Genomic DNA, 142,211 nt, shown 5'->3' on the forward strand with positions numbered 1-142,211 from the left:
ATACCAGAGCAAAAGCAAAACATTGCAGGACAGAAGACTGGATCACATCCAGGTTTGAAGGCACTGCCCTCTTGTTAACACGTATGACTAGTGAAATCCTTGAGACTAACCAGTTTGATCCAGGAAATTACCATCTCCAGCAGACAAAGTAAAAAGCAATGAGTTTCCTGAATGCAACATAATTCCATCCTCCAAGTCCTCAAAACAGGTTCACCAACCAACAAGGAAGCAGTTCAGAGGTGCTAGGTGCTCTCTCGAGTTGGTAACGCATTGCTGAATTCCTGCTGCTTCTCACAGCGTGCTGAGGCGTTCCTTCGTTAGCAAGACACATCTTTCCTTGTCAAGTTTCCGCTCGGCCCCAACACTAATGAGAGGCTGACAGGTAATCATTTAAAACTGCATTTGCTCCAACTTTATAAAGTTATCTACTATGCACCTGGCCCAACTCGTACTGCAGACTACGTAAAAGCACTTAACAAGGCTTGGATTAGGCTCCCTATTATTTATTTAATGCCTATAGCAGGGGCATCCTCATGTGGGGGACTTGCAGTTTGAAGCATTAATACAAAGATATCCTGGGAAATCCAGCAGAAGTTAGGGAGTCACAAGTAATTTTTATTTTTTTTATATATATGTATATATAAATCAAGTTTTCTCCTCTTATTGTGAGAGATTTTCTCTGTGTCTTGATAGACAGGCTGGCAGGAGAGGACTTAGTGTATTTCACATTATGAAGGCCCTAGGCAGTGTACATTTGAGGGCAGTGACGATGCAAGTCAGTTCATAGTTATTTATCATGGATCTTTTTTCCTTGACACTGGATTCTGAACTGCAAATCTGGAGCCCTGGGCAGATCCCAGTACCCACTGCGAACAATGCATCAAAATAAAACCAGGAGAAAGAAGTTATCCATCCATGCCTTGGGCTAAAGGCATTGTTCCAACAAATTGCTTGGCTAGTTTATCTTCCTTGTGTGCATAGCACAATTCTCTTAAATTATTTTTCTGTTGTTAAATCCCACTGTGGTTCTGGGTCACTCATTGTAAGTCAAGGCAAGAGGCTGCTTGTGATGGAGCACAGACACAGGGTATTGTTTGCTCCCTGAGTACGGCATGGCACGGAACCCAAGGCCTCCCGTGAATAATTGTAGAAACTGGAATCTTTATACAAACACTTTTAAAGGAGAATTTGATTAAGCTTAGAAGTTATCTCCTCAGAATATTTGTACCAGTGAGACTTTATCGTGCACGGAGGAGAGAACCAGCCATGCAGCAAAAGGGAATTAGCTTAAAGGAGAACATCCAATTAACTGCTTTTGGGTTTGGTTTTGTTCTTTTTAATAGTTGTTTTAATTTATTTTTTAAGGGATAACATTAACAGCACAACATACTGATCAGAGATGCAAAGCTACTTTTGGCATTAGAAAATCTGTCCCTGAAGTTGTATGGTAAAGGCTAAAAATGACAGAAAATATACAAGAATAACATTTCAGCATTAACGAATGATGACTCTTCTTACTTGACCTGCCTCTTCAAGAGTGGTGGGACACAGGGTGCAAAAGAATGGAAATTGGGTCCCGTGAGGTCATCCCCCCAATACAGGTAAATCTCTTAAAAGGTAGCAAGCCACAGGGGAGCCTAGTTCTGTTATCAGAGGCATATTTCAACAAGCAACAAAAATTTGGGACCTTCAGGAGGACATACTTGTTTAAACTCCCAACATTTCCAACTACGTCCCAGATTTCCCACTACATCTCATGGCAGGAAGCAGATTTAACCCTCTTTCATGAGGAAAAAGCACAGGACAGAAGTAGGGACCCTTCCTGCAGGAAACCAGAACAAGCAAGTCAGTTATCGATGATGGAGACAAGCCTACAGGACATGCCACACTACAGCTTGGGGAAACTCAACATCCAGTAACTACTGCAATTAAAACAAATAGAATCCTTCAGGCCAATCTTTCCTATAGGAAACCCAAATCATCTTACATGAGGAAAAATAAAACATAAGCCAACACAAAATCCCCAAACAAATACGGCACAAAACTCTGAGAATCTGCTGGTTGTCCTGTGAATGCCCTTCCCAAGCGCCCCGCACCAGCAGCAAGGTCCTGGGTCTGGCACTGGGAGAACGACCTGCTGCAGGCTGTGGTCAGGCAAGGCAACCAGAGCGAGTCAAGTCTTCTTCAAATCAGCTTCTATACCCAGAGTACACCTGCAAAATCCAGACCAGAGTGCCACAACACAACTTTTACTCAGCCAAGGGCATCTTAGTATCCCCCTATCCCAAAGCCATTTATCCTACCCCACAGGCAGCACACAGAGCATAGCTATGGACCTGACAGCTCCAGGGAGTCCTCCATCCCCAGCTCTCACCCACAGTCAGCAGCTTCATCTTGGTGCAAGCTCAGGCTCAAAAATCTGCAGCCAGCACATTCTTACACACTCACACCACCTCTATCTTTCATACCAGAGAGCTTCTTGGCCTCTGCAAGGCACTGGCCAGCTGCAGGCAGTCAGGCACCCACAACAGGTACAATTGGAGGTGGCTATGTCTCCTGGAGCACATTTCCACCAGAAGCTGTGGCCCTGCCAACAGTACAAATCCCTGTGGTTCAACACCACTAGTCTCCTGGAGGAAGAAAACCATCTGGCAGCAAGGGTGAACCCAACTGGCAAACCAGACCTTGCCCAATACCCATCTGTACCAAGAAGCAGGGAGCTGGGAAGGATTTTCTGCTGTATGGAGTTCAGCTTAGTAACCATATGTCACGGTTTGAGGTTAGCCCAAACCAGGACACCATAGAACCTCCTTCACGTACTTTCAGAGCTTAGGATTAATGGAGAGATTTGTCCCCAGACCTGGAAGAATCATCTCACTAAGGTTATGGACAGACTAAAATCCAGCCTAGTTTTTCTCCCATCAACACTGCCTTTATCTTAACCTGTGACCCCTGGGGTGCCATTTTCAGAGAACACGCACAACCCCCAGCCCGTCTCCCACCTGAGCAAGCCAAGCTTGCTGGGTGCCTTCCTTTCATTTCCATCTGCCCAGGCAGACCTCTCTTCCAGAGGATGAACCAGGATCATACACAATACCCCAAAGGAGCTTTTCAAAGCATTGCTATGATTGCCTCATCATTACTTCGGCTAGCTGGAAGTACAATGCCCAGCGCTGCAGTGAGGCATCCAAGTCCTTGCCCCCTCCTGGGGTGACACCCAGGCAGCCACAGCACTAGCGTGGTTAATGCCCAGCTTCCGCATCTGAGACAGAGCCCTGGGCTCTGCCTACAGCCTATAATAAGGAGAGAAATAAGCACTTTCAGGATTAGATCAGTTTTCAACACCTAATTTAGGATTAAATTAATTATACCCTAGAAAAATTTATTTCCCTCTAAGGGATTCTGGACAGCGAGCTCAGGCAGCAATACCCATATTCACTGATGAATCCTGCACCTTGTGATTGACTAGACAGGCACAAGTCTTCCTCTGGCAAACTCATTGTGCCCATTCTTCTGTTTTATTAATTCACCTAATTCTCCTTTCCATCATGACTTATTCTAAACTTTGAATACACAAGGCAGTATCAAGTCTGTAGCTGCCTAGATCTCCTATTCATCCTTTTCCTTTAGAAATCAGTTCAGTTTTGTCAGTCGCATAGTATCATCTTCTATTTTAAAAGCTTATTCACGTCTTGCTAAGCCATACAGTTTCATCTGCTAGATGTCAGACAAATTGTATCTGCTCCCCAAAGTGTGCAGGCGGGGGAAAGCTCCTCCCAGTTCACATGTGCATGTTTTATTTCTATCATCCTGTTCCAAACTACCTTAGTCAAAACTAAGTGTTCATCCAGAATCAGAACAAACACCTTGACCTCTCCCTCACCATCATCCCAGCTGCAGCCAGCATGACATGTGTCAGTTGTTCTCTTACTCCCATTTCCTGATGTCCCCAGTATAAACTCCTCGGCTGATCCATGTTTTTTCCCCATCTTATGAGTCCCTGCCCTTCGCTGCCCTTGTTAGGCCAGGCCTACAGCCTTCTTCCATGCAAACTTCTCCCCTTTCAGCAGGGGAAACTTCTAGATGATTTATCCATCTGATAAAAGTTCAGACCTCCTGTATGCTATGGTCCTCAAGATTCTCCTTCTTGATGACTTCAGAAACTAGTTCCCTTAACATTTTACAGCAATTCTCTCCCTAGCCCTTCTGCAACAAAAGCAAACAATTCCTCTCGCACTGTCAGCAGGCCCTTCGCTGGATTTTGGGGAGTTTTTTGTTCAGTTGGGGTTTGTTTGTTTGTTTTTACATACACACATTCACATTTTGTTTACCATTTACTAAAAGCAAGACCAGAAATTACATTTGCTCTTACTAGTTCAAAGACAATTTGTCTGGATAAGCCAGAGCATGGTTTAGAGGGGAATGAGATAATGGGTTTGACACCCAGTTCTCTCTCAAACATCACACTGTAGCTTTCAGACTGGAAGTTGGTTTATGAAATAAAATCCACTCTCACACTCTTATTCATAAAGCTGATACTTGGGGATTAGATTAAGATCTCAGCACACAAACAGCACCAACACTGAACTCTTCCCTTTCAGCCTGAATTCCAGCTCATATCACATCCTGCAAGGCAGCGCCTATCCTAAGGGAGAAGCGCCTAGTGCTGCTGTGTTGTTCATTCTCCACAGCTTGCAGAGACAGGAAAGGCCTGCAAGACACACACACACATTCTGGAAACAAAGGCTTCCCCACATACACATATGCCCATTCTTAGTTAAGGTCCAAAGCTTAATTAAGTTCAGACCTTGAAGTCTAAACCACAGTAGTTGCTGGAGCGCTGATGCCTTAAGACTTCAACACTGGAAGTTATCAGACACTGATTTGTTTATGTAGGAAACAGGCCATCAGGAATACTAGATGCAGCCTTTTAACTCCACTCAGCATTAATTCAACACTGCATTCCCGTTTACAAATACAAACCATTACTGGGTAGAAATGTAGCACCCGTGTTTTTGAATGAAAGCAGCAGCACTACCACTACTTTACCTTTGCTTCTGGACTCCTCAGGAGATTCCTCAGGTATGTGTTCAGGCAGAGGAAGCCCCGGGTTCCTCACCTGCTTATTTATGCTCCCTGATCAAAACTAGGGGAAGTTCCTTCTTTTTCATTTGTTTCTCTCTGATTTACTTCGGGGCGGGGGGGTGGAGGCGGCCACGGGCAGGAAGGGCTGGCTGGTTTGTATTGAAGGCTAAGAGCTGAAAGATCTTTGAGTCAAACACCTCTGCTAAAAAAGCAGATCGCTACCTTACAATACTGGTACTCTATTCTCCACCATCAGGAAAATTATGAAGATGCCTTCCAGTAAGGAAACACCCTCAACTCTTAAAAATGCTGTCTGTGCTCCCAAAACCCCAAGCCCATCTCCCTCCCCACCCCCCTTGCTTCACAATATAGAAAGGCATGACTAATTCCTGCCCCCCACACACTACAGCATTGGAAACCACCATAGGGTCCTGCCACATTAGTTCTGCGGCTTTTAACACACAGGAGCAACGCAGAAAACTCCCTGTCATGTGTCCTGTGCCAGCACCCGGGCTCCCAAAGCTCCGCCGGTACCCTGCCTGTGGAATGTAACAGGACAACGTAACATGGTTTCCTCGGACCTGCCCTGTAACATCTTGTCTGCCCTTCTGCTTTTAGTGCTTAGTTACACCCAGCCCACAAAGAAAGAAAATATTACCTTCCTGAAAATCCCAAGGTTCCACCCCATTGCAGAATTTCCTGCCATTTTGAGCATCTGTCAGCAACATCTACACACTGCTAAGCTTCAAGGGTAAGAGCTGCCTTTCCCCATATACGTTAAATGCATTTCTTTCACTGCAGGACAAAGATGACGATCTTCACTTGTACAGCCAACTGCTAGCTCTTCGCATGCAGCAGACAGCAGTTTATTCTTCAGGTCCTCACTGTAATAGCGAGGACGCTGTCAGCTAGTCTCCATCCACACCCTATGAGCTCAAGGTGGGCTCTACCCCCTCAAGACCAGCCAGTGCCCCAGTCCCACCACCTCCCAAACCCAAGAGCTGCCTCGCCACAGCGCTGCCGGTTGGCTGAAGGCGATGCCCGCGCCAGCAGCGCTGCCGAGCGCTCGGCTGCATGGCAGCACCGTGCTGGAGGCTGCTCGGGCCTCCTGAGACATCTACACACAGACCGTGCGATGCAGGACGGGGCAAACCCCAGTTGGGGCTCCTGACCAAAAACTGAATGGCAGGGGATCAATTACATATCAGAACCACCTTTTACATCAATAACATTTTACTACGTATTTTATTACATCAATGGCTTGAAAAAATTTTATTTGATGTCAGCAAACATTGGAAATCATAGAAAAATGAACTATGTAGAATTTCACAAAGGAATTTACTATATTTCCTCATACAGTAAAATAATTCAAAACCAAATGTTACTTTTCAGTGGCTAAGCGATTTTATAATGCTATGAACATTCATCACAGTAAGTGTGCTGAATAATAGAAAACAGGCAAAAAAGACATTTAAAATATTACTTACAACAGCATTATTACAACATACTTTCTTTAAAACCCCAACGAGTATTTTATCACTTCAAAAGCTATACAGCATTTCCATTATATTTGCAAACTTAACCTTATACATCTTTTAAAATCTTGAAAAAACTTCTTTTAAGCAATCTATAAGCAGTTAACAAAATTGATAAAATCTACATAATGGAATACTATACACTCCAGTATAAATTTTATTTTAGGAGAATATGAATGTAAACACTCATTATTATACAACATGCATAGACTATACTGACCTTCCATCTTCTGAACTGTAACTTTCACTGCAATTGTGCTTTACTATCAACAGGAAAAGCTGCATTAATCCAGGGAGTGGCAGAAAGTATTTGCTTTAGGGGCATTGCACAAGATCACTAGATTTTGACTTGCTGAAGACAAGCTGGAGCTAATAAAATTCATTTTTATTTTCTTTTTTTTTTGTAAGTATCAGGCCACTCATTGCTGAATGGGCTATGCATAACTTTACACAGACTTGAAAAAATGCATTGTCAGAAAAATCTCCCACTACATTTTTGCATTTCATTGACTTGGAGATTTATGTTCACAAATCCAGTGATCAAGTTAGTGTAATGCACTGTTTGGCTCATATTTGGTGTGCAAGAATACCAACAGCATATTAGCGATTTAGAGAATAAAAACTGAAATTTAAAGTGACAATGAGCATATTTTAATACAGAATGTTTCAGATGTATTTGTACAGGAAAGAAAAACGTTTGTCAGGACATTGCTTTAAGAGAATAAGAGTTTCACTCTTACATTAACTATTAAAAAAGTGTTCTAGTGGATATTTATGGGGTCTTCCTGGTTGCAAACTTGTAAAAATGTATTAAGAACTCTTTATCCCCATTGGTATTAAATATATCAAGACACAACCATTGTGGTTGCACTACCAGTTATGGCTACTATGGTCTTAAGCATCTGATTGTACATTGTTGCTGTATTGTTAAGCACAACTGAGGCATGTATTTTTTCCCTTGGTTATAAGATTATATTACAAAAATTGATCACTGTTTCAAACCAGTTAAACACGAATATTCAAGTAACAAGGTTGTTTTAATGGATAAGCGAAAAAAGAAGTTACCTAGCACTTTACACAACTACATAAAAATTAAATAGAACAAATGAAATTTGTTTATGCATATGCAATACACTTTTATATCTTTAAGATTTCTAAAACTAAAACTTAAACTATCATTTTCTTTAACGATACCGTATTTTGCACAATAACTTATACTTAGGAGAAATAATTTCCCATTTTCCACAAAATATATATAATTATGACATTCACATCGATAGTTTAAGAAACAAAATTTAAGTGAATATTCTATCTTATGCAGTTCTTTGTGGACCCTTCTAATCAGAATGCAACCAGTTGATGTATCTAATGCTTGACCCATTTAAAAAAAAGAAAGAGAGAGTCTTCACCTAAATAAGACCAAACCATTTAACTTTCAAAAGCTAAAATTATTTTATCGCATTAAAAAATATAGTTAAAGAGAATGTAAAAACCTAAATGTTTAAAATACAGTGCTATTATGTTGTATGTATCGACTACAATAAGATAGCAGTCAACTGAAAAGTAATGAAACAACTTTTTTCTTCCTAATATCATAATTTATACATGTTTCCCCCTACCCCTTGGGGATGAAGCCAAAACACAACTTTTCTGATCATAAGATGGACAGATATGAGGGCAAAAAACGATGAAAAGTCCTCACAGGTAACTTAACTTGCCAGGAGAAGCCTCTCCCGATGAGTTTCACCAGCTTGGATGCAAGCTCACACAACCCGCTCATGCTGGCGAGGACCTGTCTCCGTGCACTGCTACCAGCAGGAGGTTTAATACTAGAGTATTTGTAATGAGTGGCATTGCTTTACACCAGAACTGTCAGCTGAATTCACAGTGCTATTTGCCCGGTCTTTAATCCTAATTCACACTGGCTAACAACTAGTGTCCTTTCCCACAAGAGACTCCCAACTCCAGCTGGCACAGGACTGAAGGAACATCTGCAGGGTCACTGTCAGAGCTGCCAGTTCACATCAACAGCTGGAGCGATGCTGCCACAAACTCGGGATTATAGGTTTCCCATACAGAGGACAGTATCCTCTCATCATCTCAAACGATCTCTCTGGAGCTACCAGAATCAAAGTGCTCAGATACAGCTGCAAAGTGGCTGAAACAGGCCCTTTTTGGATTCCACACTCTAGCTTGCCCTAAGAAATGCCTATCTGGTCCTTCACCTGCATGTTGTTGCTCAGTTTCCGATGTTGAATTACTTTCCTCACACAAGGCCCAAGGAAGAGACCACCTCAGCGCTACGTGAGGCTGCCTCCCCTGCCTCTCCCTGGTTTGTGGCTACACTGCAGGAGGTGCAGTCACAGCTGGCTCTGTTAGCCCACCTCATTTAGGCAGAGAGAACAGAGCCATCACACCACACAACACGGCACAGCCCAGCAGCTCAAACGTGAGCACCAAGTTCAGGGCTAGACTCTGAGCTGCAGCACCTCAGCTGTAGGCCAGAACATGGACTCGCTCATTTCAGGTTGTCTTGCAGCTGGTGTCATACACTGCTGCATGCTGTCTTGGTCTGAACCCTCTGTAGAGGCAAAAAAGGTCCTTTTCCCCCACTTGCAAAGACACCTTGTGGTTTCTTTCAACATCATTAACCATTTTTAAATGCTTTGTGACTAGTGTTATTTTGCAGCTTTCCACTGGACAAGAAGTAATACTGCTGCTTCTAGCTTCTCTGAACACTGTCTGCTCAGCAGTCAGGAACTACCCTTGTTCAAGGTGCAAAGTCCTCACATACAGGACTTTCAAGGACAGCTCCAGCTCAAGTCAGCTAGATAGGCCACAGCACAGGTCATCCAAGCAGAGGGCTGGGGATTTGAAAGCTGCATGCACCAAGTATTTGGAAAAGCACCTCTTAGATTTTAAATTGCATATTTTGGTTCAGAACATGAAAGCGATGTGTGCTTCAGAAGGGTTAAAATGGCCAATGAAATTAACCCGGTTCTTCTCCAGTAAACTTCTGAAAGACCAAAAACTACTTGAAGGTTGAATTTCGTTCTCCAACCATCATCCAGACTTCCAGTGGGAGAAGTAGATTGATGTCTTTGGCAAACAGCGCTCTGAAGAGGAATGAGACACTGGGACAGAAAGTGACCTATGGTAGCCAAATGTAAAAAGGCACATATTCCAAAAGGAGAGGCACCAGAGAAAGTTGTTTTGACTTAATCCCGCAGAGGATCAGGAAAAAGAAAGTTGTGTAGCACTCATTTAACAAGTTACAATGCAAATGCTGAATGCCAGGGGTTAAATAGCGTATCAAACAGTTTCAGGTTACGTATTCCCTTTTGCACTAAATAAAAGCCATTAAAATATACAGGAATAAAATGCTCAATTAGGGAGCTTTCTATGAAGCAAGAGCACACAAATACAGTGGAAAGAATTGCACAAACCAGAAGTGTAATGAGTTGCATCTACAACCTTGGACTGACCAAACCTTAAAAACAACATTTCCTATCACTTTGCATTATTCAAGATTACTTGTTAACATGCCCTGTCATTTCAGAACAAACCTGACACCACTGGCATGTGCACAGGCCTCTCCTTTATAGAAAGCTCGCTAATAATAGTGTCATCGTAAGAATACACAGGAAGCGGAGACCACAAGGCCATGCAGCAATACGTACTTATACCCTACGGACCAAGTATTACAAGAACTCCTAATGTGTAGAGTTACTGTGGGGCTGCTAAGGAGCTCCTTGTTTTGCAGGTTGGTCAAAATTTACAGACAGGTGTTACTGGTTCTAGGAATCCCCATGCTTAAGCAGAACGTTGATGAAATGGAAAGCTGAGCTACCGGGGTGCTTTTGAAAAAGTGGAGGCAGTATGGAGGAATGAGGGGAGATTAAGGCAGATGTAGCACAGGACTGGAAGCGTTTGCCTTTTTTTGGTAATAGCTGCTTGTCCACAGATATGATGCAGATGGCTGTCTGAGGTTTGCTAATACCTGATATCCTGGATAACACAGTAGTCAACACAAATTGTTCTAGGCTACAGCACCTTCTCACGAAGCAGATGCATATCTGACATCAAGAACAGAAGTAGCCTGGAGGGAAGGGGAGGGGGAAGAAAAAGGAGACGTTTAGTTTAAAAATGAATACACATAGGCTTTTTTGCATCTCCAAACTTCACCCCAGATCTATGGTACTGAAAACAGCAAGACGGATAACCCTAGCACATGGGAGGAATTGCAAGAGCGTCCCCTATTCTGAGCCACACCAGGACTTGTTGGGAGTGCAAACACTTGAGAATTAAGACTGAAGTTGAAGCTGCTTTACAATCAGCAGTCTCACCTCCCCCCTTCAAAAGGAAGAAACAAAACAAAAAAAAAAAAAAAAAGGAACTGTGGCCACTTGCTATGAAAACACACTGAAGGGGAAAGCCCAGAGCAGTCAGAGGGCTGACGAAGCTTTTACTAGGTTGGCAGCCAGGTACACAAGGCATGCTAAGCAAGAAAGCACCCAAGGGACTTCAGTGTTAGGCCAGCAAAGTCTTCTGACTACTGCTGACTGAGTCCACCTGACCTGACCAGCCAGCTGTGCAAGTGCTCTCAAGAGCAGGCACCAGCTGCATGGTACTGCACAGCTCAGGAGAGATGAGGAACCCCCCTCCTAGCCCATATATATCACTTCTGTGATGACCCCAATGACATTTCACTTTGCCCCCAGAACTGCTCAGACAGGCACCCAGTCAGCACTGTGCTTTTGCTGCCTCTGAAGGCAGGAGCACCACGTTTACAGCCAGGCTGAGAGGCAACGCCTGATGTGCTCAGAGAGCGTGGTGGCCACGACATGCCCACTGTGTGACACCCCTGTGTCCCTTCCTTGTAAAAAGCTGTAGACTTGTAGCTAAAATCCCCTCCATGCTGCCAGCACCTTCCTCCTCCCAGCTGTGACACATCAGTTCCTACTGTCCAAGAAGCACAAGTCACACGGTGCTAGTGTAAGGCATACATGGTATGTCAGGGCTGGCAGCTCATTGCCACCCTGCCTGGCTCCTGCCTGTGTCAGCCTGGTGCAGGCAGGCTCTGCCCTCATCCTTTACTATACTGCAGGGCACAGTGAACCGCTCAACACTCTCAATAGCTGCCTTTCCTCTAGGCTTTGCAATTATTCCCACCAGCCTATTGTTCTGGTCTCCCTTCCACCACACAGCACTTGCTCAGCTCCAGCCGGGGCACTTTCCATCACTAGTTTGGGGATCACAACTGCTGCTCCACCAGCCATTTCACCAGACCTTTCTGTCATGGCTCCACTCTCCTTTCTCCTCCTCAGCTAACTTGTCTAGGATCCTCACGCTCCAGTATCAACACATTTGGCCACATTAGCGCACTACAGTTCCTGCTGCAACTCAACACATTTTCTTCCTATTTCAAGCAAGACTCCCATTTTTTGACCGTAACTTTCAGAACCAAGGGTGCACTTCAATCCAGAAAGAATCTCAGAGGGTTCAGAGAAGAAGCACTCTGCACTTCCAACAGATACAACTCCACTGTTCACAAGAAAAGGTAGTGACACAAGCCACTTGTCTTTCAAATGGGTGGCTACATACTAGTATCATTGCTGCTTTGCTCCACCTCTCAATTCTGGAAGAATGGGACAATTTCACCCACACCCTTCTGAGGGGACAAGGTTTTTGAGTTTGGTTTTGTTCACCTATCATACCCTTGGACCTAGTCCCCAAACATAGGCATCTCTGATTAATACATTATTAGGATTTGTGAAGCAATGAAGTTCTGCTCTCTGAATACCTGAATGGCAACGTACAATTGAGACAACCATAATCAGGGTAACAGAAATATACAGTACACTGAGAAGCCTTTAGTCCATGTGAGACCAAAATTTGTCTTTTGTTGACTGTGCTTGAATTTAGAAGATAAGGCTTTTGTGCCAAGCTGTTTTACAAAATCAGGCCTAAGACAGCCCTAAAATAGACATTTTTAAAATGCAAACCTCCAGCAGGGTCTTCTCTTGCAAGACTGTGTTAATTTTACATTTTTGTAACTAACTTTCATATTTAAACACTCCACAGTCTCTTAGTTAAACTTTAAACACACATTGTCCCTGGAGAAGCATTATCTCCATGAAGCTTCATCAAGGAGAGGCTGTTTCTAGAATTTGTCTTCACAGACACTGATTTAAAAAAATCAAGGAAATTTTGTCTATAGGCAATTCCAGAGTGAACCGTTTCACACACTCGCCTTGTTTATAGCTTTCTTCCCTTCCCCCGAGTGAAACTGCTCCATCGTCAAAAATGAAAGAGCGAGCTTTGCCTCAGAAGACTGTATGGTCCCACAATGCCAAACCTAGAACAGCTTGGAGAACTGAGTGCGGGGAAAGCATCCAAGTGAGATAAAGACGTATGGGCTTTCGGCAGCAAGAGGCATTAAAATGTCCATGTGCTGATGATACACGGATACTGCCAGAGGACTGCAAATTAACTGTTTTCTTTCCACTTTCATGTATGTCTGGAATTCCCAATTCCCACAATCAGTACTGGAATCTGTATATCCAGAGGAAGTGAAATATGCTCGGATTGAAGATTGTCAAAAATGGCTTTTGCAAAGCCATTTGCACAGACACACACACACATCTATCTGAACTGAGCTCAGATTGGGAATTTTATGTGACTTTTAAATTGGATTTACCTCATCTTCCTCTTCGGACATTTTAGTGGAATTATCAGGGGATTTTACAGGCTTCTGGCTATTGGTTCCATTTGTCTCCTCTTTGCCATGCTCTGCCTCCCACTCCTGTAGAACTTCATCTATGTTGAAGCGACGTCGATAATTTACAAAAAAGTTTTTCACTTGCACCACAGATTTGTTTCCAATCACATCAGAGATTGCCTGAAAGTCTCGGCCATATTTCCTGATTGCTAAAAGCAACAAAAGAAAAAGAAAAGTAACGTGTTATTTCCACAAAGACCACAAATCAGGCTCAAGTCACAGGATAAGGAACTGAAGCTCAACTTCTATCAAGGTTTCAAGCCTTTCTCAGATTAAGCCAGGGGGTGGAAAAAAAGTCTAAACTGGGCAAGAGACACAGTTAAGACCAACCCTGGAGAAGAGAACAGAAGTGTAGTAAAGATGGACAGAGTCAAATCTAGAAGACCTGGGTACATCTGCCTGTACTACTTGAGATATTACACAGACAAAACGGATAGCATCGACTCCAGTAGAGTTTCACTTTCTGAAAGCTTGGACAAGTAGAGATTATTTGCAAACATTCACATGGTGCACTTTATACCGCCCGAGGAGGGGAAGGGGTGATACCGTCTCCTTTGGTGACATCCATTCTTTGTGCATTAATACACAGCAATGTCAAACCCCTTCATTAGCCACCGAAGGGAAACAGAGCTCTGAAATGCAGCAGTTTTGATTATCACCAGCTGAGGAACAAATAGACTTGTAGTGCCATACCTTGCACAGCAAGAAGCTGCTCATCCGTTGTCCAACGTGCATTAAATTTCTGAACGACCTAGACATCAAAAAAACTAGGTAACTTCATTTACATAAGCAACAACTTTCACTTGTATGTAGCTCATAAAAACCTCACAAAAATACAGGGAATTAACTGCTAGTCAAACTATATAATTCCTTTTAGTAGCAACAATGTTTTCAACGTAAAAAGCACTGCACATGGCATCTACTCAGCTGAGAGATATGCTGCATCTGTAAGTCACGGTAATACAAAAAGATAGGGAATGGTCTGAGCAGATAACCAAAAGCCACACTCTTTCCAGAGCACTTACTTGTTTTTATCACAGACACCCTCTGTAATCTTGGTCAAATTATTTCCAGCTTGTGGTGCCAGAGTTGGAAGGAAAACAGCAAAAACATCAAGTGCCAAGAGAAAGACGGGCCATTAACATCCTCGCCTATGTCTCTCAGCATTTAGAGCAAAGCAACTACCTCTCTCACAAGGGCATATGGATACAACACTGACAAAACATGGTGTATCTGGGATACCTGTACTTCTGTTAGAAACTATTTTCACATGTTAAAAGCTTCTCGCTCTTCTCAACTCCCATCTCCCATTTCCACTACACAACAGTGAACACGGTAATGGTCTTGATTCACACTGACACACTGTCACACTGACAACTAATAGGACATTGGTCCTAGTTTACTGGCAACATGAGTAGCCCTGGTATATAGACACAGATTTGCATTTAGCTCCACAACAAACAAGGGTCAGAAAACGGTCCTACCTCTGGAAGTCTGTATGGTTCTATACCACCTTCAAGTTTTTCTTTGAGTGCGCTGTTTGTCTGTTTGATATTCTGAATCTGAAAAGAAAGTTTCATCCCCTGAGCAATGATCAAAAAAAGAAATCTTTGGACAAGTCTTCTTCCAGCAGCCCCAGCAGGAAGCCCACAAGCTCAGCATTCCAGTTTTCCTCACAACCTCCCTTTTCCAAAGAGCAAGTTTGTTGTATTGGAATAAAGGAATGCTGGAGCAGCTAGCACATCAGGAGATCCCATTTAATTTGTTCTATCCTGTCTGCAGGTTGTTGGGAGCAAGAACTGTCCCAACTTCCAGGTCTGTATAAAGCCCAGCATAAGAAGAAAGGCCCCGTTCACAGCAAGTACTGAATCAAAGACTGCTACAGAGCTCTGCTTCTCCCAGAGTGCCAAGAAAAAGGCTTTAGGCTAAAATAACAATTCTATTAAGTTTAATAAAGAGCTTGAGCCAGATCTCTGCTTTAAAAACAGTGAAAATGTTCAGATCTAGGAAACAAACTCATGTAGTAAGCCTGTCTTTACTAGCAGGTATTTGAAAAACATTTGTTTAAAAGGCAGATCCATCAAGGAAGTAAAAAGTCAGTAGGAAAGCTGGTATGATGCCTGTCTAAGAAAGGATAAAACAAACATATCTGCCCGTTCCAAAAGTAACATAGGAAAAGGCACAGGAAATTGATTGCTGAAGACGGAAATCAGATACTGCCGAAACCAATGTCACCTGAAGGAAGTTCAGAGTTAAAATGTAAGGAACTCTGAACTGTGAGAAACTAAGTGCCAACAAATATTCCTTCAAGTCAGTGCTATGGACTTTTCCTGCTTCAATTTAGGTATAAAGCAGACTTGCCCGTAGAACTAAAACATGAGATGTAAAACACAGGGCTGCACTAGTTTATAGCACAAGGCTAGCAGCTTGTCAATTAAGCCACATAATGACATGCATCATCACTGTCAAGCAACAAATTCCTGTAAACTTTGCAGACTGTGACAGGCACTACCACCAGAAGCAGCAGTTATTCTTGAACTCTCCCATCCATACCTGTCGTTTGATTGAGACTAATTCCATGTCCAGTTGTCTGAGTACAGTGGTAGCAGCTGTCGCATTGGCGGAAACTGCCTCCACATCTTCTTGGGAAAGGAACATTCCTTTGGGAGGTTTCCTCTTCGCTCTGTTCTTAGCCTGCGTACTGTGCTTCTCCTTCTTCACCTGAGGAACAGTTTCAGCGGGCGGCACCTGGCAAACAGCAGTCATTTTACAAAACTAGATCACCTTTAAAGGTCTCTTCCAACTCAAACCATTCTGCCATTCTGTGACTTTGAGCCATCGTCAAAGTTTGGAGAATGAAAATGGTAGCTTGCAAACAGGGAGACATTTTTTTGCTTGAAGTGGCATGCCATACAAACACTGTCTTACACAAATCTCTCCTTTCTTCTAGGCAGCTTTCAATGTTTACAGAGATACTGGCTGTCTTCTCTGCCCATTCTCATTTTGGGAGGCAAGCCCAATTTCCCAGCAGTTAAATATTCTGGTTATTTTCAAACACTTCAAAACCTCTCTTCTTGCTTTCATCACCAGGCCTGAACACATCAGTTTAACTGAACACCAGAGGGGAAAAAAGTGGAGTTTGGAGACAGGGAAAGAACACAACTAGAAGAGCTTACAGAGACTTGTTTTTCTACATGTCAGACAGGAGAATGAATAAACCAAATTTATTTAAAGGCTAAGGATAAAGGAGAAAGGTGACTACAAAGTAATTCTTGGATCGTTATGCAGTTTCTTGGAAGCCAAGTTTTCTTGCATAGCACTAATATATCCACTGTTCCGTTAAACTGATGCAGTTTTGCCCACAAATAAAATTTAAGTCTCCTTTGGAAAAGGGAATATTGCACACACCACTAATTTTTATGCCTTCTAAAGCAAAGAATTAGGCGCACACCTCTAACAGATAGATTAGCTAGGATACTATACTACAAATCCTCCAAAAGCACATCTGATTCTCTAATACCAAAACCATTTCTTCCAGAAGTTATTTTCAACAAGCAAATCATACCCAAGATTTATTACCCAGTGGCTGGAGACTGGCCAAGAACACAGAAGAAGCATGGCAGAAGAGAGAAAAAGCAGAGAGGGGAGGCCGCACATCTAAAATCCTCCTCTTGATCACTGCCAGCTTTGAACACACTGGCTTCACTCAGCACTATTGTTTCCCTCCTAATTTGCAGCTACGTGTAGTTTCTACAGTTTGCAGCATTTGCTCACTAGTGAGCATTAGAACACCTTCACTCAAACCCACACGAGGCTGAGCACAAAGCCACACATAAGCATGAGGTTCTGTCTCCTGAAGACTGGAGGACCCTAGCACGGCTGCTGGCAGATAAAAGCTTGCACCCTCTTTGTGGGCTCAAAGGCCAGAGCTACATAGGAGCAGTAATGTGGACAACCGCCTGTTCTCAATCCTTTTCTTCCCTCCTTTAGTGCAAAGGACTCCATGAGAGACGATGCTTAAGGCGAGCCCAGGAGCAAGAGACAGCTACTGCTGTTGCAGGATACATACCCTATTTCTTTTTTGCAGAAGGGAGTGGGGAGCAGGAGAAACCAGACTGGTTTAGCTATGAACAGGTGAGGTAAGCTCTGCACTCCACTTTCAGAAGCAAGCACGTTGATAACTGAGACAGGTAAATTATTCAACACGGACAGACGTTTCAGATTTCTTCATATTCATCTACGTACAGAATTTCACAGGATCATGCAGTAGTGCCTCACAACAGGTTCAGGCTGTAGGCTGACCAACACACAATACCTGCAGCACAAATACCCCAGAAGCCTCAACATTACGGAGAAATGAAAGCGGTTTCAAATGATTGTTTTACACAGTTCAGAGAATGTGAGATTCTTTTGTATTGTGGACAAGAAGCCAGCAGAACAGTTTTTGACAGCTCCGAATGCCTCCAGGCCCCACTGGTATCGCACAGGCTCTGAAAATTTGAACATCTACCCTATTCTTGGAAACTCTTGCTTTCCTGGCCGCACACCTCTCTAGAATTAAATTAATTCATTAAAACCGGAGAGAATTAAAACGCAGGGATTTAGCAGTGCTTCCCTCTTTAGATATGCAACTGCTATCCAGTGCACTTCAGTCTTACAAAACACTTAATACAAACAAGTTCCCCTTGTTCAGATTTTACAGTGTAAAAAGACCAAGGCATCTCAAGCCATGTAAAAGCAGAGGATGAAATGGGAGGCATTTCCAGGAACAGGGAAGATGCGGAGAAAGCAGCTGTAGTTAAACCTGAACAGTTGCACTAACACTGAAAGTACTAAAAAAAAAAAAAAAAGGAAGATTCCCCCTCCAATGATCCCCAAAAGAGGAAACAGATGAGAGATTTCAGATACTTTGAGAAATCCCAGTATTACTCGGCAAGTCATACAGTAACTGACATGTCTCAGAGCTGGAAAAACCATCTCTGTGGGGTTGGGACAGGGAGGTTCTTTACGGTAAAAGTCCTGGGCTAGTGGTACATCACCACCCCTGCTCGTCCGACCATGTCGTTAAGAGAAATGTAACGACCAAGAAAGAACACATTCACCTCCTGGATACCTGCTCTCTCTCTAGACATTTTCAATCAGCGCCAGGCTCAGGTATTGCGAAATCAAATCATATTAACTCTGAACAGGCTATGCAGGTTGTCAGCTTCATTTTACCCATCAGTACGATCCCTGTCCAGAAAATCCCTCACAGGGCTGCCCACCATTGCATACACAGCCAGGCTGCGCATGCTCCATGAGTTTTGGTGATCTCTTTCAGACTGGTTAGTGTGCCATGGCCTGTATTAGTGTGATGGGGAGGGCAGACAGCCTCCTCCCATACAAGACTTTCTACAAAAATGTCTTGATGGCAGCTATCAGCCATCTGCTGTGGTTTAGCCTCACAACAGAGGCATCTGAGTTGGCAAAGAACTACCTTACCCTCTTCCACAGCAAGTTCAGAGCATATGCCAGCCTTGGTAGGGAAGGAAGCAATAATAAAGGGGACTGAAGGAAAGTCTCTTACAGATGCAAGCTTTCAAAGAGCTTATGGAAAAATATAAACTTGAAAATTTATTAAAATAATAGTAAATGAGATGATAGTCTTAATTATTTACAAGACACACTGGAGAGCTGTGATATGCAGCTGCAACTTAGCCAAGTGAGAACCTTTCCAGTTTGGGTGTTGCTGAGGCTTTTGAGAACTCAGCTTCTTGTAAGGAAGGGTGAATACAAGTGGCTTCACGTCCACTCTGCTCCTAGGAAGTCATCAGGGATGCCAGTTCCTTTGGTGGAAGCAACAGCTAGGCTTTTCTGGAAAGTCTAGAGAGCACTCTAGCATAGGTGAAGAACAGATTATAATGCTGTGATTTTTCAGTTATTTCCATTCAAAGTAATTTATTAGAGAAATTAATCTCACTGACAGTGACTGACAAAATAGCTGCTCTAGGACTTTGGTTTTGCCTGTGCGCACTCATGTTTTTAAATATTTCTAGGGGTATTTTCCCTACCCATACCCTTTTAAAAAAATAATTTAAAAAATTGAAAGAGAATGACTGTGGGAGAGAAATCAGGCTACAAGAAATCAGGAAAGGGAGCTACTTCAAGAAGAGATGGCCTTAGGGTAAATGTCTTCCTGTAGCACTCGCTCACACATACAACCCACGCTGCTGCTGAATGGCAAAGCTTTTTTTTTATTTAGTAATAGATAACCAGCAGGGCATACACATGAAGATAAAATATACACTTTCCTGCTAACCATCACAGACTATGTTTTCAAAACTGATATATTCATTTGGCTATTTTCATCCAGAACTCTATGCCCACTTAAAATTAAGTATTTGAAGTGAGGTGCAAGTACAATGTTTTAAGCAGACAAAATATTCTGTGCACAACAACAGGCTAAGGCCCCTCTGCCAGACAAAATGAACTGGCCACACAAAAGCTTTCTCCTTTACTGTTGACCACTGTAGCTGCAATCCTGGTGCCACCAAAATCCTCAGAACTATTGCTGAGGATTTCAGTACATGGGGAGTTTACATTAGAGTCTAAGGTGTAGACAAACACGCTAGAACAGGACATCCTCCACCAAGCCATCTCAGTGGGGACACAGGTGCTTCTACTCCATCTCCATGCAGATACATTGATTTAAACCATCACTGAAGGTGGTTGAAGCTAACGCAGCCAAAGAGAGATTCAAAGAATCTAGAAACATTCACACAGTACACTATCATGGGACGGTAAAGTCTTAAATTTTCCCAGCTACATCCATAACAACTTATTTGTCTATACTTGTCTTTAAGAATAATTCTGAAGACAATTCTTCTTTTCTTGTATGACAACTATACAAAGCACAAATAAAGAAAATTAGGTACTGTCACCTTTTACATGAAGTAGCTAGTAAGTAAACACTTTCATTTGTACAGTAGTAAGAAAAGAACTATACCTCCTTTTTGCTCTCCTTGTTTTGTTCAACTTCAATATCAATAGGGTTATTTCCATTTGCTTCCTCCATTTCATCCTCACTGGAAGACAAAAGCAAACAGCACTGTATTAGTTTGAGAGGCTCTTTTTCTATAAATAGCATGCTAAAAGAAATGCATGGATGCAATAGCAAGTCCAACAGCTTTCCTTAATTTTATTCCCAGGGTGGTTTTTTTAGGAGGTGGGGGGGGGGGTTGTTTTGGATTTTTTTGCTTACTTGTTTTTGTTTTAAGTCAAGAAATTCTTAATTTTAAAGATACTAGGGACCATGTCTTGTAAAGGAAGACTTCTCAGTAGTGTACTCGGGCAAAATAAGTCTGCTCAGATGAAGGCAAGATACATGAAATTGATTACACAAGTTATCTTTTAAAGAACATGGGACACTGAGCATTTTAACTTTAGGCAAACAGAGACAGAAATGAAGACTTAGAATTACAGCCAGTAACTAAAACACAGATTTCGTATAACTCCTTAACATTTAGCAAATTAGACATGCACACGATAACTCCCTCAAGAACAAGCATAAAAAGTGTTCGGGTTTGGTTTGGGGTTTTTTTTGTTTTGGTTTGTTTTTTTTTTTTTTTTCAGTGACAGCCTCACATTTCATCTCCTGGATGAGGGAAAAAAAAAGGTTATCAGTTACAGAATAATAACAGGCATGAAACTGGGGCCATATTAAAAGTGACCTTGGCACACCTGGCCAGTTTGGCTTCATTGGAATTTTAATCAGACATTAAATCAAATGTATTTTCACCATTTAGAATTTTTGTACTGTACACAACTGAAGTTAATTGCACCATTTGGGATGATGCCCAGAAACAAAGAAATAAGCTGACCTAATCAAAGCTTTTGTTTTTTTCTTTTTAAATAAAAAAATAAATCTATTTTGTCATGTCAAACTTTACAGCCTGGGGTGAGGAACTTTGGCTGCTGCAGGTATGTCACAGCACCAGCGCAAGGCAGGGCTGTGCAGAGAAACCCCAGCAGGAGCTGTGCTGCACTGCTGGGGTGCCGGAGCCAGCGGGAGTGCATTCACACACGAGCAGGGGACAGCAAGCACAGCCAGCGAGCATGGCTGCGGCCCCGGCACTCGCTCATGGCCCTCTCCCTGCTGCAGCGACGTCCTGTGCAGACACAGCCTAAGGAGGAACCTACTGCCAGGTGGCTTGAGCTGGCATCCATCTCCACAACAGTCGTCACTTGTACAAGCCATTCCTACTTTCCCAAGCCGCGTGGCTTATGAGCTGATTCGCCAGATATTTAGTTTGTGTGATCACAATTCCAGGGAACAAACTCACAAGCACCCCCTCCCAAAGCTGCACACACAAAGCCCCTTACATACAACTAAGAACAGCTACTGAAAACCTGGTCCCAAATGCACTGGGGAGCTATTTTAGTGACAATCTGAGGGTCAGGGAATTTCCCTGCCTAGCCACAGAAGAGATATAGCAGTATTTGAGTGAGATACCTCAGACTGCCTCTTCTCTTAACTCCTTCTCTGAAATAGCATCCCTGTGTTCTCACCTAGGTTCAGATTGTAGCCTTTCTGCAGAGGCCAAACCCCCAAGGGCTTTGCTGTGCTCGTAGTTTGCTCTTCTATTGCAGCAAGCTCTCTAGACATGAGCTAGATCAAAACCCACCCACTCATTTCTGCAGTTTTAGACATTGATCACTATTAACCGAAGAATATTTCTGAAGTTTTGCCAACACCCAATGGCACGGCACAGCCTCAAAATCTGGGCACCCCAAACTCACCCAGCTTTGCTTCCACATCCCGCATGGCTGCACAGAAAAGACAAATCTTTTGAAGGTGTAAGGGTGTGACTTTTACATAATGGAGGGGAAGAAGGGACATCAAACACCGAGCTGACAGCCTGGTGCTTAGCTTGTGGCAGATGTAAACCAAATCACACATTTCCAATCCAGTCACCTTCCTCAAAGGTTAGAAAACTACAGCACATGGTACCCATACAGTTCTTTCCCAATCACCAGATGGTCTCAGGTGCTGCTTTTCCCAGCAAACAGGCATAGGTACCAGAAAGGTGTATTTCCAAATTGCAGTAACTTCATTTATAAGAACAGAAAAAAAATAGAGGTAGTATTAGAAGATCCCAAACTACACAGTACAAGACAAACACATATTCCTTATAAGAGATTCCCCCTCATGCCATAAATTAGTAGGAAAATTTTTTTTAAAAAAAAAAAAACAAAACCAAACAACAGAATGAGGAGAGGGGAAAAAAAAAAAATCAAGACAGTCTTTGCAGAGAAGGGAAAAGAACAGAATGGAAAAAAAGAGATTCGGGTCAGAGAAAGCCAACCAAACACTGGACAAGTTGGCTGGTATAGTCTCCCTGGCCCTGCCTGTTAAGCAAGCATTGTTGATCTAGTGGAGTGATGGGAGAGGTTGAGTGAGTCATTGGCATAGTACAGCTCAACCCTGGAAACAAGTTTCTTCGCCCTTCCCAAACAGGGCTCACTCATACGCACTGGAGCCAAACAACTCCCTGGGAAGTGCAAAGCAGCAGCTCCTTTGGGGCAAAAGCTTTTGCAGAATTTGGCCCAATTACGTTAGGAGTCTTCCAACACCAGGCACACCTCAAGTTTGGTCTGTAAAGATATCAACTGCATTTTAGAGCAAGTTGAGAAGGCACCTGTGTCAAGCAGATGGAGTTGCTGCTGTTCAGAGCACATCTTTTTTCCCCACACACACCTGAAGCCACCACATCTCTGAAGCCCTGTCAGCTCCAGAAGCAGGCAGTCACGAAGCGGCAGTTCTAACTGTACAGATACTGCTAGCAAGACACACAAGGCCACTGGCTGACCTACCTTCAGGGGTCTGCATGATTATCTAGGAGGGTGACCTTGCAGACAAAGCTGCACAAGCTGGAGTCAAGCTCATCTGCTGAAGCTCAGTGGCTAGTGTGACCTCTTGAATACTACCACCCTCACCCAAATCCTAATGCACCCAACACTCCTTGGGACACCTCTGCCAGAAAATTCATCCTAAGTTCCCCTCTGCTACCCTCTTCTCAGTCACTCAAAATCACAGCCTTAACTTCATGTCTCTCAGGGAAAGGTTTGGGGTTGTTTTTGTGGGGTTTTTTGGGGGGGGTTGTTTGGGTTTTGGTTTGGTTTGGTTTTTGACAGTCTTATACTGGTAACATTTCCCTAAGTAAAATGCAGGGGAAGGGTCTGTGTGTGCATACTCACAGGCTGAGGGGTGCTGCACTGGAGCCTGTTCCCCATCAGGGACAACTCACTCTACTAAGCATCACATGGAGGAAATAAAGGCAGATTTCTAACTATTTCATTACTTCCTTTTACTATCTTGCTTATCAGCTTTTCTGGCTGTGCTGACAACAGTGCCGATCAGCTTGTAAACAGTTTTATTTTCATTTTCTCCACCCTCAAGCAGTATCAGAGAAAAAGCTTCTAGAGTGATAGGACGCTGATGACTGCACTAGAGGGCAATCGGGAATTGCACAGTGTTGAAAAAGGGAGCACACCTAATTGCTGACAGATTCCTTCGGCTTTAAGCAAAGCAAAACACGCACAGCAGGGAAAAGGGGTGGGGAAAAAAGGTGTGGTACCAGGAAACATTTTGGGGAAAATCCTACATCTAGTTTCTCACAAGCTAACAGGAATCTCTGCAATACTCTAAAAAATCAGTGTGCGTCAATACACAGCCCTTCTGCTTGCAAACCTACCTTTCCTCACGTTCCCTTTTTTGTTTACGAGCATGACGGTCCATCACACTAGTTTTAGTCCTTGTCTTCTTCCAGGAGTAGTAAAATTTCACCAGGCTGGCTATTGATTTGTCAGGAAGCTGTAAATTAAACATGTATCCTTTTATATGTTTATATGTAAAATATCCGCAGGAGTTCACACACAATCAGTCTGTTTTTGTCAACGAACATCTGATCTCTCTGTGTTAAGAGTCTTCCAAAGGCTCAAGCAAGGCAGGTCTGCAGCCTTTCCAAAAACGATCTATAGGGGAGTGTTTCAGGTTAGTGCCTACTATTTAGGACATCAAAATCTCTAAAGAGCATCTCAGCAAGCCTCCACTCACCAGCCAGGTAGCTGGTTCCCTTCAGAATAGAGGAACATAACAAGAGTAAATCCAAAATGGGGCCTTGAAACTGAGATAAGAGTTTTTAAAAGCCAACACAGGCATGTGTGAGCAACGGCAGGAACTGCTGAATTGCAGGCTACATCCCAAGCATATCTTTGATGTTTGGTTAAAAAGGCTTATTCATATCATTCACATGATGAAGTCTATTCAAAGGTCTCAACAAAAGATGTTTTCAAAAGGTGAAACGTTACTGTATGGTGAACTGAAGATATAGGAAAACATGAGTCTCAATCATTTTTTTTTCATCCTCTTACACTAACGTCATTGCCCTGCAGCTATGAATGAAAAGTCTGCCTCCAAAAAGTGTAAAACTACATTAAGACTAATTCTCTACTTCTGAAGTACTTTACACGGATGTTCTTACACAGGACTTCTACAAGGTAAAACTCCAGCCTTTCTTGCTGAATAAAACATGTTTTAGATAAGCGTCTGATTCAGCTTAGAGGGCAGGATGGGTGGGGAGGAAAACAAAACCGTGAGCAAGAGCCAGATCTCTCATTCAGGTACTGCAGTTTACATCTTCACTTGAGGTAAGTCTGGTTCTCAGACTGCAGCTAGACTTTAGGTCCTAATAATGGATCGCACCAGAACTACCACCCTGGCCCACAGCTGCACTGGCAAAGCACAGGTGCTAAGTCAACACTGTGCTGCCAATAGCCATGCAGCAGGCTGGTACAGTGGAATTAGAGTTCCACAGAACAAACTCAGGGAGACAAGGCTGTTCGCGACAAACATCCACTTGGCTACAAACACATGCTAAGAGTGCCAAAATATCGAACCAGCTCCGGTAAACAACATAACTCACTTTTCAGTCTCTGACTTCAGTGGTTTTTCCCCTCTATTCCAAATTACACTGGTGCTAATGGGGCAGCATATATAAAGTAACAACTAACGTGCTCCCAAACCATTGATTCCTGTCCCCTGCTAAACACAAAAGCTTCATGCCATTTAATTCCTTTCATGCAGGATGGGTTTTCTGGGAGCAACAGTAAAAAAATATCATTACCTAGGGAACAGTGCATAAGCTTGGCATCCCTGTATTGGAATGCACTTCACTCAGGGACAGCCATGCTTCTGCACATAAACCGAATTGAGAATTTCTTGCTTTGGCATTTAACCAAGGAACAGGACGAGCTTTATGTTCTCTGTTTCCCCAGGACATTCTCCTCCCCTTTCTTCCCCCCCTATGTAAGAACAGAAGAATAAAGAAAACCAGCTTCACCCTTCAGGAGTCCACAACTCTCCAGACTGCCTATAGCAGCTGCCCATAGTATGTGCAAGCCCCATCACCTGACCCAAGGGAGTGGGAGACCCTAGGACTCTAAGAACATTTGAAAATGAACGCCAGTGAAGGAACATTCAAGGAGGACATGAGGGGAATGAGCATGTTCCTGCCACCCTTTTCAAAAGGGACCCAACAGTTTTCCTTCATAGTCGAGAGGCAAGTTGCCTTTTGCTCTTCTGCAGGATCAGCCACACAGAACTTCACACGTGCTTTGCAGAGGCTGGACAGGCTGCAACAGCCTAGGCTCACTCCAAAGGGTCAAAACCAACACAACTGGGTGCTGTTGCAACATTTGAGAGGCACTTTGCTGAAGGAGAGCAAAGAACAAAGTCAGGTTGCCACCCAGATGATGAACTGCTTGAAGAAAATCTCAAGATGTAATTAATAAAAAATTTTTACATTACATCCTCTCCCTCTTCTGAAAGAAAATCGCACATACCCCAGCAGTTCCCTTTCAGGCAGAAACCTACCCTTGAAGCTCTCAATTGCAGTTTAAAAACATATCACTACCAACCAAAAGCAAAGGACTGAATGCTTGCAATGATGTATAAACCTCCATGACAGCATCCACTGACAGTCCCAAATCACATTAAGCACAGACTCCATAGTCAAATAAAATGAATTCCTAAAAAGCAGGCTGTACAAAAAGAAATCAGCTTTGCACAGAGATGATCTTTACTCTGTATGTGGGTGGGCACATGTATACAGACCACGCCTGAACTCCAGCTGAGACAAACACTACCATAGCACACAGGGGACTGAAAACTGTAATTTCCAACCAAAAAATCTGCTCAGTCAAAGATTATCCTGAACAAGTAAAGCACTTCAGGAAAACGCTTCTACAGAGACTCTGGAAACAACGTTGTTTCTTTCTATTCATGGTAATATTTTTCCTCTAATGATCCCTTTGGCCTGTTCTCTCCCAAGAGCAGGAGACAGTAGCTCAGCACAACCAGCACTGAAGACGATGGTCCAGTCACTTGTTCTGCGTTTCCATTCCTGTGACACCACTTACCATTTGCTGGATTCTGTGAAAGGTTTTCCCATGGAAACTGAAGGCCTGTTCAAACAAGACCTTGTCTTCCACCGTCCACTCATCTGGGAATGGAGTAAAGTTTGGCAGATCTGCCAAAGACTTCTCGATGTTGTGCTTGTGCCAAAACAGCATCCCAAGGGCCTAGAAATAACAAGGACACCAAGACTGTAATCAGAAGAAATATTATTCCATGCGTGCAAAGGGAGAGCTACAGCATTTTTCTCAGGCAACACATTAGACATAATTTTAATTCTCAGCTACATCAAACACTTTTCTGTGTGCAAGAAACCTGGAGTCTGACCCCCACTCTGCTTAGGTTGTGACGACCAACTTGAAGTTTATCCAAACTACACAGGGAGTAATGTAGAAAGAGAGTAGCAACAGAAAGGGGGGAGAAGAAAACTGAAGAAATTACTCCAACTTTACTGATCATGGTATACACAGAAAAGCTAAGCAAAGACTTGGGAAGACTACCTAAAAGCCAGGCTGGACTAAAGGAAGCTTCTTGCCAGTGCTAACCTCCATCCATTTCCTCTGCAAGCAGGAGGACTGTGTAGTTGACTGGGGGCAGTTTATGGTTGTTTGGGGGGCTCTTTCTGAAGGGGAAGGGGAAAAGGATGAGGAAAGAACTGGAAGAATGCAGAGAACATGCACAACCTTGACATGCTACTAAGATGTCCCTGGCCTGAAGGAGGAACAAATCTCACTCATTTTGGGGGCTACTCATTTGTTCCCTTGAGACATATCTTTTTTCGCTGTTGCAGTCTCTGGTTCTCAGTTCCAAAGACATGCGCTGCACTTCACCTCCTGCAAACCATCCTCCTCCCACTCCCTGATGCTTGCTCACAGCCACCCCTCTCCCAGGGGCACGCAGCTCCTGTGCATTATGACACATCACTACATCTGGCATGCCAGTGACCACCGCAAGTCATTTTGGGAAGGCCTGACTCTGCAGAGCTAGAAACGAGCCTTTCGCAATGGTGGTAAAGTGAAAACAATCCCTAACATGCTGAGTAAAACATCAGAGTAACCTGCTTGTCATATGCAAACTCAGCTTGGGTTTCGCAGCCACAGTTACCCTCATCTAGTAGTTTCACTCTGGCCACTCAGAGCTACAAAATCCCTCCAAATTTGGGGTTTCCCCATTATGCTTTGCTATGCAAAAACCAGTTCCTTTATGGGATCTTGCTCCCCTGAGATTCTGCAGAAAGTATGCATATAAATATTAGTGTTATCCAAGATCTTGTCCTGACCCTACTGGCCTCTCAGTGCTGCCCAGGCACCCTCTCCTCTTTTCTGCCACCACGCAGAACAAGCAGTAGTCTTGGTCACGGCACAGTCACCCAAGATGTCACAGAAGCCACACAGCCACTTATCTCCATCCACTTCAGCAACCATAGGGCCAAAGAAACTATTTTGCAGTCATGAAGGACTGAGTTTTCTCTCCCCTCTGATCCCTTTCAGCTTCGGATGCAAGCTGTAGCAAATATCGCTGCGAGAAAGCAAGGAGACTTTCTGGGAGGGCAGGGTAATGTTAAATACCACTAAAGCGCTAGCAAGGGCTGAGAGGACAGCTGCTTACACAAAGCAAAAGGTAAACAAAAAGGTTTTCCTTATAGGCTTGTTTAACAGGAGAGCAGTATTCCTCCACCGCCCCGTGCTGTCCTAGGAGAGCTCTGCACTCATACACAGGTGAGTACACAGCTTTTCCAGCCTCCTTTGTCCCAGGGTGTCTGACAGGTTGGCAAGACAGCATATAGCTCACAGCCAGATTTGCTGTAGTGCTCCCAAAAGCCTGCGACTGCCATGGCTCAGCACAACCACCCACAGCCATTTGCAACACCAGCTGAAGTAGGCTTGCCCTGCCAGAACTCACTTGCCTGTTGGAGCCTGCCCTTTGCCTGCCCTCAAGCTGGCGAGGCTGCAGGGACTCCCACCAGCACAGCCCCAAGCTTCCAGCCATCATCCGGCAGCAGCAGAGCCAAGAATGGGGCACGTGGCCATAGGCAAGGGGAGAGAAAGGACAGAACCATGGGAGCCACACGCAGCACATCTGCAGCCAGCTGGACAGGAAAGCTACTGGGCAGAGGAGCGCCAGCATCCACCCCAGCCACCCTGCCAGACAGCTCACCACTCCCACAAACTGGCACAACTTAATCTGCAAAGGTAGGTTTTGGGCAGATAGAAGAACGGGAATCTCTGTGCAATGACTGTCAGCCAAGCCACCTGCACAGGGGTCCAGTGAGACCGGCTGTCGGGGGGATGGACACGTGGGAAAGGGCTGCCTTGGCCAGTGAAGCTCAGAGACGGTGGCCAAATGCTAAAGCGAGCTCTGACTGGCTTCCAGCGAGTTTGTATCAGCTTGTCCACAGTTACCCAGCCAACAGCAACTCTGACGATACCTACTGAAGAGAGAGTGTCCCTTGGCGACAACAAATCATCCAAATTTGAAAGCCTTGACACTTGTCCCTATAATACAAAAATGACTACATGCCTTCCACAGCAATACAAGATAGATCCTTTCCAGTTATTTCCTGGAAGTGCCTAGCTTAGCTGTCTAGGAAATCCCAAAGGATATGGGAAACACATTTAACTGCACAGTATTATGCCAGAGTGTCAGGGAAAGAATGAGAAAATTTTTAGAAGGAGAGATATTTTTACATGTTGCTCAGCCACTTTATATCCTGGTGTGGTGAGTCCTGTAACTTCTACTTCTGTAGACAGAGGAGGGGAGGAAAATGGGGAAAAAGATTTTGAGGAATGAGTAGGAGGTTTGTATTTCCAACATTAAAATGAACGCAAATCTCTGTTAGCCAAATCTAAGTTTTTCAAAACACAAGAATTCAGTGGGTTTTAAAATCACAAGCTTCATTTTGATCAGTCTATACTCTCTAACCAACTGTCCTAGGTTAGAGTGTAAAATGTGCCAAAAGAAAAAAAAGGATTCTATTACCATCTTCAGGAGCTGTTGAGACCAGGTGGGGCGGTGCTCCCTGCCTCCCCCCTCTGGACTATCTCCTGTTACTGGGCACAACAACGCCTTATCGCCTGACCCATCGATAACTGCTCCTGGACTATCTCCTGTCAATGGCCCATCAAGGAACTGCCTCACGACTCCCCATCCCATTGTGAGATGCTCCGCCCGGGGGGGAAGGAGCCAAGCAGTCCATGCCAAATAAAAACTGAGATCTCCAACACCCTAGCAGCCTTCTTCCACTGGATTCCCAGAGGAGTTTTCCCCCCACTGGAGTTCCAGAGGACAAGAGCTACCTACCTACCACTGGACCTTCGGAGGAAGACCAGACCCTTTTACAAGATCGCTGCTTCCACAGAACTACATCCATCGCTTCAGGAGGACTGCAGCCATCATCTTATCAGACTGCTACTGCCACCCTAACAGGGTGTCAGGTTGTATTTCTGACTCTGTCAGTGTAAACCAGTGGGTTGTTTGTTTTTCCCTGCCTTGTGTTATATATATATATATATATATATATATATATATATATATATATATATATATAAGTAAAGAACTGTCATTCCTATTCCCCATATCTTTGCCTGAAGGCCCGTTAATTTCAAAATTATAATAGTTTGGAGGGAAGGGGGTTGCATTTTCCATTTCAAGGGAGGCTCCTGCCTTCCTCCGCAGACACCTGTCTTTCAAACCAAGACACCAACACTTCTCCACCATTAATGAAACCCATTTTTATCACCCTGAGACCACCTCTTTCAGCAAATATTACCCACATTGTCCAATACTAAGATATACCCATCTCAACTGAAGTAAGCTACCGTCCTTACTTTCCTTTAAGTTTGCAGCCTTTTGGTGTCTTCATCTTCCTTTTATGCTGTTTTATGTCTTAAACTACAAATATCAAGTCTGATCATTCCTGGTTTTGGTGGAAGTTTCGCTGGCTATCTCAGCTTCAATGCTCTTGTTCCTGTCTTTTTGAGCATGAGTATCAACCACTGAAAGTCTGACTCACAAGATGACAGCAAAGTCATTTAAATAGAAACCTTGTGCATCAAAATCATTGGTTTCTATGCTCACGGCCTTTGCCTGAACAATTTCATGAACTTTCAAGCTTTCATAGAACCCCTTCGCAGATAATTTGCCAATACAGTAAGTCATGAGATTCTCCATCTCCCCTTTCTGAGCAAGTATTAGCACATAAGGGAACTCCACAGAATTCAGAAAAGCTTCCCAGGCATAGGTCTACTCATCTCCCCAGACAAGTGTTGAAATTGATGTTAGCTAACACAGAGAAGATTAGTACACAGTCCTATACCATGTGGAGTAAAGGAGAGGTCTGCTCCTCAGACCAGGATTTCCATCTCTAGGCTAAAAGCACTGGCTAACTTCAGGGACAGATGAAGTTGTCCACTGCTACCGCAGACATCTGAGGTGCTCATCTATGAAATGTAAAAGGATTTGCAGCACAGTTTTAAGGTAAATAACCATGGATATCTGTTTTCCTCTGAAAAGCATATGATGGTTCAATAGCTCATTAATAACTGCCGATACATCCATGAAGCAGAGGTGGAGCAGTCAACTGGAAACTGCAATGCAATCACGCAGCTGCCCAAAGACAAGCCAATCTTTTTAACATTGATTAGGGGTTCTGAAAGTGCTCAAGAGGTAGTCACCACAGGAAGCATAATACTCATGGCCAAACTCCACTAGAAATTACAATGGTTTTGTTTTTCTTCTTTTGACTCTTGATGCAAAACTAGGGATGAACTCCATATCCCCAGAGCACAGGTCACTATCAGGAACAGTCAGTTTTGGGAGAAGTTAGGAGAGCAGAAGCAGTTCTAGGCAGTCACTAAGTTATGTTTTAATACCTGCTGAAAAAGGTTTTAAGATAAAGTGAGTATTCAAAGGGTTGTTACCTGCTCCATATTGTATCCATGCTTCTCTTTAGCAATGGCAATATATTCGTCCACTGAAAAACAAAGAGAGGGCATAAGAGCATTTCATGTAATGATCTAATCTCCTCTTCCTTTCCCCTTTCCAGTCTAAACCCCAGTCCTGCAGCTCTGATTTCAGTCATGGTCATTGCATCCTCCACAGAGAACTCTCATGAATAGCTGCTGTTTCCAACAACTCAGGAAAGGAAGGAAACAAAAGAAAAACAACAGTCATCAGACAAACTACTACATATTTTCCTTAACAAGGCTAAATGATGCATGATACCCAATCCACTTGAGTACTTCTGAAATATGGCATAGAATATTTCAGAACTTGTTTACCAAGGCTTTAGACTGTTTCAGCTACTTTTTTTTTTTTAATCCCCCAAAGCAATTGTTTTCTTAAGAACAAAAACCCCCAGACACAATCCATACCTTCCAATACTGCCAGACTCCTAGTGTTGCACAACCACTGCAGAGATCTTGGCAAATTTTTCAGCCCTTATGCCTCAGCAATTTTCGTCTTGGACCAAACCACACCTCTATGTATTATTAGGCCCCCCAAGAGCTTTTAACCTTTACAATGTGCAGATGCCCTGAGGAATTATGTTTGGTATAGATGGGACTACAATCAAAATGTCTCTTTCATAAGTGACTGAGCTTACATTATATGTAACAGTACCCATTTGAGAGGGCCAGATCAAAGTCAGTACCAGTGGTGGCATTCTGAAGCCTGTTCCCTTGTTCTTGGTCATTATTAAAACGTACTGTAGTGATAACACCTTTGAAAAAAATACAAGCTAAAAGGTGAAACTCTCACTTCACCTAATGCAGTGGAAGATGCTGGAAGCATTAGTTGTCTATAGGATACCCAATGTGCAAGTACCCTGAAAGCCTTAGAACTAATACACACAGACAGAACTCTCATTCTTCCACAAATTTTTGACTTCAAGACAAGTCACTTAGCAACAAACTCAAAAATCATCTTCCCTTCCTTCTCTGCAGATACCCAGGGAAGGACGCAAGCAAAATTCCTGTGCTGAGCACCCAACTCACAGAGAGCACGCGCAGCACCTCCGGAAGGAAATGGTTCTGTGTGCACTGCAGCTAAGGAAGCCACATTTCCCACAGTTTGGGCCTCATTATTAACTTCAGCTCTCAAATGCACTTCTCCCGTGTCTTCTGCCTTTATGATAACTCTTGCACAGTCTCTTGTGTCTAATAGCACAGCATTTCTTAAAGCTTTTCCTTCAAGCTGGGACACTCCTCAATTCTTCCTCCATCCAAGCAAACTAATGAGTTTGAGCAATTCATTTGAACAATGAACTCAAAAGGTATTGGGAAAACAAAGTGGACAGATCAAAAAATGCATACCAGAAGAGTGCCAGCCTCTTATTTTCAGCTTATCATCAATACAAAGAAATTAGATCTAGGTACTTAAAGTAGACATCTCATCTTACTAGACAATATGTGACACAATGTTGGCCCTTCATTTGGAAAGGAGATGCAATTAATTTTCACAAAAAGATGTTGCAAAAAAGGGCTTTGTTAAATACCATGGAAAAGTCCATGTGAATGTTAATACAGCCACATGTTGAGGCAGGAGAAGAGCATGCAGTAAATACAGACACAGTTCCATGTTAGCAAGGAGACTCCATGAGGTTCTTGCTCTTTCAAGCTCCCACCTGCACCCCACAGGGACTCCCAGGGGGCTGATGAACCTGTTTGTTGGACCATGTTCTGGATACATTCAGTAAAATTTTTATAAGCCTTTGGAGAAAGATGTAGCCACAACCATTCATTTGCACCCCTGCAGCACAAATGTCTCTGCCTCTCCAAGTCAACAAATTGTTACTAAGGACCATGCCGAACTGGAATGAAAACCATTCCTTCTTGCACACAACCTTTTCTTGCACAAGGCAAACATAATAAAATTGTTGCACAGACAGTGGAGGTGACTGGGACAGTCACAGAAACTTGTTAGGCTAAAGTAGCTGCGTTGCCTAACAGAACATCCTGAGGGTTACCAAAGGATAGGAACCTCAGAAATCAGCTTTGCCATGGGAAAACAAAACAAAACAAAACAAAACACCACCAAAAAAACACAAAGCTTGCAAAACCACACCCCAAGGGGAGAACATGATCCAGGAGGATCACACAGGGAAATGGGGACAGAGAAGGGAACTGCCTCTTCCCTACACTCCATCTCTTCCCTCCAAAGAGGGCAGGGAACATCAGCAGGATGTGGGCAAGAGCAACTTCAGGTGCCTCCAGACTTTATAACCACACCAAAACCAAAGGCTGCCAGGAAACCCTAAGTGCAGCATTTCCCTGTACTTCAGCTAAATGCTCTCCACTTCCTTAGGACAGGTATTGCACATGCAGTGTTACATATGTTGTCTAATGGGGAGGTGAAGGAAGGGGGAGGAAAAGGAGTTGAATTCTCTGAAGTCCAAGGCTGAATTAAGCTCCTGAATGCTAAGTACTGCTGCATTAACTAACTCGCTTTCACTATAGAAAGATCTACAGCTCCCGATTTGACTTCAGCATCTTATTCTTTAATATATACAGAGAAGAGAGAAAGTCGCTCTCTTTTCCAGCATACTACCTTCCTTACACCACATGCTATAAGCAACGAAAACATGCTTCCTCCCCCTTGCTCCCCATCCCCCCCCCAAAATCAGTACAGCATTTTCTTTCCTAGCTGAGCAAGAACATTAGCAAGATCCCTGCATATCAGTATCACTAGGATTTCTCTTGAATCAAGTCAATATACCACAGAGCCAAATGGTAGACTACGAGTGACTGGACACCATGAAAGGAGGCAGGATGCTTTTGTTGTTACGATGGGGTCTGTAACACCTCAGTGTTACGCCTCATTGTTGCGGTGGAGGAAGAGAAAAGAAAAATAAGAAAAAGACAGGAAGGCAATAAACCAACCATGAACACATAGCAATGCTCCTTCTATACACTGAAAGAGCATTTATGGATGAAGGAAGGACAAGGAGCACACCATCATATTCTACTCTTGGCTTGTTCCCTGCCTGCTTACTGACAACCTAGCCCATTCTGCTTGTCATTTCTTGGCTAATTGTGGGCTCGCTCGCTTTGATGCTTGCACCATCCAAGAGGTATAACAGTCCCTTGAGCAATCCTTGTGATTGCTCTTTCTTTACCATCCCCCTCTGTATGAAGTGAGCAAGAGCACGCCACCAGCTGAGTCACACGATCCCTTTAGTCTCCCATACCAGTGGAGCCTGGAATTGCCACAAGCTTAATGCTTCACATGCCACGCCAGATAAATAAGTGCCCTCTTCCACCTCTGCTTTCCCTATGCACCTCTAGCAAGCCCAGGGCAGCGAGCACGTGAAATTCTGCTCCACTGCGTTTCAGTGGCATTCAGTCACACTCAGCGTGTAACCCAGCAATCTGTTTAGACATCAGAGTTCAGAGCCAGAGGAGCCGAGGGCAGTGTCCTGCTTACACCAGAAGAGACTGTTTGCCAGCACAGCTCTTAGCCGCTTCCCAGAAAAGAATAAGCAAGAGCAGCGAAACAATCCCATCCCATTTCCCCTGGCATAAACTACACCACCACACACTCTTTCTACCAGCATAACTTTTCCCCAAACAGGTCAGACAAGAGCATCCTCCACTCCCACCCAACTCGCTTCTCTATGCTGGAAAGATATTTTGGCACAGACGAAGCCAAAAAGACAACAGTACTTGAAAAGAGACAGTTGTGTGACACAGGAGATAGATAGCTCCTGTGAAGGCTCTTGTTGCTACTAGAAACCAGACAGGGGAAGAAACGGAAAAGAGAACCATAAACTGGTATTTCTCTACCTATTTGGCTACATTTCTTCTCTTGCACGCCTTTTAGCTGTGTCGGGGTGAGCAGGATCCCCCTGTCCGCCCCACACACAAAACGGAGCAAGCCTGGCCCAAACAGCCCCTTCCTACAGCCAGTCATGCTCCGGAAGGCAGAACGAGCACAAAGGCGGGGACACAAAGGGAAGCGAGCCCCACATGCACATTGTCACCAGCAAAGAGGAGCACGTAGTGCTCAGATGCTAATAAACATCTCTCCCTAATACACAAGTAGTGAGGTCTACAATGAGATGACCAAAGGACCCCAAGTGTAGCACTAACAACAGTCAAAGAGACAAGGGAAATGGAAGGGAGTGAGAAAGGAAGCAGAGGAAGATGCTTCCACCCCTGCCATCTAGAAAGAAGAGTTTCTGACCAAAATGGTGCCGTCAACCCCCGATTTGTGTGGTCTTGTTTCCAGCCATCTTTCTCATATACTGTTTTGTTCTGCTAACCCCCTTCCTGCAAGGATTCCTCGCTAGAGACAAAAGACAGGGGACCCTCTTGGCTGACAGAGGGAAGGAGAGATAAGAGCAAACAACTGCATTGCTGATTTTCAGTCCCGCATCCTAGAACAGTGAATTGAGAGATGTAAAACAGGAGCATTAATTTCAAGGGGGGTGGGAGAACTCTAAAAAGATAAATGCCTGAAAGCAGTGACTACCCTCAGCACCATCTGATCAAACTAAACAATCTCTCTGAGTGGATCTTTCAGAATTTCTTCCCCCTACCCAAATTACTTCTTAATGACCCCCACAAGCATCACGTTTAGTGGACTCAGTGACCCCCAAGGAGGGTTTGCAGCAGAAGCAAGTGTGCTAAAGCCTATAGAAAGCAACAGGAATGCAGAGATAGAGCTGTTGCTGCAACCTCAGTTCACCCCTATTACTGGGGTACTGCAGGAGCTCTGAACACTTTGCATATTACGTGATGCAATACCCTGACAGAACAGGGTGAAATGAGGACAAAAGCAGCAGCCTTCACAGCCTCAGTAATGTGCTTCACAGGGTTTGATCAATGCTGAAACCTGTGAGGAATTCTGGATGTTGCCGTACATCTTCCCCTCCCCTCCATCTCCCTTGAGAACAGGAAAAAAAGTCAAGACCCAGAACAAATCAATGTTACATAAAGAAAATAAGGAGCATGGATTAGACACATACATGTGAAATTCTTCCAAGTTTCAAAACACAATTATGATAGTACACAAACAACTAAGCACAGTTTTTGCCTTGGCTATAAAAATGAGCAGCTGCATTGCTGTCCCACCACCCTGGCAGCATCCGTGGAACAATCCTGCCACCTCGTGGTCCCAGCACACGAGAGGAAGCTGCAAAAAGCACAAGAGTTTGGACAAGTGTCTCACTAAAGCCAGCTGCAACAAGAGGCTGGGGGTAGTAGGCAGAGATCAAAGCGAAGTGGCTTGACCACTTTTTCCGGGCAGAATCACTTAAAAGAAAATAAAACCTGCCTATTTCAAAGGGTCTTCTCCCTTGGAAAAGCTATCTCCTTTTCTTGGCAAGATGTGATGTGTGTCGCAGGCAGGAAAGGAGCAGTGAGCCAGAGCACAGCCATGTTTTGCGCCCCATGCTGCACCCACTTGGGCAGCCATACAGCCCCCTTTAACACTGTTTCTAGGAACAGAGAGCGCTACTTACACAGACACAAAGGCTACTTAAAAGTCACTTCATGCAACTCAAGGCATAAGAGGATTTAGGCCTCAGCTTCATTACATCTGCAGCAGGTGAGGGAAAAGCCTGGATGCAACTGGCAAGGCAAAGGAAAACCAACCTTACCTGGATAAGCTTACTTGCATAGGAGCAAGAGAAAATACCCTGCAGCAGGGCAGTGTACCTTGAGTCACAGGACTCCACAGTATATCTCAACCTCCCACCCACTTACCTCCCTGTAGCTCAGATTTTACTTGTGTATCATCTCTTGTCCACTTATCAAGAAGCTTCCTTTGGCAGCAGAGCCAGGTTACTAGCCTCCAGCCACCTCTTCCCACCTGGGAGAACATACATTTGCCTGGACCCCCAGGGAATTAGACCGGGATACTGTTCCACCTGAAAACCAACCAAACCTCTCCTGCTGCATTAGCTCCCTCATCCAAGCGGCAGTGAAGCCATACAAACACTGAGGGCTAGTGGTTCAAAGCATGGGAGATGCTCTCACCTACCAGGAGGGGCAGCCCCAGACCCTCCCCTACATCAGCCCTAGCTACACAGGCTGCCCCGTTCTCTTGCACTAGCTCTGGAGCCACTCAAGGCACTGAACAGCTGACCACTACCAAAGCAGCATGCTATTCATAACCCAACAAGTTTTACAGTTTTTGTATGGTTATATACCATGTAAAAATCACTGGGAGGTTACACAAGCCTGAGAAAGGACGAGCCCTCCTAGTTCCAGAGAGGGATCAGACTGGCTCAGTGAAAAGTGCAACTCATTCCTTGTCCTGGCACAGCACAGTGGCAGGGACGAGCAGGCAGGCAAGGAACAGGCATGGCTGTGTAAACCAGCATTGGTAAGGAAAGAGTTGGTCATAGAACCACACCTGGAGCCTGGGAACTGCAGCCTCAGAGAGCATAAAACAAGGAGCAGGCTTGGGGAGAATGGAGTGCCCCACTGCTGGGAGATTTATCCCTTTAAAAACCCTGATACCGACCAAAAGCTTCCTTTCTCACACAAAGGCAACCAGTCCCCACCCAAGCAATGCACACTAATAAGTTAGAAAAGAAACACCATATTTCCACACCTCTTTTTTTTTTTTTTTTTTTTAAAATACTGTTCTTTGCATGGCCTGCATCTAAGGGCAAGTCTAAAGTTGAAACACCAATGATGGTTAAAGACCTGAGTCATCTGCCTTCAAATTCTGCTATACCAGCAAGGAGGCTGTACTGCAGACACAGGTGTACTGAAAAATCTAGCTTAGTTTTTGTAGCTTGCCAAAACTATTTTAAACTGTTTACTAAGAAAAGCCTTTTGCTAGTAGACACATGTTACTTTTAAAGCTTTTACCAACATATGCTCATAGCTAAAGTTGTGCCCTCAACTGACACTATAACATCAAGAGAAGGCCCTACAGACTGCGTGTATGTGTGGGGCAGTGTACTAGTAAGAATTACCGTAAGGAAAGCCAGCCGGCTGATGCTTTCTTGCCTCTCTTGCGCTCTGATGCTGCTGCTGTTCTCCCTCAGAAAGGACATGTGGCTGCCCATTGTAAAGACATCCATGAAGGACCCTCTGGGAAGACAGACCACCTCTTATACGTCCATCACATTTAACCTTCAGCCAGAAATTTGCTCCACCTTAGAGTGATCACCACTTTACTGGAGGAAACAATGCAAAACAAGAAACATCCCTCATGCAGATGATCTTATGGAAATTATTTTTTGCACTCCTTAAGAATGCCTGATCCAGTGCATCCCTTCCAAAAGCCAGATTCACTAATTCAAAAAAAATACAGCTTGATACACTCAGTATGGGACTAGCAGTCTGATACAAGACTTCAGTACTCTACCTAGGAACAACCTCAGCTCTTCATCCACATCATGCTATGTACGCCGAAATTTTTAGTTTGCAAAACAGTCAGCACAGAATACCATAAAGCTTGGTCAAGCAACCTGCTGTCAACCAGCTTCAGAAGCCACCAAGGAATATCCAGGCTCACAGCCCTCTAAAGAGGGTGAACTCTTCCACCAGATCCATTTCGCATCCTCCAAAAGATTTTGAAAGCTCCTGTCTAAAACCAGAACTCTTATATTCCCTGTTGTAGTAGGAATGCAAACTAATAAAAGCACTGTATCAAAGCCAGGCTTCCTAAACAGTATAGGTAACTCTACTTCCCCACGACACAGGGTCTTTGTGTGGCATGATGGCACACCCACAAGGGGTGTGTGGGAGCAGAACAGCCACCAGGTTAAATTGCAGCTCATTATTATTGTTACTGATAATAAAGCCTGTGGCAGAGAGTAGAAGCTATGCTGACCCCCTTTATAATGGATACAAAAGCAAAAGAAATGATCAATTTGTCCCCTAGCTACCTCTTTGAAGGATGTCACTTGGGCAGAAAGGAAGCATCAGGCAAGACAGAAGGCAGTGAAAGAAAGGAGACAAGTCAGAGTCACACAGAGGAGCTGCCCTCAGCAGATGTGCCGAGAGCCGGGAGCTGCTCGCAGATGGAAGAGAGCCTCCAGCTGTAATTGCTGGCATCCAGCTCCTCAGCAACTGGAACATGAGAACCCCATGATCCTGAATGGCAAGTGGTCAGATCACAAAAGCACCACTTACTGTTTCAGTTGTGTTTTGCAGCCAGCCCCCTCACTTCCAAACCCAGCTATACAAGTACCATAACAGTCTCAGCAACCCAGGCAGCACTGCACTCATGAACAAGTTGCATGAAACCTGCTTCCAGCAAAACTAGATGAAGAATGATAGGGACTAAGTAAAGGCAGATTGATGTTGCAGGGGAACTAATCCTTCAGCTGTATTTTCTGAAGTATTAGTGAGATGCTTTTGTTCCTTCTATATCTACAGTCAAAAGCCTATTTCAGATGTTTGGGGCTGGCCCCTTCTGAGAAGGCAAGGGCCTTCCCACAACTCCACTCATTGCACTACTGCACCTGGGTGCTAAGAATGAAAAAATTAGGTCTCAAACTTGCTTTGAAAGACTCCATTTTCCTCACTTTCACATCAGCAGGATGTGAGCAAGTTAGCAGGAAAGAGAACAATGGAGAGAAGACAAACACTTCCAATGCACAGAGTGCTGCACCACCTACAGAGAACAGCTTATCTCAAGAGTGGTTTCGTGGCTCTGCCCCCCAGCTGTCTGCCCCATCCTTCTCCTGAAAGTTCCTACTCCTGCTTCCTGCAAGGACAGTTCAGCTGCTTGATAAGCAGCTGCTTAATCACTTAATAAGGCAGGCCATGAACCAAGGCAACAGGAACAAGCGCCTACTACAGATTAAGGTGCAGCGGTTCATGAAATTCCTGGTACCTTACCCCCCACAACAAGAGAACCTGGGCAATAAACAAGTTTTAGGTGAAGAGCTCTTTCTGCACAGGAGAGCTGAAGCTACCTATGGACAAACGCATACAGACTGCCCTACTGTGGGCAGGCCAGCCTTCAGGAGACACTAACACTCAATATCTCCATTCTCACACTTATTTCCTACAGGTCTGAAACCAAAGGGGTGCAAAGAAACATTTTTGATCCCTTCAAGAAGTCAATGCAGAAAGATGCCAAGCTTACACAGCCCGATCTCGGACAACGTAATCTTTACAGTAGCCTCTAAACCAAAGTATTAGTGCTATGTTGACAGATGTTAAGCTATTCAAAAATACATAAAATTAAGTAAATTTAGAAAAAAAAAATCAAGTTACAGATTCACACAGCTGAAACATGGATTACACGGAGGTCCTCAGCCTCCAAGGCTGATCCTAAGGGACTGAGTAGAAAAGCCTACAATAAACCAGTGTCACTAACTAGATCCTGGAGTATCAGTGATAGGTGGTCACAGCACAGCTTTTAGCCACAATTTAGAAGCCCAGTCCTTACTGATAAGTTATTATGTATTACTACTAACCCTTGCAGTGCTAGAAAATTCACTACTCCCCTACTATAATATGAATTTGCATGAGAAGCACATGATCAGGAAAGTAACTTAACATGAAGTGCAAAAATAAGAGTATGGGGGAAAAAAAAATAGTGGGAGTGGTTCCTCATTAGAGCAAATTATGCCACAGCAAACACATTATGGTGAGGGAAGCTCTGGCACGTGTCCTTGAGAAAGCCTAGCTGCTCTGCCTCCTGCGCCTCTGTAAAGGTCACACTCAGCAGCGTATGAACTCACAGCAAGCTGTTATGGCCATGACCTCCTCAAGCATTCCTCAGTGGAGGACGCACCCCACAAGAGCTTCTCCTGCCTATGCACAGCTCCCATCACATCCCTATAAACATGCACTTGTTGGTGTATTTGCTGACTAATCTTGCTCTGAGGGGAAAAAAAAAAAATTTAAAAGTTACCCTCCAGTTCCCTGATCCTCCTGCTTTTTTTACCCTCACAGCTACAGTAAGAGACAAGAGGTCAGGAAAAAAGATGTAGCAGTCTGAAATGCTCCGAGTCTGCCGTTCCCACCAAGACCAGCGAGACTGGAGCACACTCAGCCCGTCCCAGGGCTGGGTCCAAGCAGCACGAAGTAGCTGCAGCCTGCTAGTTCTCGTCGTACTGGTCCTACAACTCATGCAGCGCCTATCAGGCTGGCTAAGACTGCTCCCAAACGTATTTCAGATCAAGGCTCACTGCCAGGGCAACTCTTAACACAGCTATCATCACTCCATTACATCCACGTCATCTTGTCTCTAAACTTCTCTTAGGGAAAAAAGCCTCTTCCTAGCGCCAGCACTAGTTCAATCCCCGCAGCAGCAACAGTAGTGGCAGCCAGCATTTTCAAACTGGGTCATCTCGACACGTTCTGAGGCCTGTTTCACACTGCAGTAAAAAGGAGGAACAAACAGGTGGCAGGAGAGAACAAGGCACAGGAAGAAACCGGCGACTGGCCCCCCCTCCCAGCACAGCAGCAAAAATTCCTCCAGGATAACACAGCTACCTTAGATAAGACAGTCTTTTCCTTGATACTCTCCAACACACTCTCTCCTTCAGGTTTTTTGTTTGTGGGTTGTTTGGGGTTTTTTTTAAACCAACCACAATCCACTGTACCTTGGGTGAAATCCATCCCAAACACATACCTTAGTCCTCTCAAACTAAATGAGTTTCCTGGCTCCAGTCACAAACCACTGCTGTGAAAGGGTTAAAATCTCATCTTAATTTGAATATGCATTCAGGATCCAGAAATATCAACCTGCAGCAACAATGATGAAAGAGCTACTCCGAGATTTCCACACAGCATTGCAACAGCAACTAGCACAGCAGATGACAAAGGGGGAACTGCAGCTAAGTTTGAGGCAACTCAGCCATTTCTGGGATACACCCATAGCCTTTGAAGCCTGATATCTTCTTTTTGCTGTTCACAGTATTGCTACTATAAGCATCAAAAGTTGCCTCAGCCAAAATAAAAAACTGCATCCCTTCACCCTCACCTTGAAGTACAGCAACTGCAGCTGCTGCGAGAAGTGGCCACGACTATTATTTCTACAGCTAAATTCAAACAGAATCTTAGATTAAACACTAGTTCTCTCATTTCTGAGTTCATGGAGTTGCATTCTTCAGCTAGTGTATTTGCATTCAAGCTTCACAGCTGCCAGGTTCACTGCATAATATGAAATTCGGATTAGGGATAAACATAAACCCAATTCTGCTTTTCCATTAATCCTTTTTGCTGTCACTGGGACAGCCAACAAACTGATATTTCCAGGGAAGGAATGCATACAAACAGCAAGATAATAACTTTGGGGTTTTGCTGTCTTTACTTGAGCAATGAAAGGTAAGCACCCAGCTTCAGGCAACAATTATAATCCCTGAAGTCCACCCCTCAGAGACCTGGAAGTCTTGGCTCTACCTGGCAGCTATTTTTTAAGGCTAACACTTTTCTTACTACATAAAAAAAAAAAACAAAAAAAAACAAAAACCACCAAAACAAAAACCAAAACACCACCTAAAACCCCCCAGAAAACCAAGACACCCCAAAGAAACAGAAAACCCCCAAACAAGAAAAGCACAATACATACACTCCTTTCAAAACCTCCCACAGCACTTAGCCAGCCACATAAAAAAAAGAAAAAAAAAAAAAGACAAAAAAGTTCAACAGTACTTTCTTCTTTCTGTGACAAAGCCTAAGCAGCTCCCACTCTCCCATCGCTGGCCAAGGTGGCTGCACTCTCACTGAGCACCAAAGCAACCTTTCGTGGGGTTGTGCTTAAACCAGGTCACAGAAACGACAGGGGTTGGAGGGGAGAGGGGACCAAAAATAAAACCACGGTTCAACTGTTTCAAGAATCCTGTTTACAATGATGGAGAGGAGGGGCTTAAAAGCTGAATACACACCAGACTACATCCTCTCCTTCCCTGACCGCTGCCTGGGGAGGGGTGTCTGTGTGCTGGGGGGAGGGGGTGGCTCTCGGGTACTTCTGAAGCATTAATCCCTTCCATTTTAAATGCATACTGTTAAATAGGGACTTCATTTTCTAAAAGAGAGATTTTAGGATCAACACTTTCCCCAGTCTGCTCTCTCCCATTTGTGGTTTTCCACTCACATGTATTTATTGCTAGGGCACCCTACACTCTAAGGAAAATGAGAACTGATGACAATAGTTGATCGAGCCATACGTCCACAGAATTCACAGGCCAAAATAAGTGAGCTGAAGGGGAAAGGATATGTCCAAGCAGAAGCCATTCCCAGAACAGCTATGGCTTACCTACACACTGAAAACAGAGACTTGCCACATGACGCATGATGAGATACACTCACCAAGCTGAGAGGATAAACATTTTCCTGTCCTCTACTCTGGTAGTCATTTTAAGTTAGAAAATTCAGACAAAGGTGATTTCCAAGCTGGTTTAACATCCCCTTTAAAAGAGAAACTGAAGAATAATCATATCCTGTTCTATGCAAAGATTACCCCTTGAACTACAGCTGGAGCCAAGACTCTGGCCACTTAAATCTGCAACCTGCCCTCAGAAATTTTGGGATTCACCTCACCTTCACAACAAAGGACAGATACCAAAACTCACTCTCACTTAAAGAAGGCTGTTGACATACTAACGCCAGGACACACTTACAGACTTGGTTGGGACACAAGCTTTTGAGATCCTGAGTGCCAACTCATAGCTTCTTAGGGTGGAGCACTGCTGCTCCACACTACCAGCTCCAAAACCGTTACCCAGCCTGTGGCACAGTTAACTAAACCTTGCCCATCCAGACACCAGAGGGTTAATATCCTTAGTAACCATAGCAACCAGCACTTCTTCCTCCATCAAAGCCTCAGCTGGCACATTGCTGCCTTCCCCGCATCAGGTTTTGCAGCACATTTAGGGACCCCTTCCTTTCCCCCCCAGCCATGGGGTTTGGCCAAGCACATCACAAGGATGTTGGAGCACTTGCCAGTTCACCTAATTCTAGCATTCCTCTGTCCCCATGTCCCTTGGGCGCTTCTACCTCCCCTCCATAGGGAGAAGGAGGCTGTCTAAATTCTCTCCAAGTGCACCAAGGCAGGCATAACGTAAAGCAGGGAGCCAGCTGCAGCCTCACAGGAAGAGATGCCACAGGGTAATGGAGGAAGGGACTGGTGAACATCCAGAGTTGGCATGCAGATCAACCATCAGGTCAAACAGAAGCAGGACTGCAAGATCAGGGGACCCAGCTGCCATCCACAACCTGCTGTCCCATGAGTATTAGGGACAACACCTGCCTCTTCAGTGACACCCCATAAACTGCAAATCCACTGGAGACATGCACCAAGGCAACAGTGAGACACAAAACTCTCATCTAGCAGCACACATTCTGTCAGGAAGAGAGCAGAAAAATGACTTTCAAAACAGAGCTTATCGCTAGCAAAACAATACATCTTTCTCCTCATGTAGTTCACCTTTGAACTGCAGATGCATAAAAGCAATCATCACATCCTATCCTCTTGCCTGGTTTCCATCCCTCACTCCTGGGCAGCTGCAGCATGCCAGCACTTGCTCATTTCTAAACCAACCCAATGTCATTTTTATGGTTCCACCCATTGGCGTACTTGGCACCGACACACTGCTGTTTTATTAATAGCTTCATGCTGGCCCGACTCTATCCTGTGCAGGGTTTCCACAGCATCATTACAATGCATTTTTCACTATTTCCCCCCTCCTTCCCCACGTGCTACTCAAAGAGAGCAGATGCCTGCCTTCCATCTAGCTGTTCCTGCTCCTCAATGTCACCTTTCTCAAGACATCACTCTTTGGCCTCTCGGTCTCCTTCCCCACCCTCCGTGACAGAGTCCTAGCACAGCCGGAGCAGTTGCCCTCCCTGGCACTACGTCCTCAGAGAGCCTCTCGGGAGTCTCATTTTGAGAGCAAGCTCTTTGTAAGAGGTGCGACACCAGCCACAGCACATGGGGTATTTGGAGCAGAGCTGGAAGGGGAGCACAGTTATTTTAAGTCCAAATGTTCAGTTACTGCACAATGACAATTCTTTTTTTCTTCTTCAAAAGAGACAGGACAAACTTCTACCCTTGGGCTAACTTTGTGAATTACTAATGGTGGCGACTGCTATGCAAGTGACCCCTCAAAGGCAGAAGTCTGGCAGTAGATATGGAACATGCTGACAGCATTCAACTTTGGCATTAGTATGGGCATGGCAGTGAGTGGTTTGTACCCAGGATTAATGGTTAAAAAGGCATAGGATTAAAAAAAAAGCTATCAATGTGCCAGCACATCCTTTTGTCTGTTTTAGTCTTCTCTACCTTATTCATCATTTCAAGGCATCCAGGCAAAAGGTTTCTCCTACGTGATTAAAACATTGCTTCAGAATATACAGTGCATGGGACTCAAACAATTTAACTAATACTATGAGCCTGAAGCATTAGGTATGCAGATACCCACTAGGTCTTGGCTGACACACTGGTCTTTCCAGGATTCATTTCAGCAGCTCAGAGGACCCTCCCACAGCCTCCACCAGTTTGGCCAGCCCCCTGATAAACCCATCAGTGCGCATTGCTCTGAGCATTGTCACAGATCTGCTCACAGTGTTTTGTATCACAGATTCACCTTTAGCAGAGATGGCTTCCAACAGTTTCACCAATTGCACGGAACTGTCCTGCTGATGAGAGCTACCAGTCCACTCCAAGCTGACAGCTAACATGTGCTGCACTAACTTCCACCTCCACATCAAGCCCCAGCCACAGGAACAGAGAAGAGTCCTATGACTTTTAAAGAGTTCACCACAGGAACAGGCACAGGATGGATTAAAGGCTTTGGAGTACAAATGAAAGTAACTAGACACAGGTACCAACATGCTGATGATTGGAAGGATTCGTTCACCCACACTTCAACCTGAACAGCAATATTAAGAACAGATGTGCTGGCTAGGATTCATAGTACTTACAGCCCAAGGGACTACACCAATCTCCTGGAGACCACAGCTCCTTCCTCTTGCCATTTCACACTGCCAATGATTCCTCCCACCAAGGATAACACACACGTCACAAAAATCCATGGTTTAAAAAAAGTCATCAAGAAATAGAGAATCCATCATTTCCCTGGATAACTTCCAATAGTCAATCACAAAAAAAACCCCTACGCATACTCAGGCATTTCATTCCAGTCTATGTGGACTTACTTTGTAGCCATTTATTTGTATTATGCACACTTCTTACTATGTCAAAATTTCCCTTTGAGAAAATAATTGACAATAGTCCCCTTTCAGTAAGTTAAGCAGATGGAGTTTGCTTCATCTTCAGTTTCCAAAATGTTTCAGTAGTTCCCGTCTCCATCCTTTCCTCAGTTTTTCAACACTAAAGCCACTATTCTGAGGTTCATTTTCCTAAATGCTGCTGGGTGCAGAGGCAGCAAACCATTCCAGTGACTACTTCATTCTTTACGCCCACATCATCCTTTGGGTCAAGCAGGACACGGAGCAGCTTTGTCAAATTACCTGCCCACTGTGTCCCCAAAATTGCTCTCCAAGCCACTTCTTTCCAAACACCAGCCTTGATGCAGAAGATAAGGCCAGAGCTTTCAGTGCTGAGACTCATAACCCTGCAGTTGGGTCATTAAGAGCCCACTGCGTTGGCATCAGTCCACATTAGGAAAAGACCCAAAGCACTCTACAAGGCTATTGGTAGCATTCATTTTATTTACCATCCTGTCAGTCTATGGCTTATCCTCAATTCCTCTCTACAGCAATTCTGTAACAATTCCCATATCACTGATGGAAATGTTGATCATCATCAGTCCTCTTACACATCCCCACGGACCCCATTTAATTAGGATTCACTATCAGCAGTGCAAAGACTTGTCAGTGAACTCAAGAGTAGCTGAAGAGACCTCCTGTCCCCTGATGTTCTTTCTTCATAAACCATAAAACAGATAACAGAACTCTGCTTGTATTGCAATACATTCAGTAAGTGCTCTACAGCTATTGCAAAGCACTGGTGTTTTGGAGGAGGTTCCCATCTTTTGAAAGGAAGAGGATTGAATCAGACTCTCATGCAGTAGCAAATCAATGCCTAACAGCTGGCTGAATACATTAGAGCTATAAAGTTATTTCTACCGATCAATCCATTTCTAAGGAACAAAAGCAGCTACCTTCAGCAGAATTTGTTTTTCACAGTTCATTTTTAAGTAATGCCAGGTAGAGACAGGAACTGATACCTTTCAGTAGTGTCAGCTCGAACTGACAGAAGGCAAAACAATGACCAACCAGCTCACTCTTACCCTGTTCTCTCACTCCCTGCACAGCTGCCCTCTCCCCATCTGCTGGAGTTTTCCTGCCACCCCAAGGTCCCTCAGACACCTCTCCCAATGTTCCTTTGTGGTTTTTATTTAACTGCTACTAGATGCTGAATTTCACAACTCCATCCCTCTGTATCAATTAGTTGCCTGGGAGATACTTTGTGTGTCATGTATGGCACAAAAGCATCATACTCCTCTCCCCCAAACACCATATGAAATATTATTTTTTTTCTGTATCTTGTTTGGAAGGTGAAATCACTCATACTCTTACTAAAATTTTAAGTCTTTTGAGAAATTTCTTCTTGCCCTCTTATATTCATATTGTTTTCCCTAACTTTTTTCTTGTACCAGCAACAGTCAACTGACACCTAGTTTTCATTCACCAAATGTCATACTACACTTTTAACAACCTCTTCGGTTCACGACATCTTCTTAGCAGATATTGTATTGTTTTTATGCTCTATAATATCCTTGCATATTTTGTGCCAATTGCCACAGAATATTCAGTCACAGATTATTTTACTCAGTTCCACATATCTTCACTCCTTTTCATCCTCCATTCTCTCTTCCCTCTCCAAGAAACCTGTTTCTTATCAGGCAGGAGTTAAGTGTTCCAAAGCTGATCTGAGATTCAAGAGACTCTCAAACTTGAGAGGCAGCTACAGGAATACTCCATGTCACAGAGGACCCATGGACAGTCAATCCTTCTGGTAGAGGCAACTGTTTATCGCTCTTACACCTTTTTAGAGGTTTCTAGCTGTAGGTAACTGTCAAATATATCCCTCTCCTCATCAGTCTTATTTAGTTCAGCATCCAATATCCAGCAGGGAGCAGACAAGATACCACTGGTAGGAGAGAAGGCAGACATGATCCTTGCAAAGCCCTTTTATCTGTAGATCACAGTACCATCATCCTTCTGTAATTTAAGGGGCAACTTGTTCAGCGGAACAAATGCCCCAGGGCAGAGCCCAGCCCTTTGACGGCAGAGCCAGTTTGTGCACAATCTCTGCTGCCTTAATTTGCAAGTGCCACTACACGCTCACAAAAGTCTTGTCATGCATCTTAGCCCTCGTGTCCTGGAGAAAACCAGGTATCAGCTTAATAGTGCCACCACAAACAACTGCAGAGGAACAGGAATACAAGATTCATGTTCTTGGTCCCAGAATCAGAAAGAAGAAAAAAGTACCAGCACAAAGTCAAAAATAGTTCCTTTCAGCTCCCTCCCCCAAAAGCACTTAGGTTTAGTTACTGCATTTTAACAGCAGCCCTTTAATCAAGGAGTCCTACTTATTCATGAGGAGAACCGTAGCTAGACAAACCTTTCAAACACTAGATCTGCCATCTGGCAGCAACACAGACTTGTTCCCAGACACACACAGAGCGCTGGTAATTGCCCTCACGTGGAATTCCAAGGCACTGCAATTGTTCTGGCATTTAAACCTCCACGGGTTCCAGATGTGAACTTTATTTGTGTCTTCGTGGGGAAAAAGGTACTACTAATTACCATACATTCACCGCTTCCCCCCACCCCCCCCACCCCCCCCCCCCGTTTCATTTTGCTCTCCCCAGTTATTTCTTCTGTCTTCTACAGCACCAGCAGCAAAAAAGCACATCGTATAGGCCCATGGATAAGTATCTTAAAGAATTCGTACCAAGGAAGAAAGTGTGTCACATAACTCCTGCTTTCCCTGCCTCTGTGGATTTGACGCTCTGAGCAGCTGCCCAGCAGGGAACAAAGCTCTTCTGGGGGACTGCTTTGTAGGCTTTTCTTTTTTCAAATTAATTTCAAATTGTAATGGAAATGTCACAGGCATAACCTCTCTACTGAAAGCTGCAGCTTCGCATTGTTGAAGTGATACATGTAAGGGAAGGGGGGAATAAAAGTACTTGAAGAGACTTACATTTTGCTTCAGACAGATTCTGGTTAGGTGACCAGACCAGCATGCCGAGATTCTCCCTCTCCTGACTTCGCCTTGCAAGTTTGGCTTAAAAGAAAACAGATACAAACCAAGTTACAGAGAAAGTCATTTCAGATGCAAAATGGATACAAAAGCGACTTATCGCACATCTGCAGCTTTTAATCAAGCTACAAAACCCATCCGCAGAGTTAAAACCCCATCCTCCCATTCAGACCTGAGGCTTTTCCTTGTTTCTTCAATGCATCACCCCCTATATAACATGACAGATACCGCACACTCACTCTTTCATGCAGTACACTAAACAGCATACGTTAGATCTAAATTAAAAGTTAATTAAGGTTTCACTTGCAGCATACTTGATTACTTTTCTTCCAGCCATCATTAAATGAAAAAGGGAGGAGCTAGGCTTAGGCAGCAGGCTCCAAGCCCTTGACATCATGAGACTGTACCATGAAGCTAGATTAACACTTCAGGGTAGACACATGCGTGAATCTCCCAGATTTCACTTCTGAGCACCTCCTCCCGTGCCCCAGCAGCCCTTCTATGCCTCTATCCCCCAATACAGACAGGAATGCCCACCAGGGTGATGACACTGGGTCCCCTAGGTCAGAACTGGGTCCTCTGCTCAACCACTCCAGAGACATTCTCATGCATTCACACCCACACTCAGAAAGCAAGTCTGGTTTTATCCAACTTAACACCAGGCTAGCATGACAGCTCTGAAAATCTCAAGTGAAGAACCACAGCTGCACGTAGTTTGCAAGAGCAACCTCAAACTAAGGTAGGTTTCAACAGAAAGTTCTTATGAATCTGCTCTCATTCGCTCACAAGCAGTCAAGAGGAGGACGATGAGAAGAGAAAGAAACTTGCTCCGTTGAGTCAGCACACACACAGCCAGCTCAAATACCTGCCCTGGCAGAGAGAAACTTGCAGGTCTTGTTATGAATGAGTGCCTACAGTACTACTTCCACTACAAAACATCACAGAACGCTAAAGTTTTATGCAATATTTCAACATAAAGCTATTTTCTCTGCACTGTGCAATTAGGCATATAACCACCACTTCATGATACATTAAACAAACAGGTCAGAAAAGATCTAGTAACATGAAATTACATTACAATGCTATGAACACTCATGGTTTGACTACTGTTTTTAACCTGAAATCTGCTCAGCTAAGAAGAGTCAGGGTTTAGATGACAAAAATACTTTAAATTTAAAGCACGAATAGCATGTATTAAAAATAATCAGTTGCCAGCAACATATTTACATTGAACTAAATTTTTTTCATTACAAATGCCGTGACTATCTTTCACACAGTTTGTTGTTCTTTTTTTTTTTTCTTTTGAATAAGGTTAGCAACTGCACATACAAGATATTTTGTGCACTGTGCACATTCATTACTTTCTACAATGGGCAGAAAAACAGTGAGAAGAGACAACAGCTGCCTCTGGTGGCGACAGATGGGGGTGGAGACCATGTCCACACACAGAACACGAAGGGTGTCTGAATTTAAAATTATAGCACTGAATTTAAAATTAAAACTTCACCAAAAAAAATTAATCTTGAAAAGCTGGGGATTAAATTTTACTTTCTCCCTCATTTCAAGTCTAGGTCCGGAATGCAAAGAAAGAGGCAATTTTAACGCCACCCCCCTTTATCAAATTCTGCTCCTCACTCTCCCTATCCAGGATTGTCTGTCCTGCTGAAGTCTAGAATAGGGTTCAAAACACAGAAAGAAAAAAAGTTTCTCTCCTCACTTTGCGTTACACTGAAAAGCACATTCTCATCCCATAAAAATACTTAAAAGACCAAAATCATCAGTCAGGTCTCCAGGAAGTTGAACACTTTCCACCAAAATCCCAACACACCCCAGTAACCCACCGCAGTTAAGGAGCCTGATGCCCAAATTCTGCCAGCGAGGCTTAACACTAGGCAAATTGTCAGCCTGACTTTACCACAGTCTCACTGAACAGGCAAAACCCACCTAGCTGAGGAAAAGGGAAAAATTTTCTCCTAGTTTAGCAGGCTGAACTTCCTCCCTGACACGTCAGGCACACGTCCCAGCCTGGCCTCTCCCTTTCAGGAGCAGAGCGCCGCTAGCTCAGCTCACCCACAGCAAGGTGGGTGAAGTTTCACCTCCCACGGATAAAACCCCAAGTTAGGCTCTGGGGTATTGCAGAGGGAGTGCCACAGTCTTCCTGGCTGTGAACTGCAGCGAGCCCTAGGAGGTGACAACCAGTGCAGGCAGGTACTGCGGGACCTCATGGCACACATGAGGGGCTAGTGAAATGTGTTCCTTGTCCTCCATCACAGCTCCCCCCCCAGGCACCCAAAACCTCCCTTTGCAAAGGGAGCTACCTCCTTCCAGCCCCACATCCCCTCCCCGTGAGCTGGGGTAAATCACTCCCCGGGCCTCACCCCCAGAACAAGAACCCCCTACAGATGCCAGGCTTCATGCAATCTTCAGGACCTCCTTCTGCCCAGTTCCCACAGCCCAGCTTCTTCCCCTCTGCCTCCCTCCAGCCTCTTGGTAGCAACCACCAGCCAAGTTACATTGTGCTTGTAAACGGGTCTGAAGAAGCACCTCCAGTATTCCTGCAACATCTCTCCTGCTCTGCCTCTCCACCCAAGCCCATGCTCGTCCACCCTCAGCCCTCGTTCCTTGACAGAGGTAGAGGCCAGTGCAAGGGGCACACTAGGCTTAAGTTAAAACTCATCTATCTCTGCAAAGGACAGAAGCACCAAAAGGCCAACACACATAGATGGGCAGGGGTTATGGGTAGGTGTGCTCCTCAAACATCCACAGAGCCCAAGCCTCCCTCCCTAATATCAGAAGTGACTTAGCCTGCCACCCGCCTCCTTCACCTTCCAGCACCACATCCTCCCCATCACCCCTTCTCAAGCCCACAACCCCCACATTTACCACCCCCCATACGCAAGGCAGACGCAAAAGACATGTCCTGTCCATTTTCCAGGTCCAGTATTGACCCCATCATACATACACACAGCACAGGTACTCTTGCTACATGATGTAGCAAGGAAGAGCTTAAAACCTTGCTCAGAATATGGAAGCATGTTGAAACAGTTGTTACATCCCTTTCCTGCATCTTTCCAAGCCCAGCTGCAAGGCTCACCAACATGGGGGAATGAATTCCTTCCCCTGTTCCCTGCTTCTGGACGAAGGATACTAGGGTGAATTCAAGCACTCTACACTTCAATGACAAAGCTAAAAAGCTAATTCAATTTAATCCATTATTTATTTTATATAAAAATAGCCACGTAAGGAGGGCAAAGGTTACCTCTTTTTTAGGGGAACAAATCAATTTAGGATCAATGGGGTTTGCTTGTTTAAGCAACTGCAGTTAAACCAATGCAACTTGTGTTTAGAGAAGCTGTATATAGGCAGACGAGATCATCTGACATTTCAGTTAATCCTGCACTTTCATCTAGGTTACCCACCGGGTATTTGTAAAGTCTTTGCCATAACCATTAGCTCCCTATCACAGCTGTTATGGGAGCAAACACTCTGTAATCACTTCCCCACTGCTGGCCTTCCCATTTGTCCCAAGTCTGGGAGGAATCATGGATGCTTCCTCCATCCTCAAGAGGAAGACCTTTTCCTACAAGCAGCACCCCCTAAATTTTATTCTACTGTCAGAATTCACAGGGGATGCAAGCTCCCATTGCCTTTACCCAAACAGAGATGTACAGCCCCAACCAGGCACAGGACCCTGTTACTTTTTCCACAGCAGGTCCCATCCCTCCGTCTTCCCTTGTCCCCAGAACATACTCCTACCCCATGGACTATATGCTGAAACACAGGAGGGAACCAATCCAGGTTAAAACTCACTTTGTGAAGAAAGTGTTATTTTTAAAGTTGGTCCTATTTACAGATGTTTTACTGCACAAGCCCAAACAGTTCAACTCTGCAAGGGAGATGAGGCAGGGCAGAACACTCACATAGCAACATTATTCTAAAAAGCACTTGTGGGGTCTTTCCCCCCTGCCCCAGAGCCGTGAGGACACGTCTCAACACCAGCATGCAGTTGACCACACTGAGTGTAGGAATACATTGATTTGCACAGCAGAGTGACAACACCGCCATCGGAGTTCCTATCACTTCTGCCCGTAGGCCGAGGCTCTCTGTCCCTGGGCTGCCCATGCTAAGGCAGAGGCCTGGCACATGCAAGAGCAGCACGTTGCCAGACACGAAACCCCGACCCACAGCAGCTATGGCTCTTCCCCAGCTTTTGGAAAGCTGTTGCAGGACAGAGGCTTCAACCAGCAGACTCCAAGAGGCATTAGGCTCATTTTAAAAAAAAATTTAAAAAAAAGTATCTTGAGCGAGTCTTTAAAGTACATCTTTTCCCTGCTGTGAAGGTTACTACACAGGACAGCCTCACTCCCAAGCATCTGTCTGTCCAATTTTCACCTGCATACAGAAAGATGTCAGTCCTGCTCTCCCACTACCACCCACAAAGTTTAAAGCCTCAGGGGTAAATCCACCTTAGACCCCATACCTGAGTGATCCCAGCTCACACAGGAGAAGGAGAACAAAGAATAAAGTGAGAGCAAAGAGACTGTCAATCTGAAAAAAAAAAAAAAATCCCCAAACAAAAAAAATCCCCAAACAAAAGAAAACCAAACCACAAAAAAAAAAAAAAAAAAAAACACGCTTAAAACCCATTCCCTTCTTCCCAGAGCCACAATCCTTCACTGATTTACTCCAAGTCTGAGAGCAGAGGGTCAATCCTGCCAGAGCCCTCTGCAGAAACAGAGGAGAAAGGTGGAACTCACAAATTCCTTGCAAGGAACTTCTTAAAGCACACTAAGCCCTAAATAGACTTGCAAGTCCTCTGATGTGTCTATTACCTTAAACCCTGGGTCTGGACCCCCTCCCTACACCAAGAAACACGCATGTACCTCCTCACACCTGAGGGGTTCTTCTGCAGATACTGTAACTTCATATTTTCTCTTAGGCAAACCAAAGTTGTACTGGTGCTGGAATCAAGGCTGTATGAATAAGCTCAGTGTTGAACATGCTGCAGAGTTTGTCATCATGAATACATTTGTGTTGACATGAAACCACAGATCTTTGTTCAAGCTCTCTCCAGAACACTGCGAGAGATCCAAGACATGCGTACATGCCCTGCAGGCTCCTCAGCCACCACGCTTTTGCTGCCAATGGACAACAAAGCCGGGCTGAAGGCAACAAGTGTGCTTCTCTCCCCACCCCTACCAGGGTGCTGTGAAGCCACAACACCTGACAGGGAAAGGGGAACAGGCACATCTCCGAACAGAAACTACCAAAGGCCATGGTACCGCACACATGAAGTCCCCTCTAAGTCAGAAAGTACCTTCCCCATCCTTCTGACCCCTCCTCAATTTCAAGTTAGCCATGGAATAGCTGGCATCAGTGTAGAAAGCAAGCTGTGCCTGGCAGTAATACCACTCCCTTCATCCCACTTCAGTCCCCTTTTGGTGAGATGAACTAAAGAGCCTCTGAAGAGCTGTGTCAAAAGGCCAAAGAGTGAAGCTTGGACTTCACAGCTTGAATCCATCCAACACCTCACCACTTCTGAAAGGAGAGTAGGTCCTGCTCAAACAGCATTTCTCTGCTCTCCTGACACATGCTCCCTGCTTCTCCCCCCCATCCTGTGTTGACTCTGACATTTATCCCTCCAAGCCACGCACAGTCGCTAGAAGTAACTAGGCAAAACATAAAGCAAACAGCATTTTCCTCGGTTATTAAATCAAATCAGCTGGCTGCAAGATGAGACAAACAGCCAAGCAGGTGCACAGGGAGCAGCAGGGCCACGTGGACAGGGGTGTCTCGGCCTTCACCCCACATAGCTTCATCCCAACACGATGGTTCAGCAGCACCACTGCAAGAGAGGGAAGGAGGCTGTTTCCCCTTGCACAAACACTTTCTTGACAAACCAAAGCAGGGGATCTACCCAAGATGCAAAAAACAAAAATATCCAACAAAAAAAGCTGTTAGCTTTAACTCATACCATTTCCTACCTTTCTACTGATATCCTAAGATACGCAGAAGGGAAATGAGGAAGCAGAGACAGGCAGGACACCTCCCTTAATCACAGCACCAGTTTAGGCTGTCTTAAGGACCGCTGGTGGAATGACAGCGTACATGAAGAGCAAGCAGGAAGGCAATGGAGCCTGCCAGTCAGCAGGAGCCCAGCACTGCACAGCTCCAGCCTGACATATCCCATTTTATTTTTCTTCTCCAAGTTAGAGAAGAAACGTGCCAGAATAAACTCAGTGGGAGCCGAGGCCTCTCAAAGAGCCACCAATCACTCTGGCACCTATTATTTTGCTTCTGTGCAAGGCAACAGTGCCAACTCCCACTTGAGTCGCTGCACTTGAGGGAGCTGCTCCATCTCATAGCTCTCCCCAAGGATGCTGCATGTTCCAGCCATGGCTGCGAGCTGTTCAAGAGCGCTTTACACTTTGCTTTTGGCACCTATACTGACCCCTCGGAGAGACTGATCCTCACCTCCTGCGGATGCCAAGACACACTTTGCTCCCAGCTCCATCCTGCCCAAGTGGGAGTGAAGCTCTGCCAGGCGGCCTCCAGCATTCTTAGCTCTCCATAACCCTTTCAGTAGTCTCTGATGTGAGGTTTTGCTGTTGATGTTTGTACAAGGCAATTCAGAGCTATTGAAGCCCTCTGAACTTCAAAGCAAAACACGGTAACACATGACTGTGTGAGAGCACTGCAACACACACCATGAAGAGTGGGAACCTGGTGCTAGTCAGTTCCTCTATTATTTAGAAACAGCAAAAGGTAACTCAGAAAAGCACGTCCATTGTCAGGTGTTTGATAGATACACACTTCTGTATCTTCTCTGGAAGGCAAACATGGGCAAATCAAAGTTTAAAAAGCACTTGCCACAGAAGTACAGGGAGTTCTTTGGTCACTGATCTGCAAGGCAAGAGGTAAGAGATTTCCAGATATAAACAACATATTTCACAAAGTTATTAAAGTTTACACAACTGAAATCCCCAAGGTACAGGATGGCAAGACTCCCACCTATTGCATTACTAATGGCACTTACTGATCCCCTCCGTAACTGGTACTAACTCATTTTTAAATCTCATATTGCAGATTTAAAAAGAAAGACTAAGAAACACCTCTTCTTTTTAAAATGTAACCCTCAGCATTATATATAAAACATGCATTGTATAATATCCAAAGGTGAATAGATGTTTTTAATGTTTGGGGAAGAGCTGGAGCTGACATATAACAACTCAGCTGTTGAATGCTGCTTAAAGCAGTTTTGGACCAAGTCTATACTTATTTACTTCTAATGAAGTGAGATTAAAGAAGTGCTTCCATTCCCAACCCTGCATTTTCTTTGTATTTATTGCATAGGGTAAAATACCCTGTTTACGGTACCCATGATGACTGTTTAACAAAATAAGACAAGGAAGGCACTGGCTCCCATAGTTTAAAAAACTTGCTCTCACTGGTTCATTGATATTACTCAGGCTTACAGTGTAACTGTAAATGCACAGCTGTGATACAACAACAAAATACCTCTGTGGCACAAGAGAATTCAAACAAAATTGAGAGTCAGAAGAAAAGCTTTTTCCACCTTCCTTCCCCACTGCTGGCACTGGTGTCCCAAGCAGCAACTCAAAGACATTTGAAGAACTCTGCTGCCCATCTCCACTTCCTTCTGCATGTGACTTCTCCCTGAGGCAGCAGATAATGCTTGTGATCCTCTTTCATTTGTGTTTTCTGAGGACTGCCTAGATACAAGTAGCTGGTACCTCATAGAAATACCATCTTAGTACACACTATAGCAGCATTAAGTGCAGCAGAACATTTTAGACTGGAATCCTGCAAGTTGAGGAATTTTAATTTAAAAGTTATAAATTAAGCAGCGGTTAGCTCTTCCTATACATGACTACACCCGGCTGGCACTATAATCTATATGCAAATAAAGTTCTGAGGGCATTTTTGTATCTGCCTAGGGAAACAAAGGCGACTATTTGGTTTTCTATACAGAGCAGCAGCACTGGAAACGCAGGCTGAAAGGCCTTATTGCTTCAGAATAACTGTAGGTGTTGTGCTACAAAAACCCACCCTATCACACCTTAAAACAGTGTGAAAAATACTGCTTTAAAAATTACCCAGTTAAAGATTAATCATCCAGCGATGATTACAAAGGTCACTTTGCAGTGATAAAAATTATTACCATTAGAAGAACTGGAAGAGAAAATGAGAAAAAGTATGGATAGCAATACAGTTTCCTTTTCTTCAAGGTAATCAAGTTCAACTCATACTAAGTTTGAACTTCACATCTTTGTATTTTTTTTTTATTTATTTCAATTTTTTTAAGAACATATCTGATCCCAGATGCCTTTCCAGTTTAAGAGCTAGCAGTAAAGCAAAAGCTGTGGCCTACATTTTGCCCACAGCCCAGTCCAGACCGAACAATAAAGCCAGAACAGATGTTGAGGCCTCGCCTTGATTTTTTTTCCCCCTGAATAATAGGAGTCCACTCATTCTTTCTTGCAAGCAGGTGGCACCAATGTGCAGCCATACATGAGGTCTGAATAACTATACAAGCAAACAGCCTTTCAGTATACACTTTAAATGTATAAAATTATTTTTCCTACATCCATGCAATTCCAATCCGAGCTCTGCATACACAAGCCCTGCAACCCATACAGGAGCAGGAAATACATTAACATATCAGAAGCATGACTATACCCACACACACACATACAGTATTGAGAAGCACACCTCTGCTAATCACAACAGGCTTTTGTCTAGACACGGCTGGGGTTTTGTACTGAAACGTGAAAGGGCTGGAGTTTGTTTAAAGAGAGTTAAGTATAAAATTAAGAGGAGAAAAAGCACATTTGATTAAGATTTTACTATAGATCTCTCATAAGCCATTTGAAGAATGTAAAAATTTGCACCATCCACTTTTTTTTTTTTAGGGAGGAGGGCTAGTAACTATACTACAGTGATCCTGAATGCACAAGCAAAAAGCAGGCAACCAGAACAAAGCAAAAGCCTGCAGTGCACACATCGGGTTGGATCTACGAGGCTCACCTGCCCTCCCAAGCACACTTCACCCCCCTCAACATCACAGAGAGCCCCCCTGGCTGCAGTTCAGAGCGACAGCAGCTCCAAAACTCCATCAGGAGGACTGGAATGGGACTGGACACATGCTGCCCCACCAGTCAGTAACAACAAAAGCAAGCACCACACATGCAGCCTCAAGGGCCCCGCACACCCTATGGCTATCACCCCATAACCCATGGCTGCCACACTGAGCCCCATATCCTGCCACCAACGTTGGGAACACTGCACACTCACAACCCTACCAAAAAAAAAATGAAAAAAATAATCAATGCAGGACCTCCACAGAGCCATGCAGTAAATCATTTTAAAGTTTGTTAAAAATAGGTAAATGCATGCACACAATTAGTTCTGAGAGCCAAGATACAATCTGAGCCAAGCTACAATGAGCCAACTACTGTTGGTTTCTGTTCAATCTCCCTGAACACCGCCCCAACAAGAAGACACTTCCTTCCTTTCCTCCACGCTGTCTCCCTTCCACTTTCATTTAGGCGACCAAGAAGTCACACAGGCACACCTACATGTATGCAAGATCCACATGTAGAATTTAATACACAGAAAAGGAACAGCAATAACATAGCACAGTTCCCTCAAGTGCCAGGTCTCGTGCTGCTGACAAATAATCTAGGCACTGCCAGATCTGTTTGAAGCCAAACAGTCTACTGATAAGGAAGCAAAGATAAAGCAAAGACATCTTCCTCTCTTTCCATCATAGATCTTGATTCTGCTGCCTCCTCTGATTCTCGACAATCAGCAGCTCCTATATACACAGCTCCACATTCATATGGTCTCCCACTTCTTTACTAAGCCAGCCCTAAGCTCTTGCCACCCATTGAACAGGGTCCTCTGTTGTGTTCCCTAAACCCCAGCAAGAGCAGCTGTGTGGGCCCAGTCATGCCCATTATTCACAGGCAGCACTTAGGAATAACGAGACCAGGACCAGTAGAGACTTCCTGAGCCTGGCACTGTATCTGCATCATTGCATTTAATGGCCCTCCATGGGAAGGGGGGTGGTGGGGGATGGGGTAAGTCCATCAAATAGTCTAATCCTTTTTGAACCCATTTGTAATTTTGGCATCTACAACATCCTGTGGCAGAGTGCTTCAATTTAATTATATGTTTGTTGTCTGAAGGAGAACAAAGAAAGCCCATGCACACACTCCCTGCTCGGCTCTGAAGCTGCTACCCAGTCATTTCATTTGGTGGCCCCATTTCCTGCCTTATGAGAAGCAGAGAATAACTGCGCCCTGCTCACCACCTCTGTGTCTCTTGCTGTTTTACAGACCCTCTATCATGCTCCTCTTGGTCATCTGTTTTCCAAGCTCAACAGTCTGTGCTCCCTCTTATAGAGATGGGAAACAAGAACAATTCCTGTACTTTATCTAGTTATCTTACAGCTCAGAGAATCATGTATGCATGGGGGAGGGATGGTAACGGGGCACAACCAGAACTGTACACAGTGTTCGAGAAGAGGGTACACCACAGGATTTATAAAACATGCCATAATGAGGTTCTGTTTTGTTCTCAGATGCTTTCATAACAGCTTTTAACAATACACTTGCCTTTTCAGTATTACCATTGAGTTGATGAAAAAACCACTATGACTCCCAAGATCTTTATCTGGAAAGGCAACAGCTAATTTAGAGACCACTACCGTACACATACAGTTAAAGGCTGTTCCACCCTACCCTACCCCTCCTCCCCAAATATTACTTATCACATAACGACAAGTGTCACCTGTCATTTTTATAGCCATGCTGTCACAAGACTGAACAGGTTGCCCATTCACCCCATTCAGCTGATATCCACACTCTCCCTGCTGCCCCCTCCTCCCATTCACACACTCTTTTACACACTGACAAAAGGACAATCCAGCTGTTAGTAGTAAAAATAAAAAGAAACAAAAATAACAAGATACATAATTTGCAGTGGAGACTACACAAGTGTTGCTTTATTCAGAGAACGAGAAGTGCATGGCAGCTCCTCTCCAACCCCCGGCTCCAGGACACCTCTGCCTTCCCAAGGCTTCTTCCCCCAGGAAACATGACAAGGAGCAAGAAAACAACGGTTTGTCAGACCTTGCGGCTCCCCGGCTTCCCTTTCCCATTACACAGCAATGCTGTTTAGACCACTAACCCAAGTAGTTCCCCATTCCCTGATTCCAGCCACCCTTTCCCATTCCCCAGCACCCTTTGGGGAATGAGGAGAGGAACAGAAAATGGGGGAGAGGGACCAGGGCTTTTGCCTCTCATCAGAAAAGCCATTCCCACCACCCCAGCTTTAGAAAGCAATGAACCTCCTTACTCAAAGAACAGACAGTTTCCCCCGCAAATCTTCAAACTTGGCCTTCACAGGCCTGCACAAGCACTGGCAACCCAGACAAGCAGCATTTTACTCATCTTTCCCACACATTAGGGACCAGCTGGCCTGTTTCTATTGGCCACTGCAAGAAAAAAAAAATTCCGTCTCAAGTGTTCGCAAAGCGGAGATTACTTTTTGGTATTTTTAGCAACACCTCTTCCCTTCCCACCCATCCAAAGTTCACATGACAGCATCCTTTTGAGATAGCTTACACTGATTAGTAGAAGTAATGAGTGCCTAGAAAGCACCAGTGATATAAAATGTAAATTCTTGGTTAACATAAAGTAAATGGATTGGTTTTTCTACCACGCTTCAAAAACCCTTGCCAAGAGATAGTAAGGAACAGATCTGACTAACTAGAACCCAGTCTCCAAAGAGTATGTGATGTGGATACTTTTCCTCACCGTGCACGTCAGGAGTTCAAAAAAAAAAAAAAAAAAAATCACAACCAGCTCTCCTCAGTGGCCTATGAACTAAGGCTGCTGGGCAAACATATTACCGCTTGGCAAGACAAGTACTGTGAAAGGCATGCAGATAGGACACACCAGTGTCTCCATCCAGACAACAGTCCACTCAAAAGGTCCAATGAGCGAAAAATTCAATGTTACTGTACTCTTGCAATACCAAATCATTTTACACAGTCACATGAATCAATCGGCAACAGCTAAGCACAGTCAGCTCTCAAAGACAGTAAAGATTACTCATGCTACTATTATTCTATTGGGCCAAACACCAACACTTTGCAAGGCCATAAGCAGACAAGCCCACCACATACAGTGGCTGACACACATCTTCCAAACCCAGGTGGGTGCTGTGGAAGGGCTGGACATCCAGGAAGGTGGCACCACGGCATCTCCCTGCCAGAGGTAATGCCTCCAAGAGCAGCAGAATCAGGCCCTACCAGCATGCCCAGGAGAAGCCTCGCCTCTGTGCTGAGGTCATCTAAACTAACCCAGTCACTTCTACCCAAAGCTGGTTTTATACAGGTTGGCAGAGAAGCAGACATAGCAACCTCTGAAAACGGGGCACAGCTTCCTCTCCTGACGCAGCCATCTCCAGCAGCAGACACCTGTCCTCAGGCCAACGTGAGCACACAAGAAGCTTATATATCAAATCCCACCCAGCACTGAGTCATGCACCGATGTGGTGTGCAACTGCAATCAACAGGCTGCGAGCATGCCCAGTTTAACCCACACAAATCCGACTTCTAAACGTCTGCGACAGTTGCATATCCTCTTCTCACCCCCATCCATTACAGTCTTCCAGGTCCTTATCCTCACAGCACCCCTACCAGCAGATGAGAGCCTTTATCAATACACACACACGCGAAGTGCCAAGTGTCAGGCTCGCACGACTTAAGCCGGGTTTCCTGGGCCCTGTGTTAAAGCCCCAACTGTGGGTCATCCTTCCTCATCATCACACTCTCAAAAATGCTGAAATCAAATAGAAGCCCATAAATAACACATTTGTAATATATCAAATCAGATCTTGAAAACTCAGTCTGCTTCCAGCTCTCCTTGGAGATGACTGGCGTATTCATTAACTCACAAGCTCTCTAAAGCACAGACAGTCCTTCTCCTCCTGTCTGCACAGAGCCTGGCTCAACAGGGTGATGGTAAGAATAATATTCATACCCAAAAACTCCAAGTCAGATTTAACATGCCCTTGAAATGCAAGCAGCTCCTGGATCACATTTTTTCCAACAGATTTCACAAGTCAGTTTGGGTTTTTTTTTCCCCATTTTTGCCAAACTCGGAGGCACGGTAAGGACTATATTTAAAATGTAGCTAACAATCATGGCTAATCTTAAAATTTTATTTTTAACATTCAACTTTTAGTAAAAGACTACCCAAAACAAGTTATCTGGTTCCTCTCCTTCTCCCTCTTCAAAAGAGTCTCAGAACTAGTTTGGCTTGCATGTACATTAATAATTTCAGAGCAAGAAAGCAGTATGATAACTACGAGAGAGGCTAAACAATTCATCATTGCTCCACACCAAGCACTGCCTTACACTCATCCTGCATTGCTGTTCTGCCCATACTCCCACTTTATGCCAAACATAACTGATCCTAAAAGGTGCCAAGTAACAGTGAACCAAACCCTGGAGAGACAGGCTCTCGGCAATAAGCAGCAGCAAGTACACTTGCAGCCCAGAGCAACGAAACAGGGGCACAGCGTGCAAAGATGTTGGATTTTCCTGAGCTGCCTCTGCTTTGGGATTACGAACACTCCTTCTGCAGCGCCGGCATTTGCATACCACAGCATATTTACAGAGAAATCAATCAGGACATAAGCACGAAGGTGAACACAGAGAAGAGGCCCGTTGTGCTTGGGGCACCCCACAGAAAAGCACATGGCTTTCTGCTCTGCTTCGATGCTTCAGGGAAAAAGCAAACCAGTTAAGACTTATCCATGTCTACGGCCCAATCCCCTTCCCCACCCCGTTTAACAAAGAGGACAGAAGTTTGCAGGCGCATGGCCTTACAAGCTCTCTAAAACGCAACCACCACGTGGCGAGCGTCAGGAGCAGAGCTCACACAAAGAGCCGAGAGGCAGCAGGAGACGGAGGGGAGCGGGCTGGGAAAGCCTCGGCAGTCAGGAGACGGGGAGACCGAGCCTTATTCTCCAGACACCGCCACAAGGCAGCAAGCACAAAGGGGATGGTGAGGCTAAGCAGATAAGGAGAAGCCAGTCGAATGCCAGCCTGGCGGTGCAGATAAACAGAGGAGTCAAGACCTTGCTGGAAGGAGAAGAGTGTGGTTCGGTAGAGAGCTGAGGGAGGAACCCGGCTTGGCGCTGCCCCAGGAGGAGAAGGAGGAGACACTTCCCGGCGAGGCAGAGAAAGGCAGTTTGCACAGTAGTTACCTGCCCTGTAGCACGTCCCTCACACCGCGCACACTGCGGCACCGTCCTCCTCACACAGATAAACAGCTACAAAATTAACTTAATTTTACTGTGTTCAGGGCCATTAGTCTTTCCAATCTGAGGACGGAGATCCTATTCAGCACATAAATGCCTCTTTATTGAGGCTGAAAATTCTTCTGTTTTCTCTAATTCAAAAAGGAAAAAAAAAAATCCCTTTTAAACATAATACATGCTCAGGGCAAAACATCTCCTCTCTCCCTTCCTTCCAAAAACCATCATCATAGTGAAAGCAGCCAGAGCATCCCTGCCTGTATTAAGAGCCCAGAGGTCTCATTTTCCCTTCCCACAAATTATATAATGGAAAAAAAAGGCAGTGACCAGCCCCCAACAGCTGTTTGATAGGAATACAGCTGTGCCTCCTTGTACATCAATTATGCTGCCCTGCACTGCACTGAATAAATTCAAAACGTGGATGCAAGCTTATTTTCTTTATGCAGTGACCACTGGATAACTCCATAAAAGCAACCAGCAGCTCTCTACAGGGCACCATATTGAGCTCCAGACACATAAGGAGGCATTAAGCAATCGTCCCTCTCCTCCTACATCCAGTGCTATCACCCTGGATCACTGTCTCCACACGATCACTTTCTTAGCATCAGCAACCCAATGCAGCCTCTTGTTCTGCCACTAGGTCACTTCAAATCCAAACCTCAGCTCCCCAGCTTGTAGAAAGTGGGGCTTCCACACATCACACATTCATACAGAAGTGAGGAGGAAAATAAAAAAAAAAAAAAAAAAAAAGAGAGAGAGCAGCAAGGGAAACAAAACACATAGGGACATAAAGAGGACAGAGCGCCAGCCTCAGGGAAGGGACAGTGTTTAGAAGAGCAAGAGTTATTAGAGACTGAAAAGCTAAACCATGCTAAGGTTGCTGGGGCTTCAAAGGGAAAAAAGAAGTCTTTGCAGAGCATCTTGGAGAACACAACAGCCTTACAGGTGCATATGTGGGCTGGAGCAGAGAAAAGCTGAGACATACTGGCACCAGAGAGGAAAGCAGACTGTCAAAAAAAACTACAAGGCAAGGCAGGCCAGGCAATCCACACCATTTACCCATAGCAAGGGGCTCTGCCAGGCATTCTGTGACTTGCATCTTCCTCAGCAGAAGAGCTGTGCATCCTCTTCATTTCTACCCTGGCCTGCACTTTCTCCCTAACTTTCCCAGCATATTTTATTGCTTTTACTGAAAGACGACCATTTTCCCTGACGTCTGGATTTTCATAGGCTGCTATTTCAATAAAAGTTTGCTGCCTTAAAGGATAGACTATAAGGCAGGTACCATGAAACGGGAACTAATAACCACCATTCTTAGTGCAACTGGGCTCTGATCTGTGACTGGGAGCTGTAGGTACTGCTGCAACACTGATTTCACCCTGTGCATTTGGAAGTCCGGAGTCTTCTGCTCTGTGCCACCACTCAAAAATTGCTACAAGTCCAGTTATATCTAAATGAGTGTCAGAGTAATTCAGGGTAAGTTGACTCCACAGACTTCTCTTCTGCTCCTCCTCCTACCTCAGAAAATCCCTCAGCCTCACCTTTCCCTCCTTACATGCACCCAGCCCCTCAGGAAAAGCTTTGTGCACATTAAACCAATACTTGTTAGCACGGCCAGGGACACTGCTGGAAGCCTCAGCTCCCTTTAAGGCATGCTCCGATTGGTCCAACTTTCTAATGATAAAATTCTTTGTAGTCAGATATTCACGATGCTGGCAGTGATTCTTGGTATGATTCTGTTCATTAATACCTAGCCTGAGTGTACAACAGCAAAGGAGGAAGAGTCCACAGCCTGTAAAAGACACCAAGCTCCAGCTAAAAAATAAAATAAAAGAAAAACAACAAGCTCAAAAGTAAACCAGCTTCACTGAACAAGACGACTGAAACTCTTTTTATATGGCAGATTTCTGCAGCATGCATGTGCTGTGCAGAGTGACAAGAACATCTTACTGTAGATGTTCCTAAGATCCCACCTAAGTGATGCCCACAGAAGGAACTGGCTGGCTGTACTGGGCCCAAATGCAAGCAGGACTCCAAGCTCACTCTCGTCAACACATCCTACACCTCCACTTACAAAGCTCAACATGAGGGCATCCAGCTGCAGCACTGGGACATGCTCACCCTTCCACACCTCTGCAGACAGCTCTCCACTGTCCTGCAACAGCTGTGGGAGCTTCCTGCAGGAGCAGTCATGACATGAGCTGCCGCACAAGACACAGAAGCAGCAGAGAAATGAGACTCCCTGAAACCTCAGACAAACCCCAATCTTCAAAAACACTGTCATTCAGCAGGAATATGGCCCAGGCTTTCTCAACAGCTTGATGCTAGATATTAGCACCCAGGCTTTTTTTTCCAGTATACCCAGCACAAACTACAAACACCAGCTCTTCCGCTCCTGCAAGGCCTGAACACCAGCAATGCTTGCAAGACCTTGGCACAAGGCAAAGACACAGAAATATCCCTTGTGAGCCCCGAGAAATTTGGAATGTTGTTCTCCTCAAGGTCATTATTATCACAGGTACCAGCATTGTGTCCAGGCTGGTAAGCCACACACTAGACCAATTCACATGGCCTCCAGCAACACAGTCCTAACAACATCAGTCTTAGACCTGTAGCCACCTTTCACATGGTACTTCAGACTTCGAAGCTGCTGACTGCATGGCCTTACTTGTTTCTGTGCCCCCACAGAGAAAGGAAGAAGGAAGCTGCTTACAAAACTCCTTAAAAGACCACTTTCTCATTGCAGTGTTCCAGATCTACTGCCAGCTGTTCCAGCCTTGCAGAACAAGGCAATCCCATTGCCCCTGGTGCTGTCCTGAAACAGATGCATCAACTTACATGCAGGAGAGTTTACATGTCTGTTGCTGTTGAGTTAGATCTAAACCTGCAAAGAGGCCCCTTCAAAAGCGTCCATCCCCCCCCCCTTCACAGAGCCCAACAGTTCAGCCACAAGTATGAACACCTTCATCAAAAGCAGTCCGAGAGCAGTCCAACAATGAGTCCCAGAGCCCTGGCATGTCCCCCCCCAACCTCAGCACCTCCTTATGCAACTACTCAGTCAGCATGTAGAACAGTCACATGAGACTAGCACAGATGCTGGGAGAGCAGGTTTTAAGTTATTCCTACTCCAGAAAAAGCAGTAATAATTAAGCAATGCCTAATAAAATGCCTGGGCTCTATCTATTTGAGAATCCTTGCACCCTCGACAACAGCAATACACCAAGAAAACAGCACTCTCTCTCTCTATGCAGTTTGCTTAAATATCTGTGCTATCTCCAGTAGAGAACTCTGCAGCAATTTCTAGGAAAGATGACACCAGAGCACAGCAGTTTCCACATCTCTGGCTTACTGCCCTTGGATAGTTCTTTTTGTGCAGAGTTGGTAAGGCTGGAATGGTGATGCAACCTCCCTTTTCCCCACATCTTAACCAAAAGCAAAACCTTTCTGAAGACCCCACTCAGCGGTCTACAGGAACAGAGTAACTACACCTTCTTCTTCCACGCCCCACTTCACTAAAGTGACACTATTGGAAAGCTAAAGCTTTCACAATGAGCTTCTAGGTTGCATCTCTACTCCTAAAAGTGAAGGTCACCTGCCGGCAGGCTAGGCTAGTGCCCTACAGTAACATTTCATGTAAGGCAAGAGCACCGTGCCTTTGGTGTGCTGCACCACCTGCAAGAAAGAGTTTCCCCCACACTAGAAGGGGAGAGACAAAAGGGACAGGGAACACACCAGGCTATGGTACGTAGAAATAAAATGTAAGCATTTGTCTCTTACAGCCATATCCTGACAGAAGAATACTGCAGAGTAGATTCCCACCCCTCCCAAGATGTATGCACACACCCTAGGTGGTCAGTTGTTGCTCCCTCAAGTTTAGGATTGGTCATGTCCAACTTCACCCTGTGATGCTGGCACCTTACTGAACAGAGGTTTCAATTCAAATGTGTAGGCCAAGGACATACTACCAACACCACTAGGAAAGTGGATTCTTCCGCTTTCAGAAGCTCTTCCTCTGCTGTTCCTACAGAACCATCAATTTTGGCCACTAGAAACCTTGCCACAAGGGGGGAGGGTTTAGTTTGTTTAATAGAAGCAGCGGTTATCATCCCCGGGTTTGCCATTCAGCTATACTAACAATCTCTTGCCTGGCTCCTTTGGCTCTTCCATAGAAAACTCACTTGAAACCATCACATAACCCTACCACTTCTGCCATTGTTCAAAAAAACATGGTGAGTTTCTCTTTTTCCTCCCGTTTCTTTGTTCCAGTGATTTCAAGGCCATCTACAATAGTATCATTCTCAGCACTGCCACTAAAAATAACACCTGTGAACTTGGAAGGGAACTTCCCCAGCCACCTAAATCCTGGTAGAACAAGGGACACACACAGAGGACAAAGGGAAAGGTCCATGTCATGCCCTGTGTTCTCACGGGTTAGACACTGCCCTGTCTCGTTACATCCTAACATAAAGATGATCATTTCTGTTCACCGCATGCATCACCAGGAGGTGTAATGTTTCCTGAAGCTTTGAAACAGGGGGAGTGAAAACTATTTCTCTTTTCTTTCTACCTGCCCTTTCCCAGAAGTTTTCAAAGAAGTTAGCTGTAGGAACCTGGAACTTGATTCGCTCATCCAGGAATGAAAAACACGTCATGCCTAATTGAGCTAGCCCATAAATTTTTATCAGATATGCTTTCAAATAAAGCTCTTTAATACAAGGTACATTTATCACCATTCAGAAGTGAGGCTAGAGCATCGCAGCACACTACAGCAGTAAGTGTATTTGTTGCCAGTTGGTGTTTCTCTAAAATGAGACAAAGGGAGGAAAATGGTCAGAAACAGAAAGTACCAATACTGTTAACTCAAACAGAAGGTTTTACATCCTGGGGGCTCTGAAATAGTACGTAAATAAAGATGTAGTGTCATAATGCAAACGTAAAGAAACAAGTACAACATCCCAGTCTACACAGAAGTGTCTTTCATTGTGACATGGAAATAGCAAGGACAAAAAATAAAACTGATCCCGTGTTATCACTAATTAAATTCATATATACCAATTCCACTTTTTTAAATGAAGCAAACATATTTGAATTCATTAGTGACAGAAAACAAGAAAACATTCTGAATAACTTAAGTGCAGCAGTCATCTCCATTTAAAGCTTTTCACTTGTAATCCTAAATATAGCTCAAGAATATCCCTTTTGATTTCCATGCTGGACTTGGGGAGGGGAAAGTAGATTTTGAGAGCTAATGACTTTTTTCCCTATCGAGTCTTCCCATCTAGTACATTGCATCCATGACCTTTCCATAGAGATTAAGTGTTGTTTCATGTACTGAATCTTGCCCTAGAGAACTATCCGGCCTTCATGAAACACAACGCTATCATCCATGAACCAGTCCCAGATATCATTTACTTCTGGTTATGAGAATCTGTGTTAGTCTGACCTTCTGACTTTGAGCCCAGAGTTCACAAGACACTCATAAAACCACTTTATTCATTTATTAAAACAAACAAAAAACCCAAGGGAATTATTTTCTTCTCATAGACCTAAAAGATCCAATCCTTGGAATGGGACTCGCTGCATTTCATTACTGATTCATGAAGACCTTACCCTGCTAAGTTGCTTTGCAGCCAGAAGGCCCATGTTTTCTCCTCTCAAGCACTGTTACAACAAAAGCTTAGATCGTCTGCTAGAATGCTTATGCACTGCAGTTCTGAAGACAAGGCTGTATGAAAATGGATTTATTTTTGACTACCACAGAAAGCGACTGAACATGGAAGAGGGATGCGATATGGGAAACCACGTTTTGTTCCCTGGAGCAGAAGCAAGTCATTTTACCTCAGTGCCTCAATTTTCTCCTACCTTCAACTCGTGGCAATACTCAGCACTCCGCATACATGCAAAGGGCTAGAAAGTATACAGGCCATTATCAGGACAGCATTGCGGGCTCCATGACAGAAAGAACTGCTGCACGCATGTGAACTAGGCGGGGACAGGCTTTGGGGGAACTTTAACCACAGTGCACTTCAAAGTGAGAAGCACACAGAAAGCCAATCCAAGTCATCTCCTGGAGGTAACAGTGGCCATAGGCAACTTCCATCAACCACATCCAAAGAATGAGTCTCTCAGTACTAACTGCTTACCAACACAGGCAGATCACCATGCCTGCTGAAGAACAACTTCCACAGCAGACTGAACTACATAAATGCCCCTTCTGAGCGAGGGGGAAAAAAAAATACTAGCATTCTGCAGGAGAGCTACTGTGCCTTCCAGTCACACCCTCTATTTCATAACTTTTTCAGTGTAGACACCAACAGCACTTGCACATCTGGTTCTGGTGCTAATGGGAGCAGACACCAGTGTCAGACCAGTTACCTGGGCAAGTCTCTTGATAGCTGTGTCCATTTTGCTTGAGACACAGGCCTAGCTATCAGAGATCTCCATAAAATAGTTCCTGGCATGAGGGAACAAAGCAAGAGCAGAAACCATTCACTCCAACAGAACAATAGGAAGGTGTCCTTGGGTTCACAGCCTCAGAGTGGTGTCTAGTAGCAGGATATGAGATGCCTTGCCTACCTAGGAAAAGTCTGCAGCTTCCCAAACATCATTTAAGGTTTCACAAAACCCCTTGCTAAACAGGAGACCCCACTGGGAAGGAGAAGAAAAGAAGGGCAAAATAAGCTATTCACAACTGACGGGAGTTCCTCCATAACAGTTACACAGCCTTAACTACAGCAGATCAAATTCACACCCTAGCTCAGCTGACACAGGAAAAGCTTTTTAGTATAGACAAAGAGTAAGTCTGAACCCTACGTCTCTGCAGATCTGTAGCCAGTTATGCTACACAGCTTAAGCTTTACTTAAACTACTAAAAGAACATGGGAGGAGGATGATACTCATGTACCTGAGCAATCAAAAGGAGTTCCAGAAGTTCTTATACCCAGGAATCTCACTGCAGAGTACAGTTAACCTACCTACAGCTGCTAAGCAAAGCAGGGATAGTCATGACATAACCCAAATCTCTGTACAGACACGGAAGATGAGAGCACGTTAAACTGAGCAGTTATCAGTGAAAAAGTAGTCACACCACACAACGTCCACTCTTGTAGTGGATGGAGGCTGCTTCGTGGTTATACTGGTATAGCTGAGTCAGTTCAGCAGCAGAACTTCACCAGGAAACCAAAATCCTCTGCATCCATCTGGTGCTCCCCCTCACAGGCTGCTGAAACTAAGTCTTCTTTTCCTACAGTCAGGTTAAGACAAACAGCAACCTTCAGGCTGAGTCCAAGGATGCTCTGACATTCTGCAGTGTCTTCACATACAGTACCTTTACAGGGAATACTGCCAAAATACAACAGAAGGGCAACGCAGGACCAACCCCACTCTCCCTCATATCCCGCATTTCTCCATAATGAAACTTGATAGGTGATTATGTGTCGAGAGAACGTCTAGCCCTAGCTCAGGACAACTGATGCCAATAAAAGGGAATTTTAACTCTAGGTGGTAAAATGTTGGGGGGGGGGGGGAAATCAGACTGAACCACCCAGTTATTTACAGCACTGCAGACTTCCTGTTTCGATGCAAGTCAGCAAGATCTTCTGGAAAACCCAGGAACAAGAAGCAGTAGTTAAGTAAGATAAGTTAGTTACAGAGAAGCTAATGATCTATCTCTTAGACTTCAGAACAGAGGAAACTGCATCTATGCCTATCCGTTTCTAGCAGTATTTCAAAGACTAATGCATAGGAAAATGAAGGATCAAATTAGTGAACTAGAAAGTAAAGCAAGCTACTAGCCATAAGAAGGGAGACTATCTACGCCTTTGCAGTTTCAGATACAAGTCTTCTCCCCTGCTTCCCCAGTCCATCCTTCCTCATGTGCCACATCAGTTTATTCCAACCAGGCACCGCAGCGTCAGGTACTGAGCACAGAGCCTTTAGGAGGCAGGTGGGCAGAAGCGATTCTGAAAAGTTCGTAACAGCAAGTCTTACCTCCACACCAGGTGAACTGCCTGAAAAAGATCACTGGAGACAGCTATTAAAAAGAAAAGCTAAACAAACAAGGGCAAGATATTTAGGTTCTAGAAATCTGGTTGTTATCATAAAAGCTGCTAGGAAACCCAAAAAGATTTCAACATATTGCTAAGCCTTAATCAAGTCTCTTGGCAATTTGCAATTTTGGAGAATCACAGGTGATAAGACAATACTGTGGAATAAAACCAGCTACATAAAAATAAAAGGGAGGAGAGGAAAAAACCCCCACAATTTGTTCACATGATAAACTGGGAAAGAGACGAGAAATGGCAACACAAGGCACAGCCTAAAGCCCTCCAACCCAAAGGGACTTGTTTCACTGACCTAGCTGGGCTCCAGCTCATGTCATTTATGCTCTGAAGTTCATGGATTCACTCCATAGCAGTTAAGTACAAAACGATCCCCAGAGCGTTCCCAGTACATACCCTCCTATACTGGCAGAGCTGTGCTTTGTACAGCTATACTGAACCACCTCCTAGCAAGTTCTGCTAGTAGAAGGGTGGGGTTTGCTGGGACACGGCACCTACATTAGGGATTTCTGCCTGCCAGCAGCTGACCCGCACCTCTGTCTCAAAGGTGAACTAACAGCGTATCTCACCATCGCAAGCCTGCACACAGCCAATAATTCCAAGTTTATTTTTAAAGCTGTAATTGATAAAGTCCCAAGGAAAGAGCTTTGAAAACTAGCAACAGAGCCACCCTGCAAGCCTTCGATTAGAGCCAGTCACAGTGCACTTAATGATGGGCCTCAAGGACTGCTCTCAAAAGAACAGCAACATCACTCTCTGCTCCCCTACAAGGAGCTCTACAGCAGAACATGGTGCCGCACACCTCTTTCTTCCAAGCCCCTGGACCAATTACTGAGAAAGATCGTTCTCTTAAAAGCCTAAAACTTCACAGAGCTGAGAAGACACAAGCAGCAGGCAGCCAGGCTTCCAGCAACTGCTCCTGAACCCAGGGGCTCCATCCGGGCTCCCTTGCTCATACCACACAAGCAGGGACCAAGCCAGCATCACGCACTTCAGACTTACCGCTCGCCCACCAGCGTGTTCACGCTCCAACAATTCAAAAGCAAGTTTCCAGCAATAAGTAGCACGGATTTTTGTCACTAATGGATGGATGGATTCATTAGTGCGACAGACCTACATTGCAAAAAGTCTTATGATAACCAAGGTACAGCTACAGATCAATTTGAGACACAAAATGCTCTGCATAGCTGGTAATACACCTTACAGAAAGACATTTTCAAGACACTCGGGTGCACCCTAGCAAGCAAGCTGCCGACCCAGTATGTTTCACTCTTCTCTCCACAAGCCATTCCCACAGTGTGCTGATTACAACAATGGTTATTTGGCTGCTAAATCCAGGAGAAGCTCTTCTAGCTACTCTGACCTCTTACTCTCTCTTCTTGGCTCACCTGTGTACTCATCTGCCGTAACACACATGTCAAAATACAGCCAGGCCCACTTGGTCATAGCCTTGGACCAGCTTCTGCTTGTCCATGTCATGATAGCATCTCTTCACAGTAAAGCAGGTCACCAGGAAGCCTTGAACCCTGAGAGGGGCCTCCTCAAATAATGCCTCCACATCACAGTAACAAGAGCCTATTCCCCTCAGGGTGCCCTAAGGCTCCATTATAACTAAGCCTAGGAAGAGAATTTCACCATCCAACAGACCGTGGTTTTCACAGACCACAGAAGACACATTTAGGACCTGCTTTTAATCTCTCCCTTCCAAGAGCTAACTGCACACAAGTTCTGTTAAGATTTCTAAACAACCAGCTCTCCCATACTGTACTGAGGCACCTTGCATATAGCTGGCTGGAACAAACCTGAGCTCCACTACCAAGGACTGCTGATGGATGCAGCAGACCCTCTGGCTACCTTGCACATGGCCAAGTGACAAATGCTGTGGTGTCTCCATAGACCAGCTGTGCTCTCATCGCTTAGCAGGGGATAGCGCTGAAGTTGTCATTTAATAAAGATTTGGAATTCATTTCCTGTTTTACACCATCGTGGGGAAAATTAGCTTCGCTCAGAGGCATGAGACAACAGTGTGACTGATGCAAAGGGTGTTTATTTAGGCAGGCAGCTAGAGAGGAGTCCAGGAGAACTGAACATGCTTCTATTAGCATCACTTGGCATTCACTTCTCCAGCTTTCGCAGTAGATGAGGCCTTTGAGTGTGGGAAATTCTGGGCTTCAGGAACTTGCTTGAATCCAACATGCCAGAACACACTGCCTCAAGAGTTTCCCTACCTTCTCCACTACCTTGTATACCCCTCCCAGATTTTCAGAAACCCTCTGGTGAAATAGTCACAGAAAAAAGCATAGAAGAGAAACTGCCAAGAAACACCCCCCAACTCCTCTGTTTAAGGGAAAGTGGCTTTCTCCTGAGCCAGTGAAATCCCCCTGCCTGCTCCAGGGCTGTGGCTGCTCCACCATGCCAGGCTTCACCCTCAGAAGTGACATTCCAGAAACAGGGACAATGGCAAAGCAGTCAGAGCAGAGGACTCCCCAACTCCAGTAATGCCTGGGAGTAGTTTTCCTTGGATGAGCAAGCAAGAGAGGCAGCATCATGAACTAGAAGTTAAAGTAACCCTGAGAAATATGCCCTTACATAAGCAGCACTGGGCAGTCCAAGAAACCTTCCAGTTCCTCGTCACTCCATTATAGGCAGAGGGAAAGAATTAAACTTTGAGACACATCAACGCCACTCGTAAGGCACAGCACAGGTCTGGCACAACAGAGTCTAACCCCAGCACACATTTATTTGATACATATTTCTCTTCCTTTCAAGCAGCCTGAAAGCGAAATATGTAAATTTAGCCTCTGCCTTCCCTGCTAGAGCTATCTCTCCCTCCCCCCAAAGTGCACAAATGCAGACTCCTCCCTGAGATGACCAGGCAAACCGAGCACTGGCTGCACCTGCTTTGGTTTGCAGTAAAGCTAGAGCAAGCACACTGTCTCTGCAAGGAATTCACGGTGGAATAGTTAATGCACCTTAGTTACCCTGCAGCTAGAAACACTTTTGACTTTTGGAAGACAGATTACAAAGGAAAATTTCTTCCTGTTTTACCTTCAGAACATGAATTCGTCTGCTGTGGTCAGATCAGACTTCAGATGCATCGATTCTGTTAGCAAGACAGACCACAAACACTGACACCTCCTCTCCCCATCTTATTTGCCACCAAATCAGACAGGGGGGATTCCAGCCTGCCTCAAAGCACTAACTCTGCTCAGGCTGCTATTTCTCCTCTAATGTCTCTGAATACACACATGCTTGTCCACTCCACTCTCACCCCCATACTGAACAGGTAGCTTTAACATAAAACAGAGAAAGCTAAAAGGTTCAGCTTTCTGCCCAAGGTCACACTGAAAGCCAAGCAATGGGTATCCTATGGTGAAACACCTGTCATAGTCTCTGCCAAGTGGAAATGATTCTCACATGTCAAGATTTTAGGTGACTTTGCTTAATGAAACCAAGCTCTTTTTAGAGTCTGCTCCCCACCATCACCTCTTACCTTCAGATGTCAGTGTTCTTTGCTGCAGGGTACAGAAACCTAAACCAAGCTTACCTTCCCTTATCAGAAGGCGGCTTGCCTGTTTCCCCATTTGAAAAAAAATCAACTGGATGATGCTTTTTCAGAACAAGGTTTTAAGCTACTGGGCCAAAAGGGGGAGGAAGGGGAAGAAATATCACCACATGATCTGCATACCAAGCTGGCTCATCTCTCAACTGGCTTCTCATTCATTCAAGTCCAGCCTCCATTGTGCAGAGAGGTGACCCACTTGGAGGCTAATAGAATTAAGAAACACAAGAACTTGCGGGAGGCTCAGCTGTGGAGAACACACATGCAGAGCAGAGGTGCTACTTACTCATCTTAGTACCTGGATTAACTGCACACTGAAAGCCCTGCCGTTAACGGGAAGGGTGGCTGCTTTCCCTGTGGCACACAAATGTCCCAAGCTCCTCTATGTAGATGGAAGGAAGTACCAAGATCCATGAACACAGCAGGCGTCAGCGTTCATTTTCCCCAATCCCAGCCCAAGATTATACTCTTACAGTCCAAATGACTGAAGGAAAGGAACAAGTTATTTTTCCTCCCCTGCCACTGCCCACCTTCTCTTGTTACTACACATCTTAACCCTGGAAGGAACCTATCAGCCAGCTTCACAAGCCATCTCCAGCGGTCAGCTTTGCCCCAGAGAGCCCTTCAGAGACTAGCGTCAAATCCCAGCACCCTACATGCTCTTCACCCCATCACTGACAATTAGTCAGACATCTACACAGAAGGGCCATTTTTGGTGTGTTGACAGCTTCCCCCATCCAATTCATTGCAGGGTCTGTCCACGATCATTACTTCATTCCCTCACTTGCTTCACTAACACTCTAGCTGTGCTTGGCCGCAACCAAAGACTATTTATGGCTGTTTGGAGGCAGTATTCCTACCACCTCCCTCAATGCTAGCCCATACTCCTACAGTTGTTGTTGCATGGAGATAGCTCACTGCAATGCAAGTTAAATAGCCACTTAAACATCTGCTTTGACAAGAGGATCTCTGTCACCCTACAGCTGTGTGACACAGATACATCCACGAAACAACAGGGTATAACTGCACCGTGATCCAAGTACGATGGGGATCTCACGCCTGTCTAACAACAGCACCAGCACAAAGTGACTGCTCTTACTGAACAGGGTCCTGGGCACACTTGGCCAAATTCTGCAGAGTAATGACCTGCTGCAGCACAGACACCGCAACAGCAGAGGAGGGTCCTGCTCTGACCACATGGCACAGGAACAGCGCACAAGTGACTGCAATATTGCTTGTTTTTCAGAGGGGGGAAGGTTGAGCTGTTGCATGGCACAGGGAACAGGAATTGGCATGATCCAGGAGATCTGAGTTAGGCAATGCCTGTTCCAGCCTCAGAGCGGTCTAGAAATACAGATAGTAACAGTATTTCCACTTCAGAAAGAGATACGGTGCTCTATGCCACTCAGGGATGAAACAAGGAGTCTGGAAAGAAGGAAGGTTAGAGGTAGAACGAGAGAAAGCCATAAGGGCCCCTTAACCCAAATAAATATTTAGCCAAGAGCTTATACAGAATAAAAGAGAGATGGAGGAATGAGACCTGTACTGTAAAACTCAAGCCTGATCAGAAGTAACGAGACTTGAGAAGATCCACTCAGAGATGAATTCAGACTCTAGACAGTGCAAAGCACACGTCTTGCAATTTTACTCAGCTGAATATTGTGCCAAGAGCCAGCCTGCACAGTGGCTTACAGTGTTTGGCTCTTCCTGCATCTGGCTTGGGCACACTCCCCAGAGCCAGCAGTTCATCTGGCTCACTCGCACTTCAGCGGCCTGCTACAGTCCAGCAGAAGGTAATCACACTCAAGGTCCCCATGCCCCAATGGCAATACCAAGGGATGCTGCCTGGCTTCAAAGGACAGGCAGGACAACCAAGAAGAGAGTAAAATATACCAAGAGGATGGCTGAAACACTCACTTGCAATCCGCCCTACACCTTTATCACAGGTTATGGCAAGCAAGTCATTAGCTCCATGGTGACCAGGTTTCACCAAGCCCAGCACAACAGGGCCAAGTAAACAGCATACTGTGGGGACATCACATTGCTGATGGTCACAGGAAATCACAAGTGACAGAGCAACTACAGCAAGTGCCGAACAACTTGCATCCCCACTACATAAGTCCTCAACTTCTGAGCAAACTGCTTTTGGGTAAGGTAGAATGGAAGTCGCAGCAAAGAAGAGTTTCAGCTGAGAGGCCTGAGCAGCTGTGGGGCTGGCAGAGGGCACGTGAACAGAGAAAGCCACAGCTCGCCTTCCCTGGGAGAAGAGAAAGGAAGTATAGGCCTGCTCTGGCTCTCCCATCACCAGGCAAGCTGTGTATTTGCCCAGGTTGCGAGAGCAGTACCCAGCCGTGTAGATTAGGGGCATAACACAGACAAGAACAGCTGCCGTAGGCAGAAACAGTAGCTCAGCTCAATGTGGTTGTGTCAGCCCTTCAGATAGAGCAGCCTTTGGCTAGTAATACTGTCATGAATGTAGCTTCTCTTCCACCACCACCCCACCAGCCTGGTTGTTTCCTGATCTCAGGAACTCAGTACAACACCATATTCTCCAAAGCATAGGAAGGGTAGATTTGCACTCCCCTGAACCGGAAACTATACATTTAATCTACCAAATGATAAAACAACAGAAACAATAGCCAAATGAAGTGGACACTAACAGTATGAGTTTGGGTTTTTTAAAATTAAGCTGCTACTTTTCAGCCCTTGTTGGTTGACACTCCTCCTATTCCCCCCTCCCATCTAAGTTAGCTTCCAGCTCTACTGACCTCACAAGTCCTTATCACGTCGTTCTTACATCTTCACTGATTTCGCTCTCCTTACAGTTGCCCTCCAAGACTAGAGTCTTGCCAAAACGCAGAAGATAAAACACATTCTTGTTGTCAAGTCGGGTTGTCCTTTTAACATATGGCACACAGAATTTTGTTTCATCTTAAACTCAAAGTGACAAAGTTTAGCAGCCAGCTCTCATTATAGTATTACAGAAGCTGAAATTTTAGGCTCATTAAAAAAATAGCGTATTTAAAATTCTATAGATTCAAGAATGCTGGAAGCTACTCTAAAAAAAAAAAAAATCAAAGGCAACAAGTTTCATACAGCCTGGAAGCAATTCTGCCATTTGTTTTAAGCTTTCTAGTAACACAACATGGCCTTTGAGTTAACATTTCATTTCAAACCACTTTAAAAAAAAAAAATATATACAATTGCTCTGGGATTGTTCTGCTCCCATGGATATTTTCATTGGAAAAAGTAAAGTCAGGATATGTATGATCTCTAGTCAGTGGTCACCAATTCCCTAAAACAACGGGCAAAAAACCCAAGGGCATCAAAAGATGTTTCTAATTACTTCTATCCTATCAATGAAAAGCAGATACTTACTCCCTGCTGCATAATCCTGACGTGCCTGGTACTGTACAACTCACCAGGACACTCTCTTCCAAACTTGCTTAAAATAAGATTTTGTATTTTGACCATGCTCTCTACCTAAAGTCTGTAGAATATTTATTAATGAGAGTGAAAATGACCCATAATAGAATGGTTCTGTTGAAATTCATTACAACTGTCATTCCTAAAACTTCCAGGTACTTTCTGAAACCTCCTCCCTCTCCATGCCCATCAGATGCATAGAGATTGAGGAGACACACCACTGCTAAGGTAACTCCACAGGTAAGCCTTACCCACATCTTGACTTAGTCAGGAAAGAGCATTTTAGTTGGAATGATTATGCCCAGGAAGATACGGAAAGATGGATTTCTTTTGAAGGCAGTATCCCATATCAAATCCATTTCCACCTAGAGAACAGCTACTTAGAACATTTTGTTCAAACTGAAAAATTTCCAGCCCTTTGATTACAAAAGGCAACCTGCCAAGTGAGAGTATAAAATTAGCACATTAGTGCAGTAGTGTCTTCCTTAGTCTGAAGACAGCTTCAGTGCTTCAACTGCATGCCATAGTTTTACAGGGGTAAAACCGAGCTAAGACTAACTAGATTCATTCTTTCCTACTCCGGAGACTCAGAATCACTTGAACAGCAGTGAAATACAGGTACCAAGCCAACTTATGTCTACTGATGAAAAAGCAAGAGCTGAGCAGCAATAGGAGTATGAAAGCACCCCCAGCATACGAGAACCCCGCTGCAACAGCCAACAAACACCACAGTAAGCGAGCAGCACCCAACCATTTTATCCCTTCCTGCTGCAGGGCATATTGCAGCACAGGTGTATCCCACTGTGGCCTGCAAGCACCAAGTCGATTTTTCAAACCCTGGTTGTAACTGCTGCTCACTTTAGAAATGTAAGTTATTTTTAAAATGCACCATCAAAAAAAAAAAAAAAAAAAAAGGTTAAATACAACCCTTTTCCTTTTATTACCATGTTTGATAAACATTTCAGCAGGCACCTATCCAACTTAAGCAAGCTCTGGGCATGCACCTGCTCCAAGCTTTGTCCCAGCTCTGGCTGCATGAATTAAATCCGCTGCCTTTATTTATATAGGCACTATATAGTCACTGGAAAGGTTTCTCCTACCCATCTCTTTCAGAGACCCCATCACATCTCCTCCCACCCACCCCCCCCTCTCGGCAGACACCGAAATAATTTTGCAAGCAATGCTACTGCACCCAGTAGTTTCCTTCTCTTGAGCTGAAACAAAAGGACACACTGCTGCTCGGGAGGTATTGCTCTGGGCAACGTAGCAGCCGCGGCAGAGCAAGCAATAACCAGACAGGGCAGCATTCCACCCAACTGAGCTGGAGACAGTTGGTTTCAAGAGGAGACCAGTGTCTGCTCCCAGAGCCTCTTTGCAAGGGCTCAGGTAAGAGGACATGAAAACCGTCCCCTTCCCAGCAAGTTTCAAAGCCATACACACTGCTTCCAAGCCTAATTCCCCCAACACCTCGTTTGTTTTTGACCTCTAAAAATATTCTTATTAGGGGTTTAAGAAGTTCTGTCTTTATTTCTCCTCTATCCTCCAAAATAACTTCAGCAAGATGGGCATAATAAGAGACAGCAATTTGCCTAATGTAACTACTCTCACACATGCTTTGAGCAGCTTAAACATAAAGGTCCTCTCCATATATATCCACCCTTTCAAACCAGCAGCAGCAGCCAGTCTTGGATTGTCAGGCAGAACAAGTGCTGCCCATCTCTGCTCCTGGACTAGCACACAGATGTTCCTCAGTCACTAGCTGCACCAGAGCAAACTGCAACACCTTCCAGCTCCACCACCTTTGCTTCTACTCCAATAGAAAAAGTCATTTTTCACCCAAATCCACAAATATCCAATTTTCACACTGCTGGCGAGATGGCTGGATTTGTGCCTGCCCTGCTTGCATCACAAGGACAGCATCTGACCTCTGTGTGGAGGACAGCTTGCTATTTCACCTGAAATTGCCCAAGAGAAGAAATAAAAGAAAGTGATCCCACGCACTCACACGCAAATCTGAGGGGCAACCATCTTAAGAACCAAATCAAGAGGACGAAAAACCCACCCAAAACACAGAAGTCACTGGAGCACAATGCAGCAGTTTCCCAGAGAGCAGACCTGCTTCTTGGAGCCAGTACGCACAGGAGGAAACAATTTGCCAAGCAACTCGGATCTTGGGCTGAATGCCAGAAGACAGCTCTGAAAAATCTTCCCTCTGCCACCAAGTTCCCACCAGCAAGCCTCTCCCCCAAGTTATTCAATACTTGTACAAAGCCTAACAGGGGCAGAGAGGCGATGAGAACTTTAGATGAGATCCAGCTGTACCCTCCCAGCTCCCCTCAGCACCACCCAACTCAGCACACCCAACAATGAGCCCGAGGCTGAGTCTACAACTCTTCAGAGCACTTGCCTGTCCTCACTGCATCACAACTCGCTGCTTGCAGATTTGAGTCAGCCAGCAAACCCAAGGTTTGCTTTATTCACAAAATGGGAAAGACTTTCCCTCCCTTCTCTCCAAATAGGTGGGACAGGCTCCAGAGCTACTCACAGCAACACGGCCTCAGTGCCCAGTGGGCAGGGGCCAGCTGGAGACTCCAGCCAAGCACTCAGCCTGCCCCTAGGGTAGCCCTGGCTGCAGGAGAGATCAACTCACCTTTCTCACACGCTTGTTTGCTTACAGCAGCAACGGTTCAGGAGAAGAGTGACACTACTGTCCAAAGAGACAGATGTCCTACCAGGCTAAAGTGGGGGTAAGCATTTGCTCCTACAAGAGCAAGCAGCACCCTGAGGCTGCCACAGGAGAAACTGAGGGAGAAATGCAAAAAAGCCTTGAGAAAGGAGCCTGAAAAGGCAAAAACATCATTGCTATTTAAACGCTTGACAAGCAGGCAGACGCCATACCCACAGAGGCTAGCAAGTTTTAAAATAGGTTGTTAAGGGGCAGAATTCTGCTACATTTTCCCCTCTTTTAGACCAACATTGTAACAACGTAAAAATCATGACCACTTTCTTCCAGCCTGAGAGGGAACCTGGGAGAACTACAACATAGCTCAGGCATAAAGAAGGTGTCTCCTTGGAGGGACAAAGGACAGTGAAAGAAAGCTCAGGAGCACAGAGGAGAGCACAGAAATCTGAGGAGTGCTGGGTTAGTAAGAGGGTGGACAGATAGGATCTAGAAGCTGCACACAAATTATAATGAAAGTGGGAGAACCACAAATAGCAACTTAGGAAACAAAAAAAAAAGGGGCTGAGGCATATTAAAGAAAAGCAATCTTTTATTTTAATAGTTGACTACGAAAACATTTGGGGCAAACCAACCAAGGAGTTTTTTCCCCCAGAAGTAGGAAACTTCTGGAAGGACAAGCAAGGGCAACTGCTGTTTGTTAGGGTGATCAGAGGGGAAAGGGACAGTAGTAAGCCAAGGTGCAAAGACAAAACTACTTCAAAGCAGTTAACATGGGAGGTTAAATTAGGTAAGAGCATACTTTGCTAAGAAAGAAAAAGAGCAGGTGGTAATTGGGAGCATCTCTATAAATGGCCTTATTCCAACATGAATGAGAGTTACTGCACAGCAAATTTTTATAAAATAACAAAGATCCATTTAACTAGTGTCCAGTGCATAACCAGTAACTGCTGTGATACAGGAAGCCAACGGCTGCAGAGACAAAGGCATGCTGGAGCTCAGCCCTCAAGGGCCATCACTCCCTCAAAGTCTGGGTCTCTAGTTCCCTTCAGGCCCCTATAATTTGCCATACATCCTTAGACAAGCATCCATGACAAAAATAACATGAGGGAATGGGCTGCCCTTATTTCTTGAACAAGAAGTTCCAAAACACAAGCTTGGGACAAAGCACGCTATCAACAAGAGACTGCCCAAGTTAAAAGGTCTATGCCAGCTCACCCAGCACAGAACAGCGTCTATGCCAGTGTGCAAAAGCAGTGTAAGTTTTGAAGCTGTTTACCTTGCCTTAGTCATAATTTTAAGTTTTTACAGCCAGAGTTTAGAAGTGATCTTGTGATATTTTAAACCCGTGACCTTTGTTTAGAGTGTATGTCACTTTTAGCAGTACCTATTTTAATGCAGGCTACAACTTTTAGACTATATGAGCAGCACAACCGTTTTGCATTGGATGGCACACCACTTTACTTCACAGCATTTTATTTTTAAGAAAAGGTTGTGTCAAAGCCTACCTGCTGAAAGTCCCGCTCACCCAGCCACCAGGTACTCCTTTATTCAGATGTACAAGAGGGGTTTCCCCCAAGGTTGGCTGGTGTCAGGGGATCCTTTTGGGGCTGGTTTCATTCTGCCAGCCTAAAGACAAAGACCCACAATTTGGGGCAAGCTGAGGTGTCTTCCGCCACAAAAGAGGTAGAATATCAGAAGAGGGGTTTGTTTTTGGGGGGATTTTTTGTTAAGACTACTTAATCCACACATTAAGCTGGGTCTGCCTAGCAACAAGTTGGAGCTTTAAACTTGTATCATCCTACTTGTGTTCCCATGACTACTGTCATGAACAGTGCGGTGGCAGCTGCACAAATCAGCACAAGGGTCCCAGGAGGGACATCTTTAAGATTCCCAGACAGAAAACAATACCGAGAAAGTACAAATGCTACACCTGGTACGCCTGCCTGACTTTACAGCCCTTTACTCCTGCTGAAAGCACCCAGAGCAGCCATCTCCTAGGAATGGAGAGATGTCAGCCAGGGGAACAGACATGCACCCTGCTATCTACCGATCATTTACACTGTCTAGCACAAAAAAGCTTGGATTACAGATACGGCACTTTTAGTTTCTCACACATTTGTTAGCAACCTAAATGCAGAACTATATACAACTCCAGCCAATCCAGCCAATGGCACCAGCTATGTGGGGCAGCAAGCTCTCAACACAGGGTGGGGAGGAGGTGAAAAATCCTCCCCCTGGCCCTATTCACATGCGGCCAAGACTCAAACAGATGTCATTGATGAGAATAGAGGCATGAGTTTAGACCCCCAAAGAAGGTGGGAAGTCAGAAGGAAGAGAAAAAACTCCACATTTCAATGCAAGCTGCAAGTACAGAGTTGCTTTAAAAGCAATGCTGTTATGTAAACCAGAATTTCACAGTCCTGCTGCTTCAGTTCTTCAAGAAGGGAGGCCATTTCCTACTCAGAGAGGTTTTTCTTAGCCTTTATCCATCCCCGATCCCCCTGTGAACTAGAATCTCTCTGTGCCCTCTCCAGGGACCAGTTAAGAGGGGAGGGCAGGCATTGTGCTTGAAGCCACAACTATGTTACATATTTGTTACGTTTTGCTTTCAGTACAGTCTAGAAGGACACCTATTCAAGGTCATGTACACTAATAATTATTTTCAATACCCAACTTTCGAATCAAAGTCTCTATATTAACTAAACGCTGGCCTGGCAAGACATCCAGTCATCTGAAAGTACGTGCACATGCTATCACGACAGGTTATCACAGATACCTACAGACAGAACTGAAAAGCTGCGACAGACAGCCACTGTGGTTAGGCTCCTCTAATTAGACAACTGCACTATAAAAAAAAGTCATTGGCGCTCTCAGATTATTGTTTGTGAAATACATCTAGATGAAGAGCACAGAGACAAGGCAAGGAAGATGAAATAACTTTAAGGACAAAAACTCACAACCTTATCCTCCTGTCCCTAATGGGGTAGAGGAATACTTTTCTAGAGATGTACCTAGTTACACACAGAATACATAGGAGACCCTGCTGATGTCCCCTAGAGGTACCTGCACGATACAGGGACAGGGCTGAAGGGGGAAGCATAGACTAGAATTTCCTCCCGAGAGGGGATTTTTGCAATTTTATCACACTGCTGCAGCCTCCTCCCCCCAGAGAGGCAACATTTACCAATACTTCCTTTATGAAGTTCAAAGAGCAAGCTGCTGCATAGAGCTGAATGTTTGAAGATACTTGGAAAGGTAGGTTTAACTCACTTGTTTTGTCTCAAAACCCTACATGGGAAGTGAAGCAAATTTATTGAGTTTGACCTACAATACTTAAAAGGCAGTCCTATCACAATCCGTTGCATTTCAAACTAACAGCATGAAGAGCACAAAAGCAGCCCAATTCTAGAACATGCTGGAGAAACTTTCACTGCCTTCAACTAAGGCTGAGCACATCCTCTTGCACTTTCGAACAGCACAAAGTAGTAAAAACTTTCATATGGAAGTATAAATTAAAAGCTTGTAATGTTTAAAAAGAAAGAGACACCTAATCTAACATTCTTACAAAAGCATTTTTTAAGACCAAGTTTAGTTTACAAATAAACTCTCTATTTTCAAGAACTGAATTTCAAAATGTTCTTTCAAGTTTAAACACTTAAGAACGTGGGATTGCTCATCTTGTTATACCATCAAGTCAAAGCCTCAGAAGACAAGGTCACCCAGTGCAGAAAAAGGTACAGACTTCCTAGGAAGTGAGCATGCTCTTTCTAACTACCCCGAAGTTTTTTTTTTTTCGTTTGGTCTCTAGATTCAATCAGCCACTAGTCATCATGTCTCAATCTTACCTTACACTTGGAATGGGTAAGGTAAGCCTTGGCCACAACCAGAAATTGTCATATCTGAGGGAAGCGGGGACTAGCACTAACCACAAGTTTCTGAGGAGCCAGTTACTTCAGATTTACCTGCCTGGCACATGTTAGAGAGTTGTACATTAAAGTTACAACACAGTTAAAATACATACATATGTCCAACAAAGCATTGTCATTTATACTACTCTGAAGGTATGTGACAGGACTAGAGCCCACTATAAGCCGCATTATACAGTGTGCCTTGATCACAGAGGCAAAGATTTCCGAGCTAATTATAATGACTAATCACAGGGAGCTCTAAGCCTTCACTTGGCCAAGTCACAGACCTAACTAGGGCTGAAAACAAGAGTTTTAAGAGCAACTCATTAAGCAGCAGGAACCTGCTATGAAGAACAAAGCAGTCACTCTACCTAGTATTAATTCCAGTCCAGCCATTAATACATTTGTCAGTACATGAGACAGCTATTACCTCCACATACAAACACTGCATGTGCCAGGCAGGGAAGGAAGCCACAGGCTTTGGCTGCACCAAGACTTGTTTGTTTACTACAGCATTAAGGTTTGAGAAGGATGTTCCTGGTACTATTTGAATAACAAGAAAGCTCCAAAGCCATGCCCTGCAATAAGGCGGAGCAGGAGCTCTGCTCACCACCAGCAGCCTCTGCACCCCTTCACAGGATGAGCGAAGAGACAGGGTGCAAGCTAACTAGTGAGTCACACAGGCTTAAAAACGGTCTCCCTCGAGTGAGCAGCCCAGAGGCAAAAAAGGTATGGCACCAAATCAACAGCTGTACTCCTGCTGAGGTGCCAAAGATAGGGATAATAAAAAGTCCCCAACTTGAGCACCACTCTTCTTTTTCTCCAGGGTGGATTAAAAAACAGTTTAAAAAACAGAGATAAGCTAAAATATCAGCATCTACAAGTTAGCTTCATTCTCCTAATGTAGGAGTAGTGGGACTGCACCCTCTCCTGCCGCAGTGACTGGACCAGCAGTACATACTGGTGATGGAACAACATGAGACTGAGACTCACCCATGCACCAGCAGGGTTGCCAGCACAGTAAGGATGTAGCAGGAGCCATCTTCCCCAGGACTGCTGGGGACCAGCCCAAACCCGTTTGCTTGTACCTAAATACTTATGGGGTTGAGACAGCCCAAAAAACAAGATTTCAGCAACAGCTTTTGGTGGAGCACCTGTTAAGGACCTTCTCACCTGCTTTGCAGCAGAGCACATTCAGAGAGGCTGTGACTTGTGGAAGAAAGAGGGCAAGACAAATACAGCCCATGGCAGAGTAAAGAGCTGAGCAAACTACAACTAGGGTGAAAAGCTGGTCTTCTCCCACCGAAAGTTTAAGAGAAAACACACAGTACCTAAATTTTCCACCACCTGATTAGCAAAACACACTCTTGTTGGGAATGATGCACATCTCCTTAGACAACAGTGAAAGGATGGAGGCACGCCCGGTGTACCAAGATACTAGGCAGCCTCTGTCAGCCTAAACACATTGGGCATTAGTACATTATGGTTTAGTATTTCTGATTAGATCAAACATCCTTATAACTCTCCCTTCTCTTCCAAACAGATTGTTGCACTAAAGGAGTTCCTCCTGCCTGTTGCGTTTAAGGCAAAGTCGTTTGAGGAGATGAGATAGCTTTCCAGGATACCAGTATTTCCAGTTTCAGGAGCTTGGTTTTGACTCTTCCACTTGCTTAGATGGAGATCCCAAAGTCTCATCTGAACAGCACACCTATTTTCCCCACCCCCTTTCCAATGAGTCCACTCATCTAAACACCATTTTCTCTTACAGTCATTGGGCTCTCAGACTATTTGCAAACTATTAGGACTGTTAGGAGCAGGACTATTTGCAAAGAACAAACAGAACAAGCTAGCTGGGAGTTGTACTTTCCAAGTGCAAGTCATAAGGGGGCTTTTAACAATCTCTTGTTAAAGGCTTACAGTCCCTATTGTGTAGGCCAACAGGTGCTTCTGCGGAGAACCCTGCAAAGATACAACCTAATAAAATATGGTCTTTACAACCACCAGAGAAATACAGCTATTCTAGGGGAATCAGCCACCCACAGGCTGTCCCATTATTTTTCTCTCACCTTTGATCCTAAACAGACAGAGGGTGGGCTCATTTTAACAGCCAGAGTTGGGTGGATGGACGGATGCATCAGCTTCCTACCTTAGGACACTGCCATGCCACCACTTCCCTATCAGGCATTCCAGATCAGAGAACAACAGAGACTGTATTTTATACTTTTTTTACCCTTCTTAGACACAACTACACTGACAGTTTCTGACTACATTGAGAAGGGTTGTTGGTTTCTTCCCACACACACACTTCGTTTTTGCTAACACTGAAACAACACAGTCTCAGCCATGAAAGAAGGCCAGGGAATATCAAGTGTTTGCACAGGAGCACACAAAGTACAACTAACAGCGCGGACCAGAGAATGAGCTCCTCAAGGATTAGTGATGTTCTGGCAGTGAGCACCTTCCAGCAGGCTTTTCTGCATCTAGAGGTGAAAGCACTACAGAGTATTTCCTTCCACCATTTTAACTTTAACAGTTACAGTACAACAACAGAAAACTGGGAAGAGCAGCACTGCAAACAAGGGATAGAAGTCTCCCAATTAACACACATCCCAATTTTGGATCGCTGCGACAAGACACTATTGAGTCAAACCAGCTTTTGCTCATCTGCTTCCACTGGAAATAGCCCTGGAAGCTGCTTTCCAAAGATGACCAACACAACTGATGTCCAAAGGTACAAGATGCGGTTTGTATTTTTACTGCCATCACAACAAATGAAGTAATCTAAAGTCACGGTGCTACAAAGAACAAAGCAAACTCATCTGCCTTCGATATATGTCAAAATTCGGGAGAGATCGTTCTCTTCATGGAGTTATTTAATACTCCTCAAAATTACGGAAGCTTTAACCTTTACTTAAAATTCACTTGCTGTGTTTAAGCGCTCACTAATATTTTCTTCCTCCTATTTTCAACGTTCCAATAGCATAAATTAATAAGCAACAAGTAAAACGGTCAAGTATAATATCAGTGCTTCCCCACACAAAATATTTTTATTTAGCTTTAGGATATGCAATGTTTCCTTCCACTGAGTTTTTCCATTAACAGGACATGTGGGTTTCATTTGTATGGATTAAAAGAACCATAATAGTTTTCCCTCTTCAAAACCTTCAATGTCTCAGACCAAGAGCTCACAAGTAATGCTGACCTACTGATACCGGCCTTTGTTTAACACACAGAATTTTCAGCTGGCAAATATTTGACTCTCAGCTCTAATAAAAGAAGAAATAGGAGAGACAATAGCAATTTTTCACATCGCATCTGTAAAATCAAGGCCACACAGTGAAACACAGCTGAAGTGCAAGTTTTACCAATTCTAGTGAGTTCTGGCATGGGATTTCCAGCCCAAAAAGTTTTGCCTGTTCTTCTCCCTAGTTGAACTGGCTTGTTTAATAAACACGTAGCCTCTGCAACTTGCCTTTACTGTACAACTATTCCTACAATACAAATTAATAATAATAGAGGTGTAAGTACTACACCAATAGTAATAGAGGTGTAAGTTCTTTGAGAGAATAAAAGAAGTGGGATCAATGCAGCAAGAACTTACTTTCCCAAAGTAAGGGAAGATTGGGATAGGTAAGAAGGACAGCAACATTAACTTCGGCAAAGAACCTACAGGCTCTGCCAGCACATGAAACAGGCCTTGCCACTGCAAAGAGATTTACTAGAGGAGCTGTGAGCAAGGACCACCTCCTACAGAAGACTCCAGCCACGAGTATTTTTGCAGTCAAAGACTCACATCAGGCCCTTCTTTGACCACTGCCACAGCAAGTTTTAAAAACTTGGACCAAGATATTTTAATCCAGAATGAGGACTTGTTATTTTCTGGTTCCAAGGATGACGCAAAAACAAAGCAGCACAACCCTTAACCATTTTCCTCATACTCAGCTCAAACAAGGGGGAGACAAGCACGCTCTATCCTCCTCTGTGCTAACTAAAAGGTGCTGAGGTCCCTTCCCTCCTCGAACCCAGGCAATCACTGAGGAGACACTCTCTTCACTTCAGGCCACACCTTACGGTACTTTTTTGCTCTTCTCTGGCTATTTAATTCACGAAACTCAGACCAACATCCCACCACTGCCTTGCTCTACCTCTTTTCTCCCATAGTCTCACAGAAAAGTATCTCAGGAAAGCTTTCCTGATTTTATCACTCTTTACTACTGCTCGCATGTGGCTGTGAAGTGAAATAAAATTAAATGCTTTCTCTGCCCCAACGCATGGGGACAGAGGAACACCCACGTAAGAATGCTGATGTAAGAATCAGCAGTTAACAGATATATCTCAGCCAAACCCAAGGTATAACTGAACATTAAGTTAAAAATAATATACACAAGGCCTAGCCTGTGCCATTATTCCCTCAGACACAACTAGAGCACATTTTACCAACCAGCTAATTTGAAGGTGAAAGCCTCCACAACTTGACACCAAATAACCTTCAAGCTTTAGGATCCTTTGGTCAACCAGTCCCTAAAATTTCTAGTGAGAAACAGACACAGCATCTACGTGCTCTGATAACACTATTCCATCGATTTAACTTTGAAATTACCAGTGAAACAGCACAATTTAACAGTTTCAGTCAAAAGGTCTTAGTGCAGCATGTTCAGCTTATTTAGGGTTTTCTTTCTTAAGCAGGGAAACAAAAGAGGCATAACAAACAAACACAACACGGCTATTTAGCCTTTAGGACCGAGAAGAAAACACAAAATTCAGGGAACAATGTTGCATTGCAAAATTATCCCTGGGTAATTCCACAGGCCAGGAAACCAACTCTTTAATACACAAGCAGACAAAAGTTCACCTCGAAGTTGTTAATTAAAAAAGTATACTTTTAAGGAGAGAAAAAAAAAAAAAAAAAAAAAAAAACAGTAAAGGAGGATCCAACACCTGTCCAGGTCATCAGAGGACTGATCATTTACTTCGGATGAATATACTAAGAGCTTGCTATATTACACTGCATACTCAAACAAGAGGGCCTGCTGATGCTGTGGTGGGGTATATATTACTCAGAAAAAAAAATTTTCTCCACATCACACACTTCCCCCTCCCTTACACCCCACAAAGCACAGAAAGCAATAACCTTTGTATAGGTCACTGTACATCTATAAGTTAAAAACAGAACAATGTATAACAGAGCACATAATACTGAGGAAGGGGCACGTAGTATTTTTCCCCCCCTCCATTTATTATGTTAGAGAAATGAACTGCACAAAAGAGTGTAATTTACAGGGGTGGCCGAAAAGCCCAAGTATTGTTGTGATACCTGGCTAATAGCCAGTGTGATGCACGTTGTGTGTTACAGAAATGTGTTTGACCTACAGATTGAAAAACAGTGTCAACTGCTGCCTAACTAACAGCTCCCCCTCCCTCCCTTCCCTCCCTCCCCCCCCACTTTTTCTCCTCCTCCTCCCTTCCCACCCCTTCCTCCTCCTGGTCAACCAAGAAATGGAGTTCCCATGTGCCAAGACCTTATATCTTATTTCGTCAAGAAAATGAAGGGGGAAAATGATTCTGTAAATAAACACAAGTAACATTGAACTTAAGAAAAAAAAAATCCTCTTCGACCTCCCCCCCCACCGAGCCCTTAACAGTTAAGAACAATCATATATATTTAATAATAAAAAAGCCATCTAATGTATTAGTGCACAGTCTGAGGACGATCCACAAGAAACCTTTTTCCTGAATCCACACAATAGTAACTCTCAGGATTATTCGATAAGTAGACACTGTGGCTTTCTACACCATTCTTTTTGTTTTAAGGCAAGCAGTGCAGAGGATTCAATTAAGTTTGAGCTGGGCAAAGGGACAACTCCAAACGCTAGGATCTCCAGACAGGAGGAGGGTTTTCGCTCACTTCAACCTCCACTTACAAAGGAACAATACCAAAAAAAAATTGCTTAGCTTTCAAACTAAGGAGGTCAACAGCCTGTCTTTCTATACACGGAGACACATCAGTGCTAACGTGCTTCCAGCACCTGCCTTTCAGCACAGCCCCAATTCCTTTGTTTGCTCAAAATTTGCTTCCATACCACTTTAAATTAGCTTACAAAGAACCGCAGCAGAATAGCTGGAATGTGAAACATTTTTTTTTTTGAGGGGGGAGGCGAGCAGCCTCTTAGGAAGAGAGAAAATTAAAATACAGACCCAAGTCGCTTCTAAATACCTTCGAAAAAATTATATTTACAACTTTATGTCTTCTAGTTCCACCCCTACCACCGAGCCCACAGACACAGGAGTACAGAAGGGGGTAGGAAAAAAAAAAAAAAAAAAAAAAAAAAGAAAAAACCACCCAACTGCCATCTCCTGCCTCCTCTAGCCCTGCCAGCTTCCCTGTTCCTCCCTGCCTGCAAAGCGCCCTCTGGAAAGCATCGAGACTTCTTTTATCAGCCGTGTGTGTTCGGAGGGGGGGAAGGGGGGGTCCTTGTTCTTGCTCTGGGTGTTCGGAACTGGAATGAGGGGAAATTATTTTTGGACCACTCCCCCCAATAAGCAGACTCCCCCCACCCCCTCCGCTCATCGGGGGGGTCCAAAGCAATAGATGGGGGGGGTAGTCGCACCCTCCCCCCCAAAAAAAAAAAATTAAAATAAAATAAAGACTTACCGGGGTCGAAATCAGGGACCACCGCCTGGTACTGCGGGCCGACCCTCATACCGCCGCCAGCTGAGGGAGGCAGAGGGAGAAGCGTTACCCGCGTGGGCCCGCCCGGCCCCTACCCGCCCCCCCCCCCCCCCCCCAGTTACTACACACCGCCACCCCCCCGCTTCTCACCGTGCTCCTCATCGCTGGAGGACCCCGAGCTGCCCTCCTCCCAGGAGTTGCCGCTGCTGTTGCCGTTGGGGGCGGCGGATAAACTTTTGCTACCACCGTTGTTATTATTATTCGCGCCGGCGGCGTTGTGGTTCCTGCCCCGCCGTTTCCCCGAGACCTCCGGGCCCTTCTCGATCATGGCTGGCATTTAGGGGAGGAATGGGAGGGGGGGGGGGGGGGGGTGTGGAGAAGAAGGGAAGAGGGGGGTGGGGGAATCAGAGTTTAAAAACTGCTGGGGGGGGCTGGGGGAGGCGCCGAGGGAGGCGGGAGCCGGGGCGGGCCGGGCCGGGCCGGTGAGCGGCGGTAGCGGCGCTGCTACATCCCCCACCACGATCGCCCTGAACTTTGAGGCTCATCCCAGCCTTGCGCTGGGACTCCGTTCAACCTGCGCTGCTGCCTGCGACCGGCCCCGCCTCCCCCCTCTCCTACCCCTTTCCATTGGCTAAACCTACATTTTGGGTGGCCAGCCCGCCTGCCCATTGGGCGGCGTTTTCTGTCCATCGTGGCGGCCCGGCGCTTCCGTTTGCTGGGTTAGGTGGAGGCGTATCGTCGGGCCGTACGTGTGAGGGCTCCGCGATCTCTCCGCCCAACGATACCTCTCCTCCGAGGGCTGCGCCGGAGCGGAGCTGGGGAGGGGCAGGTTCGCACGCCCCCGCTGGAGCGGTGCTCCCCGGTCCGGTCCGGCCCGCGGAGGAGGCGGGGGCAGTGGGGTCCGCCGCCCCGCTGTAAACTCAGCCGCGAGAGGAGGGTAGCGAGGGACTACTTTCCCTCCCCCCTCGCGCAGCGGAAGGTTACGGCGTGGTTTGAATGGGTTGCCATACAAAGCCCCCGTTGCCCGGGGACCGTGGCTGGGGGGCGGTTGGTGCCGGGGTTCAACCGACCCGCTCGGGACGGCCCGGCTGGCAGGGGCGGTTGCTCCGCGCGGGGGTGGGGCGGCGGGGGAAGAGTCTTCCGAGTGGTCAGGGGAGACCAGCGGCCGGGAGCACGCGGGGGGGGGGGGGGGGGGGGGGGGGGGGCTGAGGGTACGGGACAGCGTCGAGGGCGAGGGAGGTTCCCCCTTCCCGGGAGCGGAGCCGTGAGGGGGTGAGAGTAGCCGGGCGGGAAACGGGCTCCACGCGGACGGGCCCCCCTCGCGCAGGGCGCTGCCGCCCTCCCCCGGAGGCAGAGCCGCCCGCCCGAGGGTCTGACCCCGGCACAAGCAGCCGCTGAAGCCCTTGGCCCCGAGGTCCTCTCTCTCCCGTAACTCCCGAGCCCTCCCCCTTCCCCTCGAGGGGCTGTTCTGCCAAGTCGAGATCCCCTCTTTGGGACCGGCGAGAGCACCAGCCCTCATGCCCCCAATTCCCACAGCTGACCCCTTGCTGGCGAGGCGCCCGCCCCACCCGCAGCCAGCTCGGCGGCGTGGCTGGGGCGCCGGGGCCGCGGAGGAGCCCCCTCAGCCTGCGAAGGCCTGGCGGGGCACGGAAAGCCTCCCCACATGGCTGCTGTCCTAGGGTCGGGCTTTGGCAGTCGGGGAGGGCATCACCCCACGCTCCTGTGCCTTCCCCGAGCCTAACCCGGCAGCGTGGGAGCTGCCATACCGGCACCCCCGGCGCACCGCCCCCAAAAACTGGGAAGGAGCCGGGGGTGAAGGAAGGAAACAAAGGGGATGCGAGACCCCTTTTCCTTTCCTTATCGCACGAGGCTCCCGTATGCTTCGGGGGGGGGATCGCTTGGGGGCTGGGACGGGGATGGGGGACCAGGCCTGTCCTGACAAAAATGGGCAACGAAAGTACGTGCACTGCTCGCCTTTATTTGCGACCTGAACTGTACAGCAGGGTGAGGGAAAACAATACATAATCATGGAAAGCAGCTTGCGGGGTGTGTCTTCTATTTTCATTCAAATTAACTTCTGTAGCAAGTTTTTTTTTTATTGGCCCGTGCAATTAAAAGTGCAATTTGACTAGCAGCGGTTATCTCATATCGAACTGTCCCCAGCCACTCCCCTCCTCCCTCTGCCATTTTAATCCAAGAGAATTTGCACAGGGGGAGGAGGAAAGAGCTGCTGAGGGAGAGCTACGGTCTCTAGTACTGGGCTTGCCGTTCCTTTTCTATATTGTGCTTAAGATTATCGAAATTATTTCAGTTATAGGTAGTAGTTTGGAAAGGGTCCTCCTTAATTTTCATGCACTATTTGCTCCATTAAAATTAGGGAAATACCTTTTTGAAATGCAAGTTAGTTTCTTTCAGTCTAGTGACCTCTTTTCAATATTTACTTTCCCCTCTGCACTCAGTATATGTGTTGTGTGTATATACCACAGAAGCATAATCAGTTTCCTTCATGTAGCTGTGAATATTTATTCACCACAGTTATTTGCAGCACAAAAAATGTTTTTTTACCCTACATAAAGATAACTTTTTCTAGCTCACAAAACTAAATTTTGACTCTTGATCCCACACTCTTTAAAAATATCACTTCTTAATCAGGGGAATAATTAGTGATGCTCTTAAACCACAGCACTGACAGCCACAAAGCTTTCCCAGTGCAAAGTGTATTAGTTCTTTAGTGCAGAATACATTTTCATGATAGACAGGAATGCAAACATAGCAGAGTGTTCATTATCCTTCTCCGTACTCCAGTATTTCTACTCCAGAAATGGAAGGGCAGGAAGGGAACACCCGATTTTTCATTTAAAAATTAATTTGAGTGAAATTCAAAGGTTTTTCCATCTGCTTTGCAGGTCCTAGCCCTGGAAAAAAAAAAAAAAAAAAAAAAGAAAAAAATCTCACCCAAGAATTAGGCTGAAGCACACCTGAGTATCAACTTGAACTTGAACCTGAGACCACAGATGTGCTTACACCGAGACGTGGGTGTACAGCTTTGCAAATCGGGGCCTAATTTTTGTCTTCCTTCACTTCCTCTCCCTCCCTCCCTCCCTCCTCCTCTCTTCATAGCCGTTACCCACTTAGGCCCCAGGATTAAAATCTAAGTCAATCATCTAAAATATTTATAACACAGTTTCACTCTTTTTTACACTGTTGAAACGACGTTTACTAGTGGCACTTTGCAACCATTTGCCCTTCCCAAAGCTGTGGCCCCAGCCCTGTCCCACCGGCAGCGTGCTGGAGGAGCAGCGCATCCCCCGCTCTGCTTGGCAGCACATGAGGGATGCCAGCCGTGCGGAAGCCACCCCCTGGGACAGCGGGCCATGATCTGCCCCTCCCGGCCGCTCACCAGACCACTCTTATCCCCAGCAGAAGATGAGGAGATGCCTGGGAACAGGAGCGGATCGGTGCCTTCTCCCTTGGATGCCAAGGGGTGCATGTGTGTGCACTGTGCACGTCTGTCTGTCCCCAGAGCAGGAAGTCTAAGGTTTGTCACCATCACAGCCAGTTTGCATCTGTCACAGCTGTTCTCCCAGGCCAACAACACCCTCTTCATCCCCAGCAGGACTGCTTTTCTTTTAGAAACCCTTCTGCAAAAACTCACGAGCCCTGAACAGAACATCTCTCATGCTGACGGAGCTTTTTGTTTCTAACCATTAGGAAAATTTTTCATGTTTGTTTTTGCTTCCTTAACAGTGGCATTGTGTTTCTTTCTGCTTAGGCTAAAAGCCTGAAGTTCTGAGTGTCCCAACACAGCACGACAGATTTTGGTGTTGTTCTTGAAGGAAACTTTGAAACACTCTTTTCTGGCCATAAAGAAAACTCTTTGCAGAGTGTAGGCGAGTGTGTACACAGAGACCGTACACAAAATACAGAATTGTATTTTACTTTTGAGCAGAAACAGTGAATGCACTTTTTGCAGCCTCTGACTACTGCAAATGCCAACAGAGCAACAAATTCTACTCCTCCAGCTCACGCCACTTGCTCTGGAGAAACACGATGTTAAAACTTCATTATTTTTAAGTTCCGCAAGGTGGGACCATGAGGAGGAAACCCCATGAGCACTAAGAGAGACTGCGATGGGTATGGCGTCTTGTTTACCCGGATCAATACTTCATTTAGACATGTTAGGCCGTGATCCTACATGTGACTGTGCACACCCGTATGTCCTGCCCAGGCTCATCAAGCCATGTGTAGGATCAGGAGGAGTTTCATATACGATCTGTAGCAGAGTGAGTCACATAAACCAAGGATGGCATTTTTCCTAGCCCCTGAGCTTGACTGCAACTTCTGGACATTACTGTAACGTAATGGTTAACCTGTTCAGCTGTTTAGGTATCAGATCAAAATGGGGGGAAAAAGTCTTTTCCGTATAAAGATGGTATCACTGTTTGCTGTAGCCTAACAGACTGGACCAGACAGGACTGTCTTTTAAACAGTTTCTTGAAATTTCATTGTCTTTGTCAAGGGAAAAGCACCTCTCCTTGCCAACTTCTAAATGAAAACTTTCTATTGTCATTAACTGTGTCAGTCCCACAAGTAAAATACAGAAGAAGTAGAAATGCAGCTGGGATGCCCAACAACTGAGCAGCCTTCATTCCCCGCACAAAAAAAAAAAAGCATCTGCTGCCTCTTTCTTGGTCTCCTCCCTGCCCAGTGAGTGTTTTGTGCCTTTCACCAGGACAGCAATGCTCGCCGCGCATCCCTGGGGCTGCCAGTTCTTGCAACAAAGGGTTACAAGAGCTAAAACCCTTCCCATTTGCCTGAGTTGTAAAAAGCAGCTCTCACCTCCTGTGTATTGTATTTTCCTCGAAAGTAGAAACATTAAAAATGCTTAACCCAATGAGAATGTGCCTGTGTGTATACACGAGTGTATATATATGCGTGTATGTATATACACACACATATATTTGGTTACTAGTAGTAGAAGGGACAATTAATCATGCTCAAGACTGCTTGTTTTTAATACTGAAAGGCTATTAATCAGGACAATGTTACCCTTTGAACAAGATGTTTATATTGTCAACACTATGGGTTGTTTTTTTTTCCCTGGTGCTAAGCTGCCTGCTAAAGCAGAGCGGAAATAGGGTTTATAATCTCTTACATTAGAACTTCGTGCTCCAAGTCGGACAACAATTTTGGCTGGAATTCAGAAGGAATGTACGGGTGTTGATGCCTGGCTCTCTTTAGTTCCAAAGAGACTTAGGTGTTCAAACCCCAAATCTCTGGAAACATTTCGATGCCTACAGATGTAAACAGACATCATATGAAAATTTTAAAAAACCCTCCTTCTACTGAAAAAAATCCCAAGGGGCATCTAATTTCATTTTAATGTAACTAAAAGGCCTTAAAAATCTGTCCCTAAATCTCCTGCACTCCTTTGGAAAGTTGTCCTTTTGAGCTTTTCAGCCTGAAAGCTGCTTTTAGAGAAGGAATAATACAGCAAATTTTAGTCCAAACTTTTATTTCCCACTGGAGAGAATGGCTCATATCCTGTAGTGAGTGGGAGGCCAGCAGAAAAAATACGGGGAGGACCAAGGTGGGAGTGCGAGGGTGCAGAGAGGCAGCTGGGGTTGGGTCAGCGGGGGGGGAGGCAGGAGAAAGGCTGAGCATGGTGGGACATGCGGAGCCACAGCAGCAGGGGAAACCCCATCTTGGCCTGGAGTGGGGCTCCTGGCTGGCACGGAGGGGGGGCACTAAGAGCTGGCCTTGGGAGGAAGGAGAGGACGGGGTTGAAATCCTGCGCAGGCAGAGGCTGGCGATGCCAGGGAGAGCAGTGGGACAGACACACAACATCTTGGCGCCGTCAGAGTTGCAGAGAACACCCTGTCTATCCCAGCAAAGTGTGAATGCAGTCCCCAGGGGGTTTGTTTCAGCGTCCATGCTAGGAGCTATTTCACAGCTTGTGAAGCTGAGGGGACCGAGAGTCACCCATCTGTACCGCTGCTGTGAGCATCCCCTGAGCAGGGATTTGGCTCCTGGGGCCAGATCCTGGGCCTTCCCCGCCACTCTGTGTGGCTCCCACAGGACTCTCCTCTCTCCTTTTCCTCCTGGGAGCTTCTCTCAGCTAATTATATTTAAGGCTGTTGAGGAGCCCCGTGCCTCCTCAGCTCCCCCACCTCCCCAGCCAGCAGAGCTCTGGAGCAGAGCACCCCCCCAGCAGGCAGCACCCAGAGTGGGTAGCCCATCTCTGCCCCCCACCCTGCACCCCTGAGCAGCCCTGAAGAAGAGCTCAGGAGGAGAAAGTGGGAAGGGACAGCAGTGAGAGAGTGTGAGACAGGAGCTAGGCTCTGTCATTATTAACCCCTCGGTAGCTTTTCACAGAAACCAAGAAGAAGCTTTCCCCAGGAGTGGTGCAGTGCTGTGGCATTACCTTTGAAGGATGCTGCTAGCAGCAAGGCTAACAGACTATGAGATGCATCAGCCGGATCCAGCAGGACAACTCCTCTATGCAAGACCCTCCATGGCAGCAGCTTTCTAGTGGCCCGTGTCACTGCAGTCCACTGGTGGGAGCAGAAAAGGCAGCCCAGGGAGAGGTGTCCCACCATTGCAGCCTTGCAGGCAGCCCCCTGCCTGCTCCCTCCCATGGAGGCACACTGGTGTCCGGGGCTCTGACAGAAACCCTGCAGCACAGTCTCTCAGCCAGGTGGTCTCCTGTCACCCTGGGGCTCCTCTTCGCTTGCCTTGCTGCTATTGTGGTAGTCCCACCAACAGGGAAGAGAGGTCCAGCTGAGAGGCAGCTGCTTGCTCCTGAAATCCTACCAAAAAATCTCCAGGTTGACGTTCTGCCAACACAGCCCCCTTTACTCCACCATTCAGCCCAGTCTCTTCCCATGACATTGGATGATCTTAGGGAAATTCAGCCAGGGGTATCCTACAGGGCCTCTGACCACTGGCGTTCCCACGGGAAAAGAAACTCTTAGAAATTCACCTGAAATTGCCCTCAAAATGTGCAGTCATAGGTCCAAGCAAAATTTTGCGAAACAGTAAAGATGTGTAGGTTAGTATGTCCGTACACCATGTGGGAGTGGAGAAAATCGTCTTATTCACATCCTTCTGACAAACATGGGGATCACTTTGCTGGAATCACTGGAAATCCCCTTTGTTGTAAAACCAGTACAAGAAGGCTCAGGCCCTATGTTTCCGTGAACACACCCCTAAGGCATAGCACAACTCATCAGGATTCTAGTGCCAGCCTTTGATTTTACACTCTCTCTTCCATTCATTTCAAATATAATCTGGAAATCTCAAATGCTAGTGATTTTAGGAGGAGGAGACAGAGATCTAAGTCAGTTCCTCACTGCTGTTCGTCTAAAGAAAACCTGCAACACATGAAAACCTGGAAAAGAAAAGAAAAAAAAACAATGAAACCTCAATTTAGCATCATGAGGGATTATTCACCAACTTAGAGAAACAACATTAGAAAATGCCATCACCTAGTACCCCTTAAAATCATAATTTTTAAAAAAAAGAGCTACATTCTTGTCTGCCCTGGGCTTTTCCCTCATTAAACACCGAAAGCACCAAATACAGATGCATTTCCCCTACCCTTCCCACCAGCGCTGAGCACAGGGGATGGGTGGTGTTTCTCAACAGATAACTTCTGGGTACCCTCTCACAGCCACTGCGCAGCTAGGATTCATCTGAGGACACCAGAAACCTTGCGCCAAACTGTCAGTCATCAGACCAGATCTGTACTGTGGTCTTCCTCTTCTCACATCGGTGTAAATCTAGAGTTTACACTGATCTGAACCTGCTTAGAGGCACTGGCAGGCTCTGGATTCCTAACAAGCACAGGCATCTGCTTCCTGCTGTTTCTGTGCCTGTGGTATTGATAGTGATTTTGAAAATTATTATTTCCATACAGGCTATAATGACTTAGAAGGAACAGTTACAGCCTGTTGTGCAAATATGAACAATACTTGCGTTTTTAAAATGTGGATTTTTCATACGACAGGAACTAATGGCCCTTTCAGAGCAGTTATGGTCTATCTTGTCAATTTGGTTTCTATTCATGCATGCTAAGTGAATTTTTATAGCCGAACTAGGAGTCCTTAAAAATGGGCCTTATACTGGAAATGCAGATGTGACTTACTGTGAGTTGTGCTAGGAGAGCATCCCTGCCCCTGGGGAGCCAGAGCCAGTAAATCAGAATTCCCTTTCTCCATGCACATAGCATGACTCGCAGGCACTCTTTCATCTGCACTGAGAGGCAGGAAGGAGAGGCAGAATTAGCCCCTCATTACAATAATGTTTCTCACACTTTCTCCAGCTACTCTCTGCAGGCATTTAAGTAGAGGAACCCCGGCTGCCAGAAATGCTGAACACCTACATCTCCAGTTAAAAGAAATTAGAGAGCAGGGTGCTCAGCAGCTCTGAAAATCAGGTCCACAGAGCTTTAAACAAAGGCTTTTATACTACTAAAAAAAAGAAAAAAAAAAAAAAAAAAAAAAGACAGACTCACCTTAACTTTACACTTACTGTGAGAGCTTCGTTGTAAAGAAAATTGTATGTTTTCCAGACTATCTGATTTCTCTTACAGCTTCCCCACTATAAACTGTATTGCATACATACTCACATCAATACATTTACCTGCCTGCTTCACAGCCGGAAAGAAAATGAAGCCATCTCAATCATCTTCATATTCAGCAATAGAGAAAACTGACTTTTTTTTCCCCACTCAGTGCCAATTAAAATGTGAAATGTGGGTAACCTGATCTCCACTAAATATTCCAATAACCTCCATTGTACAGAGTGGATACACCTCCATACTCAGTGGCAACCTGAAGCTTTTCTAAGAAGATTGGAAAAAGCAAGCGAATAGAGGCTATACAGTCTTATTACTTATTTATTTAAAATGTTCTAGCCATGCCTCCCTTCATCTCTTGGCTCCTTACCCAAAACCTGTGTAATAAGCAACATCACAGGACCTGACCATCAGCAAGCATGACAGCTCCACCGAAATTAATGCATTTATACTGATTTACAGCATCTGAGGATCTGCCGCTGCACATCCAGGGAATACCTGCCTCTCCAGAAAAAAAGGTACACCTCTGACAATGTCTTTCCAAGGTATTTCTCACAGATCCCATGCCATAGCGGAATGGGAGTCGTCCCCACGCCAGCTTCTCCTTCTGTCTCCATTGCTGCACGGAGCGCCTAACCACCTTGTCCTCATCATAGAGGCTCTCGCCTGAAAAGGCATGGAGCCAAACCTGGCACGAACCGATCAGATATGTACAAAGGAAAATCTTGACAGCATCTGTGAACAGAGTTTAAGAGAAAGGAACAAAATAATACCACATATGTTAACAGATTGAAATGGTAGCTATGGTGACCACGGACAGACAAAGAAAAAACCATTTTGACTGAATTCAGCCAATTCTTTCTGACAACAAACTGCAAGTATAAAGCAAACTTTTAAAAATCCCTAATGAAATCATTATAACAAATCCATTTGGCTCTGTTTGGCTTGTTTGCTTTTTAAATTTCAGTTGCAGCTATTACATTAAACCTATTAATCATTGATGTAGTCAAATACTTTCCACTGACTAAAAATGGGGATTTTCTCACTGTAAAAAAAAAAGTATTTTTCATTGTTTGCATTTTCAAAAAAAAAAGCAAGGAATAGTTATTGTAAAATGACAGACATCCATAATTCATAGCATTTTCTTGAGCATGAGAGGGTGTCTGGGTTTTGTAGAATAGAGGCTTGTTTATAAAAGTTGGATTACTTTCCCTATCCTGATATGCAGCTTAGCTATGAAAAATTACTGTCCTGTTTATTGTGTATTACAGTGTCAAACGTCTCAGAGTGTCTTTCCTCCAGTGTGCCAGCCATTTTTTTCAGCCTGACAGAGGAGCTGACACTCGGTGCTCTCCCATCGAGGGCTGGCTGGTTGTGCCTAGGGGAATTGAGCCGAGGACAATGCGGGAGAGCACAGAGCTGAGCTATCGAGGGACCGAAAAGCTGCCTACTGAGAACCAGCGCTGGAAATACGCAGGCAGGAGACGGGGAGGATTACTCCAGTGCCAGCACGGCATAAGGCTGCTCAAAGTGATGTGCAGCTGCTTGCTTGCTTGCAAACTCCCACCCCAAGAGGCTTCAAGGGGTTGGAGGAGGCTCCACAGTGAATGTCACGACAGAGACTCTGGCATATCGCCTGCTGTGGAGCACCCCAGGCACGCCCCAACAGAGACCCCGCTGCCTGCGGCTGCTCCAATTTAGCCTGGAGACTGCTTCAGTACAACCAAAATGAATTGTGCTGCCCCTGCACCCCGTCCCTCCACCCAGCCACATTCACTGTGTGTTGTTTCAGAGCACAACACAAAATCTTACTTCCAACCTGTAGAAAAGCTACTGTCGTTTCCCTGACTGAGCGCTTAATATTTAACTCGCTGTGTTCAGTGCCTTCTGCAGACTGTAAAATTCAGAACAATATAGATTTGCAATGTAGCTGTGCTTTTGATGCTCCAGGAGCTGTAACTTCAAATTTCTGTAGTGCACAGACACTCTCAACTCTACTTTTGCATTTTCATCTGCTGAAGTTCATTGTTCTTTAAAGAACAAAACAACAAAAAAGCAAACTAGCACAGGAGTGCCCACCATTCAAACACAGCTCTCTTTAGCTCTCTGCTGACTGAGGCTCTGGCTTAGCCTTCTGTAAATTGAATTAAGTTCCCGGCTATGCCATTGCTGCCTGTGTGATGAGGGGCACTTCACTGGCTGGCTCTGTTTTGCCCTTCCCCATACACTAAAACGGGACCAGCTTTAAGGCCTTTCACTTCTGCCTAGCGAGGCCCTTCCCTGTATTCTCCACCCCCTGGCTTTGCTTTCGCTCTTTCCAGTGCAGAGGGCAGGTCCTTTGGGACTCTTCCTCACTCCATGTGGATACCCCAAGAGCAGAGCTGAGCAAGGGTGAGCACGTGTGCTCCCTGCCTTTTGTAAAGGGACGGCCAGAGGAACGAGTGTTCAGTCTCAAGCAGCGTCACCTGCTCAAGCTGTTTGCTTTAGCTGTGGCTCCAGTGCAGCAGGAGCACATGGAGAGGGGAAGAGGAAAAAAAATAGCACTTTTTCTTTCGGTATTGCCTGGAAACAGTAAAGAAACTGTTACTTTGATTTTGTGTGCAGTAAACCCTCACTAGATGGCTCCTTACAGCAAGTAAATATATTCCCCACAGAAAGAACACTGATGTGGCATAATCTGTGTGAGAGCGGAGATAGCATGATGCTAACCGGGCTTTATCGCTGGCTGAGAGTTTTGCATGGAGAAGCAGTATATAACACGGCTGTGGGTGGGTGAGCAAGTGAGCATTTACACGAATTACGAATGACACCGCTCTGTGAGTACCGAACTGTGAGTCACATGGGCACAGGCATCCCAGGCACATCAAAAAAGGGCCACTTGCCCTTTTATGTAGGTTTTAAAGTTAATCTGTTTCACATTCGACTTTCTAATTCAGAAAGCAGAACCAGGCTGCGGTCAGGGGTACCAGCAGTGGAGATCCTGGGGGTAAACAGCTGATCCAAGCAGCCGAGGTGATAGATGGTATTAAGGCTGAAACCCCAAATGTCATACAATCACTCCTAAACAAAGAAGCGACACTCACTTCTGAAATGCCCCCCCTTACTGTCACAAGAACACGTTATTTATAATGTGTGTATTGACAGGATGTTATGGGCAGAAGAACAAAAAGAAATGAGCTGTCATCTGCAGTTAACCTCTCATTCATACATCACTGTGTGTACTCGGTGGTTCAAGGTTATGCAAGTTGACTGTGCCCTCATTAACGAGCAGTGTTAATTGGTGTCTATCTGGCATTGAGATAAACATGTATATTATGTGTTAAAAGTACTGCAGGCTGTGAAGGAGCTGTATGATATACAAATGTATACAGGCTCTGCATAGGGAGCTACAGGGAGAGATTGCGTTGCAAAATGCTATGTCTGATATAAATCCACCAGTGATTTCCGTCTGGGCAGGCTGCGTCCCCACAAGGCAGCCTGGCACTGACTCGAGGGCCGGGTGACTTCTGCTGGCAGAGCTCTGCCACTGTCCCTCCAGCTCCCCACGCCAGCTTTGGCTGCACCCCGAGCGCTCTGCCTACAGCCCACATTTCAAGGTGCATCAGCAGTGATGTTAGTTTCCCTTAAACGACCAGGCTGCAAGCTCTGGCCATCAGCAGCTTGCAGGCAATTTAACCGTCTGTGTGGCAGGGCGAGCAGACACAGCAGATGTTGTCCATTGCCATATAAACTGTCCCTGCTCGGGAGTCCATGGCAGGGGAGCTAGGTCTGGTGACCCTGTCAGCTGCCCTGATGGCTTGATCCAGCCTCTTCCCCCTCGCTTTCCCCTCTGCCCATGTGCTGGCACGGTGCTGACTCGGGATGAGTTCAAGTACGCAGATCTATTGGCCTCAGCTCTCCTGATGAGTGAGAGAAAACAAGGTCTGAAATGGTGGCAAACCTGCACATCATGAAAAGACCTTTTATTTTTTTCCTGAGAGCTGCTGAAAATCAGCACAGATAAATACCCTGAACCAGGTCGTAATCAACACACAACACATGTAAATATACGGATTAGAGAATTACAGCAATTACATTAAATAACCTACTGGAATATTATAAATGCTCAAAAGAAGAGAGTCACATGTCTAACAAACAAGCACAAGCCATGCCAGACCAATGCAAGAATTTACTAATAAAGTAATATTTGATCATCTAATTAATGGAGCTGCTGTCTCCCCACAACAACTCGGGGCTTCGAGCTTTTAGGCTGTTGAACATTTTGTCTCATCATTTCAAAAAGAGTAGCATCTGACAGACTTTTCTTTCCTTAGTAGAGTTCCCTTGAAATGCAATTGTTTACTCCAGGCCTTGAAGGTTGGATTAACAACAGAGATTGTTTGCTTTAAATTATACACACAAATTTTATTGTCATTGCTTCTGCCACTAGCAAGCTATTCAATAAATGTCAAAGTGGCAAAGCTCAACAACTGCAAAAGTGAAAGGGTCAAATCAGTAAATCCAGAAATAATATTGAGATTTTTCTCACTTTTCTTGAAATGTACTTGCGGGAGGCACCGTTAAAGTGCTTACAATTTTCACAGCAACCAGGAGGAGCAGCTCATGAGTCAACCCAAGGAGGAAATATGTCATCGCCTAGCGAGTCTTCGACATATGCAAAACCATTGATGTATCTACAGCATTCAGGGAGGAATTTTTATAATATTGGTTGTAGTCAGCAGTTTATTGCCATATTCCTGGGTGTGGGCAGGTATCTCAGTGACTGAGACTATGATTGTCCCTGACACTACCGAGCGTTTCACACCATGGCTCTCATGCTCCTCCTTTTCAAAACAGGAAAGAGACGAGAAGGGATTTTTTTTGATAGATGCTGGAAAGACCCAACCAAGTCCTCATGGCTGTACCTTGAGTTCCTCTCCATCCTCCATATCATGCTCACCGCACCAAGGAAAGGGTAGGGCTCTTATCTCATTTTTCTGGAGTTTCAGCCCTTCTACAACTGAGTGAAAACAAACGGAAAAAAAAAAAATCAGCTTCATATATTTTCTTGCCCGTGTGAATTACACACCACACTCATTATAGGAAAAGGGAAGACGTAGATTTGGAAATCAATTGTGGGTTCCTCCATTTTTCTTACAATCGTGCAAGTGTGACAGCTGTATACACAGGGGACTTTCTTTTTTCGTGCAGCTTTACACCAAAATAAAGGCCTCAGTTGTTCTAGTTGGTGATTAGGCTCAGTGTTATGCCTCTGGGAATGGGAAGCACAGGGACTCAGAGGAATGGAAAACTTAATGAGTTCCTTATTTGAAGGAGGGAAAAATTTTCAAAATGTTTTCCAGAGCTCACAGGAGGGATTCAGAGGCTCTTTCCTCTTTGGGAAGATGTAGCTCTTCCAGGTGAAAAAATTATAATCCTTGTCTGCCAAGCAGCAGCCCTTCTCCAAAGGTTCCCTTGCCCTCCGAGGCCACAGCTGAGCTGCGATGCACGTCTTCTCTCACTGGCTAAAACGAAGCTATATACCCTTTTACTACATCTTTTTACTACTATGGCTTGTACTGTCATGTCTCCCTGCAGGACTCGGGATGCACAGTGGGATCACTCAGAAACCAATCTTTAGTTGTGCAAGCAGCTCTGGAATGACAAGGAGTATGACCAGTGAATTTGCATACGCTCACCTTGGAGTGGAGCTTGCAAGTGGCCCGTGAACCAGGCTTTGGAGGCCCCTATTTTGGGCAGGCTTGTGTAGCCAGGGCTGACCCAAGAACATGGGAGCTCAAAATGGAAGCTGCTGCACCACAGACCAAAGGGCCAGGGACCTTGCCTAGCAGGAGCAAACAGAAAATATTTTTCTCTGGAAATGCCTTTGGGTGTTGTGGGGGTTTGGTTTGGTTTTTTTTTTTCCCAAATTTGAATATTTAATGTAATTGAATAAATAAAAATGAAACCAAACCTCAGAATTGCTTACAGAGCAACTGGGCAGCTGTCAGAGCATCAGTGACGCTGGTCAGCAACTCCTCACTGTGACCCCGAGGTAGATCCTCTCGATGCTGCCGGGTCTGTGAGACCTGCCTGGGGAAAACACCACGGAGACCACAAACCCTGGAGGCAGCTGGCCTGGCACTGGAGCCATGGGCCAGCCCCAGCTGCAAAGCAGCTCATCTAACAGCATCCTCTGCATCCCAGGACCCTGCTGCTGCTGGGACACAGCACTTCCAGCACTGAGGAATCTTGTTTGGTAGGGCCACCCCTGGGAACCTGTTGAAGATGACCCTACTGCCAGCTCTGTCTGCACTAGGAGGTAAAGGCACGATGGTAAAAGCTAGTGGGTATCATGTTTTACGTTCAGATGTCCCTAAATGAGTGAGCTGTGCCTGGTGCTTCTAAGTGCACTCAAGCCTGCACATAAAAGAGGACAGGCAAAATAATAACATTGCACAATGTTGAGCGTAATAGAAGTGGTCACCCAGAGTAGCTGGGCTGCTAAGAAAGCTCTTTTGATTAAATGAAACACAGAGCACAAGAAAAATGCACACATCATACATGATAGTGTCTCCTGGGCTGCCTTATACCAAGATGAAAAAGAAAAAATTACCCATGCAAAGCCCACATCATCTATAATCTGCAATGCATTTGGACAGAGGGAGGCCAGCCTTAACCCAAACCACATGTCTTTGGCTTTAAAACCAGCATCATCGGAGCTCAGCCCGCCTGTGTGCCATCCTGCCTGCCCTGGATTCAGTGCTTCTCTCCCAGACTCAGTGTTTCTCTCCACGTTCACAGCTGAATCACTCTCGCATCAGCAGCATCACCATGGGCAGTGTTTGCTTTCTGGGGCGGGCAAGCAGCAAGACCTCCAACCCAGCTCCGCTTGAGCCAGCAGCAGTGCAGGATCTCTTCCAGGACACTGTGTCAGACTTCTGCAGGGCCGTATGCAGTTAAAACTTAAGCTTCAAAGGCAGAGATCTAGGGTGGTCTCTTCACGCAGATACTGTATTTCCTGGAACAGATCCTTTAATTTTGTGGTGAGCCGGAGTTGAGACATTTGTATTCAAATCCTTATTTAGGCTCTAATGCTCTTTAGTATTGGATATAGGGATTTTATACTGGAAATGGCACTCTTGACTTTACTATCACCCCAAACAGACAATCAAAATTTAAGCTGCTATTTCTTTTCCAGCCTTCTTATGCTGTTCCCAACACTCTCCCAGAAATTGTAATTATTCTGCCACATCTACTCTACTAATAAAATTTATTCTGCTCTGTGTTATTCCCCCCATTTTCTTTTCAAGTCCCACACCATCGAATAAAATCAAGGTTTTTGTTTGTAAAGTGGTTTTCGGCAGCTCAGGTTTTACTTATTGTTCTTTGAACAGGCTACAGGGATGCTAGATTGGTAGAAATGTAACGTATTATATACTGTGGTCCAACGTCCAAGCATCACCTTGCATAGGACGTCCCATAGTAGCCCTATCCTTTTAGGGTTTTTTTATCCTTACTGAACATAACAGTAGTAGTTCTAATAATTTTGATGGATGTTAAAAATAGGCATGATCTAGTTGATGTTCATGTCACTCATGCCAGCTCACCTCGCTGTTTGCAGTCCTGTCTGAACACAGCAGGACTTCGTGATCTCAACAGGCCATCACTTAGTGATCTCTCAGGGCTTTACAAGCTCACACTATGGTGTTGTGTGCCAGCTAAAAACCGCAGAGATGTACATCACTGGGCTGTTACAGAGGCAAGGGCAGGGGGGACCTGCAGGTTCCAATCCAGGCATAAGACCACGTCCCTCTAAAACTCCACTGACTGAAACTTCCTTCAAAGGATCAAATGCATTTCAATTCTCAATTATGCACAAAAGGTATGTTGAATATGCACAAAGAGTTTGTTTGAGTCTCAGCTTATTCCCAAATTTGCTCATCTTATATTGCTGGTGGCTTTAGGAGCACCAGCTTCTGTGAGGTATGCAGCCAAGGATGCGTTCGCAAGCATACCTTCTGTGCAGGTGTGCCTTTCGTGTCCATAGGGTGCCGTGCGCCTCCTCCGCTCTCAAGTGTGCAGCTTTCTTCCCCAAATGTTCACACCTGAGCTGGGATGCACAGGCAGAGCCTCCCACTCACAAACACTAGATTCCCAGGCCTGGGGCCCAGGAGAGTTTTATTTTATGGGCTGGTATTAGCCTTGGAAAAAACCCAAACCCACATTAAGGATGAGCTGGAAATTGGCTGTATGTTCCATTTGCAGAAATCAGGGACTCCAAAAAAATTGAGATCAGGGGAGGAAATCAAATGTCATTCCCAAAAGGCAACAGGCAACAGCCATTTACATGGTATCACATTCCCTCATCTAAAAACAATAACAAACACCCCCAAATCAATAAAACAGACAAGCCCATTCAATGCTCTTAGATCTGGGGAATACTGCAGAAAAGTAGTTACAAATAATTTCTCATGTTCTCAGCCTGTGAATACGCACTGCTTTAGTAGCAGCTTTCCATGAGCACTTCAGCTAACAAGCTTGCCGCAGAATGATCTTTGAGCAGCAAATTTTGAAAGGAGCCCTAGACAATATTCCCCAGAAGACAATTCGGAATAACTAATCATAAAAACCCCTGCACTGGACACCTAATTTAGGAGCTCTGATCATCCCTTCAGCAGCTAGAAATATAACACTTCCTCTGCTTGTCCAGTCAGAACAAATGTGTGTAACTCACAGCTAACCGCTCATAAGTTATCGCTCATCAATATCATGTGCTGAAAGTCAAGGTTTGCTTGCAGAAAAGTCATAAGTGAGAAAGAGCGTGTGTGTGTCAGGGGGTTCCCTTGAGTAAATTATTTACTATGTATTACTTATGCAGACCTAGATTTAATTGATAATTTTTCCCTTGATGTGCTCCATATAAAGGAAATGTTAGCATTAACCAAAGCTAATCCACGGCACAGTTGGGAAGGGGATTATTTTGCCAATGATTACTTTCTTTAAACGTGGAATTGTGAGCAAGGCAATATGGTTCTGATTTTTTCCTCTATTTTTAGCTTTGTAGTCTGGTTCTTCTTAATAGTGAGTTACTGCTATAAGCATGCTGTGAATTTCCAATATAGCAAAGCTTTAATAATTTGCAGCCATAATTGTTCCCGCTTCAGTCTCCAATTCAATTTGGTGTGGAATTCCCATCTCCCAACACAAAGCTTAGCTCGACAGTATCTGTGTGAGACAGACTATGAAACTAGTCTGGTATAATGGACTTCATTAAGGGATAGGCAAATTATTTTCATCTCTAATCTATTTTAAATGGAAAAAAGGGCTTTTGAATAAATATTTTTCCTTCAGAAGTTATTAATTTCTGTGGGAAAAGGGGGGTGGTTGATGTTGCTCATTTTTTCTTTTGTTTTTATAAAAGGTTTGAAAATTATTTTCTGGCCGAATTATTTCTTTGGTTGAAATAAAAAATATTTAAGCCAGGAACAGTAACATCTTTTTATTTTACTGAAGAGTCAAACAGTGCTAGGAGCTTTCACTTTTTTGCCTGCCCAACTGTAACCACTTCTGATGCTAAAAGCCGAGTTCCTGCGCTGGCTCGATGAGCATCACCCACCTCCAGATCTCGGTGGCCATTTGTCTGCCCAGTTGCAGATTTGGTAGCCTCAAACCATTTTTTAGTCAAGCCTCAAAGTAGTGAGCTAAGTGATTCTAACACAGATATCTGTTTTTAAGAGGCAGTCTGCTTTGGCACAAGACCCATTAACCCTAACCTGAACCACATACACGCACAGACTAATAACAGGTTGGTGGAGAGTCTTATTCAAGCCCTGCACATGAGAGTAAATTACTCCCTTGATGAATAAAAGCCATTACTTAGTATTTAGCATCATAGCAAGAAGCCTCTTCGGCCTGTTCCTAACAGAGATGTTACAGTTAATTTAGTGTAAAATTATCACCTGCTGTACAATAAAACAACAAACTGCAGTCAAATAATCTCTTAATAAATGAAAATGTGTAATAAACTGTGTCAGCACCACAGAGACTTGGCAAGGCTGAATACCCTAAAGGTACCAATCCAAACAAATTCACCATACAATATATGGCCTGTGTCATTTCTGGTTCTTATCAGAGATGATTCATCTGGGAATCCTTGGCACTGAGTTTTACCTCTAAAGGCTAGGCAGTTATTACAATGATATAATTTCTGCCACATTAATTAAATATAATGCCTGTAAGCCCCTTTATAGGGGCCTATAAATTCGTTGTAAACATATGCTGTAGATGGGCATATGTAATCTACAAAATGTAATAAAGGTTCAGTCAACTTCCTCTCTGTTGCAGAGCAGGGGGAGAGGTCAAACAATCACCGTGCCAAAAACCCACAAACACCCAAAGGTAAGCCTAACGTTGCTTCTGCATGCATTAAAAATCTATATATATGGACAGGAACCAGGGTCTGTGTCAAGAGGAAAAGGCAGAGGGAGCACCAGCACAGAGTGCGCGAGCTGGCTGCAGCGGACAGGAGGACAAGTGGCTGCTCTCACTGCCTGCAGGTCGCTGGCTCCAACGGGGTTGTACACGGACAATAAAGGCCCCCCAAGGCACTGCAGTTCAGCACAGTTCCTCTGCTGGCTGCTTCTGACTGCAGGAGAGCAGCGGATATGTTGGGTGTAGCTAAAAATCACTAATTTGCCAGGGATTCAAATTCTCCCCAGACCTGGTATGAAAAAAAAATAAGAGGAGGGAAAGAAAAGGGAAAACAAAGCCAAGCAAACAAGAGCTGGGTAACACTTTTTGCAGCCAGCCAGACCCAGACCTCGAGTAGCTTGTCTGAGGTCCAGGCTGACCAGAAATAACAGAGTTTCTGATGCATTGCATGAGAAAGTTAAGGAGGAGCTTCCCCAGCCCTGTGCTGCCCTGGGAAGAGGAAGGCAGGGTGCTCAGCGGGCAGGAGCAGCAGGGGTGCTGCTTCCCTAGAAGTCCAGCCCACCCTTTTGGAAACTACAAAGGGACCTTAAGGCTCTGCCTTTTTGTGCCCTGACCTCACACTGGCTGCTTTAGCAAGTGCCAGGAGCTTGGTGCCCCTCAGCCACACAAGTGAGATGGTGTTTGCTGGCGTGCGGAGTAAGTTGTCTTCTCCTGGAGCTTGCCCAGGGCACATCTCCAAAGGCGCTGACTCCCAGCCTCTGTTCTTGGAGAGAGCCTGAGGGCGGTCTGCAGCTCAGGCCGTTCACAGTTTCACTCTGTACTTGTTTTGTTTCACATAGGCAAGAGCTAGGGACAGCCAATGACAGCTGAAAATGATGTAGGGTCAGGGCAGAACACAGCAGGATGCAGCTACCTAGCAGAAATTTTTCATACAAATCACCATGGGAGCCTTTTTTTTTCCCCAGAAATACTAGCCAAATTGTGAAAAGCTGAAAAACAACTTTTGCTTGTGTACAGCATCTCCTATATAAGCGTTTCTGATCCGATTCCCACTAACGCAGCAAACCTCATGCCGTATAATAGAGCCCAACTAGAAAAACGGCTTCACTGGGGACAAACTGAGAGCTGACTGGCACCCCATGCCAGCCCTCTGAAGGGCAGCACGTGGTGCAGGTCTCAGCCCTTTGTGCTAGGCATCTGTCCCCTAGCCCCTTTGTAATGCAACTCTCACTGGTACAAACAACCCTGGTCCATCAATATTTCCAACCTCAGTCCGGTACCATGGGCTTCAGGAATGACACTTCCAGTCTACTGGCTCACACCTACCTTCCAAACCATTGCTGGTGTCTTTACAGAGGGAATTGTGCCCCAAAACTGCTTAGGTCCCCACCTCTCCATGGTGCCTTCTGCAGATGAGCTATGGTGTGATTTCCCTCAGGTTTTCAGGATGGGGAAGGACACTGTGCTGATGCATAAATTTGGCTGAGTATCTGGAGACAAAACATCACTATTCAAGCCCCTACCTCCAACAAGACAGCCAGCATGTCTTTGTCCACCCAAATTCCTGGCTAGCAGGTTGACATGACACCATTGAACAACCATAAGAGCTTTAGGTGTTGCTACAGGGCTGGATGCAGCCCCTGCATGGGTGTAAGTGGGGCAGAAGGTTCAGGAGCCCATGGGGTAACCGCTTCAACTGCCCTATAGCTCTTAAGGGGCACATGCCATACTGGGCAGCATGGAAGGTGGAACAAGTCTCTCACATCGCTGATACACCCCTCCTGTTTTCAAACTGAATGGACCCTCCAGCTGGTGGCTGTTTTCCAAAGATGGGACTACCCAACCCATGGCAGATGCTGGGCTTCTGAGCCATGAGGACCCCCATGAGTGGGGCCAGAGGCATCAGTTTATTCACTTCACACCGCCATGGTGGTGAAGCACACATCGACACAACTTGCCCCTCTATTGCCTTTAAAAGTCTGAGACTGGTCATTTAAAAACAGGAAATTAAAATGACAACTGGAGGAGACATATCCTCCACCCAGCTCCCTCCTTGGGAAACTCTGTTCCCGTATAAACATCCTCAATCATTAACCTTTCTGGACAATATCCTCCCCAAGCAATGAGAGCAGAGCCTTTTCTTCAAACTGAGTTAAGATGAGAAAAAGATAAATACAGCATTTCTTCTCATTTACATCAAGCATTTTTAACAGACGGGATTATCAGGATATGCCAGCACCTTCTGGTAGCAGGAAGGGGCTGTGCAGCGGCAGGGCTGGTGGCTCCTGACATCTGCCCTGCCAGAGCATCTCAGCTTTGCCAGAGGTGGAAAGCCCAGCACGCTTCTGCTATGGGGGGCCAGCTGGTATCCAAGTTGACCTCAGGGGTAAAACTGAAGCATAAAATGCTCTGCGCTTCAAGTCAAGGCTAAGGTTTTCCTCACTTTTAAGAATGGTTTTGATCAAAATGGTGAAAGATGCACTATTTTAAACAGTTCAACAACGGTGCCTTGCAGCGCAGCCTGTGTCCTCTCATACTGCCCCATGGCCACGCGTGCTTCCAAAGGTAACAACAAAAATAAAAATAAGCAGCACAGTGAAAATTCCCCACCCCCCCTTATAAGGCCGGGAACAGTCTATATAGCCATTTTCATTCATCCAGTGTTTGAGAGGGATCCTGCCCAGCCAGCAGTTTGAGGTGGGCAGGCTGCCAGCCACTGGTTGTGAGAGACAGAGCAAAGAAATGGGCCTGAGCCACCTCCAGCAGGTTTCACTTGGAGCAGTGCTGTCTAAAGGAGTGGAGAAAGGGAACTGGGTAGTCAAAGGCTGAACATAATTCTTTAGCCTTTAGTTATAAAACGGACAGGGAAGCATTCTCCCAACACCAAACTGGGCTGGGCTGAGGGCAGAAATCACTGGAACAAGGTGGTGGGGTCTGCCCCAGCTCCCGTGCCAGCACAGCAGCTGGGCCCAGGCAGATCATTCCTGTAGCTTCTTCATATGTTTTGCAATGCTGGGTGTTTTTTTCTTCAGGTCTCATCTCCCAGGGGCATGTGCGATAACCAAGCTTTCCATAAACATTGTGCTCCCAGGAAAAGCTGGAGAACAACACAAGCGTAACCTTGCAGTTCAAACCTGTAACGTGCAGAAGAGGACTTGGAAGTGTGTTTTGGCCTTTACAAATTCTTTTCATTCTAAATATAGAGGGGAAGAGCTAAGCAAGTGTGGTTTTGTTACAATGATTCTTGACCAGAAAACTGGAGAGGTCTTTTGGCACCCAGGAGGGGACTCTGACACCCCGAGAGTTGCTGTGCTCTTCGCCTGGCTGCACAGATTTGCATAGGGGAGATATCTATAGCTGCTGCTTCTCTGGCAGATGAAAACCGACAAGCTTATTGTTTGTGTCTGACACAAAGTAGAAGTTGCCAATAACGGGATGGTGTAGAAAGCAGTGCCATTTCTGAGACAGGCCAAGCCTGACTTAGTCTGATACCTCCAGCCAAGGGCAGCTCATACAGCACCGGGATCCAGCCACCGAGACACCGCGCTAATCAAAAGGACATCACAGCGGTGAGACTATTGATCCAGCTCGCTTTGTGGTCCCCAACTGATGTCTGACAGGGAGTGCCACCTGCGAACCCATCCACCGCGGCACAGGAAACAAAAACGTTAAAAGCGAAGCCGACCGGCAGAGCCAAGGGTGAGCCTGCCGCCGGCCGCCGCTCCCGCACGCAGGGGAGGTCAGGGACACACCGGCTCGTCACTCTGATCGCAGGCTTGGTCCTTACGGGCAGCAGCGCTCTACGTACACCCCCACATCCTTCCACCCCTCCGCATTTGCCTGCTGGCTGCTAAAACAGTTAAACCACCCAGCCCAGTATGGTTTCAGTTTATCGCATATCATGTACAGCCCTCTCGGTACCCTCTCTCTCTGATGATGTTTGCTTTCCTAATGTCACCCTATGAAAGATACCTAATTCGGCTGGGCGAGGGAGTTTGGTATTTTTTTCTGTGGTTTTGGGGTTGGTGTTTTTCACCAAGAAAAATAACTTTGGCCTCCTGTAATTGGAAGGAGAGGAGGGAGGGGATCAGTGTGATCCAGAGTCTTGAACTGCTGTTAAAGGCAGAAAAGGAGAGACTGTAGTTTTCTTATCTCATCCGAGAAGGGCCATGCTGTCTGTAAGGCCAGTGACTGTACAATTTGACTGCATGATCTTACTCGATGACAGGGACAAACCACCGCACACACTTGTGCTCTTGCTGCTGTCACCAGGGTGCCCACTGAATCTCCCCTTCCAAACAAGATCTCCAGCCTCAGCATGTCCCTTCCTTCATATTATGAAAACGGCTATTAACATGATTGTTATTGCTACTAGCACTTCAGTTTGATATGAAATTAAATACCTGGTTTGGTACTGAACCACGGCATTAAGATTTTTAATTAAAATTGAATAAAAATAAAAGAAAAGTTTGAAACAGTGTGTTGTTTGAAATTTTTAGAAAAGTAGGAGACTGTTCAGCTTTGATTTTTCTTTAGCTTTCAGCCATTTCAATGTCACTGAATTTTTGCATTTTTTGTGGAAGAAAACCAGCCACTCCAGTTATGAGCTGTAAAGCTAAGAAAAATAAACAAGAAAAGTTTCACTTAGTCTTTATCTGTTGCCAGATCAGACTGTGCCTTTTGCCTGAAGCACAGTTATATTATGGCAGAGATGCAAACGTAAGAAGGATTTTCTCATAACACCCATGGCCATCGCCATCACTTACATCCTCAGACAGGATTCAATTTACTCATCCAGGATCACCCCGCTTTCTGTTTTGCCCACTCCTGGACTCTTCCTTCCCCCGTCAAAGGCAAAACCGTGTTTGCACAGTGGTGTACGTTCTGCATCAAGGGCAGCAAAGCAGCGTCACGTTGCTGGAGGTTAGCTGCAAAGGCACGGGGACCCCTCATCCCTGCTGTCTTGCCAGGGACAAACGCTGCCAGGGAGTGATTCCCCCTTGGCTGCCGGCGTCTTGCCCAGGGTGCTGACGTACGTAGGACCACACCATACTCATATCACCAACTTCACAACTCAGAGCCTGCCTTCCCCCTTTTCAGAAACACCCGCTGAAAGACAAGTGCAGAAGCATGATGCTAGCGGCCTTTTTGGAGTCCCTCCTGATTTACACCACCACTGCAGCTGATTTAGAGACTTTTGTAGGAATAGCACATTAGTCCTGGTTGCATTTGGTCCAGCACGACTGCTTGAGTGGTGACAAGGAGCAGGATTTGGACCTGTATTATGGTGTCATAATTAGATGATCCTTGAGGTCCATTCCAACCTGGTATTCTATGATTCTGTGATTAATAACAACTTCTGCTGAACAGACATTTTTTTCCTCACTGCTGAGTACAAGCCTCACGCTGAACCAAAAGCTATCCAGAAATGCATTAAAATGCAAGACTATTTATATTTCACAGAAAGACCCTTCCCTTGAGCACCTTTGATAGGCTACATGGATAGTTCTCATTCTATTTTACCAAAGACCCCATTATAGTAAGAGAAAAGGAGTGTGTGTTTCAAGTGATGCGGAAGCTGTTAAACATTTTCACCAGGTCTGCCAAAAATTCATATACATAAAATGAAGTTGAAAAAAAAAAGAAACACACACCACCCCCCTCAAAAAATTCCTACAATCCAGTTTCCAGACTACCAGTGCTGTTTTGCATGTGCCCAGCCAGCAGGTGTAGGCAGAGCCTGTACTGTCCAGGCAGTAACAACTTGTTCTTGAATTAGATCTGAGTTTCCTCTGCCTATAGCCTATAGGCAGCACACTGGTATTGCTGTACAAGCTGGGGAAGAACAGCAACTGAGACCTCTATGCATGATTACATTCATGTAACAAGAATTGTAGGGAGTGGATATTGCAGAAAGAAACCAAGAAACAAGAGACCTAAGTGCACCCTGGTCTTACCTCTGCTCAACAGCAGAGATGATCCCACCACAGCCACTTCCAAAGGGTCTCCATTGGCACCGTGGTTTGGGCTTCTCCCTGGTTTGAGCTTCTTTTCCAGCTGTGTGGCCTGGGCATCGCAGATGCACCCAGGGACTCAGCATCCTGAGCACTGCACGCCGGCACAGCTCAATGGCGGCGCCTCTAAAGGGGAGGTGAAAAAGTTTATTGCTCAGTAATTAAATCTGAGCTCTCACTGGCACACAGCTAGGAGATTGAGCAGGGGAAGCTGCCACAGAGGTTTAGCTTCCTTGGGGTGCAGCACACGAAGGAGAGCACCCCCAGCCCCACCACCACACAGCTTTCTGAGCCCCGTGCCTGGCGTTAGGGGTGCAGACCCAGGCACAGCCAGTGCCTGTACCCAGCACTGCAGGGGAAGCCCCCAGGCAGGCCTGGGAATGAAAAACAGCTCTATGGACAAACCCTGCTCACATGTGCACCACAAGGATGTAATCCAACAGCAGCATAACCAACAGAGGAATAGCAAAATAGGTGCCCCAGGGTTGCTCCGCAGAGAGAAGGCGACCTGAACCCACTTTACCCTGCTTAGTAGGGAAAAGAAAATCTAATTGCCGTCTCTCCACAATAAACAGCTCTACAGTTTTGTTTCTGTTCCTCCACTGTTTTTCTGTTCCTTTCCTTGGTCCTGTTTTTCTTGCTTTGACTGTCCAGGTTTTCCTCTCAGTGTAACCAAGAGCACAGCTATACTGAAACCAACTTTTCCTCTCCCAAAAGAGGAAAAATATTAAAGCACATATTTTCCTCCCTTGGTTCATCTCTCCTCTCTACTTTCCACAGATTTCCATTTCCCCTAACCCTAATTTTCTTCTGCTGAAAAAGTCCCTCAAAACAACTAATCCTCCTGCCCTCCCACCTCCCATTTCCCCATCCCTGCTCCTCTCCTGCTTCTGGTTTCTTCCCTTTCATCTCGTTTCTCTCTACCAGCTGGTCTCTCCATACACAAAGCTCTTGCTTCCTTCCCAGCCGCTCTTCACCATATCATCATTTTTTCACTCGTGCTAATTAGGCCCTTAGCAAACTTCTCAGCCTCCCTCCCCCTTTGCTCCCTTTCCATACCTTCCTAACCCCTCTGTCCTGCCATTTTCCTCTCCAGGGTTGCCTTTGATACCCTCCTGGGATAAAGCCCACCCAGCGCTTCCAGAGTTCTGTGTGGGCTCTGGCAACTCACGTGAAAACACCCTTGCTCAGAAAGCTGACCCAGCCCCAGCCCTGTCCTACGTGTGTGTCTGCCGCCCTGCGCAGCTCAGCATCAGCGAGGAGACACCATAATTATGATCGCCCCAACTGGGGCCCACCAATTAAGAGAAAGAGGTCAAATCATTACCAGCAGGTCAGCCTGCCAACACCAGCTCATGCCAGCTGCCTTGCTCCTACAGCATCCCCAGATCTGCATGCGAGCTCCTCCACTGCAGTCCCAAATCACAACCATCTAGGATCAGACACAGTGGCCAGACTGCACCCGGAATTCTGGCTGCCAAGAAGGGCTGCTGAGGCGCTGCGCAGCTCTCCCTGCAGAGGGGAATGGAGCCACATGGGAGCATTTCATGTCGGAGCTGCTGTCCATGCCACTTGCCCTCAAGGACATCCGTTACAGCAGCAGCACAACTTACAACAGAGTCTTGCCCTGCATACTGGTGGCAAGTTCCCAGGTCTCCAAATAGGTCTGGTCACCAACAAATTGTATGATTCACATGCCAAAACCCCGGTATCTCGGATGGCTCTAGTCAAGAAGGGAGGAGAGGAGGGCTCGTGGCTCCCGAGGAATGCAGCCCATTGCTGGGAGAGGAGACAGAGGGAGAGGTCAGAGGTTTTTTGCTCTGTACTCCTACACTTGTGAGTGCTTTTGCCAAAGCTGTGCTGGAAGAAAGTTTCCCCTCCCAAAAATGCCTTTGAGCTGCTTCTCCCAAGGGTGTTTGTCCCAGCATGGGATCCCCAGGCAAAGATTTCTGCAACTGTCAGGAAACAAAATGCTTGCAAACAAAACCAGTCCACCTCAGTATACTTTGTTTTAAAGTCACTGTCATTTTTCCTTCTGAGCATTACTGTTCATCTGTACTACCAGAGCACCTAAAACCCCACCACTGGGCTAGACCCTGACTGTGCCAGACATGAAAAGATGAACTCTATGGTGCAAGGGCAATCATCTAGACAATTAGTTTGCTTTTTAAAATCAGTTGGAATAAGAAAAATAGATGTTTTAAACTTTAAAAACATCGAGACATCACTTATCTGCCAGTAGCAGTTCTCCAGTCCTGTTGCTCATGTGTACATTCCACCTGAGGATGCAGGAGGCAAACGCAGGCACTTATAGCAAAGCTGGGTTTTGGCCAGCACTGCCTGTAACACCCAGACTTTGCTTCTTTCCAGGCTGCCCATAAAGGCTAGAGGGAACAGCAGGTATGTCTCTTACAAGAGGTAACAATGGAGGAACTGGGGGTTGAGACATGGAAACACATGGTCAGCTCCACCGAAGTGTCACCGAAAGCACAGCTTTGCTGAGAATAGCCCTAGCAGACCCACACCTTCAGAGACTCACTGCTGCAAGCACCAGGCTGCAGAGATGCTTGAAGGACTTGCCCCAGGTCATCACAGCCCCTCCTCAAACCGTGAGGAGCCCATGTGGAGCCAGCGGGACCAAGGACCAGAGAAGGGCTCTGCTGAACTTATACGAGAGCTGGCACAGGGACACTACTGTCCCTCCCCAGCCCTGCAGGGCCTTTCCGAGGACAATGAGCCACCACAGATGCATCTCTGCACTGCAGCTCTCCCTGCTTGGAGGAACAGTCGCTTGCGATGTGTTTGACCCCACATGAACCTTCTCTCTCCTCCCCCTGCCAACTGCAAGTGTGTCACTGAGGGACATTGCCAGAGCCAACCCCGGTGAGAAGTTGGGTGCTTTTTATTGTGAAATCAATGAAAATAAGGCAGTTTGCACACGAAACTGTCTCAAAAAATATCTTGTCAGGGATGAAGTTATTAGCATTTTTCACTTCATCAAACCTGAAGGATTTTATTTTAAATTTGAAAAAAGTTTCAGTTTGTTTCTTTCTCTCTCTCTCTCCCCCTTTGACTCAAAAAGCTGTGTTAGCAAAAGCCACAATGCACCAGCAGTGCTGTAACCTCCCAAACAGCCTCCTCATTAACCTCTTGGCACAGGCAGGCAAATGAATACTAGAGGACTCCTTTAAATCCTCTCTGCTTTTCCCTTCGCCTCCTGCTCTGCTCCCGAGGACGCAGCTTCCTCTGGGTCTGCTGAGCAAACACAGCCCATCTCCTCCACACTTCTGCCTGTGGCAGGGATAAACCCTCCAGGCTTGGGCTGCACACCTTCAGCTGCCTCTGGGTCAACAGAGGCTGAGGACCATCCCAGCTCCTCCCCAGGTCAGGGCCAGTGGTCCATGCCGCAGCAGAGCTTTGACTGGGCCAGGTTACCCAAGCACATTGGCAGTACCCTGGGGTCTCTGACCCTGCCCACCTAAAACATTGTTCCTTCACCAGTATTCACCAGCTGCAGGGTGGAACAAACATTCCTGTCTCCAGCCATGGCTTTACCCTCACCGGCTGTGAACACCAGCAGGTCACCTGCAGTGCAGAATCAGTCCTGGTCAGGTACAAGCACAGGGAGACAGAATTACCTGGAGTGCTGCAGTTAGCTGGGTGCTACGTGCCAGTGCTGTGCCAGCTGCGGGAAGATGGGTAATCCCCAATGAATCATGCAGCTGGAGCAGCCCTGACAAACACTATCTGATCTTGCATCAAGCCAGCCAATACAGTTTACTTGTCAGAATGTTTTAAGCCCATTTGGACATGCAGCAGGAACTCGTGCTGCACCAAGGGGCTTATGACAGCCACAATCTAGTCTCCAGGAGCAGCTATTCAGTGCACCAGCAACCAAGCTTGCAGTCCCCCTCTCATCCAACCCCTGATGTCGAAGTTGGACAAATCTACATCATGGTACAAAGCAAAAAGCAGCAGTACATTTTAACTGTGCTTGTTGATAAACAGTAACAACAGCCCCAGCCAGGCAAAAAGGGAGAATTTTAAGGCAGCAACTGGCTTCAGACAGGATTAACAGCACATATTCTGGAGATGAGGCACTGGCGCAAGAGGAAGCAATAGGGACAAGACCAGCAGTGCTTTCCTCTTAACAGCAGTGATTCATGCAAGAAAGTTAGCTAAGTAAAGTTTTCCCAGAAAACAGCTCAAGCTTTGTCCCTGCAATTATGGAATAAACTCTTCATTCAGAAAGAGTTGTTCCTAAATTCTCCTTGTCCACTCTTCCCAGGAAAACCTTTAGAAAAGTTGAGGGGGAGGAAGGAGGGATGACAGAAGGCTGTTCAAGGATACCAAGTTAATAAACAAAAATCAGCGTGGAGTGCAGTTCCATGACAAAAATTTTATCATCTGATTTTCTACACTACTTTTTTACTTTATTGGTTTTTAAGAAATTTGTGCATATTTCCCTTTGGGTACACTTCCAGGCAGCCATAGTGTTAGTTTTCACACATCCTGTCCCTGAGTCAGGCCTAAACTTCCCCCTCTCTGACATGGAAATTGCTCTTTGGGAGATGCAGGCAAGCTGCAACTTCCCATCCCTATGGCCAATGCTGGGCAAGGGGCTGGTAGCACTGAGAATGTCTCAGGGCTGGAAGCTCCAAAGCTCAGATCAGCAGTGCAGAAACTAGGCACAGAGAGGCAACTCATCCCAGTCCTGGTGAAACAAGGACAACGCCTGGCTCCCGCAACACCAGCCCTGCAATGATGTAGGTGGACTTTTAAAAGTGCTTGTTTTCTTTGCTGCAGCCTGAAAAGGAAAAAAAAAAATCATTTAATGTGTATTTTCTGAAGCTTTTAAAACTCTTGCTCCCTGCTGTGCTCTGCCATGTGCCACCTGAGCCCTGACACCGTTGGGAGTAGAGGAACAGGACAGAGAAGCGTCACGGCTGCCAACTCATGACCAACACGGGCTTCCCATTCCAATAGCAGACAACAGTGGGTACTCAACACAAAAACAGGCCTTTTAAATCAAACTCCTAAAACCCAACAGGCTGCATTCTTGTTCGTGAGGGGGACACTGAGGAAGCAGGTTTCCTCCCTCTGAGCCTAGACAGAGAGAAAATAACCTGCACCAGCTTAGATATAGCACCTCTCAGCCTGGTGGCTTTCTTCTCGCCTCTCTGTGCTGCTCCACAAAGGAGCTCAGCGTATTTGTAACTGGAGGGTCCCCGCAGCTCCACAGGCTTCCAACCCCTCATGTCTCCTGACCGTAGGAGACCACTTGGGCTGCTGTTGTGGTCCTGTGGTCCCTGGGGACAGCTGTGCCCCAAGGGGCTGCTGAGGAGGACAGATACCCAAATGCTCCCCAAGTTACACCAGCAGCCCCGTGGAGGTGGGAACAGGAAAGCAAGGAGTCAAGGCTGGAGGTGGAAACACACTTGAGGAAAGGATTTGTCTTCCCATGGTGGGTCCGATTCATTGCATCCCTTCCAGCTCTCCACATGGCTGATGCAAATCTAGCCTCGTCCAGGCTCCTAGAAGGGAAGCCAGAGTTTTCTCCTCACTCGTCCTCTTCAGTGCCTGCAGACCTGCCATTTGTCACCAGTACGCTACACACTGAACCCTCACTGAAACACCACCCATCGGGCTGGCTCCCTCTGCTTTTAGAGCATCAGTGACCACAGGGCCATGGGCACAGTGGAGACTCAATGCATCTTCTGCTGCCCACATTCCTCCACTTATCCTTTCCCTATGGCTTTTGACCTGAGGACTATCCTGTCCTGCCCAGCACCTTCAATATCAAACATTAGCAGAAAACAAAAAATAATTCCCTTATGTCACTGGCAGACAGCTATCATAAGTGTTGGTTTGCGAAGGGAGGGAAATGCATTTTCAGGGGCTTTTTATACTTTTGTGAGCTTCCACCACAAAACGAAAAAGGGGATTTCCACAATCAGCAGTAAAATGTTACATACCCATGAAGCTGAGCATGAGACTATAAAGTAAGACTAAATTGAAATTTAGTACTTTTGCCTTAGTTTGAGAGTTTGCATTTTCAGTGGAATCTTAATTACTTCTTCCAGCTGTAGGTCTTAAATAAGCCTGTCTGTCAAAAGCTCACAGGTTAGGTTGAGGTGGAAATTTCTGTGTAGCCAAATTTGGAGCAGATGAAATTAAAGAAAAATTAACCACAGAAGAAAAATAAAATGACATCATGTACTGAACTGGAATTAATTTTGCTTTCTTGGCAGCCTTCTGGAAGGAGCCACTGAGTCCCACACACCTGTGACCAAGGTGTTGGGCAGGAGGAGAGGAGAGCTGCTACAGTGTTAATGCAGTGAAGACCGTCTACCAAAAGTTGAAGGAAAAGTAGAATAACTAAAGTCAAACTTCATTAGCTAACTCCTTGGTACAGCTGCATTTTATCATCTCCCAAGGTCAGTTTTCCTGCATGAGAATGTCAAAGTCAGCAATTCACATTTTTTTTTATTGACGTGCCACCTTGCAGCAGGTTCCACATAAATCTGAACGGGTGCAGTTTCCAGCAGGGTGGGAGGCTGTTGCGGTGTCGCCTCCCCTACAGGGAGCCCTTAGCCCTGGCTGTGGTTACCCCAGGAGTCAGCTTAGGGCAGGGCCAGGGCCAACTCAGGCTCAAGAAGTATTTGGCCACCCAGAGCCATGGAATGGGGTAGGCTCCCATGCCCTGCACCCCTCCCACCCCCCCCAGCACTGCTCACACTGTGCCACAGCCTTCCCCAGGGACAGCAGTCAGACAGCATGAACAGCCCATGGCAGGGGCTTTGGTGGGACAACAGGAGCGCCAAAGCCAAGAGTCGCTGTTGGAGCATTAGAGTATACTGCCTCAGCATAACCCCCTGAAATTTGGATGGAGAGATGCCCTTAAACCCCAAAACCACATTTGGAGCTGGTAAAGACTCCCTCGGGTCATCTCCTTCCCCAATTTTTCCCTACAGACAGTGGATGTGTTGCTTAGCCACCATAGCATTTGGGACACAAAGCATTTGGAACAGTGTTTGGCCCTGGAGGAAGAGGACCCTCTGCAGAGGTAGGGGCAGGGAGGAGTGCCTGCAACGGAGGCAGGGAGGCTCCGCCCATGGGAGGGATCAGCTTGCAGCCAACAAGCCATATTTGAAGGTATATGCACTTTATAGCCACACCACACTGCTGCTGGCCAACTGACACAGCCACTTACAACTCTGCCCTGGCTATTGGCAAGGCCCAGGGCTTTTCTTTGGTGAAGGCACCCCGTCACCCTCATCCTTCCACCCAGCCAGCCCTGCACACCTCCAGTCCTCTACCCACACAGTTGGGTTGGTCACCTGGCTGGAGCATCCCCTGCCTTCATCCCCCTCTAGGCACATTGCTGCAAGTTTTGTTGTGCCTGATCACACATGACAAAGCACAGATCATCAGCTAAACTCCATGCTCTTCAAAAGCAAAAAGAAAAAAAAAAAAAGGAAAAAACCCCACAAACTCAGTTTTTACAGCTTTCTGGGCCCGCAGCAGAAGCCACACTATGCATTCTCAAAACAGAGCGGTGTGGTGTTGTAACAAACCTTATCCACCCAGACCAGGGAAGGAAGCTGACCCTCTCTTTTATATTCAATATACTGAGTAAAATACAACCCCCAGACCCGATGAAAACAAAGTACCCCTGCACCCACCTCCCCCCCACCCCAGGGTAGGACAAGAGAACAGACAACTCGTGACAGGCTCTGTCACCTCCTGCCGCACTGGACGGTGTTCAAAGCACAGAGCGATCGTCCTTGACATCTCCAGGGAAGAGAAAGATGTGTCCAGAGCAGGCTCCTCTACTCACAGCAGGAACACGTACTTGTGCGTGTCACCCGTCCCCTGCCCACGCATTTTCTTTGCCATTTCAGAAGTGCTCAGTGTTACTTTGGGCTTTCCCCCCCCTTTTTTTGGTGACATTCATTGACTGTCAATTTTTTTCCTGTCTCCACACCAACCAGCAAGCCTCACACCGCGTGGGTTAGCAGTCACACGGGAGGTGCTCTCACCCCAGCACTGGAGTCCCACTCAGGGATGAGCCGAGCCCTTCGCTCAGCCCCACACCAGGCCGGTGCCCATGGTCACCCACCACCGTCACACCCACAGGGGCACGTTGTGCCACTGCCTCGCCCCTCGCTCCCTTCCCACGCCAGATCACATTGCCCTCTAGTGGAGCTGCATTCGTAAAAAGCCATCAGCCAGTAACAATGGCTGGGGAAATTAAGACAAAAAAATAGAAAATCCAAACCCAGCAGAGCAGCTGCCAACCAAGCTCCTCCCATGCACGTTGCTCTCTGAAGACAACAAGATCCAACAGGCAGCAACCCCAGCGCACCCAGTGCTGAGCCATGGGCGGGTATCAAAGCCCCCCAGCACAGGGAGCAGCTGTCTGTGTAACAAGAAACACCAGAGACAAGCACCTGCCCCTCCGTGCGGCTCAGTGCCGTGAAGAGCAAAGCAGGCTTTACAGAGCCCGTGAGCACTGTTTGCAGCCATCCCGCAAGACAGGGCCAGGGCCTTGTACACCCCATCCTGTTCCCCTTTGCACCCAGGGCTGAAGCCTGAGTTATCCACAGGCTGATGCATTTTGTACGAACAAACCACAAGAGGTGTCATCAAGGGACATCTCTCCTCTTCGGAGGAATGAATTTAAGAGATCAGTTACCAACCTCTAAGACGCAGGTACTTTTGAGAGGGAAACACTCCAACTGTTCAACAGAGGTGGCAGGTTAAGAATGAAGTGATTGCTGCGAGCTGCTCCAGCCTGCCAGTGGGCTAATTGCATCGCTTCTGCGCTGGCATCCGATGAGAAAACAGAGATTGAATATCCGCACTTACAACAGGATTTTAAAGCATCTTGCGGGAATCACGAACTGTCAGGACAGCAGCCCGTCATTTCTGAAGGAAGGGCAGCACAGCTCGGAGTTGCTGGCCTTGCCAGTGACAAACAAGGCACCCTCTGCCTCAAGGCTGGAGCCAAGCCCTTAAGCTGTAGTTCAGTTCTAAGACACAGGCACTCCCTAAAGCTCAGGGGAGGCTGGAGCAGCCACTTTTCCCAGCAGCAGTTTCAGGGTGAATTCCTACTAGCTCCTGCAGGGCAGAGCCACAGGAGAAGCTTCAAGGAGAGCCAGAAATATCCGAGAGGTATCGCAACCACTATGACAGCTGCCCACCTTCCCAGAGGGTTGATTTTCTTCGGGAACCTGACTCCAAATCCAGGAAGGGAGGATCGGTGCAAGACCTGGTACGTTCATTGCAGTAACTCCGAGGGTTTTGGCAAGCAGGTCAGGCCAGCATCAAGACAGCTCTTCTACTGCACCACGAGCCAGACTTTTGCTGGGATTTGGTGGAAAACCAGCACAAATGAGAGGAGAACTGGGCTTTCATGCCACTCCCCCACCTGAAAATTGTTAAAGTGAAGAGAAACATGGCTATTTTTGCCTTACAGGTCAGCATAGACCAGCCTTACCCTGTGCTCCCTCACAGGTTGTACCCACCCCAGGATGCCACCAGCCACACCAAGAGCTCGGGGCCACATTGGGTCAGACCATTGTTCCACTTAGCCTCAGAGAGACTGTCCCAAACAGAGTACTTTTGGGCATTGTTCAGCAACTTCTGTTTAAAGTTTCTGTTGCTTTGTGGTTTGGGGTCTGGACGGCTGCCACCGCATGACTGCACCACAGAGTCATCCAGTGTGAGCATTTGCTGAGAGGAAGCTCATCCGGGCTCAGATGCTGACCTGAGCCTCCTGAGGCTGGCGTCCCCATCACACACTCACTCCCGTGCATGGACATCCCCCATGCTCTTCCTGCAGTGACTCTGGACATCACCAACTGCCGGGCAGGTTTGCAGGTTGAAGCACATAGATCCTCACCTCTCCCAGCCAGCAGCACCTGGTCAGGATGCAGGGCATATCGCTGCACCCCAGAAGGACAAGGAGGCAGGGACCTATATGCAAAGGGAAGCAAAAGTCTTCCCCCTCTCTTGATCCATCTCAGCCAGGAAGGCTCACACCCTCCCAGTTAGCCAACATCCCTCCAGACAGGAGTTTCAGGTGTCCATAGTGAGGGCTGGGCACATGGTGTCCATAGCTGCTTTTGGGGGTTGGTTTCTCCTTCTGTGTCCCTTACAACCATGGCAGGTGTGAAAGCCCTGCAGGTGAGGTCCTGTCACCAGACACATACCCAGCTCTTGCAGGACATGCCCAGAGCAGCACCAAAACCATCCAAGATGGGACAGGAAAGAAAGGGAAAAGGAGGTGAGTGCACAGGAGATACTCCTTCCTCCAAGTCTGGGTCAGTGGATAACAGCCTGGCTGTCCCTGCTGAAAGAAGAGCTACAGAGGCAAACAGAACTTTTTTTTTTTTTCCCCAATATTTCTGCTCATGTTGTTCTGCCAACAATCAGCATTTCCATAATTTCTCCTGAGTACCTGTGCACGCTTGCCTGGTTCACAAGGCTAAATAAGCTTTGCTCAGCCAACACTTAGGTGCAGGAATATGTTATAAACCATCTGTAGTATGCCTTATTGAGCTAATCCTGCTTTTTATTTCAAAGGGGAGCAGACGTTGTGCAGGCCAGTGGACTGAAGTTCACAGTCCTTGCCTAGCACTGCCTTCTGCCAGGCAGCAGGGTGCAGCTGATCCTGCAGCCTTTGGGGAGGGTGTACTACCAGATTCTACAGCTTGTTTCACATGCCCCTCAGACATAGGCCCATTAGGCAGATCCTAATCTTTCCCACATTTTTTTTGCCCCCAATTTTACTCCTATCCCTTTCACACTCACCCACCCAGGTCCTCCCAGCCATCAGTCAAACAACGCTTACTGGACAATGGCTCATTTCAAGCATCTCCCCATTTCTGACAGCTCCATTACTGTGTTGCGAACTGAACATCACTCCTTTGGCTGACCCAGGACAACTCTTCCTCTTTGAGAATGGCAACACACCCCATTTCCAAAACTGAAGGAAAAGCAGCATTTTGACCCTCTGGTATCTCATTCACTATTGCTCCTTGACAGATGCTGTGCCCCTCTGGGGACAACCACGTGCATAGCAAGTCCATCACTGGCACCCAACAGTCCAGCCTGCTGGACTAGCACATCTGCTCCTGCTGAGAAAGGGAGGAGGCAGAGTCCCTTCTCTTCCCCTAGGAATGCCCCTCCATGGGAGGAACAGCACAAACCTCCCCCCAGCAGTACCTCCCCTTCCTTCTCCAGCCCTCTCTCCCAAACTTCTTCACCCATTCCAGCCTAAAGCTGCTGTGCTCTGCATGTTCCTCCACTGCCCAGGGCAGAGCGCATTGAAAAATTACTATATTTTTCCAACACATGTTAATAATAAAGAATAAATAATCCCTGATCCGCTCAGCCATTCTGCTAGTGCCAAATGGAGACAGCATTTGCCTTCAAATGTCTTGAGACACAGCATCCCAAGCACAAGATTTTTAAGAGGCCTGAATAGACAGAGAAGGAATTCAGCAGATTTATGCTGTTTGGGACATTGGCTCTAAATTTGGAATCAAATAGTCGCCTTATTAGCCCTTAGCCATCCACTTCCCCAGAAGTAGCTGCCTGTGTTTCCAAGGCATTTGGCAACTTCTCTGTGTCTTGCTCACATCATGGCAACTTATATCAGCTTCTGTAAAAGATCTTCGAATAAAAGGAAAAAGGTAGAGTGTCCCTTTGATACAGGTTATAGAGGGTACAATCATCTTTTACCAGCCTCACAGATTGAGAGGAAAAGTGGGTTTAGTTACAAGTACATTTTCAATGAAAAAAATGCACATTCCATGAAAAAAGTTTCAAACAAGTTTTTCCTTTATTACTAATGACAAATTCCATGTGTGTTCAACTAGTGCCAAGTTAAGTCTTCTAAACCATCAACAGAGCTTTATTTCATCTGATCATTAGTAACAAAACTAGTTCTTTGTGAATACCATCTCCTTGGAGAATCAGACAAGTTGAGAAAATTTCCCTCTGGGGAATCATTGGTTTAATATTCAGATTCAATTCTCTTCTAAATTTCTGGTCTGACTCTCTGGTACAGTTTGAATACACAGTTGAAGACATTTCATAGAATGTACTTTATCATCAGGCTGAAATTCGTATTTCATCTGGGAACTTGACAGCTGAGCTGCTAGAAGTAGAAACGTATTTTCCTTCCTACCTTGCTCTGAATCTGTTCCCCCTGTCTGGGGCATATTGCATGCGGCACCGTTACGTGTAAGGCTAATTTTGCAATGCACAGGTGCTTTGCAGCACCGCTCCCCATGTGAGGGCAGCTGCTCAGATGCTCTGTGCCTCAGCCCCACATTACAAGCGCCCTCCCGTGCAGCCTGCTTCCCAGCCAGGATGAAGCAACTCTGAGATGGCCATCTAGCTCGAAGTGCAGAAACCCACATCAGAGGAGTCCCCGATACAGCCGGCACCACGAGCTAAGGGTGGTAGAAGCAGAACAAAATGCCTTTACACACCGAAAAGCAGGCTAGACATGGGCGCGAGGTGTAAAATGCCAGTAGCCGCTGGATGAGGGGAAACCTCACCCACCAGTGCCAGGGCGCTTCCTGGTGCCCCTGAGAGAGTGAGGATTCCAGTCCCTAGGGCTCTTAATCAGGCATTTAAAATAATAAATCTTATTACACTAAGCATATTACAGTTAAGCTTTCAGCTGTTAATGTTCAGCCCCTGTTGGAAGGGTCAGACCCAGACACAAATCAGCCTAAAAGCAACACATCCAAAGCAGCAAGACAATACTTCCGAGAGAAACAATTACTTTGGCCAGGGAGACTCAGAGACAGTGCAGCGACTGTTGTTCCCATGTGCATCACCAACACCACAAAAGCACTGACTAGTTATTGTGGGAGACTTTTGGGAGATGTCCTCTGTGGCCAGCTGCCTGCAGACACACCTTCCTCCAGCCTCAAGCTGCACTCCCTGCCCTAGACCCACCTGCTCCTTGGGCCCCAGCTCTGAAAAAATAGATGGGCATGTTTTCCCGTACCAGGGAGCAGCCCACGCTGAACTCACCATCATTAAGGGATGCAGAGCTCTCTGACACTTGAGCATCACACACGCTCTGCTTCTCCATGATTCAAAAAACACACAAGCTTCATTAGCCCCCAGCCCAGCTCTCACATCCTCCAGGGAGGCAGGAGCCCACCTTCATCTTCCAAGGCAGAAGAAGGTTCCCTGTAGGCACTGTTCAGCCTCCAGGAGAAAGCTTAACAAAACAAGCCACCCTCCAGCCCAAATCCCAGTGCTGCCACACCACTACTGAACATGCCAGCAAAGAGCAATACCCCAAGGCAGCACCTCCTCTCCGGGATTCCTAAACTAGACTCCCCAGCTTCTAGGTGCCCCCTATAGCCAGCACAAATAGCTAACAGCAATCACCTGAAGGCCAATCTGTAGGAGCTGTAGGTTGTTAAGGGTTTTTTTCTGTCTAAATGAAAGCTTTAACCACCCACCTAGTAAGGGGTTTAGCAGTCCAGGTAGTTTCTGTGAGGATTTAGGCATTGATGGTGTGTGAGGGATCGGAGGCAAACGAGCTGCACTGCGCCTGGGTCTGCTCTCTGCCCGCACAGCATCCTGTGGAACCAGGCAGAAGCCATGCTGGGTTGCACTCACAACACCTGTTTTCCTTTGTGTCACAGATTTTTTTCAAGAGGTTCTAATATTGGTCAGCTCCTTATGTACTATTTGTTTAAAAAGGACCTTATGTTGAATTCTGTATTTTTGACATTATCAGCTGTGATTCTAGCATTGAAATATAACACTGGGGTCAATTTATCTAACGTAAAAATCATAAGTGATCTTAAAAACGATGCATTTGAGAGTGTCTTTCAAATTCTCCATTTTCTTAAGCCTTTCTAGGACAAAATTATAAGCTAGAAGTTGAGAGCAGGAGTAGAATTTAAAATAAAATAAAAGCTAAGGTTTGACTCTAATACCAGGAATGAGGTCCTGGGGCTCTAAAAGGATCCTTGAATATTTGAAACCAGAACAGTGTTACAAGAACCAGCTGTGCTGAAACTATTCATCTCACTGTTTTCACATGAGATGGAAATCTGTATCTGCGAAATATTTAATGTGATTTGAGCACTCAATGGGAACTGAACAAGAAAAATTAAACCCTGAAGATTCAGTTTATTGAAGGTATCTAACTGAAAACAGGGTGTCTGCTGATTCATTTAGTTTGTGACGGACTCTTGTCATCGTTGTCACTTACTTGATTTCCTTCTCTGTTCATAACTCTGTGTTTCACAAGGGACAGAGAAGACAGAATGCACAGAGGGGTCCTCATCCTTGGAAGCTGTTAATCATCAGCACGCTCAGATCTGCAACTGAAAGCTGCAGAAACGCCACTGACTACCAGCAAGGGCTGAATGTAACACAGAGCTTGCTCCCTGAGCTGCTTGTGGGTAGGAAATGGGCAGGTGAAATGAGAACTGCATCACAGAAAAAAAACTAGACCCAATTTCACAACACTGCACACAGGATGCCTCCATCTAACCCATCCTAAGGAACGGGCTGGGAAGCGCTCATTGGCTACCAAGGCTACCCTGCACCCACCTGGTGGAAACCAGGGGGTTTTCCCCAAGAGCAAAGAATTCCTGAAAAATTCTCCCAATGCACTCTTGCCTTTCACCTGCCTCTGGGAAAGGATACGTCCTGGGCCAAGCCAGGCAGAGGCAGGCAAGGATGGACGTGGCCCCTGAGCCTGCTGCCCTCCCCCAGGAGCGGCCTCCCTCCAGCCCTGCTGCGGCAGCAGAGGAGGCTGTGCGTGGACTGCCCGCCATGGGATCTCTCCTGACCAGCCTTTCCCAGGCCATTTGGGACAGCAACATTAACAAAAACAGTTGAAGGCCCCTTAAGTATGAGTCATGCATCCTGTGACAGCCTTTGCACATGGGGACTGAACATTAGGAAAAGCCATCTCCCACTGTTCCCCATGTACCCGTAGCCTCCAAACCAGTGCAACCCAGTTCAGCACAGTGCACATTCTGCCCTGCAACTTTGCGCTGGTTGTTTAATGGAGTTTCTTGGCCCCAGCCATGTAGTAAGCTCACAGATAGTTTGTTTCATACAGCCTTGGTCCTGCTGGGGGAAACCAGTGCTAGAATAGGAAGCCTGACATTAGCTAGCCCAGGGGCTTGCAGCCCACTTGTTTCTGAGAGTTCTCTGAAACATTGTCCATAGCTCGTTAATACGACCTGCTCTGAGCAGCCTGCAGAGCACAAAACTTTTGTATTGAAAAGTCCTCAGCTATTCAAGATAAACTCGGAAATCAAGTGGGATGAAATATAACAGCTCCAATGCATGTGACACTCTGCTGTGTTATCCCATTTGGAAAGGCTGAACTAAATCCAGCAGGTGAGAAAATTTTTGTTTCACTCCTGATTTAGCATTTTAAAGGCTAACATGGGATTACACTATACAAACATGCTGCTACCAAATTAGTGGACTTCAGGCCCTCCCTGGCTCGATAAGCAGTTGAATCACTATGGACACATTTTGCTCTTCACTGCAGTAGGCTTTTGGGTGACTCCATCTATGGCCAAGTGGCTGCCACACTTTGCAGCAGGAAAGCATAATTTCACCCTCCTATTTCTGCATTTTGGGGGCCAAAACAGCTCTTTCTCCCCTTCTGTGCTCAGGCATGGAGATCTAGACAAGGACATTTCACCACCACTGGTGAAGAACATCTCCAGACAGAATGCTGTTTCTAACCTACCAGGAGAGACAAGACCTTCGCTTTCCAATTTCCTTCTCTGCTTTCTTTAAATTGTTTTTATTCTTGCCATTCATTTCTCCAGAAAGTCCTCCCAGCAACAAGACCAAATTAATACTGCAAAGAGTGTCGCACCAGACTGCAAATGTCCTAAAATAATTCTCATCTAAGTGACTAGAATACAGACTTGATAAATTGTGATTTGTCTTACCTTAGCCCAAATGTGGGACTTAAAATTATTAAGGCTCTTAAAAGTGGCCAGAGAGTGCCCAGAAGTGCCATTTGCTCCTGGAGTGGAGTGTGACCTCTGCAGGGCACAGCTCTCTCCTCTGTCGCTCCCCAGGGTGGCTATCCTGCCCTGAGCACAGGGGACAAGTCAAAGCTCTGATAAGTGTTTTTCTCTGCCTGTTGCTCTCTTTGATCCCAGGAAGAGCTGCATTTCTAACAGATAATGGCTCAGGGTGATATCTGAAGCTGGCAGATCCATGCTGAGCTGGCAGAGAGGCAGCAGCTCTCCCTGGGTGATTTTCACGTTTCCAGAGGATGGAGAGGCAGTGCTGGGCACAGGGACACAGTCCTGCCAGCTGCAGAGGGATCGGAGCAGCTCCTGTCTCAGTAGATTTAATTTGTCACCTGCAAATATCTTCCTGATAGACGTTATGCTGTACTTGGTTTTACACACACATGTTCACCCATGTTCCCATCAGTGGAGTCGCTGATGTCCCTCCTACGCTGCCACTAGGTTAACCACTTTAATTTAGCCACCCAACAGCTAAAAGACACTACTAAGTAACCCTTGGGGGAAGTGGAAACACTGATTTCCAGTCTAGGGGGCCCCTACCAACTTACACATGTACCCCAAAAGAAGAGCTCAGGTAGTCCAGAGCCTGAAGAGACTTTTGGGGTCAGAGATAGGACTACGTGACAAAACCTAGATCCCAAATCACCCAAGAAACCGGCAGCAACTAGATCAACTCCGACATTTGCACTGAGTGTCTCGGCAGGCCTGTGTACAGCATGACAAAATCTCAACTCTGAAAGCACTAAATCCACAGGAAACAAATCCAGAAACAAAACACTTGTACTAGAATCAGCTAGCATTTAGAGTGTGTGTTCATGGGTGGGAGTTTACGTGCTTGCGTCCCATGCACAAACATTCATATGCACTCATTAACTAATTTTTAACAAAAGTTAAAGTCTAAGTTAGATCACAAGAAAAAAGAATCACTCATATTAGTCACATTTTTCATAAGCAAATTCACAGCTCAGGCTGGCACCACGATCTGCTTTTGCTCAGCTCTTTTCCCACAAACAGCATTTTGGGGCACAAACGACCCGGGGTTTAGTGAAGCTGCAGAGAGCCAGCCCATGCCAAGGGCAAATTCCAGGCCAAGCCTAAATGGGTGTAATTCACATTCAAATCAGTTGAAGTTATGCCAGCCTGCTCCAGGACTGGCCCAGCTCCTGCAGCTTTTCTCCTGAGCTTTGTTCCCAGCCTGTCACTGTAATGAGCACATGCACCCAGGATTTCGGCATAGCAGTGAGGAGGACAGCTCTGGCTGTGCTGATCAACCCAAAGCTTTACGTTGGAGAGAATTGAAATCAGTCACTGATTTACCACTCCCAGCCTGATGAGGCCTGTGACGATCAGGAGCATTTGGGGACACATATTTATGTTCCCAGAAACAAAAACATAGGGAGTTATTAATAGATGAAGCTAAAAGCATCCCTGAGACAGTGTGAGGTCTCATCATCTGGCAACACTTTGCTGTACCCACCACCAGGAATGTAATCATGTAGGTTGTCATCATGCACCCACCGTCAGCAGCAGCAGCACGAGCGCAGCCCTGCTTTGGGGCCAGCTCAGCCTCTGCCAAAGGGGCAGCAACATTTTAACCCCCCTCCAAGGCACTTGCAGAGGGAATGGGTGCCAGAGCCCAGGCACAGCCAGGATAGCGCTGGATTTTCCTCTTATCAGCTCAGCTGTTTCAAACTCCCCTTGGGAGATGGGCTCCCTTTTCCTCTCTTCCCAGGCAGAGGGAAAGCCTGGAGCCACCCTCTGGTTTAATGACAAAGGTACACCTGGGAACAGGAGAGCACCTGTGAAGGAAGCTCCTGTCCTGGGGGCAATGATGATGGAGGATCCAGAACTTAAACTTGCTCTTCTTACCTTGGAATAGGACCTGGCCAAGGCTGGGGAATGGCTGGACCAGTCTCCATGTCATGCCTAGACCTTGTCAGCATGCAAACCGGGAGTCTGGGAAGCACTTCTCACCACCCGCATCCAGCAGGACCAGAGTAGCAGGTAGGATTTGACCGCACAGGACAGCTTTTCAATGCACTGTGCATCACTGTTTGGCAAAAGGAACAGAAATGCAATGTGCTTGTCCATTTGTTTTTATGTCCACGCCTCTATTCCCCCCTCCCCGTGAGTCTCCCTTGAACCTGCAGGCACAAAAGACTTTGCTTTCCAGCTCCAAGATAGCTGTTATGCAAATAGACAAGGCAGTAGAAGGGGATACTGTCCTTTTCCAATAACCTCTCTCAGGTCTCTGCTGTTGCTCTGTAAACGCGGAGGTGTTGGGAGAGCAGGCTGGGGTACCCACTGCCAGAAGGTGAAATGCTGGAGAGGAAGGTGGTGTAGCCAGCTGATTCCTGGTTTGAGTGCTCAGTTCCTGGGTATGGCAATGTGCTGAACCCTAGCGGGGAAACATTCTTATTATTTAAAGCCAAATACATGGAATAAATTAATAATTTTACTTTTTTTCTTTCTCAGAAACCTGTAAGTTTTCTAGGCAAAGCTTTTCTGAATATATTAAAATACATATCTGCTCTGTTCTTGTCTTTTAGTGCAGTCATCTGGCACCCCATTGTAAAGCTCCATTTCTAGAAGGTCATCCTACTACAAGACTGTTTCAAATAACTTAAAATTGGTTACAGATTTACAAACGATCACATATTTATGTAAGCAGAGGGATTTTCTTTAATATACATTTAATAGGACACTCAGAATATGAACTGGCTATGTTTTGTGATTTTGTTAATTTTTACAGTCTTTCTACCCATTTATTTTATGGGCTCTGGGGAGCAGAGGCCAAAATTGAGAGCTTATAAGAGGCTATAAAAGAAAAGAACAGATATATTTTTCATGGCAGTTTGAACAGCCAGGTTGAAGAAAATAAAAAAAAAAACAGCAATGCTTTTTATTCCCATCTTAGCCAATGGTTTTCAGCCAAAGGTAGAAATAAAAACACACAGAGCCCTTAGACTGAGCAGTACTTGCTCAGCATTGTTTTTTTCTCAGTGCTGGACTCAGGCATGGAGACCTGTGTGGTTTTCTCACATGCTTTTCTCCAGAGCACCTCACCAATGCAGCCCAGCGCTCCACTGACATGAGAGCATCTACTTTAACTGCAGCCCGAGGGGTGGGGGGCTGTTGCTGTCCCCACCTTAGGGACTGGGGCATGCAAAGGAGAGGCTGTGAACAGCCATTAATTGCAGGGGCCCAAGCGGAAAGCCCCAAGACCCGAGTCATCGGGGTGCGTGGCACCATGACTGTCTCCCTGTTTAAAGCTTCACTTCTACCAACATCTGTCAAAGCTGTGGGCACCTGGCCCCTCTGTAAAGCAGACTTTCAGATCTTCAGCAGGCATTCAGACAGCAAAGAAAACACATTTGTGGGCCACCCACAGTCAAACACTGTGGAGGTCTAGACACAGATTTGCACAAACTAGGTCCCCGTGACCAGGATGGACTGAGTACTCAGCGAGCCAAAAGCCCAAACTCCTTCTGTGTGGTTGATTCCACATCTCACATGCACCACTTCTGGCCTCTGGTTTTCCAGCACAACGTCTTGAAAGGAGAGGAAACAGCTGGTGAATAATTCATTGTGTACCCTCCTGGTTGTACTGCAGCCTCTGCTTGTTTGCAGGCAGGGTTATCTGTACCACCAAGAGCCATTCCCCCCACGCTGCTGGAAACAAAGGCTCCCTTTCTGTGGCTGTTTATCCAAAGGACATAGAGGGATGTGGGAGGAGGTGGGGAAATAGCAGTGGTCGGAGATCCCATCCAGCAAAGTCCCTCCTCAGGGAGCAGAGGTATCTCCAGGCAAGGAGGGCTTGGCACTCACAGTCACATCCCAGACTCACCTGCCAGCTGTGTTCACCTCACCACTAAGTCTTCTCCCAACTTGTAATGACCCATCCTCCCGTATCAGAAAGACTGCTTCTGAACTTGGTAATGAAACTGAAGTTGTGAAAATTTAAGAATTATGAAACTCAAAGGATGAAGCAAATGAATGAGCACAGTGGGGGAAGAAGGCTCCAGGAACATTTTGGAGGGTAAAGAGCAGGGCTAGGAGCTGCAGGATGAAATGGAGGCAGGGACAGACTTCCATGGGGCTGTGCAATAAAGTCAAGCAGAAGTATGCTGCCTCTTTTAAATGTCACACCACCCAAGTACATACCAGAACCCTCTATCTGGTGGCACAGAGCTGCCCTGGGAGATGTGGCAACAGGGGCACTAGCTCCAGGGAATGCTTTTTGGAGAGACGCTCCAAGTGGGAATGAGCCATTACCCAGGACAGGGCTACCAGCCAGGGCAACCGTGCTGCTCATTTTGTGCTGAGGATCCCAGCCATCACCTCACTTCCAGCTCATCCTGAACTGGTAGAGAAAGTTATTATACTTACTGCATCTCCCAGCCCATAACTCACGCATCCATTAGTCACTGACACCCTACTATATTTTTTTTAAATCAGTTTCAGTACTTTAGATGTTGCCAGAGTCCAGCTTGGGGAATGTTTCTCCAATATATCTTTAGATATAATGTAAAAAAGGACTCTTTTATCAGCTGACTGCCTCAATTAGCCTGCAGCACGGATGGCGACTGAGGAGAGGTTTTTCAAGTGGTATTTACAGAATTGCAGTAAAAAGCTGTTTCCTCTGACATTCAAGGAGTTTCCTGCAGGAGCGAGCCAGGCGCAGCCACGATGCCGCGCAGAGGGTTGTGGGCTCCATCTCCAGGCATGGCTGCTTTGGGCAGGGGGTGAGGGGAGGCGGGCACACAGGCTTGCAGCACTCCCCCCAGCCTAAGCCCGTGCCCCTGAGAAAGGCTGGGGGAACAGCCCATTTCCAGGCCCCACTGCCGGCCAACACTGCTCTTTGTGAGCTGCACAGATGCAGCAAGAGGGAGAATATTGGTCGAATCCTGACAGACCTTATGCTAATTCACCAAAGAGCATTTTAGACCATACACAGACACTTAATCGTGTGGGAGAGACAGCAGCGAACACGACATTTAATTATGGGAAAGAAAAACGAAGTCTTTTACCCTGTATTTGGCGTTCTCCCAACACACAGAGTTAATTGTTAGGAGGGTATATTAGAAGGCAATGAAGGAGAAGATTGAAAACCCTGATTATGCCAAGGTTCAGAAAATGCTGAATTTATTGAATTTCACATGAGAAAACACAGGCTGTGCCACACTGGGGGCTGTGTCAGCAGCCAGCTAAGAGCTCAGGGGGTCTGTATGTGCATGTTAGAGGGGGACAAAGCGCCCCAACCACTTCATGAGCCCCTGCCAACTGCTAGCCAAGCCTCACTGCATCACTAAAATGGGGCAGGTCAATATACTGGGGTAGATGCCCTTGAAGCATGGAGAGATCTTGCTATAGGTGATACGCAAGATGGAGAGAGCTTAGTGTAGGTGATGCACAAGGCCAGCATGCTCTTCAGGAGCTCAATTTTCCTTTGGAAAAGGATCTAACCAGGTAAATTCAGCTGTGACCTCTGTGTAATACATTCAGCGGCATTTGCGTAAATTGGGAAGAGTCTGCAGCAACAGCAAGCCCAAACTGCTTTGGGAAGTGCTGGCACAGATGCCCATGAGAGAACAAGAGCCGAGGGGCTGGATCATGCAAAGCTCCATCCGTCCTGAGTGCACCTGGAGGAGGAGGTACTACAAGAGCAGAAAATTGACAAAAATGCTTCCCAAAAAAAACCCACTGCCTCCAACAGTTTGATTCTTAGGCATGTCCTTGGGCTGCAGTGTATCCTTAGTATCCCTCAGCATGTTTGCCCATGAATTTTCTCAGTTGTCCCTCGAACCACATAAACTTTCAGCCCCTTTTTTTGTTTGGGCCTGGACACGGGTGAGGGGCAAAACTGCGTCTGGAGCTGACCTGAGGATTTAGTTGTTACACCTTGATCCTTGGTCTAACACACCTCCCTGGGAAACTCTCCTACCTGCATCCCATGAAGAAGAAAAGTGGCAATAATTGCCAATTCCTTCATGTCGTTAACAACCCAACAACCCCATCTGCGTTTGCTGAAGTCGGTAGACTCAACTCCGGATTTCGGCAGAGCAAGCTGCTTTTTTTCTGCCCTTTTTTTTTTAACATGAAAATCCATGCCGATAAATGAGACCCAGCTCGTGTTATACCTGCAGTAGCTCTAGCTGTACTGCAGAGGGTAACCTTTGGCTGCTGATACACTTGCTGCTGCAGCAAGGCGAGTGGAACGGGCACCACAAGTCAGCTTCAGCAGAGAGGACTCTGGTGGCAGGAGCTTTGGTCAGTTGTATCGTGATCCTCATTTAATTACAGCAAACTTCTGGTTTTCCTAGTTTTAAATAGCTTAGGAAAAATAGACGTAAAAGTAAAAATAAAACAATTTAAAAAAACGCAGAAAGAATCTGACATTTGGGGTAAGGTAGCTAAAATTATTATTTTGCTTCGCTCAGATCATGTGATTTTTGTGCCTGACCAATGTCAGGGGAGACACCCAAACTGAGCACCCAAATCCGCCTCACGGACGCAGAGCCAGGCCATCGCTGTAAATGGGGAAGGCCAGCAGAAAATGTTATTTTCTAGCTCCTAACGAAGTACAGTAAACCCAAGGAAACCTAAAAGGCCTCTGTAACAAAGTGACGTACTCTTCACGTTGGCAGTCAAGGAGGCGTCCCACTTCAGAGAGCATTTGGCACACACTGAGCTTTGAAGTGAACCCCAGCATCTTCAACGGGAGCCAAGCTAAAAGCTGAGCGAGGTCCCACGGTGTCACTCCGGTTGGCCATCGGTGCTGCTCTGGGTGGCCATTGGTGATGCTCTGGACGGCCATCAGAGGCCACACATCCCTCAGGGCCGGCCCAAGGGATGCTGCTCACAGGTCCTGAGATGAGGAGTTAAGGCAGGACAGTGCGACATCGAGCATTGATGGAGATCTCTGGGTGAAACTCCTTGAGATGAGAAAATAAAAAAAAATGACAGTGAGTCCATCCCCAGCAGCCAAACACGCTTTGCTTTTGGCTTAGACTTACCAGGAGCCTGACCCAGCCGGCGCTCAGCAGCCAGCCCCAGCCAGGCCGTGTTGGCCCGGCTGGTGGCAGCCAGTCCCGCTGCCCATGCCAGTGCAGGGCCCGTGGGCACAGCAGGACTGGTGGCCGTGGCACCTGCTGAGAGGTGAGACCCGGGCGCTCCGGCTCAGCCCCGCAGCTCTCAGCTCTGCCTGCCTCATGCCTGCAGCCTCCGCCGCCCCGATACAGCATTTAGGTAAACAAGTAAGTTGGGGCTTTTTTTTTTAATGAGTCAAGAGTAAATCTTTTAACTAAAATGTCCAGTATGCTGTTGAAAATTTTCTTTAAATGCTTCCCACTGCTTTTATAATACTTGGCCTTCTCTGTGGGATTTTTTTGGTGAAACAATTTTCCCCTTTGAGCCCTACAAACATTTTCTTCAGAGGAGCTCTTTGAGGAAGGGGCTGGCTGATCATTTGCAAGACTGTTGTTCCCCAGGACTGTTTCCAGCACTGCTCAGTAATGCTGCAGGAGACCTGGCAATAATTCACCCCCAAGCTGTGCGTGCCCTCAGTCACATCGGATTTTCAAGAAACATATCAGTGTGGAACCGTGCACCAGGCGCCCGATGCCCTGCCCAGGTCAGCAAGAGGAATGTGTGAGCCCACACCTACAGGCAGGTCACACAAGTGGAAATGAAGGTTAGAAAAGCACCAAAGACAGACAGCAGTTAAACGTGGACGAGCAGATTCCTCCTTTTGCAAGGATTGATTTGAATTTCTTGCCTCTAGTTTGCAGCAACAACCACACCTCAGATCCCTGTTGTCCTGCCAACACAAGCATCCTCTGAGAAACCCGAGGAGACCTCTGGATGTAAGGAAGAAGGACAGGTCTCAAGACAGCATGGGCACATCAGTGGAAAAGCAGAGAGAGAAACCCAGGTCTCACTGCAAAAGAAAGGGGAAAAATAAATTTTAAAAAATAAATTTTTTTAATTGTAAAAAAAAACCCTGTTAATCTCGGAACAGAGCCACCCCATTTACAACACTTTTAAAGTGGAAGTCAAATTGAAGATTGAAAGACCAGCCTGTGCGAGAAATGCATTTTCCTGCTCCCTGTACAACAAGCAGAGGGTGGTTTCAGTTTGTCAGTGGCTGAGCTGTTACACAATGAAACTCACTGATGAATGAGCTACTTTAAAAGCAATGGAGCTTTGTCCTCTTGGTGGCTCAGTTTCTCCAGTGTCTCTAAAATGTTTGTTTATAAGTGGGAAATGACTAACAGGCCTTTGCAGAAACGAAAGCAGTTGAGGCTCCAGCTTTGGGAAGTTACCCATGGCGTCAGGCAGACGGAGCTGGGGAAGCCCCGTGAGAGCAGGGGCTGGAAGGCAGCAGGGCAGGGTGGATACAGCTCCATCCTCACCACTGCAGGTGACCTGAGGAGTTCAGCTCCTTGCATCTGGTTCAGCCACTGGAGCCCGG

At 45.8% G+C, this 142,211-nt stretch overlaps 1 protein-coding gene across 1 annotated transcript; it reads right to left on the reverse strand.

The window, feature by feature from the left end:
- Window positions 1-9,674: 9,674 nt before the first annotated feature.
- RCOR1 (REST corepressor 1) lies at window positions 9,675-93,359 on the reverse strand. Its single transcript, XM_086461947.1, has 13 exons — window positions 93,311-93,359; window positions 92,820-92,999; window positions 92,652-92,711; window positions 49,946-50,029; window positions 31,774-31,826; window positions 26,860-27,021; window positions 24,135-24,253; window positions 20,387-20,465; window positions 15,955-16,149; window positions 14,886-14,963; window positions 14,095-14,152; window positions 13,321-13,550; window positions 9,675-10,719 (listed from the first exon to the last, which is right to left on the reverse strand). Exons 1-13 carry the CDS (start codon window positions 93,357-93,359, stop codon window positions 10,678-10,680), a joined length of 1,389 nt encoding a protein of 462 aa, XP_086318073.1. The 3' UTR covers window positions 9,675-10,677.
- Between the last annotated feature and the right edge of the window lie 48,852 nt (window positions 93,360-142,211).

This window comes from Leptosomus discolor, chromosome 3 (genome assembly GCF_034619465.1).
Source record: "Leptosomus discolor isolate bLepDis1 chromosome 3, bLepDis1.hap2, whole genome shotgun sequence".
Classification (NCBI taxonomy): Eukaryota; Metazoa; Chordata; class Aves; order Leptosomiformes; family Leptosomidae; genus Leptosomus; species Leptosomus discolor.

Bases quoted from the DNA above. Each gene is read 5' to 3' on its own strand.
- RCOR1 (XM_086461947.1), bottom strand. From the start codon at position 93,359: ATGGACAGAAAACGCCGCCCAATGGGCAGGCGGGCTGGCCACCCAAAA. The intron at 93,000-93,310 runs GTAGGTTTAGCC...CCTAAATGCCAG, and splicing joins GCGGGCTGGCCACCCAAAAT to CCATGATCGAGAAGGGCCCG. The intron at 10,720-13,320 runs GTAAATCCAATT...CCTTCCCTCCAG, and splicing joins TGTCCGAAGAGGAAGATGAG to GCTACTTCTGTTCTTGATGT.